This window comes from Vulpes lagopus, chromosome 4 (genome assembly GCF_018345385.1).
Source record: "Vulpes lagopus strain Blue_001 chromosome 4, ASM1834538v1, whole genome shotgun sequence".
Taxonomy (NCBI): Eukaryota; Metazoa; Chordata; class Mammalia; order Carnivora; family Canidae; genus Vulpes; species Vulpes lagopus.
This window is the reverse complement of record NC_054827.1, coordinates 68,425,843-68,540,944: the sequence shown is the minus strand read 5'-3', so window position 1 is coordinate 68,540,944 and position 115,102 is coordinate 68,425,843. Positions and strand designations below refer to the sequence as shown.

At 34.5% G+C, this 115,102-nt stretch overlaps 2 protein-coding genes across 2 annotated transcripts; one reads left to right on the top strand and one right to left on the bottom strand.

Moving 5' to 3' along the window:
• Positions 1–13,872: 13,872 nt before the first annotated feature.
• SLCO6A1 (solute carrier organic anion transporter family member 6A1) lies at positions 13,873–109,663 on the bottom strand. The gene is made up of 13 exons (XM_041751091.1): positions 109,351–109,663; positions 95,895–96,155; positions 93,218–93,400; positions 91,104–91,200; positions 86,801–86,922; positions 85,867–85,976; positions 73,215–73,359; positions 59,375–59,570; positions 44,540–44,693; positions 35,455–35,642; positions 19,149–19,213; positions 16,738–16,875; positions 13,873–14,009 (listed from the first exon to the last, which is right to left on the bottom strand). Exons 1-13 carry the CDS (start codon positions 109,661–109,663, stop codon positions 13,873–13,875), a joined length of 2,109 nt encoding a protein of 702 aa, XP_041607025.1.
• On the top strand, positions 97,623–99,596 carry LOC121489418 (ubiquitin-conjugating enzyme E2 N-like). Its single transcript, XM_041752458.1, has 2 exons — positions 97,623–97,719; positions 98,750–99,596. The coding sequence occupies exons 1-2, from the start codon at positions 97,623–97,625 to the stop codon at positions 99,253–99,255; spliced, it is 603 nt and encodes a 200-aa protein (XP_041608392.1). The 3' UTR covers positions 99,256–99,596.
• Positions 109,664–115,102: the final 5,439 nt, after the last annotated feature.

Below are 115,102 nucleotides of genomic sequence, written 5' to 3'. Positions count from 1 at the left end.
TTCATAGATTTGGACAAATTTCTAATGATATGTATCCACCATTATAATATCATACAGTGTCATTGCCCTAAGAATTATCTATGCTCTGCCTATGCACACTTCCCTCCCCGTTAGCCTCTGGCAACTATTCACACTTATAATATTTCCACAGTTTTACCTTTCCTGGGATTCCATATAGTTGGAACCATATGGTTTATAGACTTTTCACATTGGCTTCTTTCACTTACTAATGTATATTTAAATATACCTATAAATATAAAATATAAAAATATAAATATAAATATATTTAATAGTATATATTTAATTTCCTCCATATATCTTTTCATGGCATGATAGCTCATTTTTTTTTGGCACTGAATGATATTCCGTTGTCTGGATGTACCATTTTATTTATCCATAAGCTTGTTTGCTTCCAAGATTATTAACTCTAGATAATCTGCTGTAAATTTACATGTACAGGTTTTTGTGCAGATATAAATTTTCGACTCCTTTGAGTAAAAACCAATGAGTATGATTGCTGAATCTTATAAGAGTATGATTACTCTTCTAAGAAACTGCCAAACTATCTTCCAACCTGGCTGTGCAATTTGGAATTCCCACCAGTAATTTTTTTTTTAAGACATTATTTATGTATTCATGAGCGACACCGAGAGAGAGGCAGAGACACAGGCAGAGGGAGAAGCAGGCTCCCTGCAGGGAGCTCAATGTGGGACTCATCCAGGGACTCCAGGATCACGGCCCTAGGTTGAAGGCGGTGCTAAACCCCTGAGCCACCGGGGCTGCCCCCACCAGTATTTAATGAGAATTCCTGTTGCTTTCATCCTCTCAGAATTTGGTTTGTCAGTACTACAAATTTTTGACCTTCTAATAGGTATATAGTGGTTTCTCATTTTAATTTGCATTTTCCTGATGACAAATGATGTGGAACATCTTTTCATAGGCTTATTTACCATTGTATATCTTTTTTGGTGAGATATCTGTCAAAGTTTTGTCTCATTAAACCAGGTTGTTTCCTTATTGTTGAGTTTTAAGGGTTCTTTTATATTTTGGATATCAGTACTTTATCAGTCCTTTTGCAAATATCTTCTTCCAGTCTGTGGTTCATCTTTTCATTGTCTTTTACAGAGCAGAAAGTTTTAATTTTAATTAAATCCAGCTTATCAATTATTGCCTTCACAGATTGTGCCTTTGATATTTAATCTAAAAAGTCAACAATATACCCAAGATAATCTAGATATCCTTTATGAGTTTTGTAGGTTTGCATTTTGCATTTAGGTCTGTGATTCATTTAAAGTTATTTTTCATAAAGGTTATTTAGTCTGTGTCTAGATTCATTTCTTTGCATGAGGATGTTCAGTTGTTCTAGCACCATTATTTGAAGAGATTATCTTTGCTCCATTATACTACATTCACTCCTTTGTCAAAAATAAATTTATGTAGCTCTACTTCTGGGCTATTATGTTCCACTAATCTTTCGTCTATTCTTTCACCGATACCACACTACCTTGATTACTTTAGTTTTATATTGTCTTGAAATCAGATAGCATCAGTCCTGCAACTTTGTTCTTCTCCTTCAATAATTCATTGGCAAGTCTGAGTCTTTTTGCTGTCCATGTAAACTTTAGATTCTGTCTGTAAGATCCATAAAATAGTTTGTTGGAATTATATTTAATCTAAGGATTAACTTGGGAGGAACTGCCATATTGATAATGTTGAGTCTCCTTATCCATGTACATGGGATATCTCTCAGTTTGTTCTTTCATCAGAGTTTTGCAGTTTTCCTCATATGGACATTATACATATCTTGTTAGCTTTATACCATAGAGTTTCTTTTCTCTTTCTTGGTAACATACATAGTATTGTGTTTTTAATTTCAAATACCGCTTGTTCATTGTTGGTATATAGAAAACTGATAAACTTTTGCATATTAACTATATTCTGTAACCTTGCTATAATTGCTTATTAGTTCTGAGAGCTTGTCAATTCTTTTGGATTATCTACATAAATGAGTACATCATCTGTGAATAAAGACACCTTTATTTCTTCCTTCCCAATCTGTATACTTTTTACTTCCTTTTCTTGTCTTATTGTATTAGCTAGAACTTGCAGTATAATGTTGAAAAGCAGTGATGAGCCTTTCCACTTTGTAGAAAAAATACATCCCTAATTGGCATTGTTGTTGTTATAGTCACGATTCCCTGACTCTTTCATTTCGTGATCATATACATCCTATGTTCTCTGTAATGAAATTCCACTTATAGAAAATGGGCTCCAGGCTTTACTTCCAGCTAGACCAGATGTTTTCAGTTAGTTCACAGAAGAGCCTATATATAGTAAGTAGTTGCCCTAAATCAGGTTTCTAAATTCACTGTTCCCAAATTCTTGTTTGAGATTGATACTCCCAAGGACATCCATACCCCTTAAGACATTACAAAAGGTTTTAAGAAACCTTAAACTGGTTAAACTGTAGTGCTGTTTCTCTTACCTATTCTTTTCCAGTTCAAACTCTTATCTAACTTTCTTGATTCAAATCCCTAGGATAAAATTAGCCATTAATTGTCTTAAATATAAAACGAGAAACCATAAAACTCCCACAAGAAAACATAGGGAGAAAGCTCTTTGACAGTGATTTTAGCAATGATTTTATGGATATGACACCAAACCCTTAAGTAACAAGAGTGCAACTACATCAAACTAAAAAGCTCTGCACAGTGAAAGTAATCAACAAAATGAAAAGGCCGCCTACAAATGAACAAAAAAATTTGCAATCCATACATCTGATAAGAGATTAATATGCAAGATAGATAAGAAATTCATACAACTTAATAGCAAGAAAAAGCAAATAATCTGATTTTAAAATGAGCAAGATGACCTAAATAGTCATTTTTCCAAAGAGGACATTTAAATGATGAACAGGTACATGAAAAGGTGCTCAACGTTACTAACCATCAGGAAATGCAAATCAAAACCACAATGAGTCATCTCAAACCTGTTAGAATAGTTATTATTGAAGAGACAAGAAATATGAGGATGTGGAGAACCCTTGTGCGTAGTAGATAGGAATGTATGTAAATTGACACAACTACGATGGAAAACAGTATGGAGCTTCCTCAAAAATTTAAAAATAAAACTACTTTATGAAGTAGCAATCCCACTTCTGGGTATATATATATATCCAAAGGAAATGAAACCACTACAGGTCTTCTGCAATTTATGATGAGGTTACCTCCGAATAAACTCATTATAAGTTAGAAATACCCTAAGTCAAAACTCTGTTTATGACACCTAGTTTACATCATAGTTTATCTAGCCTACCTTAAACATGCTTAGAAACCTATATTTGTTACATTAGAACTACATTTGGGCAAAATTCTCTAATGCAAAGCTTATTTTATAATAATGTGCTGAATATCTCATATAATTTATTGAATACTGTACTGAAAGTAAAAAACAATGGTTGTCACTGTATGGGTTGTTCAACTTTGTGATGGCATGGCTTACTGGGAGCTATAGCTCACTGCCACAGCCCAGCAGCATAAGAGAGTGATACTACATATCACTAGCCAGGAAAGATAAAAATTCAAAGTATGGTATTTATTTTATTTTATTTTATTTTTGTAGTTTCAAGTTTTTATTTGAATTCCAGTGAGTGAACATATAGTGTGATATTAGATTTAGGAATGGAATCTAGTGATTCTCCACAGTGAAGGAAACAATCAACACAACTGAAAGCCTTCAGAATGGGAGAAGATATTTGCAAATGAAATATCTGATAAAGGGTTAGTATCTAAAATCTTTGAAGTGTAGTTTTTATTGAATGTATATTTTGCACCATAACAAAGCAGAAAAAGTCACACTATTGCAAGTCAGAGGCTGTATATTCAAAAGATATCTGCATTTCTATTTTTATTGCATCATTACTTACCATAGCCAAGATATGAAAACAACTATTCACCAATGGAAGAAAAAATAAAGAAAATGTGATATATTTGTATTATTATTTTATATATTTATATGCATATATATTAACTCATACATATTTTTATATATAATGGAATTTTAATTTACTCACAAAAATGAAGGAAATTCTGTCAGGGAATATGCTAAGTGACAAAAGTCAAAGACCAACACTGTATGATCTCACTTACATGTGGAATCTAAAATAATACAACTCAGAGATGCAGAGAACAGATTACATTTTTACCTACTTTAAAATGATAAAATATGGGCAGCCCGGGTGGCTCAGTGGTTTAGCACCACCTTCAGTCCAGGGTGTGGTCCTGGAGTCCCGGGATCAGGTCCCACATCGGGCTCCCTGCATGGAGCCTGCTTCTCCCTCTGCCTGTGTCTCTGCCTCTCTCTCTCTCTATCTCTCTCTCTCTCTCTCTCTCTGTCTCTCATGAATAAATAAATAAAATCTTTTTCAAAAAAAAAGCAAAATTACATATTAAAAATAGTATATGACAATAATCACTTTAGATAATTAATCACCATATATTGTAAGATGAATTAACTTGTAATACTTTATAGTAAGTGAAAAACCAGAAACCATATCTCTTGTTGGTCTTTATTATCCTTAATTGCCTTGGTTCGTATCACATGACTAAATTTAACAGTGATTTCATTTGCCAGCTCATGACATAAAAGTTCAATAGTTCAATTTATATTCATTCTTTTGAAACAATTTTGCATAAATTGAAATATACCCATTAAAACCTAGTTAAAAAGTTAGGTGTTTGTTCTAATACAGTCCCAAATGTTTACTACTGAAAAAAGGATTACATTTTTACATATTTTAAATTGATAAAATATCTTTAAAGAAATACTAACGTGCCCTTTTGTTGTCTTTAGGTTCAATAAAAGTAAGACAGATGTACCTTTGTAGTTTGAAAACAAACTCTCATGGAAGGTTTTTTTGGGTTTTTTTGTTTGTTTGTTTGTAAGCTTCCATAGTGAAGTAGTTTGAAGTTCAGAGGTTTCACAGTTTTTTTATCTTATGACTCTAATGAAATCATATAACATGGAGATTACATTGTAAAATTTCTTTGTGAGGTCCATAACTGGTGGCAGATCTTTCCCACCACGTACTTAGTCGTAGTTTCCTGAGTTTTAAACATAGCAATTTAAACAGATTAATGTCATTTAGAATCTTTCTTCCTAGTCAAACAACAATATTGAAATAAAAAAAGAAAGTCATAGAGGAAAATTTTTAAAATTAAAAAAAGCCCAGAGCCTTGGGATTAGTGCATTTTTGTTCTAAAGATAATAAAGTTATTGCAGTGTTGTTGTTTGAACTTTATGTTGTAATAGGAAAGAATATCTCCCTGGATGGATGAGGAGTGAGAAACTTTCATTCAAGAAGTGCAAAGACTTACCTAAGTTGGAAGTTTCATAAGATTCCTGAAATAAATCTAATCAAGAAAAATTATATACATATATATAAGGTATATTAGATTCCTAGGGCTGTCATAACAATGTACCACAAACTGGGTAGCTAGAACAACATAATTTCTCTCACAATTCTAAAGGCTAGAAGTTCAAAATCAAGGTATCAGGAAGCCCATGTCCCTCTGGAGGCGGTAGGGAAGAAGTCTTCCTATCTTTCTCCTACCTACGCTTGGTGTTCCTTGGCTTTTGGATGTATCACTCCAATCTCTCCCTTATTCATAGAGTGTTCTCCCCAGTGTGTTCTGTGCCCAAATCTCCCTTTTCTTAGAAGGATGCCAGTCATTGGATTGGGGCCCACCCTAATCCAGTACAATTTCATTTTAACTTGATTCCATCTTCCAAGACTCTATTTCCCAGTATGCCTGTGGGGCTCATTCAGAAGAACATGTGACTCTTGGGATGCCTGAGTGGCTCTGCATCTGCCTTCGACTCAGGGCGTGGTCCTGGAGTCCACGGATGGAGTCCCACATGGAGCTCCCTGCATGGAATCTGCTTCTCCCTCTGCTTGTGTCTCTGCCCCTCTCTCTGTGTATCTCATGAATAAATAAATAAAATCTTAAAAAAAAAAAAAAGGAAGAGCATGTAACTCTTGATCTCAAGATCATAAGTTAGAGTCCCACATTGGGTGTAGAGATTACTTAAATAAAACAAAAATTTTTTAAAAAGGTCCTCTTTCCCAGGAAGGTCACATTTACAGGTACTAGAGGTTGGTACTCAAATATAGCTTTTGTAGAGTCACAATTCAACCTAAAACTCAATAAACTTTGCTGAAATAGGCTTTTAAATAGAAAGTGAGGGAGACTTGAGCAAGTGGGGAAGTGGCTTCGAAATGAAGTCCTTCAGATCTTAACTGTGAATTCTCAAAGTCCCGCAGATTTTTTTTTTAAGATTTTATTTATTTATTCCTGAGACACACCAAGAGAGGTAGAGACATAGGCAGAAAATAAGCAGGCTCCACACAGGGAGCCCGATGTGGGACTTGATCCCAAAACTCCAGAATCACACCCTGAGCTGAAGGCAGACGCCCAACCTAAGCCACCCAGGTGTCCCACCCACAGAAGACTTTATACTTGTATTCAGCAATCTATCCTTCTGATAATCTCAATAAAAAACAAACACTTTTGTGCCAATGGCATTAGAGATAAAGTCACCAGCCATTTATTCACCCAACTAATATCTTTTGAACATTCATTACATAAAAAAAAAAGTCTGAGAACAGAGCAATGAACGACACAATACTTCCCTTCATAGTCTCCTTATCTAGAAAAGAGCCAGACAGGTAAACAATTACAACTCATTGCATAACATGATCAGACTGACATTTTAAAAAGACTCCTTTCACAACAGGGAAGAGAGTGTGTTGGAAGAAGAAGAAGAAAAAAAAAACAAAAACAAAACAAGAGACTAGTTAGAGAGGTATCATGCTGTTTATGTAACAGAACATAGGTTGCAAAGGTTAGATCATGAGGAAATGATTGTAAGGAGAGGAGACACATTCAGAAGATTGCACGAGCTCAAGTTCCAGCTATCAAATCTACAAAATTACCCACAGTTGCACCGATCCCTTCCTTTGTGCCCTCTGTTGCAAAGGAAGAAGTCCTTTCTCTTTACTAAAGCTAATCCTTTGTCCTGTGCTTTGGAACCCATCCGACGCCCTCCTTAGTGATCTTGCTCTACTAACTGAATTCTTAGACCCCAATCTCTTCCTATCAGCTTTTGAACATGCTCCAGCCATCCGTCACAACACTTATAGCAACAATTACTTCATCGGCCACCCTCCACAAACCTCAGCACTGCAGCCAACTACAGGCTTGTATCTTCTGTTCACAGCTATACTTTTTTTTTTTTCACAGCTAAACTTACAGATCTTGTTTACATTTGATGTGTCCAATTGCTCATCTCCAACACATTTCTTACCCTATTGCCATCTGACTTCTGCTCCAATAATTCTCTGAAATTTCTCTCATTGTACTTTCCAACAAACTCTTTGTTGCTAAATCCAGTAAACATTATCATTACTTCCCTTGAATTCTCAGCGACATGTGGCAATTTTGATGGCTCCCATCATCTTCATATGCCCTCTATCCTTGCCTTTATTGTACTGATTTCAGCTCTGGTTTTCTTCTTGCTTTTCCTTCTTAGTCTCTTCCTCTAGACATTTATTACATGTTATATTCTTCAGAATTCCTCAGTTTGTAGTAGACTGTTTTCTTTTTTTTGAGCAAATTTATCTTTTTTTCCCATGGATCAAATTGTTGTATTGATGATCCCTAAATATAACTCCAATTGAAATCTCTCTCCTTAGCTTTACATCTTTATCTTCAATTGCCAAATGGCACTTGGCTGTCTCATTGGTACCCCAAAATCAGTATGTTCAAAATTGAACTCATCTCCTTTTCTAAATCCTCCATTCTTCCTATGCTTCACATATTAATGTTAACACCCTAAATAAAAGCGTACAAGCTAACTACAAGGGTACCAAGTTTAATCTCCCTCCCTCCCTCTCTCTCTCTCCATCTCCCCATCCACCCCAATTCTTTCTTTCTTCCCCTTCTCTCACTCCCTCACCATTCACCTTGTATCCATAATCCACTACTATAGTCTTGGTCACTGTAACACTTAACTCCTACAGATTTCTTCTTCCTAAAAAAAATTCCACTTTGTTCATGATATATGCCTCTCCCAAATTTCCTGTGGATCTGGGGAAGCTGATTTCACGTTCAATTCCAGGGCTAGGGTGTGATTAAATCATATAATTATAGCAATTATATTCACCTTGGAAAATAATTTAGGAGCTCAAATTTAAGTCAGTCTGGTTATTATTACCTTTGCAACTGTCACTGTTCCAGGTGTGGGCATAGAACTAAAATCTGTCCAACCGGACTAAAGCAAGGCAGTCAGGTTGAGCTTTTTTTTATATTATTTTTCAAATTTGAGGAAAAAGTTTATTTTGCTCCCACTGGATAAGCAATGCAGCATGTTAACTTTGCTGCTAAATCTGATGTTTTATCATTCCTTTAAATTTTTTATAAGTCTATTACAGATGTATATGCCCATAAGTAATATTGAATATTATAAACATACATATGTAGTCTGTAATTTGGCAGTTTTGACAAAATTTTGTAAGGCTTATTCATTTTGATAGCAACACATAAATTTCATTCATTTTCATAGCAGTATGGTTTCTATTACAAAATCATTAAAAAGTTCAAAATAATGGTCATAAAGATGCACACTGAGGTCAGGAGAACCATCCATACAGTATGGTGCTGCTATAAATAAAAACACATAGACTGGGATCCCTGGGTGGCGCAGCGGTTTGGCGCCTGCCTTTGGCTCAGGGCGCGATCCTGGAGACCCGGGATCGAATCCCACATCGGGCTCCCGGCGCATGGAGCCTGCTTCTCCCTCTGCCTGTGTCTCTGCCTCTTTCTCTCTCTCTCTCTCTCTCTCTCTCTCTCTCTCTCTCTCTGTGACTATCATAAATAAATAAAAATTAAAAAAAAACATAGACTAATGGAACATAATCAAGCACCCAGAAATAAACCTATGCATAAATGATCAATTAATATTTGACAAAGAGTTCAAGAATACGCAATGGAGAAATGAGTATTTCTCCTCATTTAATCATTTATTGATGCTGAGAAAATTGGATATTCACATATAAAAAAATGAAACTAGATCCCTACTTAACACCACTTGTAAAAATTAACTTAGAATGGGTTAAAGACTTGAATGTAAATCCAGAAACTATAAAACCCCTAGAAGAAAACATAGGAAAAAAGTTCCTTGAGATAGGTCTTGGCAATGATTTTATTGGATATGTAACCTAGAGCATAAGCAACAAAATTAAAAATTAAAAAGTGGGACTACATCAAATTAGAAACCTTTTGCACAGCAAAAGAAATGATCAACAGAATGAAAAGACAATTTACCATTTGGAAAGATATTTGCAAATTATATAACTAATTGATAAGGGATTAATATTCAAAATATAAAAAGAACGCATCCAACTCAATAACCAAACATTCCAATTTAAAAATGGGCGGAGTATCTGAATAGACATTTTTCCAAAGAAGATGTACGGATAGCAAACAGATACATGAAAACATGTGCAACATCATTAACTATCAGGGAAGTGCAAATTGAAACCACACTGAGGTATCACTTCATGCTTCTTGGAATGGCTATCGTCAAAAGATAAGAGGTAACAAATGCTGATGAGTTTGTGGGGAAAAGAAACCCTTGTTCACATTAGTACAATTATAAATTGGTACACCTACTATGGAAAACAGTATGAAGGTCACTCAAAACTTAAAATAGAACTACCAGATGATCCACAATTCCACTCCTGGAAACATATCCAAAATAAGTAAATACACTCTCAAAGAAGTATCTGCTCTCCTGTGTTCATAGCATTATTATTTCTAACAGTCAAAGCATGGAAACAAATGTCCATCAATGATACAGAGGCTGTGTATGCACAATAGAATATTATTCAGCCACAAAAAAAGATAGCAATTCTTTCATTTGTGATAACATGGGTAGACCTGGAGAGCATTAAGCTAAGTGAAATAAGAACGAGAAAGACAAATTCTTTTTTTTTTAAGATTTAATTAATTTTAGAGAGAGGAGGGGGGGAAGGGAAAGGCAGAAGAGGGAGAGTGAGGGAGAAAGAATCTCAGGCGGACTCCACACTGAGCACAGAGCCTAACGTGGGGCTCAGTCCTACAACCACAAGACCATGACCTGGGCTGAAACCAAGAGTTGGACACTCGACCAGCTGAGCCACTCAGGCGCCTCTGAGAAAAACAAATTCTTTATAATCTCATTTATATGTGAAATATAAAACAAACAACAACAACAAAAGCCACCATCCTGGGCACCGGGATAGTTCAGTTGGTTGAGCCTCAGCCTTAGCCTCAGATGGGATCCTGGGACCCTAGGCTCCCTGCTCCAAGGGGCATCTGCTTCTTCCTCTTCCTCTTCCTCTGCCCAACTCATGTGCGCTCTCTCTCTCTCTTTCTCTCTCTCATAAATAAAATTTTTGAAAAACAAAATAAAACAAAAAAACTCCACAATACTCATAGGAGGAGAGATTAGGTTTGTGCTTACCATAAATGGGGGAGGGGTATGGAAATCTGACAAAAATGGTCAAATATACAAACTTCCAGCTGTAAGATAAGGAAGTACTGGGGAAATAATGTACAACACGATTACTACAGTTAATACTGCTCATAGGATATTTGAAAGTTAGGAGATACTAAGAGTTCTTATTTTGGTAATCATTTCACAGTATATATAAATCCAGTCATGCTGTATACCGTAAACTTATACAATGCTGTATATCAATTATGTCTTAACAGAGCTTGGGGAAAATAAGAGTAAATTCTTGTGCTGAGAAGGGAAATATGCCATTAATAAATCAAAACTTGATACTTTTCTAGGCTACATATGGAAGATTGCTAGATGTTAAAGCAGGAAATCTTCAATATTAATAAGAATTAATTTTTTAAAAGATTGAGGAACTAGGATTTTCATGGTAATTATCCTAAGATTTTGGAGAACATGCAATTTGCAGCTCTCGATTCTAAAAATATTAACATTTCTGCTATGATATCATGTGTATATTCCTTTAAAACATCCCTTTAGGCAAAATCAAACACCATAAATAACTAGTCTTCTGGAGAAAACAATGTAGAGGTAAACCACTACAACTTTCTAATCAGAGTTCTAACAAAAACAACCACAATTTTAATACATTTTAGCACAATTAAATCCACACTAGGTTTTCACTCAGTACTGCGATACCTTTCCTATGTTTAAACACAGAGCTCACCTTCTTCTGTTGAGATATAGCTCTTTGAGGACACGAATTCCCAATACAGGTCAGTCTCATTAAAAAAAAAAAAATCAGAAATATCTTTGCAGCATCTTCACCTGAACTTGCAGCCTCACTGGATATGTTAACATTGTAAAAAGCATAATGATTCTTGATAACATTAAACTATTCAAAACTAATTTCAAAGAAAGTTGCTCCTGTATGATTTTTAGCTGTTTTTTCTTAAGATTTTATTTAATGATAAGATCTTTTAATAGTAAGAAAGAGTCCCCTGATGGTTTCAAAAGCTGCTAACTGGGGATCCCTGGGTGGCTCAGCAGTTTGGCACCTGCCTTCGGCCCAGGGCGTGATCCTGGAGACCTGGGATCGGGTCCCACGTCGGGCTCCCTGCATGGAGTCTGCTTCTCCCTATGCCTGTGTCTCTGCCTCTCTCTCTTTCTGTGTCTCTCATGAATAAATAAATAAAATCTTAAAAAAAAAAAAGCTGCTAACTTGGTGTTAACCAGTGAAACTTCTGGGTTATAACTTGTATCATTTTTCTATTTACCAATCCATTATAAACTAGCTTGTGACAGAAACAAATGTTCTGTAGTATCAAGAAGCTATAATCAAATTTAAAGTCTTAACACTACTCTCCAAATTATTATAATTTTTGTTTTACCTTTGTTTTTTGAAAAAAGACAGATATATAGATAATATATACATACACACACATGTGCAACAAGCACCTGCAAAATGGATCTGAGTATTATTGTTTTACCTTATTTTCCTGGTTGTATAAATTTTCTTTCAGTCAGTATCTTTAGACAAAACAAGTAAAATTTAAAAATTTTAAAAAATCTTTACACAGAGAATATTAAGCTTATGTAACCCAAAATTATTAAACTTTAATTTTCCTAGAAAAAACTGTTATTCACTGATATTTGAAATCCTATACACTTTAAGAACATGAGAAATGCTTCCTAAGAAGGTATTCTGAAAATGCAGATGACCATAGATACATTTCCACTACTTAGGTAAACATCTTGTGTGGGGTTTTTTGTTTGTTTTTTTCTGAACGTAGGGCATAGCAGTAGATCCTTGAGAATCTTTCAAGGAGAAACTCCTGTTTTCACACTCTGATCAACAGATATCCTGCAATCATACTGGTCTCAACAGAGAAGAGTCAAGCAGCCAAGTAGAATTTCACATAAAGACTAGTTTATAGGTTTTCATAAGTGCACGTTGAAGTTAAGAAAGAAATATATATAGTAAAATATGAATACTCACTGCTTCACCTTTTCTCTGACAGCCAATACCATGAATAGGCCCTTTGTAGTGACATGGATGAGGCTTGAAAGTATCATGGTAAGCAAAATAACCTGAAACTAATATTACACTGTATGTTAACTAACTGGAATTTAATTTAAAAATTTGGAGAAATTAAAAAAAAAAAAAAGAATAGAGCAATGTCTATCTACCCTTACATGCAGGGTCAGTGACTAATGTACATAATAAAGGAGAAATTTTGTCAGTTGTTTCTTCTCCCAAGAGAACAACAGAAACAATGTAGATAAGGTTTTGTTTTATAACAATCTGATTTTTATTCCAGTATTTAGAAAATTGCTATATAATTTGGATGGATGTACAATGATGTATGAAATAATTGTAACAAAAACTCTCTAGAGAAACACATTTAAGCTTGAGAAAAATTCCACAAATGGTTGACACAGTTTCTACATTTAAATTTGAGTATCTTTTCACATGAAATAATTATAATTATCATACAATGAAATATAAAAGCACAAAAATGGAACTCAGTTCAGGTATCAGATAGTCTTTATCAATAAAACTCAAGTCAAAGTAAAAATATATGATCATACTGAATCTTGCGTCTGATAAAATTAAAGGAGCATAAAAATATGGATTGCACATTGGCCAGCTGACCAGAGAAAGTTTCCAAAGAAACCTCTCCATGGTGAAATAAAAGATAAAGAAAATGGTAATTTTTAAAAGGTTTAAAGTTGTCTTCTTTTGGAGAAATTATGTCAAATGAAAAGTAGTACGAATAAACTATATGAAACCTAAGTAGTCCTATATAAACAAAGGCTAATAATTAATACATATTTTTGTAGTCAGAATTAACTTATGTGTATTTTCCCACTTTTGCTTCATCTTTTTTTTTCATAGTATTGTCTTTCTATTTAAAGTATTAAATGTGGGGACAACTGGGTGGCTCAGTGGTTGAGCGCCTGCCTTTGGCTCAGGTTGTGATCCCAGTGTCCTGGAATCAAGTCCCACATCATTCTCCCTCTGCCTATGTCTCTGCCTCTTTCTTTCTCTCTGTGTCTTTCATGAATAAATAAAATCTTAAAAAAAAAAGAAAGTATTAAATGTGTATTTTGCAATATCTTTTAAAAATCCAAACACAGAGACCATATTATTATACTTGTACTCAAATTATAATAAAACTTACGGGGTCATATGAATCACATTCATTTATTAAACATGTAACTATATTGTAATTATTTCAAATTTTATTAATATAGCATTCCATTGATGGACTGACAGTGTATAATTCTTCATTTTGATCCAGTTATAAATTAGTTCTTTCCCTTTCTTTTTACTTTTAGATTCTTCACAGGTATATGCAGCGTGTCACTGTTTTCCTCTGATAAACATTTATATAGGCAAAATGCAATAGCAGTGAAGAAGATAGTGATTAATTTGCAAATAGAACCTGTATTTAAAAAAAAAATACAAGCATCAGATGTGTCAATCTATTTAGAGAAAAACTGTTTGTAGAGAGAATGACATTTACCAAAGAAAAGGTAAGTATATTTCCTTGCTATAAAATATCAATTTTCCAATTTAAAATGTAATTAGTGTCATAAATTTATATTACTCAAAGGAGATATTTTTAATGTTTACAAAAACTTTTAGATTTCTTGAAGATATATCCCAAGAAAATGCAAGGTGTGTTATTATTTCATAGAATGAATTAATTCTAAAGCTTAAAAGTATATTTCTGCTTTCAAAACTTAAATATCAATAGGGACTGGAACCTATATAATTCATTTCATGCAGTCTTTTTGAAATATATACCATTTTCCAAATACAAACAAATATGTTAGAAAAAGTAGTTGATTACGTAGGGTTTTTATTCATTTTCAAGTTTCAGAAAATTAATGTATTACAAGCATTATATAAAAGTGCTTGAGCCTAGGATGCAAATAACCCTGAAAATTAAAGTAAAAATTGTTTTAGGGGAACATCAGTTATCTGACAATATCAATTATAATGGTGAAAAAAGATAAAGTAAGAAACATTAATTAGTCTGCCATTTATAAGAACACAATTTTCACACATTTAGAATAGCCCAACACTGAGAATGGATAAATTGTAATATATTCATGAAATGAAGTAGTATTCAGAAATTTTTAAGAGCACAAACTACTGCTATGGAATAATACAGCTGAATCTCCCCAAAGCATAGTAAGCAACACAGAAAAAAAGCAACAACAGTATATACTGCATTCCATTTGCATGAATTGCTAGAACATGCAGAACCAACATAATAGAAATCTGAAAGAGATTTATCTGGAAATTGACTGAAAAGAGACACAGGAAATTTCTGCTTGGACGAGGCACTGATTCCACAGGTGCACTGAATTATGAAAGGCCATCAAACCAAACACTGTATCTATGCTAATTGTATCTTAATTACATCTCAAATTTTTTAAGGATACTGTTTGATAAATTTTTCACCAACTAAACACAGTGTGACCAGCATCTGAATCAAGAACGAAACACTGTCAACACCCAGAAAGCCTTCCTCATGTTTTCTCGGTCACTAACCCAGTTTGCTTTTGAAGTATATTTAAAACAGGTCAAAACTATGTAAGTGGAATCACACGCTGCATAATCATTTGTTTCTGCTTGCTTTCTTTCAACATTATGTTTGTATGATTCGCTCATTATTTATGCAACTGTGTAGCTTTCATTTTCATTGTTGTATACTATTCCATTGCTGATTTTATCACAATTTATCCAAGCCATTGTTTATTGATTGTTCCATTATCCACTTTTGTGAAGAGTTCCTTCAAGTCTTTGGTCTATTTTTCCATTGTCAATCCTTTGCCTATTACTGATTTATGGGAGTTCTTTATATATTTTGAACATTGATTCTTTTTCACATTTTACCTTCTACACTGTGGCTATCTTTCAATTATTTCTTTTGATGATCAGAACTTTAAAATGGACTAGTTTACACTAACTGCCACAAAAGCATATTCCTATTGCAGTTTCATCCACCCTTTCTGACATAATTCCTTATTTTTTTTTTTTTATTATTGCTATCTCCTTTTAGGAGCTCCTTAGCAGGATCCCCAGCAGTTCACCAGCTTTCTCAATTATGTGCTGTGTTTGAAAATAGGTAAGCATGTTACAGTTGTATCTAAAATAAAATTTAAAAGACTTAGCAGTGTCTTAAGAGGACTTCATCATGAACAATGCCTAGTTTTGTTGAACTATCTCTGATAAATTAATTTTGACTACATAAATGTCATCTTTTTACTTTTTTAATAGTTTTTTTTTTAATTTTACTTTACTCAAGTGTCAGTATAGACTAAGCTTGCTGGATAAATGACTTTTGATTTACAAGGCACCACTGTACGATATGTCACAGAGGTGTTTGTTACTATTAAATATTAGCATCTATTATTATGTGTTTCTTTGAATGAACACACTCATTAAAGTCACAAAACATATAAACACTTAAATATTTATCACACCAACATCTATACGATAAAATCATTAAATGTTAGTATTGATTAAAATTTCAGAAATTGTGTAGTCCAACATCCTCACCTTATAGATGAATAAATTGAGATCCAGAAAAATCTAGTGAACTTTCCAAAGTAATACAAGAATATTTAGACTTTCTCAACACTGACCATAACTCATACCACCATAGTATCCTAATTCCCTGTATCTCTTATTTATTCAACAAATAATGAATGCTTGCTATGTAGATTGTTATATCATTAAGCAAAAAAATAAAAAAGTGAAACTTAATGAAAGTAGGGTAAAAATATCTTGATGCTCTTTAGGGGTGTGAAAAAAATATTTTTAATTATCTAATCCTTTACTATGAAATGGAAATGGGCATAAGGTCAAGCAACTTGTTTGTGTTTGTATATGGACAAAATTGATTTCTAAATTGAAACTTTGCTAACTACCACCCTTTATTCAAGACTAACATGAAATAATTGTGTATTTAATGCAGTGACTCAAATACTCAAGTGAATACTATAATACTTACATTTCTAAAATATTTTCTATATAAGGCTCCTTTAATCATCAAGGTATCCATTTGTCCACAATTTATTATTCTTGCACATTACCGTAAACTATACATTTTTAAAACAATTAAACTTTTCTATATTCCTTCAATAGGTGTCACTTACATATTCCTACCATAAGGTAGGCCATTTTTAACTTGTTATAGATCCAACAATTTCCTTTGTTTCCACAGTATTCAGTCACCCGAAAGATACAAGAAGTGTCTCCTACCATTCTAAAAAGTATTGGTCCAGGTATAGTCCCTGTGAAAAATGCATTAATTGTAAATTCTCCATGAAAACACTACAAGTAAGGATAAGAATGCTTTTATTCTAAAATTAAACATAAATTTAGTCATCATCACATTTAAATATATCATTTAAAATTAGCTATGAATTTATTTATAGGATTATTAATAACGAAGCAATTACTGTATTTTTAAAAATCCTTATCTCTGTAGGTATAAAAAATTAGTTACTTTCATATTTTTAGAATGGTGTACATGTTATTTGATATCTCAAAACTTTTGTTAATTTTTCAAATAAAAATTTAGGAGGAAGTATTTAAAACAGATATTAAATATTATTTTTGTGAATTCAGTGTGCCTCCAAAGATTTCAAATTGTGTCATTTTCAATCAATGAATAGTTTTGTATTGCAGTGTACATCTGTTATCAAGATATTGAGAGAAATACCTGAAAATGAAAATGCTTTGGTATGTTTGTAAGCACCCTTAGATTCAGAGGACCTCAAATCCAGAGGAACAGTTGTGCACTGCCTGAGGGAAATCTTTATATACTCCCAGAGACAACATCTACTCAGCAACAATTTCAGCTAAAAGTGAATTACATCTGATTTTTTTTAAAAAAGCCACTCGGATGCCTGGTTGGCTCAGTCATTGGAGCATGTGACTCGATCTTAGGGTTGTGAGTTTGAGCCCCACTTTGGGTATGGGGCTTACTTAGAAATAAAATCTTAGGGAAAAAAAAAATCCCAAAGGCATTAGAAAAGAGGCCCTAGAACTAACATGTCTTAACCACCTTCCTTCTGTCAAAACCCTCATGCTTTATGACTTTTGATTCCTGCCAAAGATCACTATCCATTACTGATTTCCCCAATTTCATTGAGTGCTGGCACTCTGTTTATAACTGCTCAAGGTGACAAATTTATACTTACTATTCATGTTTTTCTGTTTTCCATCATATTTTTCCAATCCATGATAAATCTTTGTGACACTAACTCCAAACATATCTTGGATATGTTGATTTCTCTGTGTCTTTTACAAGTTCCAGAATCCGATTTCATATAATTCCCACTTAGACTTCAGCAGAAGCCTTTTTTCCCTCCCCACATTTATCTTCTATAAGCATTTCTCCCTCAGAAGCAGTTATCTTTTAAATGTAAATCAGATAATCTCTATCTTCTGCTTCAAATTCTCTGTTGGCAAAATCCAGTTGGATATAGACCCAGTCTCTATCTAAAATATCATATTCCACCCTTTTCCATCAAAAATGTATTAGTCTCACTGGCTTCCTTTCTGATGCAGATACTGTTAATAACACTTGCTGTTTCTTATGTTCCTTCTTGCATTATAAATCTGTTCTTGGGGATGCCAGACTGGCTCAGTTAAGCATCTGCCATTCCCTCAGGTCATGATCCCGGGACCCTAGCATCAAACTCCTATGAAGCCCCTCTCAGCAGACAGCCTGCTTCTCAATCTCCCTCTGTCCCTCCCCCGGCTCATGCTCCCTCTCTATCTCAAATAAATAAACAATTTTTTAAAAATCTCTCCTTTCTATTGGGTCATTATTCACATAAAAATATGCTCTAATTTTTCCTTATTAAGAAAGCTAATTTTAACCCACATATTGATCTAGATATAGAATTATTATTTCTCTGATTCCCATCAAAGCCACGCTTAAATTTTTCTACATTCTTGACTCTATCATATGTCTTTCAGTCTCCAATCCAGTTCAATCTAGTTTCTTGCTCCATCAATATTTTAATCAACTTTTGAATCAGGGGTGCTAATATAATGTAGGTTTGAAAGCTAATTTTTGCTACTTTAAGAAAGCCTGAAATACACAGTGCACTATTCTCAGCAAGACCAATTTGTTCTTTGAGTATAAACTCTTAAAAACAGATTTAGAGTCTTTGAAAATGAAAATGTTTAAAAGCACTAGTTTAAGTTAGTGACTTCCCAAATGTGCAAGCAATGCTGTGGTTATGTGTTTTGTTTCAGCTTACGAAGCTAGTTGTGTAAGCTTGATGAATATATCTCTAATCAAATAGATTGTCCCATCTAATCAAATTTAATATTAGTAGATATTTTATATGATAGTTAGGATAGGCTTTGCAATAGGTATTGTCTTTTTGCATAAATATTGTCTCCTAAATTCTGCAAAGTAGCTCCCCCATTTGCTTGTTTTGTGTCAGTTAACCATTATTATTTACCTGAAATTCCAAATATATATGTAGACACACATTACAAAAAATGAACAATTCATTGTAATAAAAGATTGCCAAAAGTTCCATACCAAATATTCTCAAAATCACATAGGTCAGACCCAAGGCCAAAGGACGCTGATTGTCTGGTACAATCCTGCAAGCAAATAGTAATGATATTACCAAAACATAATTATTATTAGCTATAGAGAATTTATGTTAGGTTCAAGGTTATTTTTTCCCTATGCATCAATTAAACTAAGAATCTTTAGCCAGTTGACAAAGTTCAATCTGGGTGAATAAAAGAAGTACAACTCTTTCAATTTCTTCATATCCTGCCCCTTGGCAACTGATCCCAAAGCTTCTAGCTCTTCACAAGGAGGAAGCATTTAGGGACCAAACCCTCTGGCCCAATCTCTTTTTCCTTTGCTGAAAAAGACTTAGCACTAACTCTCACACCTACCTTTTTCCATTTTGATGTGCATACCCACTGTTTTAGATTTTTCCCTTTTGCCCTTGGGAGATCCACTCCCTGCATTTCTCTATATATCTCTGTCATGGGAGCCTAACCTAAATGTAGTACATTAATAGGCTCTCTTGCTTTCTGCCTTCTGGTTAGGGTTTGTGAATTGGGTGCTCCAGAGTTAGGAAGAAAAGTGAAGTCAAGGTGTTCATGCCTAGACTCTCCCTGCAGAGTTATATCAGGTTGCCTGGGCCCCTAGGCAAAGCAGTTCCCTCTACAGGTCTCTATCCTTCCTACCTCTCTTTTCTCTTTCTTTTGGTCAAAAACAGAAGGAGGTACACTACCACATTATTCCTTATACTCCACCCACATTTTAAATAGCCATTTTCTTCAACCTTGCTCAAATTGTCCTAGCTGGGGAGAGGACTTCTCTTTCTTACTGGACCTCTGACTGTTCCTCTCACTATTCAAAACAAAAAAATAAACAAAAAATAACTTTCCCAAATATAAAAAAATGAACCTTTCTGTACTTCCTATTGGTCAAAGCAAGTATTTGTTTAAAAAAATGCATAATGGAGGGTATTATGCTGAGTGAAATAAGTCAATCAGAGAAGGACAAACATTATATGGTCTCATTCATTTGGGGAATATAAAAAATAGTGAAAGGGAATAAAGGGGAAAGGAGAAAAAATAAGTGGGAAATATCAGAAAGATAGACAGAACATGAAAGACTCCTAACTCTGGGAAACAAACTAGGGGTGGTGGAAGGGGAGGTGGGCGGGGGGTGGGGGTGACTGGGTGACGGGCACTGAGGTGGGCACTTGACGGGATGAGCTCTGGGTGTATTCTGTATGTTGGTAAATTGAACACCAATAAAAAATAAATTCATTTAAAAAAAGCATAATGCCACATATTAGTAGTTTGGAAAATAAATTGAAAAATACAATAAAAAAATAATCAAGCTTTGAACATTTTAGAAAGTAAAAAAATAAGAGCTATATTTTATTTTATTTTAAATAAACTCTAGGCTTAGCCTTTGTTTCCTTATTCTAGAATTTGAACAATAAACTAGTGTGACCAATATTTTCATCCAAACTGACTCAATTTACTAAAATGAAGCATATGTACAATATTTTGTGACTATTTTGCAAAAAGTGAGATAATTCTACACATATCAACCTGATAAAAATATATATTCTTTCCTCAAATGTTTACTACTAGGAAAATGAAAACAAATTAACCAATCTTCAAAAGATAATGATGCCTTTAAATAAAAAAACAATTTACACTTCTATAATGAGCAGATTCTTAAGGTAAGAAAAAGGAAGTATCACATCTTAGAACCACACTTTAGCATAGGTCTTGGCATAATGTGGAAATAGTAATGATATACCTAACTATAATTTGAACGTTCTGCTTCATTTAGTACATGTAGTTTTCTTACATGGATTATCATTGCTTTCTGAAGCATAAATAGAGCTGACCATAACTCAAAAGTATAATCCTTAAGATGTATTTATGTATCTTCAGTTTGATTATAACCATCTTTCTGATATACAAAACAAGATGAAAAAAGTAATGATTCCCAGGATTTTCCATAATGTTAAATGAACAGCACAAAATAAAAAAGATATTTATTAAAATATTTAATGAAAAATGAATGTATTTTAACAACAAAGTGAATATTTTTTGTATATTGCCTAATAAGTCTATGATAGGCTGATTTAAGAATTTCATGGAATAAACAAAAAATTTGTTAGTAGTCTTCCAAAATGTAAAAAGACAGCTTCTACTGTCTTATGACTTCTAAATTTATGTTTTTCACTCCATATATTTCTTAAAAGACATCATTTCTACACTTAAGTTCCTGTTTTGCACAAAAGCTGCTCTTTCCCTAGTGTTCCCTGTCACAAGAAGTAGAAATGTCATGCACCATCATGCAATGCTCAGGCCCAAAATGTGAAAAGAGGCATCATTGATACCATCCTATTCCTCTTTGACTGGAATTAATAACCAAGGACTGTGATTTTTTTTTTTAAGTATAGCTTTTTCATATCTCTTTCTCTGTTTTTTTTTTTAAATTGTTTATCTCTAATTCCACTGGCCTATTGCAAGGTTGTGTCTTTCTCCTTAAAAAAATGAAATGACTACATATTTTACCTCCCAAAATCTATCCTTATACTTTCAATCCACTCTCCACAAACCAGCCAAAGTGATTTTTTTTTTACTGTGAAATTATGGTTATTTCACTGTCCCCTTGTTCTTATGATAAAATCTAGAATTGCAGAAAACTTTACAAGGGTCAGCCTGATTGAATCAGTCTCTTTGCACACCATCTCACACCTCATTTTTGCCTTTATCATCCTCCTTGTTCATGACATTCTATAACACAACAATCTTATGATGCTGCTTCCCCTACTCAGAATCTTTGCATATGTTGCTCCCACTGTGTGAAATACTCAGCCCCCAACCTTTAGGACTCAGGTTAAATGTCAGTTCTTCAGGAACGCCCTCTCTGAATCCTTGGACTGAGTTAGATTGTCCTATAATTTTCTCATTGTATTTGCCTGCATTTTCTTTGCACTGTGTTTTAATATTATAATTGAATACTTATTAGTAGAAACACTTTTTTTTTGCTGTTTTTCTTGCCATTCTCCAACACCCACCAGTATAGGAGGAAACTGACACTTTTAGCTTTTATTCCACTAGTGCTCCTCTAACTTCTTGCTTGAATCTATGATGACTATCACAATTGAGAAGACATAAACATTTTTCTAAATGATGGCTGGGAGGAAAGAAACTCAAGAACTAGTCTTTCTTAATGAGCACCTTGATGGAGAGAGAAAGACAAGTCATGATACTTTTTGTTCAGACTTCGGCCCACACAGCATCAAATTTCAACAAATTTCTCCAGAGAAACAATAATTTTGTCATTCTTAGTCCTATGTGATCACCAAAACCTCTGCCAGTTTATTTGCCCTCAGTAGTGATCCTCTACTTTGACCTAATCCAGACTGTCAGCACCTAACCCCATCAAGAATTGGCAAGAATCTCAGGGACACCTTGAGATCTCCATATCACCTCTAAAAACATCTGCTCTCTCTGGAATTTTAATCCCTATAGTCCTCTTGTCATTTTCTGCCTTTAAATACAGGGTTTTTATCATTTAACACAGCTTTTCTAGTTGCCTCTGTGGGACCATTGCCCTGCTACAAACTACTTCATCCCACACCTCTTCCTTGACTTTATCATTTATTTGCCAAAGATTTCACAATTTGTGTCTCTGGCCTTGAGTCTTATCGTAGTTTTTAAATTAAACTTTATTTGTTGAATTTGTAGTATAAAAACATGCTTTGGAAAGCAAAACAAAATAAATTATGAGAATATGCTGGAGAAACTTGCTTGCTTCTACTTCTGCCTTCATCTACCTCTATTTCTACCCCCATTCCTTTAGGCTACCTTTAGATTACCATTTTAATTACTTTCTTGGTTATACCTGGTCTTCCTTTACACAAATACAAGTAACTGTAAATGCATATCTATTACTTTCTTTCTTCATAGGACGTAGTATACTATGTTCACTGTTCTGTATCTGATTTCTTTCTTCATGTAACCATATGCTCTTAAGATCCTTTTGTACATGAATGTAGAGCTCCTCCCTATTCATTTTTTTCAGTTGCATTATATCTCTTTGTGCAGAAATGCAATAATTTATTCAATCAGTCTGTTGCTCCTTCACATTTAGGTTTTTACCAGCGTTTTGTTATAGATAAATAGATATGGAGATGGGTATATATACCCTCATGTTATATTGTATATATATATATAACATATATATATACGATATAGGTAATCATACAGATGTAAATTTATCTGTTTGCAGGATATCTACAATAAGTATTTCAAGAAGTTTAAGTGCTGGCATAAAGGATAAGCACATCTGCAAATTTTTTAAGTTTTAACAATATGTACCTTTCATAGGAGATGTACTATTTTGTGCTCTTTCAAGAAATATTATTAAAGTACTTGTTCCTACACAGCCACATAAGCAGATTCTACAGTTAAAGCTTTATTCCAGTCACCAGATATATGAGAAATATTATCACATTAAAATGTTAATTTCTATGTCCCTTATTATGTATGTGACTGAACACCCTTTCATATTTGTATTTGTGCTTTTTCTTTGATACTTTTCCACTTTTCTGTAGGGCTATTAATGTTAAGAGTTTTACTTATTAGAGGGATTCATCTTTTTATAGGACATGAGTTGCTTATATTTACTGTTGCTTGACTTTTGACTTTGGTTATTATTTCTAACTTTATGAAGTACATTTTATCAGTTTCCCACTTTTAGATTTTTGAGTCATAGTTGGAAATACCTTGCTCTTTTAAAGATCTTAATGAAATTGGTGAATTTGTTTTTCTAGCACTTGTTTAATTTTTTTACATTTATATCTTTGTTCCATCTTAGGTTTTCCTGTCATGTTATGTGGGCTCTGGATATATTTTTCCCCCTGAAGTATATCTCATTATACTCAAACCACTTTCTAAAAGATCTTTGATTCACCTATTTAAGATTTCACCTCCATTTTATATTAAATTCCCACATGAGTTAAAATCTATTTCTAGACTTACTGCTATTCTATTTATAAATCAATACTATATTGTTTTAATAATTGAAACGTATGGTACATTTTAGCTTATAAGGCCAAGGCTCCATTATTGTGTTTCTTTGCTTAAGATTCCCAAACTACTCTTGTTTGTTATTTTTCCCTAAGAACTTTAGAGTCAGATTTTAAATTTCAATAATTGGTATTTTCATCATCACGTTAAAATTATCAATTAACTTAAGGAGAGCTGATATATTGGTGATGTTAGGTCTTCTATCTATAATATGGGATATATCTTTCCCAACTGTTTTTTTTTTTGGAAAGTCAGTCTGCTTTTTTGACATTCATATATGTGTGTTTCATTTTGTTTTTTACTTTTTATTTTGAAATTATTTATTTTTGAAACTCACAGGTGGTTGTAAAACTAGTACGAAATACCATGTGCTCCTTTGCCCAGCATCCTTCAATGACGAAATCTTACATGACTATTACATAATATTAAAACCAGGAATATGACATTGATTTATTTCTATTGACCAGACTACTGAACTTAATCTGGTTTTTATTTTTCAGTCAATTCAGGTTAAAAAAATATTTTTAACTGGATATGTGTGTGTGTGTGTGTGTGTGTGTGTGTCCATGAGTGTGTGTAGCTCTAGGTGTATGTTATTTTTTATATCCTGGAGCTTACTGAATTTTTATCTAAATGTGTTAGCTATTATTTTCCAATACAACATAAAGAGAACTGGTAATATTTTTCTTGGAAGTTATATTTTAACTGAAAGATAAACACTGGAGTTCAAATCTCACCAAGAATGAAGGATCCTATGTTTAACGTACCTTTCTTCCAATCAAGACTCCTTGAAAGACTATGCCCTAGGATAAAGGGCAATTTGGAAACTGATAAGGTCTTTTAGAGGCTTAAACTTATCCTCTAAGTTTCTGTCTGGATTACAGTGAATTGTCTCAATTCTGTACATCTTAATAAAGCTATTGTAAAAATTTTTGAAGTTATTAATGTCTATAGCCTCTATTGTTGGTATACAAAATCTCACATATGATTAAAGATAACTACAGGAATTATAAAAGACAGAAACAAATGAAAAAATACAATATAATAATTCTACAGAATATTCAGATACTAGATACCTGACAGAGATTTTAAATATGGGGAATTAATATATCCAAGAAAGCAAATGATTAAATAGAGAACTTTATCAGAGAACTAGAATCTATTAAAAAGAAATGAAATTCTGTAACTGAAAAAATACTACTTAGAATTAAGAACTCAATAGATAATTTAATAACTAAGTAGACACAGATGAAGAAATGATTAGTAAACTAGAATATAGCTCTAGAAAAGCAGATGGAGATAAAAATACATCAAAAATTGGAAAAGTGAAGAAAACTTTAGTCTAAAGCACAGAGCATAAAAACAAATAGAAATAGAAAGCAAAAGACAGTGATAGATACATGGACACAGCAAAAAGGGTATGATATGTATAATTAATATCCCAAAGATGAGTAAAGAAAGAATAGAGCAGAAGGAATATTTGAAGAAATACTTAAAATTTTTCCTAAATCAATGAAAGGTATTGTGGTAGGTAATCACCCAAATTGGCAAGCATCAATTACGTTTTTTTTTTTCTTTTCTGTGCATGCTAGTTGCTCCTGACATCAAAAAGTAGAACCTAATGACCCTCTTCCTGACACATAATGACTTTTTTAGCAAATAGAATACAGAAAAGTGACATTCTTGGACTTCTAGCCTAGGTCAAATAAAGCCTGGCTGCTTATGCTTCGGTCTCTTGGAACACTAGGACTTGGGACGTCCCCTTTCAGACCTCTTGTACTTTGTTAGCAGAAGTACAAGTCACATAAAGAGGCTACTTATGTTCTATCAGCCTCAACTAGGCTCCCAGCAAAAAGTCAGCCTAAATTGTCAGTGGTCTGGGAAATCCAGCCCAGTCATGCTACCAGAAGACTATGAGTGTCATGTGGCATCTGACCACAAGCTCATGAGAAACCCCAATTAAGAACTATCCTATTGAGCTCAGCCAACTGAGAGCTATGAGAAAGAAAATAAAGTGTGATAAATTTAGGGTTTTTTTTGTTTTTGTTTTTTACTGCTATGGGCTGAATTGTGTCTATGGCAGCCTAGCAAACTAATATACTTACCATCATAAAAGATAACAGGAGAAGACAATAAGCCTATCTTTAAAAGCTACAAGAAAAATTACATCTCCTTGCAACATAAACACAAACAAAATCATATTAAGAAATATCATAGTAAAATTGCTGACAACCAAAGACAAGAAAAATCTTAAAAGCATCTAGAGGGATCCCTGGGTGGCGCAGCGGGTTTGGCGCCTGCCTTTGGCCCAGGGCGCGATCCTGGAGACCCGGGATCGAGTCCCACGTCGGGCTCCCGGTGCATGGAGCCTGCTTCTCCCTCTGCCTGTGTCTCTGCCTCTCTCTCTCTCTCTCTCTCACTGTGTGCCTATCATAAATAAATAAAAATTAAAAAAAAAAAAAAAAGCATCTAGAGAAAAAGGCATATTATTCAAAGGAATAATAAAATGTTCTCAATAGAGGTCAGGAAAACGGTTAAATATTTTTTTGTAAAATACTAAAATTGCCACCAAACTTGAAATTCCATACACAACCAAAGTATAATTTTATTAAAAAAGGTGAATTAAAGATATATTTTTTTAATTTTGTAAAGATATATTTAAACAAACAAAAAGAACAAAATTCATTTCCATTAGACCCACAGTATAACAATTTTTTTTAAATGAATGGTTTTATTTATTTTTTTATTTTTTTATTTATGATAGCCACACAGAGAGAGAGAGGCAGAGACACAGGCAGAGGGAGAAGCAGGCTCCATGCACCGGGAGCCTGAAGTGGGATTCGATCCAGGGTCTCCAGGATCGCGCCCTGGGGCAAAGGCAGGCGCCAAACTGCTGCGCCACCCAGGGATCCCCAACAATTTTTTTTTCCCAACAATTTTTTTTTAAGAGGAAATGATCTCTGAAGAAAGCAAGGAGACAAAAATTCAGGAAGATATAAAGAGAATCTGATGATATGATATTAAATATACATAAAATTACATCACTTAGGTTATAAAATTTGTGTAACATCAAAATCTATGGCAACACTAACAAAAGTATGGGAGAGAGTTAATGGAGTTAAAGTATTCTCAGGCCATTGAAGTGGCAAAAGTGGCAAAAGTACTAATTTAATATGACTCTAGTGAACCATATATTTTCTTATAATGTCTTGACTACTACAAGAAGAAAAAATGACACATAATTAGCAAAATAATAAAAGGAAATTCCAAAACTAAAAATAATCAATGCAGAAGAAGGACTAAAAGAACAGGTAGAAAATATTTTAAAGCAAATACTAAAATGAGACAAAAATCTAAACATAACGACAGTTATTTTTATTTTTTTATTTTTTTTATTGGATTTCAATCTGCCAATATATAGCATAACACCCAGTGCTCATCCTGCCAAGTGCCCCCCTCAGTGCCCATCACCTAGTCACCCCAATCCCCCATCCACCTCCCCTTCCATACCCCTTGTTCATTTCCCAGAGTTAGGAGTCTCTCATGTTTTGTCACCCTCACTGATATTTTCACTCATTTTCCCTCCTTTCCCTTTATTCCCTTTCACTAATTTTTATATTCCCCAATTGAATGAGACCAAATAACTTTTAGTTTATTAGTCTGTACTGTAGTTTAAAAACTGGAGTATATATACTTTAAATATATATAATCAATGAATGATTGAAAGTAATAGAATGGAAAAGTGTATATTATGCTAATAGAAATATAGCTGATAAAAATATTAAAGTGAGAAAAAGTATAAGAAAAGAAGTTACTAAAGATAAAAAAGATTTCAAGGGATAAAGAGTCATAAAGCAACAAATTGTAGCAATTCTAAATTTGTTTTCAACTAATATAGCCCCAAAATATATATAGCAAAAATGACAGAAATAATGGACAAATGCACCATAATAAGGATTTTAAATAATTTGTAAGTCTAAATAATTTTTCAAGGAAAAATAAAAACATGTTCCCTGAATACAGTGGACTCCATCTAAAAATAAGTGGAATATTAATTATGTTTATATTATATATGATATAAAAAAGAAAATTTCCAAATGTTTAGAAATTAAACTATACACCTCTAAATATATGGCTAAAATCTTAAAAAATACATTGAAAGACATATTTGAATTGAAAATGAGAAAAATACATATTAATACTTTTGTATTATAGCTATATACATATTTGGATAGAAAATTAATATATATCAATATACAGAAGATATATGTGAATAAAATAAAAATATAATGACAGAACATGGAAGACTCCTAACTCTGGGAAACGAACTAGGGGTGGTGGAAGGGGACGAGGGCGGGGAGTGGGGGTGACTGGGTGGTGGGCACTGAGGTGGGCACTTGACAGGATGAGCATTGGGTGTTATTCTGTATGTTGGTAAATTGAACACCAATAAAAAATAAATTTATTATTAAAAAATGAACATAAAAGTAAAATAATGGAAATTATAAATTAAAATAAAAAAGATTAGCTTCTTTCTCTTTCTCTCTCTCTCTCAAACACACACACACACACACACACACACACACACACACAGGTATTCCATTTTTAATTTAAAACCTCACAAAGAAATTTCCAAGGCCAGGTGGCATCACAAGTAATTTCTTCCAAAGATTTAATTAAGAAAATATAACCACACCTTCATAAAATAGTCCAGATACAAAGAAGACAGATGTAAAAATACTAAACAAAATATTAGCCTACTGAATCAAGCAACTAACCAAGTCCAATTGATAAAGTATAAATATGATACTGTGATCTCAATATATCTTCAAATGTATTTGATAAATTTCAAAATGTATTCATTAAAAAAGTGAAAGTAAAAGGCTTAGTGAATGAGGAATGAAAGAAAACTGGCTTATTCTGATAGATGGTATCCTTCAGATAACAATTTCATATCTCACAATGAAACGTCAAAAGCCATCATTTTGATGAGCATAAAAAACAAGGAGAGTAACTATCACTACTTCTATTCAGCGTTGTAAAGGAAAACTTAAGCAAGGAAAAAAAGATTAAGGCTTAGAAAAAAATAAAAATCATTTTTTGCAGATCATGATTATGTACATAGAACATCTCAAGTTAAATTACCTACCAACCACTAGTAATTCATCTAAGTATTGTCACAAATACAAACCCAAGGCACAAAAAGAATAAATTTCATTCTTCATACCAGCAAACAGTATATTATACACGTTATACTAAGTATCAAAAATATTAATTACCTAGGAATGAATCTAATGAAGGAGCTATAAAACCTCCATCTTGAAAGTGCAAATTATGAAAAATTATTGAATAAATGAGGATTTAAATAAATGAAGGAATTATATCTCATTGACTGATCAAGAAATTCAGCACAGTAAGTATAGCAATTCTCTCAAATAGATTCAAACATATTCTGATCAAGATCTCAGGACGTTAGGGGTATCTGGGTGGCTCAGTTGGCTAAGCATCCAATTGTTGGTTTGGCTCAGGTCATGATCTCATGGGGTGAGATCCCCCTCAGGTCAGGCTTCCTGCTCAGCGGGGAGTCTGCTTGAGGATTCTCTTCCTCTGCCCCTCCCCCTGCTCGCTCTCTCTTTCTTGCTCTCTCAAATAAATAAATCTTTTTAAAAAAAATCTCATCATGCTACTATGAACATTGATTAGTTTGATTTCAATCACCTCAAAATAGAAGAATGGCCAAAAAAAATCTCGAAGAAGTACTTATGACAAAAGACTGATACAAATATTCACAATAATTATACAGCAATTAAGAGAGAGTAATACTCCTGCAAGGATGCATAAATAAACCAATGGAACAGAACAGAGTACAGAAATAGATCCACTTATATAGTCTATTGTGCACTGCTCTAGAGCAAGTGTAGCCTTTAAGTAAATTGTGGGGAATCTCTTAGTATTCATATAAAAAAAACTGGATCCCTACATTATATCAAAAAAAGCATTTCCAGCTGAATTACTGATTTTATAATTTTATTAAAGTTATGTAGTAAATGTCCTCATGATTCTGCTTTGGGAAATATTTCTTAAATAGTACATTAAAATTAAAATTTTATTTCACTAGAAAGATGACATTATCACAGCTGAAAAAAGCAAGCCACTCAGTTGAAGAAGATATTTGTTATGTATGTGACAAGTGACTCCTGACTTAGGGTATATAAACAAAATAGAAAGAAGTCCTGCTGCAAATCAATAATAAACAGACAATCCAATGCAAAAATAGACATAGGAATCAAACAGATATTTGACAAAATTGCATATTCATATAGCTAATAAGAAAAATATGTCCAATAACATCAGTCCTCTGAGTAAGGAAATTAAAAACATGATGAAATATTAACATGCGCACCCATCAAAATTGCTCAAGTTAAAAAACAATAACAGACTGCTAGAAAGATGAATTTGTGCAAATACTTTCAAAATTAAAAAGCTTAATGTATGTAAATATTATGACCCAGCAATTCTGCTATTTCTTTATCCATGTCTTTCCCAAAAGAGAAAAATGTTCATAGAAACAGCAATTCTAACCTGGAAACATTAACTATAGAAAAAAGGACAAATTTTAGTATTTTCATACAATGGACTACTATACACTATACTATACAATATGGTAGCCATTAACCATATGTGCCTACTTAAATTTAAGTCAATTAAAACTAAATAAAAATTAAAGTTCAGTGCCTCATTCACACTTAACTGCATTTCAAATATCGACATGCACATGTGGCTAGAGACAACCATTTTGGACAGCAAATATATAAAACATTTCATTATTTTAGAAAATATGATTGGACAGCACTGCTACTATAGGGCAATGAAAATGAATTTCTTTTATATGCAACAATAATGACTCCTATGGGCACACTGTTGAGCAACACAACACAGACACAAATGACTACATGCCATAATCTCCTAATACATAAAGTACAAACAGTACAAATTTCCAGAACAAATTACCACTTCTATTCAGCAGAGAAGTCAGGATAGTGGTAGTCTTAAGGGACGAAGGGCTTGGTGACAAGAAAGGAGTTTGTGGAAGGACTTTGGGAATACTTGTAATGACTGATTTTTTTTTTTTTGAACTAGACTGTGGTTATGTTGGTGTCTTCACTTTATAAAAATCCATCATACTGTACACTAGTGAGATGCACACTCTTCTGAATATATATTATACTTCAGTAAATTGTCTAGAAAGATAATTTCCCTGACTCCCCATTTATTATCTATTAGGCATCCAACAAGTTTGTCCTTTTGCTCTGTTGTCTTCTCCCATTTTGGCTAGTTGTGTAATTTCTACTTCATCAAAGCGTATCACATTGCATACTGCTTTGTCACCTTTAGGCTCAGCATATTTGTCTTAGTTCTAGCATAAAATTAATTATATTTAGAAAATATAATAGTTAAATATAAGTAGTTAAATCAGTTTCATTTAGCTTATCCAATGCTCACCAACAGACCTTTTATCAAAATTTTCCCTATCTTATTCTGGCTAGTTACAACCTGTTTTGCTGTCAGTTCTTAAGAAGTATCTCATAACAGCATCTCCTGTGTTCTCTTACATCAAAACTGTTTATAATTGTGGGGCGGTTTGTTGATACAATCATTAGCTCACATTTTCTTCCTCAGAAATCTTTTAAGTGCCTCTCTAGTTTTCCAGAGGAATGTTGCTGTTCAGAAATCTGGTGCCAAGCTTTTGCTTTCCTCTTTCCTTAGATGACAAAAAGACAATTTCTTCACCTTTAAATATAACAATTTGACTATTACATATCTGACTGTTGATTGTTTTGGGTCAATTTCCTTAGATGCTCGATGTGCCATTGCAATATGTAAATACAAATCAATCATACTTCAGTATTTATTCATTATTTATTATTATTGCTTATTATTTCAGTGTTTATTAAATATTATTTCAGTAAAGTTTTACTCAAAATTTAGATATTTGTAGTGGGAATGTTTTGGTTTTGTTCTTTGGGGACTTCAATTATGTTTATGTTGGATCTTCTCACTTATCTTCTTTTTTTGTCCCTTTTCTCTAATACTTTTTTCTCATTTTTATTCTATATTCTCTATTTCTCCATCCCTCTCTGTTTCTCTTACTTTTATGCCCCACACTTGGTTTTTATGTTGTCTTTTCTTCTCTGTTTGCTTTATAATTTAGTTTTCATTTCTGAATTTTTTCCTTTTAATTTTTTTCCTGAGATTTGTTAGTTTACATTCCATGGCCTCTTTCATCTAGCTATTTTTCTCATGTTGTGGCCATAATTATTTAACTTTTTTTAGCTTAAACTTACATATAGCTACATTTGTATTTTTATCTGGTTCATGGTGACAATTTTCTATTGAGTTTTCAATGTGTGTAATAAAGTAATGCTCAAGAACTTTCACTTCTTTTACTATAGTAATTTTGTATGTAGGCATAACCTTTTCCTTTCCCACTTACTCATATTTTAATGACATGAACTTTCTTAAATTAGAGGTAAGTTATGAGAATGGAACATAAGCCAGGATTTCCATGCTTCAAAACTGAAGTTAACTCCTCTGTTGATATAGAGGACGACGTAACTATAATTCCCATGTGTGGTTCTACCTCCTATGCCTCTCCAATTCTGGTGTGCTTTCTTTTTTTCTTTTTTCTTTTTTTTATTTTTCTGGTGTGCTTTAAAAGAAGTTCAGCAAGCTATGGGCTTCTGAGATCTCTTTACATTTCTTGCTTTTCGTGGTTATGTATTCAATTATTAGATGTATATTTTGCTGGCACTTTTTGAGATCTGCCATGTCTTGACCTCCTGGGCATTTTCCAAGTCTTTTCTCTCATTTTTTCTGGAGGGAGTCTACCCTGACTTATCCACCTATGTTTGTTCCCAAAACTTCCATTATAAGGTGGGCCCCCACCTTCTGAGCGGAAATATATGCTGGCAACACAGGAGATCTGCCAATCCTGAAATCCTTTCCATATTTCATGTCAGTCTTTGTAATATTTTTGTGATAGCTAGCTTCCAGTTCTGCTTCAATTTTGGGAACATTTACATGCAATTTCAATTTTGTGATTTTTAAGTCTATTTCATAATTACATGGAAACTATAACATACATGCACACATGCACATGTGTTTTCCTTTTCTTATTTATTTTATTTAATTTTCTATTGTTCTGTATAGTTACTAGAAGTGAGAAAACTCAGAACTAAACTTCTGGAATATTACTATATGTCTCACCTTACTGCTGGAAATATTTGTCTGGGTGTTTTACATGAACTTTACATAAGGCATGTTTAACATTTACTGATTATCTTTGACCTAAGCATTCTCTTCTTGAATTTCTTACCTCAGTTAATGGGCTGTCAGGCATTTAGTTCCCTAGACTGGAAACCTGCACATAATCCTAATTCTTTTTATATTCTGTATGAGGAACATCAAAGTAATAATCTTGCCCTTATATCCAAACTAAATGTTTCTCAAATATATTCTATCACCTCTATCCCTAAATACCACTATTAAGTTCAAAGATGGAATCCTAAATATCTACCTTTTTTCTGGTTTTCCCCCAGCTTCATCTTTTACGGTATCTTCAAAGTACTCTATCTAACATGCATAGCTGGTCACTTTTAATTCTTTTTTTTAAAGATTTTATTTATTCATGAGAGACAGAGACAGACAGACAGAGAGAGAGAGAGAGAGAGAGAGGCAGAGACACAGGCAGAGGGAGAAGCAGGCTCCGTGCAGGGAACCCAACGTGGGATTTGATCCTGGGCCTCCAGGATCACGCCGGGGACCGGAGGCAGGCGCCAAACCGCTGAGCCACCCAGGGATCCCCCCACTTTTAATTCTGAGGTTTATTGTTTTCAACGGCCTCCAGGTGCACACATTATAAAATCATTCAGGTTAATATGGCAAAGACATCTTGCCATGATCAGGCTCTGATGGAATCCAAATCTTCCTGTCCCTTTTACTATCATGCTACTCTGGTCATAACAAACTCCTTGCCAAGGTATTTCACACATTTTGGCCTCTACTTTTACTGCTCAGTTTTCCTGTTAAGAATGTTTCCCTAACCTGCTTGTATTATGACAAATCACTTATCTTCATAACTCAGTTCAAGAACCATGCCTTCTATAAGCATTTCCAAATCATCCTATCTAGATAAAAATTACCATTTCTTCCACCTTTTCCTGGGTCAATGTCCAAGCTTTAACTAAGGCACTTCTAAGTATCCACTCTACTTCTTATGTGTTTTTCTCACCCTTTTATACTCCAAGCAACTTGAAGACAAGATACATATCTTATTGGTCCCTGTAATTTTAGTCCAGACACAGATGAATGAATAAAAAAAGCTGCTTCATTGTAGTGATATGTGCAACTTTTGCTCCCATCTGAATTGCAAATTAATTGAAAGCATAAACTACATGTTCCCAAGTTCTCAGAATTGTTTTTGCATATATATGTATTAATGTTTTCCACTCTGCTTTCCTAGGGGACAACAAATTACTTATCACAACTTAAAGTTTTATGTTAGCCTCCTGAAAAACAATAAAAAATAATAACCAACTATTTTGCTACTACAAAAAAATATTAAATATATTTCACATATTCAGAAAGAACAAATAAATAGCAAATGTAGCCTTAATTTAGAGAAAACTTGTGTACTGATTTTCTAATAGGTTTAAGTTTTCATGTTCCTTCATTAGTGACACATGTTTTTTCATAGTCAAATTGGTTAGTATACAAGCAAATATTCTATAAATATCTGTAACTAATGAATCAACATGATAATCACATTTGTGTTATAATTAAGAATTTTCCTATGTTTATGAATTTTCCAGGTGTATTAAATTAAAAATTTAGTTTTAAACTTAAGCTAAATGTGATATCTATATGTTTTATGTAAATAAATTAAATGAGAGCAAATTAAACATATAGATGAATTTTGACAACGTAACAATTTTCCTGTATATGAAGGTACCATATTGTAAGTTAAATTTAATTAAAACTAAATGTGATAGTTACAAACTTTAAACAAATAAAATTAGTTAAATCATAGAAATAAACAAATATATGAATTTTAACAATACAACAATTTCCCATCTTACAGCTGCTACCTTGAAACAAAAGAGTAAATCATTTATAGCAATATTCTAAAATCTTCCTTAAATTGACTTTCTCATATATTAAATGAACAATGATTTTGAATAATATATACATACCGAAGGATGGTCAGGGTGCTTGGTATCCGAGAAAAAATAGAAAATAAAATCGTAGAGAAGATAAAAGCAACAAACAAAGGTAATTTATAGCACTTTGTATCACATGTCCCAGGTCTAGCATCAATAAAATCACCTTGATCATCTGAGGTTGTTAATCCTTCTTGAATGCAAGAACAATTGTAGTATGCCTATGAAAATGAAGATAAGAAAACAATCTTGTAGAAATATAAAGCAAAAACTCATTATTGTAAAATAAAACAAAATCAACAACTGCAGGGACACTAGCTAGCTTTATTAGTCAATATTCTTACATTAAATCCACCATTCATTATTTAGAAATGAAATATTAATGATAAACCCTAAGTTTTTTATGTAACAAAATATGTTTATGTATAACTAGAGTGACTTAGGATAAATTCTATTAATTAAAAAAATTTCACCAAAAATATTTACATTCAATTGCACAAATAATTGTTAGAGAGTGGAATAAATTGAGGACAATTAAGATAATGAGTAAAGTGGATTTTTATCTGGGATTGGAAAAATGGACAGTTACCCAACTCTAGAAGGTGTTAGAATCATGAGATGATGACAGGGCTGTTATCTATTAGGCAGAGTAGCCACAATGCATAGGGCTCATAATACTTTAAGGGACCCCTAAAATGTTATAGTTTTAGTGTCTTCTAAAATTACAGGAAAAATGAATATGATAATAATTAATCCAGCTGGATCAACTTGTTTTCATAACAAAGAAGTTCTATACTAATTTTTTTTAAGTGAGGAAAAGGGCTTACAACGGCAAATGAATCTAAAGCCAATTATAGTCACAATGTAGCTCCAAATGAAAATTTTGGGTTGTTCTTGTAGGGTTGATAAATCAAAGAAGATGAATAAGTAATATGTTCTAAGAAGAACTAAACAGAGTTTAGAGATATAGAGACCAGTTAGCAACTTATTAATCTACTGAAACTATTCTAACTTAAAAAAAAAATAATAAACTCGACAGAAATATGGTACTAAGTTACTAGTTAAAGGATAAGAAGAAATGGAGATGACTTGAATTTGAATGATTCATAAAATCGTGATCCAAAAATCATGTCTGCTTCTTTGAGGTAGTTGTTATGTGATTACTAGATCTATTAAATAACAAATGGAAATATTCAAATATCCAAATTGCACTTAATTCATTCCACCATAGTCTTTTTAGTATCTATGTGCCAAACACCATTCTAAGTGCTAGGAAAACACAGTAAGCAATACAATAGAAATCCCTGCCATCATGTCGATAACTCAGATGAAACAGGTAATTAAAAAAAAAAACACTTTATAATGAAACACATGGTGACAAATACTTTGGGAAGAAAATTAATGAAAAATAGAGGGATTATAGAAGTAACTTTAGCATGATCTGGGAATGCCTCAGGGATACAGTGATATTTGAGCAGAGATTAGAAGAAGGCAAGGAAGTGAGCCATGTGGTTATCTGAAAGAAGTGTATTCCAGGTAGGAAAAAAAAAAAAAAACACAGAAATTGAAAAGCCATGGGATTAGAGCTTGCTTCATAAGCTGAAAGAAAAGCAAGGAGACAAATGGCTGGAGCCGAGTAAACATGAAAGAAACTAAGAAAAAATAAAATCAGAATAAAAGGGGAAAGGCAAATTATACAGAAACAGGTAAGTAACTGCAAGAAAAATGTAAGAACTTTGGTTTTTATTCTTAATGATGTAAAAACTTTGGAGAGATAAATGTATAAATGATATGTTTTAAAAGATCACTCCAATAGCTATATTGGACTATGAAGGGAAGAGTGAATGCTGAGGAAACAGTTAAAAAGCTACTGAAATAAATTGCAAGACAATGGTGATGGTGGCCACAGTGATAGCAGAAAATGTTACAAAGCTAGTCAGATCCAGCATTTATTTTGAGAGTAAATTTGAAAGGATTTGCTGAATGGTCTTAGGGTAAGAATGGGGACCCAAGGGGACAGTCATATGGAGGAGGGCTCCCTGAGAGGAATTAAGACCTTCAGTTAAGAGATGAAGTCAATCCATGGCTCAGACAGGGAACTAAGAAAATAAGCACAACAACCTCACTTTTCTCCCCATTTTTCTGATTTTCTACTAGGATTTCTTATTATCTTAATCCATCCAGAAGCTAAGGAAGCTCTCATCCCCTCGTTCAGTCTCCTTGAACAATGAGGACTGTAGAGAACAGTGCCAAGTGGACCTGGAGGTCAAACAAAAGATAAATGCACAATAAATGGTTGCAGACAATAGAAACTAGGCTGACCAAGGGGGAAATGAAAATATGAAGAAGGTTTAGTAAGCAAATGGTAGAATTACAAGATAAGGCCCAGGAAGGGTTGAAGGACAGTGGAGTTATACTCCGTAATATAATCAAAATGCCAAAAATTACCTTAATATGAAATAGTAAAAATATATTCAATTCAAATAATAAAAAAGGAAGAAGATAGATCTAACTCCACTATATCAATAAGTACAATAAATTTATATAGCTAAAAACTCCAATTAAAAGAGATTAGCAGATAAAGCACCTAGGTGGCTCAGTTGGTTAAGTGTCCAACTCTTGATTTCACAAGAAATTGAAATTGGTGGCTCAGGTTATGGTCGCAGGGTCATGAGATGGAAAGCCTTGTCAGATCCCTCACTCAGTGGGGAGGCTGCTTGAGATTTTCTCCCCCTCTTCCCATGCCCCTTCCCCCACTTGCACATGCTCTCTTTCACAAGAAATTGAATTGAATTCTTTTCTCTCTCTCAATAAATAAGTACGTCTGTTTAAAAAGAGAGATCGATAGAATTGAAGAAAAAGCAAAACCATATTACATGCTGGCTACAAGAAACACTTCAAATGTTAGTCACTAGTAGTTGGAACATAAAACGATAGAAATAAGATAACATATGGAAATAGTCAGCAAGAGAAAGCTAAAGTGACTATTTAAAATATAGATGTTAAGACAAAACTATTAGCACAGATGGAAAAAGATACTTTATAAAGATAAAAGGAACTCAGCAATAAGATATGACAATTATCAATGTGTATACACATAACGGCCTAAAAATACATGAGGCTGAAATGAAGAGAAATAGACAACTGTAAAATTTTATTGGGAGATAAAATAATTGGCTTATGATTAAGAAAAAACACAAGTAAGACTCCTAGATGATCCACATATTGCACCTAAAAGCAAGAACTTTAAAATAGTGATGATTAATAATTTTGAAGAAATAGAAGGGAAAAGGGACAAAATATTTTAAATGATGTGGAATTTCACCATGGGTTTGAATCCTACAAAAATATAAATGTTAGAACTGAAAAACACGTTGAATAGACAGTGGAAAAGCCTCTTTGTAGTCGTTGTGAGGCAGGAGTCTAAGATGCCACCTAAGATTCCCACTCTCTCTTCCATAAGCCTGCACGATTCTGAGGACTATGAAATGATGAAATTTTCTCCCCTTACTAAATTATGTTATATCCAGGTGACTTTACGAAAGAGAAGCTAAGAGGACACCTGGGTTGCTCAGTGGTTGAGCAATGGCCTTTGGCTCAGGGTGTGATCCTGGAGTCCCAGGATCGAGTCCCACATCTGGCTCCTTGTGGGGAGCCTGCTTCTCTTCCTGCCTATGTCTCTGCCTCTCTGTGTCTCTCATGAATAAATAAAATCTTAAAAAAAGAAAGAAAGAAAGAAAGAAAGAAAGAAAGAAAGAAAGAAAGAAAGAAAGAAAGAAAGAAGAAAGAAAGAAAGAAGAAAGAAAGAAAGAAAGAAAGAAAGAAAGAAAGAAAGAAAGAAAGAAAGAAAGAAAGAGAAGCTAAATGTCACCTAATTAGGTGAGCCTTAAAAGTTATTTCATTTTTTTCTGAAATTAGAGATTCAAAGCATGTGGCCTACTAGTGATTATCTGCTACCAGCCTTGAAGACGGAGGGAGCCCTGCAGTAAAGAATGGGAGTGGCCTTTAAGAGCTAAAATTGGTCCTCGGCTGACAGGTAGGTTCCTTGCTAGGAAACACAGATCTCATTTTTTTACAGCCCAAAGCAACTGAATGGCCAAATAACCCCAATGAACTTGGAAGATTCTTCCCCAGAGCCTCCAGAAAAGAGCACAATTCAGCCAACACCCTGATTTCAGCATGTGACACTCAACAGAGGACCCAGTCATGGTGTCTGGGCTCATGACCTTAGAACTGTGAAATACATAAAATTATTTAAAGACACTAATCTTTAATTTGTTAGGTAGCAATAGTAAACTAATACGTGGTTACCCACCCCCCTTCGAAAAAGAGGAGAGTAAATGAGAAACAACAGCTGAGAATTTTCAAATAGATACACAAAAATCTACAGACTAAAGATGTCCTGTGAAAACCAAGAAAAATAAATGTAATGAAAATCCAATCTAGGCCTATCAAAATAAAACTGCTGAAAACCAAGAACAAAGAGAAAAATCTTAAGAGCCACCAAGCAGTAAGAGATGTAAGACAATCAAATGGCGTCTTTTACATGCCGGGGTGGCAGGGTTGAGGGTGGATAGGTCACTGCCAATATAGAATTCCAGGCCCACTGACATAGTTTTTTTCCAAAAATGAAGGTGAAATATGGTTCTTCAGGAAAAAAGAAAATAATGTCATATGAAAACATAGAAATGCAAGGAAATGAGGAAATCTAAGTGTGTATTGCCTTTAAAAAACAATAATAGTACATGTCATTTAAAATACATGAAGAAATACAATATATGGTAAAAATAACACAAAGGTGAGGAGTACATGAAATTAAAATATTTTAAGGATGTGTCAATGGAAGGAGACCTTGAAACCTGGCTTCTTACAATCCTTAATGTGTTATGTGAGATTAATATCCCCCTCCACAGATAATTAGAGTGAGTCTCCTATTGTAATAGGGCAACCTCTGGAAAAAGCACCATGATCCTATGATTTTATATGAAGTCTCTATCAGCTGGAAAAGGATTAGTCTCAATGACAAAATCACGAAGAAAAGCCCAAGATTTCTTTGTTATCTATATTAAGGAAATTGGAAGATCTCTAGTAGCACAGATAGGAAAAATGCATGTGGGTCTCAATGAGGCAAAACTCCCCAGGAATATTATCAATATGAAGAACAGATAGCAATTTTCAGCTTTTGAAAAGCTCTAATTTTCTATAGAAACTAATTTTTTCTAATTTTCTATAGAAACTAAGAGTAGAGAGTTTCTAAGAGTAGAAACTGAGAAATCTTCAGAGATACGATATTTTCTACCACTCAAACTTTCACATTAAGTGTAATTGAAGAGCATCCAATTCTGATTCCCTTTGACTCTGATGTTTTAAATATAAACATTTAATCAGAATTATTTCAGAGCAAAAAAATCTTTTAACTAGGCTCTACCTTCGGGGTGAAGCTCAACACAGGGCATGAACTCACAATCCTGAGATAGAGACCTGAGCTTGATTAAGAGTGGGACTGTTAACCTACTGAGCCACCCAGCTGCCTCTTAATCAGAATTGTTTCCAAGTTGACATATTTTCATTGAAAAAAATATTTTGGTGCCACTTAAAAGGAAGAAGCTAGGAGTGCTAGGGTGGCTCAGTCGGTTAAGTGTCTGCCTTCAGTTCAGCTCATGATCCCAGGATCCTGGGATGGAACCCAGTGTTGGAGCCCTCTGTCGGATTCACTGCTCAGGAGAGATTCTGCTTCTCCCTCTCCCTCTACTATTCCCTTCTCCCTGCTTGGGCTCTCTGGCTCTCTCTGTCAAATAAATAAAATCCTTAAAATTAAAAAAACAAAAAAAAGGAAGACGCTGAAGTTATAGTGCTTTATTTAGCCAAAAGCAGATTAAGACATAAGAAAATTAACATGAAGTCAAATAAGAGTAGTCAACTGTATATGACAAAATAAGAAAATTTGTCTGGAGGTTGGTAAAAGGGAAATAAAGAATTCTGAAGGTTATGACCAACATATGAGCAAATATGGAAATTTTAAACTGAGTCCTGATAGATACAAACGACAAAAGACAAAGAGGGGTAAGTCATTTGTATTGCTGTTTTCTATGTGTAGTGTCATGTCACCTGCACATTGTGAAAATTTTACTTCCTCCTTACCAATTTGGGTGACTTTTATTTATTTTTCTTGTCTGATTGCTGTGGCTGAAACTTCCAGTACTATGCTGAATACAAGTGGTGGAAGTGGATATCTTTGTCTTGTTCTTGATCTTAGGGGGAAAGCTTTCAGTTTTTCCCCTTTGAATATGATGCTAGCTGTGGGTTTTTCATATATGGCCTTTATTATGTTGAGCTAAGCTCACTTTAAATCTACCTTGTTGAGTTTTTTTTTTTTTTATCATGAATGGACATTGTACTCTGTCAAATGTTTTTCTCCATCTATTGAGATGATCATATGGTTTTTAACCTTTCTCTTATTGATGTGATGTATCACATTGAAGTGTGAATACTGAATCACCTTTACAACCCAGCAATAAATCCCAGTTGATTGTAGTGAATGATTTTTGTAATGTTTGTTGTGTTTGATTTACCAATATTTTGTTCAGGATTTTTGCCTCTGTGTTCATCAGAGATAATAGCCTATTGGACTGACTCACAATCTGTCTTTCTCTTTCTCTCTCTCGGTAGTATTTTTATCTGGTTTTGGTATCAGGGTAATATTGTCCACATAGAACGAATCTGGAAGATTTCCTTCCTCTTGTTTTTCAGAAGTTTGCGAAGAATGGGCATTCACCCTTCTGTAAATTAGTAGAATTCACTGATGGAGTCATCTGGTCCTGGTCTTTTGTTTCTTGGAAGTTTCTTTTTTTTTTTCCTAGTTTTTATTTAAGTTGCAGTTAGGTAACATACAGTGTAATATTTGTTTCAGGTGTAGAATTTAGTGATTCAACACTTACATACAATGCCCAGTGCTGATTACAAGTGCCTTTCTTATCCCCATCACCTACCCAACCCATCCCCCTGCCCACCTCTCCTCTGGTAACCATCAGTTTGTTCTCCATATAATTACTGATTCGATTGTATTACCAGTAATTGGTCTGTTCTAACTTTGTATTTTTTCCTGGCAAGGTTTTGAGAGGTGATATGTTTCTATGAATTTATCCATTTCTTCTAGGTTATCCAATTTGTTGGCCTATAATTTTTATAATATTCTCTTATAACCCTTTGTGGTGTAAAATTTCTTACAATTTCTATGATGTTGTTATTTCTTTTGTTTCATTTCTGATTTTATTTGAGTCTTCTTTTTTTTGATATCTCTGGATAAAGGTTTATCAATTTTCTTGATCTTTTCAAAAAACCAGTTTCATTGATCTGTTCTATGGTTTCTTTAGTCTCTATTTTATTTATTTCTAATCTTTATTATTTCCTTTCTTCTACTCACTTTGGGTTTTATTCTTTTTCTAGCTCCTTTAGGTGTAAGGTTACGTTGTTTACTTGGGATTTTTCTTGCTTCTTGAAGTAGGCCTGTGTTGCTATGATCTTCCCTCTTAAAACAGTTTTTACTGCATACCAAAGATTTTGGAACATTGTGTTTTCATTTTCATTTGCCTCCATGTAATTTTTTATTTCCTCTTTGATTTCTTGGTTGACTCATTCATTGTTCAGTAGCATATTATTTAATCATCATGTATTTGTATTCTTTCAAGATTTTTTCTTGTAATTGATTTCTAGTTTTACGCTGTTGTGATCAGAAAAGATGCATGAAAGATAAAGGTTTCATGCATGGTATGACTTAGGTCTTTTTGAATTTGTCGAGATTGTTTTGTGGCCTAATACATGTTCTATTCTAGAGAATGTTCCAGGATGAAAAGAATGTATATTCTGCTGTTTTATAAAGGAATGTTCTGAATATATCTGTTAGGTCTATCTGTTCCAATGTGTCATTTTAGCCCGTGTCCTTTGTTAATTTTTTGTCAGGTCTATCCACTGATTTAAGTGGATGTTAAAGCCCCCTAATATTATTGTATTACTATTGATTTCTGCTTTTATGTCTGTTAATAGCTGCTTTATGTATTTGGGTTCTCACATGTTGAATGCATAAATATTCACAATTTTTTATGTTCTTGTTGGATTGTTTTATCATTATGTAGTGTCCTTCTTTGTTCCTTGCTATAGTCTTAAAGTATATTTTAAAGTATATTTTTTCTGATATAAAGTCTTCCTACCCTAGCTTTCTTTTTGCTCCATTTGCATGACAAATGTTTTCCTATCTCTTCACTTTCAATCTGCATGTGTCTCTGAGGTGAGTCTCTTGTAGGCTACATATTGATGGGTCTTGCTTTTTTAATTCAGTCACCCTTTGTCTTTCAATTGGCATTTAGTCTTCCTATAGGTAAAGCAATTATTGATAGGTGTGCCTTTTGTTACTTACTGCCATTTTGTTATCTTTTTTTAAATAGTTGTTTTTGCAGTTCTCCATTCCTTTCTTCTCTTGCTCTCTTTCTTCTGTGGTTTTTTGGCTATCTTTAGTGATATCCTTGAATTCCTGTCTCTTTTTTTGCATATCTATTTTAGGTTTTTTATTTGTTTGATTAGGTTCATATATAACATCCTATATATATCTCATCAATATTAAGTTGATGGTTAAGTTTGACCTGTTCTAAAAGCACCACATTTGTTTTTCCCCTCCCCCATTTTATGTATATGATACCATATTTTATACCCTTTTATTTTGTGAATCCCTTGACTGATTGTTATAGCTCTAAGTGGTATTTCACTGCTTTTGTGCTTTAATCTCCATCCTGGTTTTATAAGTAACTAATCTAATACTTTTATTATGTTTTTATTTACCAATGAGTTTTTTCCTTCCATAATTTTCTTACTTATTGAGGCATGTTTTAATGTAGAAGAATTTTTTTCCACTGCCAATTCCCATAAGCCCTTTGTATCATGGCCACATAAAACAAATACTCTTTTCCTGTTCTTTTTTTTTTTTTTTTCTTTTCTTTTTTTTTTTTTTTTTTTTTTACTTTATGAGGAAAAAAGCTTTTATAGAGAGCTAGGAGTAAAATGTAAACACCATCTACAAATTGAACATCTTATTAGAGAGAGAGAATCATAGTGAAATAATAATTACCTTGTGATGATTAAATGTTTTGGATAGTGTACAGCCTGCAAAGCAAGGAGAAAAATATGCAATATTATCTCTTCCACAGACAGCAGAATAAAATGAAGATGAGCATTTACAATGAGAATTGCAAGGAGCTGTCAGGTTTCCCAAGTGTCCTGTTCTGTGAAAAAAAAAAGAATTAATGTAATTATACCACAGTATTATACTTATAATGTATATATCAGGATATCAATGAAATCCATAAAAATATGATTATTGAAATAATTTCTTTTTAACAGGTTTATTAAGGACTAACTCAATATGTACAATGAACATATACAATCTGAAATTTTTTGATATATGTATACACTTGTGAAATCATCACCACCATCACCACAATCATGTTAACGAACGATCATCACCTCCAAAATTTCATTGTGCCCCTTTGTAATACCTCTGCCCCTGCTCCCAGCATCTGCTGGTTTCTGTCATTATTCATTAATATGAATTTTAAAGCATTTTATGAAATGGAATCATACAGTATGTACACTTTCTGTCTGGCTTCTTTCATATAGTTATTCTTTATATGATCTTTGTATGGTGATATGTCTCCGTGTCTCAGTAAATACTAAGGTGGAGGAATCATACAGTAGGTGTTCATATAACTTTTTGAGAAACTGCCACTTTTCCAATTTGGTTGTGTTATTTTATATTTCCACCAGCAGTGTATAAGGGTTTCAGTCACTTTCAACATTCCTCATCAACACTTAGTATAATGAGTCTTTTTAAATTTAGACATTCTTACAAGGATATAGTAGTTCATATTATGGTTTTTAATATTGCCTTCCCTGATGAATAAAGATGTTGGCCATCTTTCCATATGCTTGTTTCTCATCTGTATATATTTGGTTAAATGTCTGTTCAAACCTTTTGCCTGCTCTTATTATTTTCTTTTATTAAGCATTGAAATTTCTTTACATATTCTAGAAGCAAGTCCATCAGATTTATGATTTTCTTTTGTTTTGGATTTATGACTTTCAAATATCTTCTCACAATCTATGGCTTGTTTTTTTCATTCCCTTTAACAGAGACTTTCAAAGAGCAGAAATACTTTACTTTGATGTAGACCAATTTTTTTATTATTATTATTTATTTATGATAGTCACAGAGAGAGAGAGAGAAGTATTTTTTTAATTTTTTTTTTATTATTATTTATTTATGATAGTCACAGAGAGAGAGAGAGATGATGTAGACCAATTAATCAATATATTTCTTTATGGATCATGTATTTGGTACCATATTTAAGAAAACTCAGCTGAACCCAAGTTTACAAAACATTTTCCTATATTCTTGGTATTTTATATTTTATATTCAATCTACAATCCATTTTAACTATTTTATGTGCTACATGATATAGACCAAAGTTCATATGTTAACATATAGATATCTAATTGTTCCATCATAGTTTGTTAAAATGACATATATTCTCTACTAAATTGTATATGCATCCTGTCAAAAATCAATTATCCATTTATATATAGGCCTATTTCTGGACTTTCTATTCTTTACACTAATATATTTGTCTGTATTTACAAAAAAATACTATTTTCCTTATTATATTAGCTAAAACTCTTGAAATCAAATTGTGTTTACCCTCCACTTCTACTCATCAGAATTGTTTTTTTTTTTTTTTCTAGGTCCTTTGTATATCATATGAGTTTAGGTTACTTATATAATATCTAAAAGAGAAAGCCTGTTGGGATTTTTTACTGTGATCACATTGAATACATACATCAATTTGAGGAGGATTAACTTCTTAATATATTGAGTCTTCCAACTCATGAACATGGGATATCTCTCTAAAAATTTAGGCTTTTGGGGATCCCTGGGTGGCGCAGCGGTTTGGCGCCTGCCTTTGGCCCAGGGCGCGATCCTGGAGACCCGGGATCGAATCCCACATCGGGCTCCCGGTGCATGGAGCCTGCTTCTCCCTCCGCCTGTGTCTCTGCCTCTCTCTCTCTCTCTCTCTCTCTCTCTCTGACTATCATAAATAAATAAAAATTTAAAAAATAAAAAAATAAAAAAAAATAAAAATTTAGGCTTTTAACTTAGCTCAGGAATATTTTTTAGTAATGTGAATTGGGCTATCATATCTGATGTTTATCATTAAGTGTTTCTGCTTCTTGATACTACTACTACTAATGGCGTTTTTATGTATTATCAATTTCCAGTTATTGGTAGGTAGTATATAAAAACACCATAAATTCTTGTATAATGATCTTTTCTTCTACAGTATTTCTTTTTTCCTAATACTGTTAGAACTGGGAGTTTTTTTGACACTAATTTCTGCTTATTTCTAGGTTGTCTGTAGAAATACTCTGAATTCTTGCATATCGACCTTGTGTCCTACAAACTTGCTAAGCTCATTTTTTCAGTTATAGTGCGTTTTGGATTTTCCATATAGACAATTGTGTCACCTTCAAATAAACACAATTTTACTTCCAATTTTCTTATTGGGATGACTTTTCTTTCACTTACAGTATTATAACGGTTAGAATATCCACAATAGTGTTAATATAGAAGTGCTGAAAAGTAGATATTCTTATTATACTCCTGGTCATTCAATGTTTCACCATTGTCTTTGCTCAGGCTGCTGTAGCAAAACATCATAGATTGGATTAAACAACAAATGTTTATTTCCCACAGTGTCTGTGTGAGCTCTCTTCCCAGATTGCAGACCATCACCTTCTCAGTGTATCCCCACATGGCAAATTGAGGGAAGTCTTTGGTTTATTCCCCTCTCTTATAAGGACACTAATCTCCATCATTATGGGGAGGTTGGTCTACCTTCATGACCTTATCTACACCTAATGATCTCCTTAATCCTAATCCTACCACAGTGGAGACTAAGACTTCAACATACAATTTTGGTAGGAGGGGAAACATATTCATTCCATAATAATCACTAAGTGTAGTGTTAACTATATTTTTCATAGTTCCCTTCCATTCCTAGTTTCCTACTTTATCAGGAATAGATGTACTTTATCATGTGCCTTTTTGGCATCTATTATGATAATGGGCTTTTTTAGTTTATTAATATGGTGGATTATACCAACTGATTTTCAAATATTAAAGCAGCCTTGCATTCCTTTTCTTTTTATAATTTTATTTATTTGACACAGAGAAAGCGAGAAAGAAAGTACAAACAGGGGACGTGGCAGGCAGAGGGAGAGGGAGGAGCAGGCTCCCGCAGAGCAAGGAGCCCAATGCAGAACTCAATCCCAGGACCCTGGGGTCATGACCTGAGCCAAAGGCAGACACTTAAGTGACTGAGCCACCCAGGCGGCCACCTTGTATTCCTTTCATAAGTATTGCTTGATCATAATTTATTTTAATATGGGGGAGGTTTCAATTTGCCAGAATTTTAAGAGTTCTTGTATTTATGTTCATGAGAGAAATAGGTTTATAGTTCTCTTTTCTTACAATGTCTTTGTCCAGGTTTGATGTAAAGATAATGCCAGTTTCATAGAATAATTTGGAAAGTATGTACTCCCTTTTAATTTTCTAGAAATTGTGCAAAATCAGATATTGTTTAAATATTTGGTTTAGTTCTTCAGGAAAACCATTTGGGCCTGGAACTTTCTTTGTCAGAAACTGTTTAAGTACAAATTTGATTTATTTATTAGAGACATATTATTTTTTTCTTAAATGAGTTTGTGTCTTTTGAGGGATTTCCCTATTTCATGGAAGCTGTCAGATTTATGGGCATAAAATTGTTCATAATATTACCTTACTATCTCTTTAATATTGGTGGAATCTACAAAAATATCACATCAGATCTCTAACTCTTGATATCAGTAGTTTTCTCTCTCTAGAGGTTGAACAATTTTATCAATCTCCTCAAAATTTGACCTGATTATAATTCTTCCATGTTTTTTTCATCTCTATTTCATTAATTTCTATTCTAATTTCTGTTGTTTCCATCCTTTTACTTACTTTGGGATCATTATATTTGATGTTTCTAGTTTTTTAAGGTAGAAGCAAATGTCATTGGATTGATACTTTTTTTCTTTTCTAATATTAGGCAATATACATTTTCCCCTAAGTACTGTCTTAGCAACACTCTATAAGTTACTCTATAAGTTTTGTTACATGTATTTTCATTTTCATTCACTTCAAAATACTCTACAATTTTTCTTTTGAAAAAATTATTTGAACACAAGTTATTTAAAAGTTTGTTATTCAGTTTCCAAATATTTGGGACTTTTCCAGAAATCTTTTTTTATTCATGTAGTTCGAATTTAATTTGATCATGGTCAGAAAATTCCATTATATGATTTAGTCATTTAAATTTATTGATACTTGCTTTACAGAATATGGTTTACTTTGGGTTTCCAGTGCTTTTCAAAAGAAATGTATTCTTCTTTGACAGGTAAAATTTCTACAAATGTCAATCATGTCAAGTTGGCTGTGTTATTCAAATCTTTTGTATGATCACTGACTTTTTTTGGCCTACTTCTATTATTAAGAAAATCAAAATATCTGATCACATTCAGGAATTTCTATATTTCTACTTGCAGCTTTTGCTTCACATACTTTAAAGCTCATTCATGAGGTTCACAAACATTAAGACTTGCTTGAATTCTTAATGAATCGACCATTCTAGCATAACATAATCACCTTTTTTATTCCTAATAGTATTTGCTCTCAAATCTACTTGGTATATCATACTCCAGCTTTCCTTAGATTTCTGTTAATGTCATATATCTTTCCCCATCCTATTACATATAATCTACTTGTGTCTATAGTTGAAGTACATTTCTTTTATACAACATTGATAGTTGGGTCTTGCTTTCTTTAAAAAATCAAATTATACAATCTCTGCCTTTCAATTGAAATATTGCAACATTTACATTTTATGTGATTACTATAATAGGTTTGAATCTATCCTTTCTGTTCTTCTTTTTTTAACTCTTCTTTGTTCTCTTTTTTTGCCTAATTTGAGATTAAACAAATGTTTTTGTAAAATTCTATTTTAATTCATGTGTCAGTTGGGCTTATTAACTGTGACTGTTATTTTAGTGGTGCTTCAAAGTTTATATTATACATATTTAACTTAACACAATCTACCACTGTGTGATATAATGCCTCTTCAAGTAAATCCATATTATATATTTATCTGTTTTAAACAATTATTTTTAAAGGGATTTAAATAAGAAAAAAAATACCTAGATAATTACCATTTCCTTTGGTCTTCTTTGCTTTTTGTAGTTCTTATCTGGTATCATTTTATTTCAGCCAGAAAGACTTTTAGACATTTCATGAGGTGTAAGTCTATTGTTCAAATATTATTTACATTTTTAATGTGTAAAATTATTTCTCCTTTTTTTTATTTCTCCATTTTTTATAGACATTCTGACTTGGTACAAAATGTTGTTAATTTTTTCTTTCAGTACTTCTAAAATATTTTCCTACTGTCTTCTTATCTGCATTGTTTCTGATATAAACTATACTCTTAGTCTTATCTTTGGTCATTTGTATATGAAGTATCACCCCACACACACTACTTTTAAGATTTTTTTCTTTACACTTGAGAGATTTATTATGTAGTATGGTGTAATTTTCTTCATGTTTCTTGTTCTGAGGGTTTGCTAGGTTTCCTAGGTCTGTAGGTTTACAGTTTACATGAAGTTTTTAAAATTTTTACATTTCTTCAAATATTTTTCTTTCTCCAAGGCCCCTCCTCTGGAGATTCCAACTATATATATATATGTATGGTCAGCCACCTGAAGTTGTCCAACTTATTGATGTTTTGCTTTGTTAATTTTCTTGTCTCTGTATTTTCCATTGGATGTTTATTGTTATCAATTTCAAGTTTATTTAATCTTATGCAAATGTCTAATCTGTCATTAATCTCATACGTAGTATTTTTCTCAAACTTCATGGCTTTCATTTCTATATGCTAAATTTGGGGTTTTAAAAATAGCTTTTACTTAACTTTCTGAACATATGGAATAATTATATAATAACTGTTAACTCTGGCAATATTAGCATCTACTTGCAGCTTTTGCTTCACACATTCTAAAGCTCATTCATGAGGTTTACAAACATTAAGACTGATCAATTGATTTAGCTTCTTATTATGAGTTGTATTTTTCTGCTTCTTACAACATTTTACTGGATATTGAACTTTGTAAGTTTCAATCTTGGATGTAGAATATTTTTTTAAAGATTTTTATTTATTTATTCATGAGAAACAGAGAGACAGAGACACAAGCAGAGGAGAAGCAGGTTCCATGCAGGTATCCCAACATGGGACTCGATCCCAGGATCATGCCCTGGGCCAAAGGCGGTGCTAAACCGCTGAGCCACCCAGGCTGCCTGGATGTCGAATATTTTTGTATTTTCATTAGTATTTTTAAGCTTTATTCTGTAATGCAGCTAATTTACTTGGAACACTCTAATCTTTTTTAGTTTGATAGCCATATTTGATAGGAAGGGCCAGAGTTTAGAATTAATCATTAACCACTGTTGAGACAAGATCCCTCTGTATACTTTATGTACTGTGATTTTTGAGGTTTCATAGTTTGACGAGAATGGAAATTATTCCCAATCCTGTGTGAATGGTGTACACTATAATTCTAATTCTCTTGATGGATTTAGACTCAATAACTTTCTTCACACATATCCTAGTTACTACTTTGCTGAATACTTAAGGAGGTCTTCTGTATATTTGTCCTCTAGTACACAATCTTGTGAATTCTAGCTGTATTGGTCTCTCAGAACTCTCAGCTCCATTCCCTCAACTCAGAGAACCAGCCAGAATCTGTTTCATTCCCATTCCCTGTGCTTTGATCTTAAAACTGTGGAAGCAGTAAGCTGGAGGAACTGCAGGCTCACCTTGAATGCTTCTCTCATGTACCACTGCCCTTCACTGACTGATTCCAATGTCTTGAAAGCCACCATTTCTATTTTTGTTGAATTTTTGGTTGTTTTGGTAGGAAAGGAAATCTGTTATTCCATCTTGGCTGGAAGTGAAAGCCCAGAACAATTTCCAAGTATAAATTTAGAATGAAGCCAAAGGGTCTTATTTCATATTACTAATCATTTGGAAAACTGCCTATAGTTCAAAATCATTTTAGATTATTATATTCTGATTTATAAACTATATATTTGAGCAACTTTAGTTTTACAGAATAATTGAGCATAAAGAGAGTTACCATATACCTCTTCTCCCTCTACACACAGTTTCAGCTATTAGTAAATTCCTTAGTGTGATATACTTTTTACGATTGATCTTATCATATCAGTTATTACATCAGTATTCCATATGCTCAAAAGGTTAAGCAGAAGATATTTCTAAAAATTCAAACCAAATTGCCAATAATTTTGCCTTATCCAGAATGTCATATAGATGGAATCATACAATATATAGCCTGCAAAATGGCTTCTTTCGCTTAGCAATATATTCATTTAAGCTTCCTCCACATCTTTTTGTGGCCTGATGGCTGATTTTTTTTATCACTAATAATAGTCTATGTATGGTATACTACAGTTTACCTATACACCTACTGAAGGGTGTGTTGAGTGGTTAAATTTTAGCCATTATGAATGAAGGTGCTGTCAACATTCACTGACAGGTTTTTGTCTGAACATAATTATTCAATTCATTTGATTAAATACCTAAAACCACAATTGCTGAATTGCATGGCAAAACTATGTTTAGCTATATAAGAAACTGCCAAAATGCCCAAGTGACTTACCATTTTATATTACTAATTGCCACAGATGTCTTTGTTATTCCACATACTCACTAGCATTTGGTTTTGTCAGGTTTTTGGATTTCAGACATTTCAATAAACGTTCTGTGGTATCCCATTGTTGTTTTAAGTCTCTGCTCCTTGATGGCCTATAATACTGAACATATTTTCATATGCTTATCAGTATCTAGTATCTGTACAGCTTCCTTAGTGAGGTGTCTGTTTAGACCTTTTGGCCATTTTAATTGGGCTGTTTCTCTGTAAATTGATGACTTTTAAGAGTTCTTTCAATATTTTGGATATATACTGTACCAAATATGTATTTTTCTCATGCTCACTTTGGCAGCATATAAACTAAAATATGTATTTTTCTCCCAATTTGGGCATTGACTTTTAATTCTATTAACAGTGTCTTTCACAGAGAAAGGTTTTAATTTTAATAACATTTAACATGTCATTTTTTTCTTTCATGCTTTTTTTTTTTTTTTTTTTGCACCTGAAATGTCATCACAAAAGCCAAGGTTACCTAGATTTTATCCTATGTTATCTTTCCGAAGTTTTTTAGTTTTGTGTTTTATATTCAAGTCTATATCCATTTTTAGTTCATTTTGATTTAATTTTCATGAAGGCTGAAAGTCTGTTCTGTCTGTAGATTTTTTTTTCTTTTCTTTCTTTTGTTTTGTTTTTTCATGTGCATATTCATTTTTCTAGCACCATTTCTTGAAAAGACTATCTTGGTTGCAGTCCAATATGGTGACATAGGTGCCTCCAGAACTCATCTCCTCCCAAAGACACACCAAATCTACAGCCACACAGAGAAATTCCCTCTGAAAGAAATCTAAAAACTAGCTGAGTAAATCCTACACATTGGGCAAATGAGAAAATACCATCACCCACACTGAAATAGATAGGAAAACCTGAAACACAATTTTACCATAAACCATACCCTAGGCACAGTGCCTAATAATCAGGAAGGACCTCCCAACTAACAACTTCTCCCTAAGGAGTAAAGAGTATGGACACCACATCTAGTGTGCCAACTTTTAAGACTCACACCTGAGTGGTGGGTCCCCAAAAACACTTAGCTCAAAAAACCAACAGGCTTGTATCCAAAAACAGGACTGTAGTAAAGAAGAAACATTTAATGGGCTCTGCAGATTCACCATGGCTATCCTCCCAAGGCTCAACACAGAAAGAGAAGGCAAAACATGTCCATCTGTATCTTTACATGAAAGAGGCTATTTGCATACTTTAAAAATCACTACCTGAGGGTCAGACTTCTAATTTAATACATATCCAGGAACTCATCACAATCCTCCCAGGGAAAGAGCCCCTTGATGGTCTGACTCATAACCAACAGGGCTTGCAGAGTTCCATAGTACTGAAACAAACAAAGAAATGGTTCTAAATCAGCTATTCCCACAGGGTTCGGTGCAGAGGGAGCAGGACCTACCAACATTTACAGAACATTGCATCCATAACAGGAGAATACATATTCTTCTCAAGTACATAGGGAACATTTTCCAGAATAGATCATATAGAAGTCTACGAAATAAGTCTTATTACATGTAAGAAGACTGGAATCATATCAAGCATCTTTTTCAACAATAGTATGGAACTAGAAATCAATGTCAACAAGAAAACTAGAAAATTCACAAATACGTGGAGATTTAAAAACATGCTACTGAACAACCAATAAATCAAAGAAGAAATCATAAAAGAGATTTTAAAAATACTTTGAGATAAATAAGGTGGATATTGAACATACCAAAATCTATGGGATGCAGCAAAGGAAATTCTGAGAGAAGTTCATGGTGATAGATGCCTACATTATGAAAAAGGAAAGATCTCAAATAAATAACCTAACTTTACACTTCAAGGAACTAGGAAAACAACAAACTAAGCCCAAAGTTAATAGAAGGAAGGAAATAACAAAGATCAGAAGAGAAACAAATGAAATAAAGACTAATAAAACAATAGAAAAGATCAATGAAACCAAGAGCTGTTTTTGTTTTGTTCTGTTTTTTTAAGATTTATTAATTCCTGAGAGACAGAGAGACAGACAGAGAGAGAGAGAGAGAGAGAGAGAGAGACATAGGCAGAGGGAGAAGTAGGCTCCTTGCAGAGTCAGATTCAGGACTCGATCCCAGATCCCGGGATCACACCCTGAGCCAAAGGCAGATGCTCAACCACTAAGCCACCCAGGTGTCCCAAGAGCTGGGTTTTTTTTAAAAAAAGATAAATGAAATAGACAAACTTTCAGCTAAACTTGCCAAGAAAAGAAAAAACAAGAGTCAAACAAATGAATTATGAATGGAAGAGGAGACATCACAAATGACACAACACAAATACAAAAGATCATAAAACATGACTATAAACAATTACATGCCAACGAGTTGTTCTTTCTTGCTTTCATCTTTTCCTCTTTTTTTGTTTTTGTTTTTTGTTTTTTGTTTTTTGTTTGCTTCCTCTGGGTTTATTTTATGACATTCCATCTTCTCTCATCTGTTAGCATAGCAATTATACTTTTTATTATTTTTTACAGATTTATTCACTTGAGACAGAGAGGGAGAGAATGTGCATGCACAGGGGAGGGGAGCTGTGCAGAGGAAGAGAGAGAACCTCCAAGCAGACTGTCGGCCAAACACAGAGCCCGACAGGAGGCTCAATCCCAGGACTCCGAGATCATGACCTAAGCCAAAGTCAAGAGTCAGACACTCAGTCGACTGAGCTACGCAGGTGTCACAGCAATTATATTTCTTAAAAATGTTTCAGGAGACACCTGGGTGGCTCAGTGGTTGAGCATCTTCCTTTGGCTCAGGGCATGATCCCAGTTCAAGGATCGAGTCCCACTTCGGGCTCCCTGCATGGAACCTGCTTCTCTCTCTGCCTGTGTCTCTGCTTCTCTCTGTGCCTCTCAGGAATAAATAAATAAAATATACTTTTTTAATGTTTTAAGTTTCCCTAGAATTCCCAGAATACAAGCAGGTTAAGTCTACTTTCAAATAACATTATACCACATCATGGGTAGTGCAGGTACCTCAGAAGAGAGAATTTTCAATTTCTCTCTCATCTTTTATAAGGTTTCTGTTATCCATTTCACTATACAGCAACTATAAACATTTAACATCTTATCACCATTATTATTTTGAACACAAGTTCTCTATTACACCAACTGAAAATAAAAAAATGAAAATTATACCTTCATTTATTCATTCTCTGGTGTTCTTTTTTCTTTATATAACTCAAATTTCTAACTCATGTAATTTTTCTTTTTTCTGAAGAACTTCCTTAAACATTTCTTGCAAAGCAGGTTTACAATCCCCATATATTTTTGTTTATCTAAGAGTATCTTTATTTCTACTTCAGTTTTGAAAGACAGTTTGATTGCATACACCATTCTAGGTTAATGATTTTTTTCAGTCCTTTAAATATTTCATTCCACACTCTTCTTGTTTGTATGGTTTGTAAGATAAGTCTGCAATAAATAATCTTCAATCCTCTACCAGTGAGTTTCTTTCTTCTGGCTTCTTTCAGGATTTTGTCATTATTTTCTGATTCTATAGGTTGAATATGCTATGCCTAGTTGTAATTTTGGGGGTATTTCTCTTTCTTGGTATTCTCGGAGCTTCCTGGATCTGTAGTTTGGTGCTTGCAAATTTTGGAAAATTCTGTCATTATTACTCACTTCTATTCTCTCTTCTTCTACTTCTAGTGTTTATGTCATAAATTTGTTATACCTTTGTAATTACAGCACAGTTCTTGCATATTCTATTCCAGGCAGGGTTTTTTGTTTGTTTGTTTGTTTTTTTGTTTTTTCCATCTTTTTCTCTGTATTTTTCAGTTTGAGAAGTTTCTGCTGATCTATCTTCACAGTCACTGATGCTTTCCTCAGTTCTCTCTAGTCTACTGATGGGCCCATAAAGGGATTCTTCATCTCTCTTAAAGAGTTTTTGCTCCCTTAAACTTACTTTTTTGTTTGTTTGTTTTTTCTTAGAATTTTTTTCTCTTACTTACATTTACCTATTTTTGCTTTCATGTTGTCTACTTTTTTCCATTGGAGCCCTTAGCGTATTAATCATAGCTATTTTTATGTTCCCAGTCTGATCATTCCCAAACATCTGCTATATCTAAGTCTGGTTCTAATGCTTTCTGTGTTTTTCAGTCTGCATATTTTCTTGCCCTTAGAATACCCTGTACTGTGTGGTTGAAAATCAGACAGTATATATCAAGTTTTAAAAAAAGAGGTAAATAGGCTTTTATGTATGAGGTTTTTATGTTTATCTGTCTAGGAGTTAGGCTGTGTTTAAAGTTTGTTGTAGCTATAGGTGACAAAGGCTTCAGTTTCCCATGGTATCCTCATTCCGTCTTCCCAGTTATCTTTGGGTTTCCCTAGAATCTTTTTACTAAATAGAGTGTGCCTTGCAGCTCTCTCAGTTGTGCTTCACTGTTATAAAACTAAATACCTATTGATGTGGTGGTAAAATATTGTTGAGGGAAAGCACTCTAAAATCATATGATTAAATCTTAGATTTTGTGTCTCTTCCACCCCAGTGGGCCTGATCTCTAAGCTGTCAACTTCAGAAGTTTTCTTAGCCTTTTTTCTTCTTCCCTATGAGAGACAGGAAAGTTAGAAAAGAATTGACTTGTCTGATTGTCTTCCTTTTTAAAGTTTGATGGGAAAATTATGGAAAGTAGTTTCCTACAGGATAGGCTTTTGTTACAGACAGCAGACTTCTCTTGGGCATATTTCAAATGGTTATTTTCCCTCTCCTGCCCAAAACACAGGACAATTTTTTTCCCCTGTTTCTACTCTGAAAACCTAGTAGAGCACCTGGATGTAAAAGGCATAAAAGTGTGTGGAGTCCTACAACTGGGTCGCCAGGAGATTTCAACTCTCAAGTTATCCCATGTTCCACCTCCAGTAATTAATCAAGTGCTGTTTAATACTCAGTTCCAATGGCTTCTGCTCCCAGTAAACAATTCTCTCTATTTGCCTATCTCTCCATTTAGGGGGACAGCACTTTGTCCGCTCTACCTCTGCTGTTAATTTTTTGTTGTTGTTCAACTCTTTTCTTATTGTGAGGATAGGAGTGATGACTTACAAGCTCTTAACATATTGGAGTAGAAACTATAAGTCCTACTGTTCTTTATTGTTTTTCACAATACTTAATAATATAAAAACAATCTTAGTATGCAGACCATATAAACAGGAAACATAGATAGATATGTACCTAAACTATATATACATACTTACTTTTCTACTTTGAGCTGATATTTTACCACTCTATTTAAATTGTATAAGTCTTATAAACACAGAGGTCCTGTATATATATATATATATAGATAGATATAGATGGATATAGATATATATCTTTGAAAAACTATACCAATGTTATATTTCTTTGCTTTCAATAGTTACTTATGTTTTAAACTTAAGATGAAAAATTAGTCTACTTACTAGTATATTTATTACTTCTTTTACTCTTCCTCTATCCTTTAAGTTTTCCTCTAGGATTATTTTGCTTCAGACTTAAAAAATACTTAATAATTTCTTTTAGTGCTAATAATAAATTATTAGTTATCCTTCACCTGAGAATATCTTTACTTCATTTTTATTCTTAAAGGATATTTTCACTGGATAATAACTTATGAGTCATCAGTTTGTTTTGTTTCATTTTTGTCTTTCAGAATTGTAAAGATATTGTTTTACTCTCTTCTGAACACATGGTTTCTGAAGAGAAATTCAGTCATTTGTGTTACTGCTCATATCAAAATTGTTTTAACATTCTTATTTGATAATGATGATATCTGGGTCCCCTATGGTCTGTTCTATTATTTGTTTTGTCTCATAATTTTTGGCATTATCTTTTTTTTAGAGTGTTGGGTCTTTCTGCTGCTGGGTAAAGTGCTGGATGACCAAATTCATCTAATTAGTGGCCAAATTAACTCCTGGCTGGGTTACAGTATGCTTGGAATGTCCTCACTCTTACGTCTTAGCCTTAAAGAGATATCAGTTGAGAATACCTAGTGTCCATCATGGTTCCTCTCTTCACTGTATTCTAAACTCACTCTTACCTACAGAGTATCACAATAGTGATAGAATTTTCCTCTACCTTTTTAAAGATTTCTGCTTGATTTCAGCCTCTTACAAACGTATTCAGCTTCAGCAAATGTATTGAGTGAAAACCCAAGAGTGTTGTCTCATTTGTCTCTCTCTCTTCTGATATCCTGCTCGACACTGTTTTCGACTCTAGGTTGACACATCAGTCACTAATGTATGCTGATTTCTTGTCATCTAATAGGTGATTTTTGTCCAGACCTTTGCCCAAATTCTCAGCTTCTTGCTAGTATTGAGAATTAGCAAATATCTTTAAAAGTATCCAACTGCAGAAAGATACTTCTTAAGGGTCTGCCTCATTCCAGAATTTTGGCCTTTGAATTCCTATTTGCCTAAACAATCCTCTGATGCCTTTAGACGGGTCTTTAAACTTGACTCAGTATTTTTATAGTTGATCTCAGTGGGCCTATAGACCTGCCACAAGCTACCTACTCCATTGAAGATAGAACTGAAAATCTTATTCTCCTTACTTATTTTACTTGCTCAGTCCTAAGGTTTTCTATTTGAATTCTGTTCCCCTGTGTTAAATATCAATCTCTGCCAAGTTCTTTGAATTTTTGCATGGTTACCTTAAAGGAGACATTACTATACCATACTTTCAGATGTACTTCATTTCTATTCTTTGATGTCTATAAAAAGGCAGACATACCAATTCAGGAACACAAGGTAAGGCATTGTATAGATAGTATTGTCTCCTAGTTGTTAGCCACTTTAATACAGAATATGATTTCTAGGTTCTGAACCATTTCAGTGCTTTTTTTTATTAGTACTTTATGAATACATAAGCAGCCGTATCACAAGCTACCATCATGATATTTCTGCCATTATTATGAAAGGTGAAAGTATGCTTTATGTTTCTTTTACATGTTGAATAATTCCAAGAATGGTATAAACATATTGGGTTACTAGATAAATAATTATTAACTGAGAAATACATTGTTGGTTTGAATGTAAAAATCAAATATACAAAATAATATTTACCCGTCATAATCTTCATTGATCCCAGCAAATGGTACTGGATCACAGTGTACAAAAATTACAAACCCAAAGAATATAAGTGATATAACAGATGTAACCATTACAAATCTCATAAGGGCTTTACAAGACATGTGTAACATGGAAGCAATGGTACCTCCCAGAAGTTGGCCAAGTGCACCTCCTGGAAATAAAACAAATCCTAAAAGAAAGGAGGAGGAGGAGAAGAAAACAGTTAAAAAAATAGTCAGCTAAAGATAGTACAGAAAATTCATATGTTGATGCAATCCCTCTGCTCCAAACAACACAGATTTAAATAAAAAGACAATGAAAATTTACAGGCATGAAAAATATCTCAATGAACCTGAACCTTAAAAGAAGTACTAATTTGGGAATAGGGTTGAAGCTAGAGGCCTAATGGAATGATGGAGAAATTTTGCTCCTTTGTGGTAATGGCATCTAAGATAAACCCAGAACTTAATCCATGCAAAACAGAAGACAAGAACTGTCTTATTCAGAACTATTATTGGATAGCTGCCTGGATTTATAGTTTATAGCAAGAGACATGCCCATGATAAGAGTTCAGAAACAGATTCATTACAAAAAATTAAACTAAGCCACCCACTGGTTCTGTGAATGGGTGTGCAATATTAGAAATCTCACAACAAAGTGGGATTTCAGAATAGCCATTATGAGAAATAGTTTTCTTTTCAATCAAGCATAAAGGGTTAGAGGCAAGCAGGAGGAGTAAGAGGAGGATGTGGAGGAAGAAGAAATATAATTATTTATAAATATAAGAAATATATAATAATTGGAAAATATTCAATCATATGAAAGTAGCACAGTGAACGCATATATCAATGTAATCTCCTTTGCTCTAAACATAAAGTGGTAGATTTACATAGTAATATAGCAAAAGAAATATAAGGCAAAAAAAAAAAGAGTCCCATTAACAACAGATTAAATTGATATCATTGAGAGTCTGTGGGAGACTTGTAAATACTGATTTTAGGATGCTCAAAAAGATAAATGACAGTATAACTTCCATAAAAATGAAAAATAAATAAAAAGTCAAAGGAATTAAATAAGCTCAGATGAACAAAAAACAGTAAATCTAGACATTTAAAAATATAATTGTTAAAATAAAAATGGAAGTCCCAGACCAGAGACATTTGAAAAGCTTATAAATTGGATAAGAACATCATTATTCATCCCCTGTGTAATAAAAGAGAGAGAGAGAGAGAGAGAGACAAAAGAGAATAACCAAAACAAGTAGTTAAAAGACAATGAATACAGTGGAGAAATATGGTTAACATGACTCAGTTGAACAAGGTCAAATTCCAAAGTAATAAGCCATGGTGATAATATGCACCCTTGAAAAGATTTGTTGAAAATGTCATTTTACTTCTGTGATCTTCCTTCTAAAATCCATAACCAGGGGCAGCTCTGGTGGCTCAGCAGTTTAGCCCTGCCTTCAGCCCAGGGCCTGATCCTGGAGACCCAGGATCCAGTCCCACATCCCTGCAGGGAGCCTGCTTGTCCCTCTGTGTCTCTGCCTCTCTCTCTCTCTCTCTCTCTCTCTGTCTCTCATGAATAAATAAATAAAATCTTTTTTAAAAAATCCATAACCAGGGCGCCTGGAAATTTTAAAAAATAAAACCCATAACCACTGTCTAATCACAGGGGGAAAAAAAATCAGACAATTCCCAAAAAAGGAACATTCTAAAAAATACCTGACTAGCACTCCTCAAACCAGCCAATGTCATAAAAAAACAATGGAAGACTTAGAAGCTGTCAAGCCCAATAGAATTCTATGACATGACAACTAAAGATAATGTATCCTGAGTGAGATCCTGGAATAGAAAAAAGGACATTTTGTAAAAGCTAAGGAGATAAAAATATTGACTTTACTTAGTATTATATTGGTTCATTAATTATAACAAAACTACTATACTAATGTAAGATGTTAATAAGAGGGGAGACCATGACTCAATGGTTGAGCATCTGTCTTTGGCTCAGGGCATGATCCTGGATCATGGGTTGGGAGATCCAGTCCAACACTGGGCTCCCTGCAAGGAGTCTGCTTCTCCCTCTGCCTGTGTCTCTGCATCTCTCATGAATGAATAAATAAAATCTAGAAAGAAGAGAAAGAAAGAAAGAAAGAAAGAAAGAAAGAAAGAAAGAAAGGAAGAAAGAAGAAAGAAAGAAAGAAAGAAAGAAAGAAAGAAAGAAAGAAAGAAAGAAAGAAAGAAAGAAAAAGGAAGGAAAGAAGGAAGGAAGGAAGGAAGGAAGGAAGGAAGGAAGGAAGGAAGGAAGAAAGAAGGAAAGAAAGAAAGAAAGAAAGAAAGAAAGAAAGAAAGAAAGAAAGAAAGAAAGAAAGAAAGAAAAGCAAGCTATGGAAACTAATACTCAATGTGAACAGTTATCTAAAAAGAGAAACAAAACCATATATTTAGAAACTAAAAGCTTTTCTCAATAAATATGGCTTAAATGAAAATATGATACTTATAATTTAAAAATACTTAGAACAGAAAAATAATGAAAATTATACCTAAGTGGATGAGGTGCTACTAAGGAAAATCTGTAAATAATTATACCACCATGATAAGGTTGTTAGAATTAAGTGAGTCAATATTTAAACACTTAGAAAAGTATCTGGCCACAAAGCAAACATATGAGTATTTGATAAAAGGTAGACATTTACAAACAAATTCTTTAGAAAGCAAAAAAGTACAAATAAATAGAGTGGAGGCAGTATTTATCAAGAAAATTGTAGGAATTGGAACTGAGTCAGCAGACTTCAGAGAAGTAAGCCTGTGGGTAGGGAAATCAAGAAGTAAACCATATTTTACCCTAGAGTCTCAGAAATTAAGGGCAATGAGCTACCACTAAAAAGGAGGGGGATAAAGGTAAAAACAAGGGGAATGGATGCCAGTCTATATAAAATGTTAGCTCCAAGTCCTATCTCCATCTCTACTCCATATAACTGACCCAGGAAAAGACCTTTGGTTTATTCAACTTGAACCAAACAACTATTGGATTTGGGGAAACCAAGCACATTTGTGAGCAGAAAACTGAGAACGCAACTCAGCTAAGAAAATATTGGCTGTCAGGCCAATTGCACTGGGCGATAAGAAAATCCTGGATGCAGGGATTTCAAAAACTAAATGGCCAGCTCTTTGAAGCCTCTCCCAAAAGGAAACTAAACAGTTGAAAAATCAACCAATGCACAGAATCTCCAATCAACTTTTTACGTAAAGATTTCACTGGTACATAGAAAAGTACACAAATCACAATTGTACATACTTACGAGTTTTCAAAGTGAATGCTCCTATGAAGCCACAACCCATATAAAAAATCCAACATTGCCAGAAGATTAGAGGTTCTTTCATGCACTTAGAGGATTTTATAAAATATGGATCATAAAGTATAAGTACATTAAGGCTTCTTTTGTTTGGTATGATCTTTGAAAAATTCACCCACGTTTTTATATATGACAATAGATGATACCTTCTCATTGCTAAATAGCATTCTAGAATATATATACACCACAACTTACTCACTGTGATATTGTGAATTGTGATGCAACTTTAAAAATTCATGTACATGTCCTTTTTAAAAAATATGCATTTCTTCTAGGTATGTTCTTAAGAGACAAACTTATGTTTGGTATATAACTAGGAGTGGAGGTCCTGAATGAGGGAATATGTACATGTTCAGATTTTTGTGATATTGCCAAACAGATTTATAAAATGATTAAGCCATTTACACATTTACCAGTAGTGGATAAAATGCCACCACTCCACATCCATACCAACGTGTATTTCTCTTTTTCATTTTAGCCATTGTGGTGAATGAATAATGGTATTGCCTTGTGGTTTTAATATGCGTTTCCTTAAAAACCAATGAAAGTGAACCCACTTTCATATGAATAATGTCCAGTGGATATCATCTTCTATAGAATACTTTTGTCCATCTTTATTGGATTACTTGACTCACTACTGATAGATATTTTTACATATTTTAGACTTAAGTTCTTTGTAGAATATTTCTATTGAAAAGATTGTCTGCTTTCATTTTTACTCCTTATGCTGACATTTGATGAACACAATTCTTAAATTTTAATTTAATACCATTTTTCTCCTTTATGGTTATTATGTGATTTCTGTCCTATATAAAAAAATCTTTGTCTTCTCTAAGGCCATTAAATAATTTCCTATATTTTATTCTAAAAAGCTTTATAGTCTTACCATATACATTTAGATCTACAATACATCTAGAATTGATACTTGTGTTTGTAGTGAGGTAGAGGTCAAGATTTACCTTTTGCATAAGGATACCTAATTGACTCAATGTCATCAAAATCTAAGTGATCTATTTGTTTTATTTATCTTAAATCTACATTGTTGAGGGTATGCCCATGTATAACTGTTTCATCTGCCTCACTGGCTGACTGTCCTGTCATTATAAATGATCTTTTCATAACAAGTAATGCCTCTTGCATTGGAGAATATGTCATTTAAAATTACTATAGTTATACCACCTTTCCTTCTGGTTAGCATTCACATACTAGAACTTTTTCTATCCTGGACTTTCTACCTTTTCATTTCCTCATATTTAAGGAGTATCTCTTGCAGGTAACATACTGAATTGTCAGACTAATCTGAAAATCTTTATTCCTATGTAATATAATTACTATTATATTTATCAGGCAGCAATTCTCCATGTATCTCATGTTTATCTATATCTAGCAAGCAGAATCCCTGATTTATCTTTGTTCTATCTTTTCAGGGATATGGGTATAGTGAAAAAACAGCCTTGGATAATAGAGATAGTGTTCTCCTCAAGAGAAGAAGGCAAGTTTGCTCATAGTTTTGGAAAACAGATTATCGTGTCCCTCCTAGAATTAAGAGAAGATACATTTACTGTCAAGTATAACAAAGATAATGTTTTCTTCTGGATCAAAAGGTGAGCATGATTACTGTCTATCTATTACAAGATTATGTTCCCCCAGAGTTGTACCCACATTCATTACCTAACTTGCTTACACCATGCCCTGAACCCCCAGACTTCAGCAGATCCACCCTTTCCAGTCATATTTACCTCAGTCCCAGGGCTGTAGGTCCCTTTCTCCAGAAGACTGGTACAAATCTTGACAACACCATACCTTCTAACTCATATGTTTTAGGGGCCTCAGCTCCAGCAAGAGGAGTACGCCCTGTGGAAGCTTGAGGTGTACCTAGTTAAAACTGTTCCCCACCTTGACTGGGGACTGCACACTGCACACAACAGACAAAGAGAGCCTCTGAACTTGACTAAACTGAAGGGAAAATTAGCCAGGACACAATAGTTGGGTACATGCAACACACACAGGAAGCATTCCTGAAGTGCCAGGTTCTGGTCAACATAAAAGGACTCTGCACTGCAGAGCACTACAGGACCTCTTCTTCATAAAGCCATTACTTTCAAAACTAGGGGGCAGACATAGAGAAATGGACACAGAGAGTTAGACAAAATGAGGAGACAGAGAAATATGTCCCAAATGAAAGAAGAGGAAAAAACAAAACCACAGCAAGATATCTAAGTGAAACAGATAGAAGTATATGCCTGATAGAGAATTTAAAATAATGATCATGAAGATACTCCCTGGATTTGAATAAACAGTGGAGAATATCAATGACACCCTTCAAAAGTGATAGAAAACACAAAGAAAGAACCAATTAGAGATGAAGAACACAACAAATTAAATTAAAAATACACTAGATGGAATAAATAGCAGGATAGAAGAAGTGGCAGAACAAATTAGAGACTTGAAGAACAGAATAATGGAAAGTAATCAAGCTGAGCAGGTGAGGTAAAAGAAATCATGCAAAACGAGAATAGACTTAGGGTACTCAGTTACTCCAACAGGCATAGTAACATTCACATTATAGTGATTCTAGAAGAATAAAGAATAGTTGAATATTCCCTAATCTGGGAAAGGAGTCAGTTATCCAGATCCAGGAGGCACAGAAATTTCCCAACAAAATCAACTCAAGATGGCCACATCAAGACACACAGTAATTAAAAATGCAAGAAGCAGTGATAAAAAGAGTATTTTAAAAGCAGTAAGTAAGGGCAAGGGGAAGCAGTAGGAGAAAAGAAAACAGTTACACACAAGGAAAGCACCATAAGGCTATCAGCAGATTTTTCAGCATAAACTTTGCAGGCCAGAAGAAAGTGGCATGAAAGGAAAAAATCTACAGTCAAGAATACTCCATCTAGCAAAGCTAACATTCAGAGTAGAAGGAGAGATAAAGGGAATCGCTGGGTGGCTCAGCAGTTAAGCACCTGCCTTCGGCCCAGGGCATGATCCTGGAGTCCTGGGACCAAGTCCCACATCAGGTTCCCTGCATGGAGCCTGCTTTTCCCTCTGCCTGTGTCCCTACCTCTCTCTCTCTCTCTCTCTCTCTATCTCATGAATAAATAAATAAAATCTTTTAAAAAAAAAAAGGAGAGATAGAGTTTCCAGACAAACCAAAGCTAAAAGAATTCTTAACCACTAAGCCAGCCCTACAAGAAATGTAAAGGAGATTTTGTGAGAGAAAAACAAAAACAATAAGAGTAAGAAAAACAGGAAGTGTAAAAAGCAGTGAAAATAAGCATATCTGTAAAAGTCAGTCAAGGAACACACAAAATACAAAGATGTAAATTATGATACCTTACCAAAAACATGGGGGGAGGAGAGGATGAAGAGTAAAGAACAAGCTCAAACATATGTGACCATCAACTTAATATAAACTGCTATATGCAGAAGACGTTATATACAAACCTAATGGTAACCACAATCAAAACCCATTAATATGCAAAAAAATAAAGAGAAAAGAACCCAAGTATGAACTGTGAGAGAAGAGAGCAAAAAAGAGAACTGATCAGATGAGAAATACAAGAAAAACCACAAAACAAGTAATAAAATGGTGATAAATTTATATCTATCAATAATTACTTTAAATGTAAATGGACTAAATGCTCCAATCAAAAGACTCATCTATATTCTGCTTACAAAAGACTCAGGTATCAGATGGGTATCAGATGTAAAGATACTCACAGATTGAATGTGAGGGGATAGAGAAATATTTATCATGCAAATGGGTGTGAAAAGAAAGCTGGGGTAGCAATACTTTTTTTGGACAAAATAGACTTTAACCTGTAACAAGAGACAAAGAAGGACACTCTATAATAATAAAAAGTAAAGTCCAACAAGACCTAACAATTGTAAATATTTATGCATCCCACGTGAAAGCAGCCAAATAAATACCTAAAAGGTTAATAAAAAACATACAGGAAATAAGCAATAGTAATATGGTAATAGTAGGACACTTTAACACCCCACTTACAGCCCTGGACAGATCCTACATACAGAAAACCAACAAGGAAACAATGGCTTTGAATAACCTGCTGGGCCAGGTAGAGTTAACAGATATGTTCAGAATATTCCCTCCTAAAACACCAAATTATAATTTTTTTCAAGTATACATGGAACATTCTCCAAAAGAAATCACATATTAGGCCACGAAACAATCTCAACAAATTCAAAAAGACTTAAGTCATACCATGTATCTTTTCTGACCATAATACTATGAAACTAGAAATCAACTACAAGAAAAAAAATGTGGAAAGACCATAATACACGGAGGCTAAATAACACACTACTCAACAATGAATGGGTCAAGCAAGACATCAAAAAACAAATCAAAAATTACATAGAGAAAAACAAAAATGAAAACACAATAGTCTAAAATCTTTGGGAGGCAGCAAAAGCAAATTTAAGAGAAAAGTTCATAGTAATAAAGGCCTACATCAAGTAGCAAGAAAAATCTCAAATTAACTCCCTAACCTTACACCTAAAGAAGCTAGAAAAGAACAACAAACAAAACCCCAAACCAGCAGAAGGAAGGAAATAATAAAGATAAGAACAGAAATAAATGATACAGAAACTACAAAAAAAAAAAAAAAAAAAAAAACAGATCAATGAAACCAGAAGCTGGTCTTTTGGAAAGATAAACCAAATTGACAAACTTTTAGTCAGATGCAACAACAAAAAAGGACTCAAATAAAATCACAAATAAAAGAGGAAAAATAACAACCAACACCACAGAAATACAAAGGATTGTAAGAGAATCTTATGAAAAATTATATGCCAACAAATCATACAACTTAGACAGGAAGGGCCAATTCCTAGAAACATACTCTAACAAAACTGAAACAAGAAGAAAAAGAAAACTTGAACAGACTGATTACCAGCAATGAATTTGAATCAGTAGCCAAAATACTCCCAAGAAACAAAAGTCCATGGCAGGATGACTTCACAGGTGAATTCTACCCAACATTTAAAGAGTGAATACTTGTTCTCAAAATTTTCCCAAAAAAATAGAAGAGGAAAGAAAACTTCCAAATTAATTCTATGCAGTCAGAATTACCCTGATACTAAAACCAGGTAAAGAACTATGAAAAAAAAGAACAAAAGGCTAACATCCCTGATAATATAGATGCAAAAATACTAAACAAAATATTGGCAAACTGAATTCAACAATAAATTTAAAAATTATCCACCACAATCCAGTGGGATTTACTGCCAGGCTACAAAGATGATTTGATACTCACAATTCAATCAAGGTGGTAATCACATCAATGAGAAAGGATAAAAAACATATGATCAAAAAATAAATTAGAAAACCATATGATCATTTCAATAAATGAAGAAAAAGTATTTGACAAAGTACAACATCCATTCATGATAAAAGCCCTCAACAATGTAGATTTAGAGTGAACATATCTCAACATAATAACAGCCTTAAATGAAAAACTCATGGCTAACATCACCTGCAATGGGGAAAAACTGAGAGCTTTTTCAAGGTCTCAAGGTCAGGAATAAGACATGGATACCCACTTTCACCACTTTTATTCAATATAGTATTGGAAGTCCCAGTCATAGTAATCGGACAACAAAAAGAAATAAAAGGCATCCAAATTGGTGAGGAAGAGGTAAAACTTTTCCTATGTGCAGATGACATGATACTACATATAGAAAACCCTAAAGACTCTACCAAAAAATTATTGGAACTGATAAATTCAGTAGTCGTGATATATAAAACCAATCTACAGAAATCTGTTGCATTTCTTTTTTTTTTTTTTTTTTTTTTTTTAAATCTTTTTTTTTTTTTTTTTTTTTTTTAATTTATTTGTGATAGTCACAGAGAGAGAGAGAGAGAGGCAGAGACACAGGCAGAGGGAGAAGCAGGCTCCATTCACCGGGAGCCCGACGTGGGATTCGATCCCGGGTCTCCAGGATCGCGCCCTGGGCCAAAGGCAGGCGCCAAACCGCTGCGCCACCCAGGGATCCCATCTGTTGCATTTCTATACACAAATAACAAAGCAGCATAAAGAGAAGTTAAGAAAATAACTTAATAAAATAAAATAAAATAAATAAATAAATTGCCATTCCAATTGCACCAAAAATAATAAAATACCTAGGAATAAGTTTAAATAAAGAGGTAAAAGACCTGTAGTCTAAAAACTATAAAACATTGATGAAAGAAATTGAAGATGACACAAAGAAATGGAAAGACATTCCATGATCATGGATTGGAAGAAGAACAAATATGGTCAAAATGTCCATATTACCCAAAGCAAACTACATATCTAAAGCGATCCCTGTCAAAACACCAACAGCATTTTTCACAGAGCTAGAATGAACAATCCTAAAATTTGTATGGAACCATAAAAGATCACAAATAGCCAAAGTTACCCTAAAAAATAAAAGCAATGTTGGAGGTATCACAATTCCAGACTTCAAGTTACATTAGAAAGCTGTAAACAGTATGGCACTGGCACAAAAATATATAGAAAAATATATAGACCAGAAGAGAATAGAAAACCCAGAAATAAACCCAAAACTATTTGGTTAATTAATCTTCAACAAAGTAGCAAAGAATATGCAATGGGAAAAAGATGACAGTCTCTTCAACAAATGGTGTCGGGAAGACTGGACATGGATGTGCAAAAATATGAAATTGGGCCACTCCCTTATACTATACAAAAATAAACTCAAAATGGATTAAGGGCTTAAATATGAGTTCTGAAACCATAAAAATCCCAGGTCTGCCCCATTGTAACAAACCGGTCATAGATGGACTGTCTGTGGGCTCGATTCCTCCTACAGTCTATTATGCCAAACCTGGATCTATTCTAAGACAAAAGTAAAACATCTCAGGGTTGTTTTGCTATAACATTGTCACCCTCTCAGCAAGATACCCTAAGAAAGACATTTTCCTGTGTAAAATCATAGATGAGGCACTACAGACTTTGGATTCTTTAAACTATTTTTTTTTTATTTTAAATTTTTTTCTTTATTTATTATAGGCACACAGTGAGAGAGAGAGAGAGAGGCAGAGACACAGGCAGAGGGAGAAGCAGGCTCCATGCACCAGGAGCCCGACGTGGGATTCGATCCGGGGTCTCCAGGATCGCGCCCTGGGCCAAAGGCAGGCGCCAAACCGCTGCGCCACCCAGGGATCCCCAGACTTTGGATTCTTAAAATGCCTCTGAAAAGGAGGCAAAGTGACCTTGTGTGTGAGGATTTGGACAATTTCAATGTGCTTTTGCTGTTGCTTCAATATACTAATGATGTGGCTTTCAATTGTATGTTCAATTCTAAAAGGTATAATTGGTAATTACACTTAAAACTTGTACTATACATGCTCCTAAACTTCAAAAGTAAAGATGAAATACATAAGTTGAAATACCCAAAACTGTGCCCCTGTCTCTTCTTGCCTAACAGAAGTAACATAGAATCCTAGGATGGGAAAGAAAAATCCCAGGCTTACTTATGGTCTTAAAGGAAGCAGGGCTAGTAAGAGAGTAAGAATTGAGCAAGAACTCAATTCAACAGACATTATGCCCACCGAAAATGGTTATCAGAGAATTGAGATTAACAGATTAACCACCAATTCAATTTAGTTGTTGCTCCTATATCCCTTGAAGTTCCAGATATTCTGAAGTAACTAAATTTATGGCACACATGAATGGCACTTTGAGACGCTGTCTTGGACATTGTCAAAACCTTCTTTTGGATCCCATTAGCAACCAAAGACAAAGACCAATTCTCATTCACGCTATAAGGCCACGAATAATAAATCTGCAGTATTCCCTAAACTCCCCTAACATTTCCTACTACAAAGAGGTAGGTCAGGATTTATTGTGAGTACATTACTCACCAATGCCAAAAGCTTTCAATGATAGATAAATATCTGGTTGGATGGAAGGTCAGAAGTCTCAGCCTCAAAGGCTCCAACTTTGGTGTAACCATATCTTCATCAGCAAAGATGACTGATAAAGCTCAATGAAACCCAGAAGACAGCTCATTAAGTTTTGGGGGAACAATGCAGACAGATTCAAAATGCTCAACCACTCTGGCAATTAGGGACAAATTATTGTCCTTCTTCCCCTCAACCACAAGGTCGCAGGGCATCACTTTGGACTCTTGAGTATTACAGAGAGTAGATGACTCATATGGATACTCTATTTCAGTGGTCTATTCTCTCAGCTAACCTACAATGGGTGTAATCTGGACCTACGTTTAAAGCCAAGCAACAGGCTATGGCACACTTCTTGCTTTGAGGTACACAAACCTAATGACCCATTTGAGCTCCAGGTCTCTATAACTGATGATTTAGTGTACTAGAGCCTCTGTAAGAGGGAGCCAGCCTCCGTTCAGAAGCATTCCCTGGGGTTCACTGACTCCCTAAAACAGCTAAGTTGGAAAAACAACTCTTAGCTTACTACTAGCCTCTTGTCAGAACTGAAGCCCTGATGCAAGCAGGCTTTGTGACTCTGTGGACTGATATTCTCATTTTGAGATACACCAATTCAGATTCACAACTATTTGACCAGTCTTACTTACTCGTCAAGTGAAAATGGTATATTCAGGCCATAGGGATATTCATATTCATAATTCATAAGTGCTTAAAGAAACACCAACCAAATAGTTACATAAAGTAACTAGTTACATAGAAGGGAAACCCTGTAAGGTTATCTCCTGATTTTTCAGTAGAAAAATTACAGGCCCTAAGGGAGTAGCCTAAATATTCAAAGTGCTGAAAGAAGAAAACTACAACCAAGAATACTCTACCCAGAAAGATTATCATTCAGAATTTATGCGAGAAAAAGAATTTCCCATACAGAAGTTAAGAATTCATCACCATTAAACCAGCCTTATAAGAAAGGTTAAAAAGACTTCTTTAAGTGGAAAATAAAAAGCCATAGCTAGAAGAAATTATAAAAGGAAAATTTCCACTGGTAAAAACAAATATATAGTAAAGCTAGTAGATCACTAATAAAGCTTGTATGAAGGTTAAAGGACAAAAGTAGTAAAAACCAACTACATCTAAAAATTAGTTAAGGGTTTCATAAAATTTAAAAATGCAAAAGCACTATATAAAACATGGAGGGTAGAGAATGGAAATAGAAAGCTTTTTAAATGCATTCAAACTAAAGCAATCATCAATCAAATATGGATTGTCACATACTTAGGATCTTATATAAAACTTCATGGTAACCAAAAACCAAAAACCTATAATGACATATAAAAAATAAAGTGAAAGCAATCCAAAGATTAAAAAAAAGTCATTTTTTACACTAAAGAAAGTCATTAATTACAAGAGAAGAAGAAACAGAGAAGAATTACAAAAATAGACAGAGTAAGGCGGACACTTGGATGGTTTATTTGGTTAAGCATCCAACTCTTTATTTGGGCTCAGGTCATGATCTCAGGGTCATGTGATCAAGCCCCATGTCAGTTTTCCACGAAGGGCATGGAGCCTGAAAGATATTCTCTCTCTCTCTCTTTCTCCTTCTCTCTTTCTCTCTCTGCCTTAGTCCCTCTCCCCACCTCTCTCTCTCTCTCAGCCTCAGTCCCTCTCCCCACCTCTCTCTCTCTCTCTCAAATAAATAAATAGCATTTATATGCTGCCTACAAGAAACACATTTTAGACACATGAAAAGATATTCAACATCACTCATTATCAGGGAAATGCAAATCAAAACCACAATCAGGTATCACCACACCTGTCAGAATGGCTAAAATCAAAAACAGAAGAAACAGGGTTGGCAAAGATGTGGAGAGAGAGGAACACTTGTGCACCCATTGGTGGGAATACAAACTGGTACAAACAGTATGGAAAAAATTTTAAAATAAAATTACTTTATGGTCAAGTAATTCCACTACTAGGAATTTATCCAAAGAATACAACAACACTATTTTGGAGGAGAAATATGCTTCCCTACGTTTGTTGCAGCATTATTTACAAAGCCAAATTATAGAAGTAGCTGAAGAGTCCATTGATAGGTGAATGGATAAAGACAATGTGGAATATATAGACAATGTAATATTACTCAACCATAAAAAAGAACTTAATCTTGCCATTCACAACAGCATGGATGGTCTTAGAGAGTACAATGCTGAGTGAAATAAGTCAGAAAAAATAAATACCATATGATTTCACTCATATGTGGAATATGAGAAACAAAACAAAGAAAGAAAAAAGGGACAAATACCCCAACTTTAAATACAAATAATAAGCTGGTGGTTGTCAGAGGGGAGGCAGGTGGGGAAGTCGGTAAAATAAAGGGGATTAAGAGTATATTTTATTGTGATGAGTATTGAGTAATATATGGAATCACTTTAAAATAAAACTTGAGTAAATGCTCTCACTCCTACTTTATGCTTATTTGAAATATTTCATAGATGCATACAAGAAAATTTTACATAAAAACTTCAAAATAAGTACAATGAGCAGAAAAGGTCTACCTGCAATTTTAGTTGCTGTAGAGTGTGTTAATATAAACTGATTTTCTATATATATAGGCAAAAATACAGAAGCTCCAATATAAACTAAAGATTCTGAAGCTTTGGCCAGAGTTAGGCATATAAATAGTGGACTCTTCAACAGAACCTGAAATAGAAATAAGTTATACACAAATTATATTGTTAGGCAAAGAAGAGATTTTTTTTCAATCACATAGTAATGACCAATCAGCCAAACTTTTACCTCTCCCAATCTAAACTGAAAATGCACATATATAGATAGATATAGATATAGATATAGATATATAAATAAAAACCAAAGTTTGCAATTCACCAATATATAAATACTCTTAAAGACATGTATTAGAACCATTTTTAGGGGCAGCCCAGATGGCTCAGCAGTTTAGCACCGCCTTTGGCTCAGGGCGTGATCCTGGAGTCCTGGGATCAAGTCCCAGGTTGGGCTCCCTGCATGGAGCCTGCTTCTCCCTCTGCCTGTGTCTCTGCCTCTCTCTCCCTCTGTGTCTCTCATGAATAAATAAATAAAATCTTTAAAATACAAAACCATTTTTATTTGTAATTTGACCTCCATACCACCTATAATTTTTATTTGTGAGTCTGGCAGTTTTCTGGAAAACTTAAGGAAAAAAAAAAAGATATCATTAACCAGGAGTCTAGAATGTCCTTTTACTTTAATTAATCTATTTTTTTTTCTTAATAAATCTTTTTACCTAAATAAAAAAACAAAGATAAGCAACATTCAAGGAAAATCACTAGTATTACTATTAAGATTCTACAACATTTTACTCCTGGGAATTCCATATAGAGTGAAGTCATTTACATTTTGCATTTTAGTCAATTTTTTTTTAACTAATTCAGAAACCTTAGCAAGGATGTATAGTGATGCTGTACTATTACCTATTATACTATTACACTATACATAGTAATTAACATGACAGTAATTGACATGCAAATATTAACTTTTTAACTGCTTTCTCTATTTCCTATATACCTATATATCTTTGAAAATTTCAGTGGTGCTTTATGTTTGTATATACTGTTAAATTAATTTAATTTTTTTCTAGTCCTAAATACCATTTTGAAAATCTAAACAAATTCTCTATATTGATCTAATTCATCTTCTCAGGGCTGTCTAACTCCCACAGGGTTAAATGCTCAGACTCACTTCAACTCCCATTCTTACAAACAAGGCCGTCTTAAACATCGCTGTACGTGCACCATTACGGACTAGGGTCAACGGTCTTTGGAACTATATATCCATACAAGGATTGCTGGGCCATTAAGATCTACTATATACCTCCTTCCACTATTTCTCTAGATTTTTTTCCCCAAATGTATCAGCTTACAATCAGACCATAACGTAGGAGAGTTACATATTCTTCATGGAGCAACTTATACTTTATAAAGTTCATCACAAGCAGTATTTTCCATTCCACATTCCAAGTCCTTCCAGAACTTTGCCATGCTCCCGTCAGGAGGCATTGACCTTGGAAAGTCCTTTATGACTGTCGCAACAAAGCAAGAGATGCTGCATGACATCTGACGTTGGGTCATAAAGCGACAGTACGACTCCTGCTGTATATTCTCACTCTCTCAGAACTTTGGCTTTGAGAATCTTTCTGCATGTTGTAAGAAAGTCCAGGCCAGATGGAAGTCCAGGCCATGCATGGGTATTCCAGCAAACAGACAGTTTCAAAAGCTAGTATTTGAGTAAACAAGCCTTCAGATTATTTTATTCTCCAGACTTCACTTTAGTTGACAAGTAGAGCTGAGCAGAGTAAGCCCTGACAAAACTGCAGATTAATGAGCAAAATTGTGTTCTTCACAATTTTGTGTTCTTCAAAATAATGTTCAAAATTGTTTGTGTTATTTTAAGCTACTAGGTTTGGGGATGGTTTGTCACGTAGCAATAGATATCTGGTAAACCCCCACATAATCACAAATCCTTGATATTATTAGCTGGCTTTTAAATTTTTGCCATGCTGATGGATGTAAAAATCATACCACACAATGCTTTGCTTGGCACTTTTCTAAATTCAGATCCAACTGAATTTCTTCACATCATTCATAGCTATTTCAGGTCAGTTATTATGTGTGAACTGCTTATCCGCATTTTTATTAGGCTTCCTGAAATTCCTGTAGAGATTTTTCAAGACTTCCTTGTTTATTCTAAATGCTAATCTCTTGTTAGACTAAGAGATTTCTTACTCATCTTTTAACATAGTCTGCAGTTTCCTTCACAGAACAGAAATCTTCATTGTAATCTAGCCCATTAATTTTTACTTCATATTTTACACATTTGCAAACTTGTTTAACCTTTCCTACCTTTATGTCACAAGATATTTCTTTCCTGGTTTAGCATTAACTCTGCTGGCATTTTTCTAATCACATTACATTAACTTAGAAATCACCTTTGTATGAGAGGTCCAACTTCATTTCACCATAGAATCAAATTTGTCCTCACACTTAACTGAGCAGCTATCCTTGCAGAGCCTTCTCTATCATATAGCAAGATTTTACATGCATTAACCTGTTGCTGAGTTCTATAGCTTTTGTCCCATTGGTCTATGCCATGATTTTATATGAAATGGCAGTCTGGGGATCCCTGGGTGGCGCAGTGGTTTAGCGCCTGCCTTTGGCCCAGGGCGCGATCCTGGAGACCCGGGATCGAATCCCACGTCGGGCTCCCGGTGCATGGAGCCTGCTTCTCCCTCTGCCTGTGTCTCTGCCTCTCTCTCTATCTCTCTGTGACTATCATAAATAAATACAAAAAAAAATTAAAAAAAAAAAGAAATGGCAGTCTGTATTAGATACAAAAGGCAGAATGAGGAACAGAAAACCTAGCTTTTCCCTCCTCTCTGCAACTGATTTTTGGAACAACAACTAGTAAATCACATCTCTACATATCCTATTTTTTAGGCAGTATTAATAATAGTAGACAAAGTAATTATGTTAGAGTCAGTCACATGAGATATTTTTATATTCTTAACCTCAATTAAGCCACCTATATGTGTATGTGTGCATGTGCCTGTGTGCACATCCAAAGATACATGTGTCTTTGGAAAAATTACTCATTTTATTTCTTTACTCATCCTCTTTAAATTACTGGTTCATCATCTGTAAGATAGAAATTATAATATCTGTATCTCCAGGTGATCATGAGAATGGAATATATGCAATAATTTGGTTTCTGGCATATAGAAGGTACCTAGGAAAGCATACACATCATTTTCATAATTTATAAAATAAGAGGGTCACGCTAGATTATCAGATTTGTTGTTTGCAAATGTGCTTTGAATCATTTGAAGGGTGTAAAACACAGACTGCATATACATCATTTTCATAATTTATAAAATAAGAGGGTCACGCTAGATTATCAGATCTGTTGTTTGCAAATGTGCTTTGAATCATTTGAAGGGTGTAAAACACAGACTGCCCGGTCTTACTTTCAGAGTTTCTGATTTAGAAGGTCTGGAGTCGGGCCCAAGAATTTGAATTTTTAACAAATTACCAGGTGATGATGATGATGATGATGATGATGATGATGATGATGATGATAATGATGGCCTGGGAGCCACACTGAGAACCACCAGCACTAGATAATTTTTGTGTTTGGACTCTTTAGAATTAAAATGAATAGATTCAAAGGTTAATCCAGTTGATTTTACTCAGTAAAGTAAGAAAGCCAAAAACATTTTCCAAGTAGCTGAATAATTCAGCACTCATAAAGAAACAGAACATGATTCAGAATCAAATGGCAGCTTTGGTGTCTGCTCCCTAGTGAGCATTCCACTGCTTTCTCTTAACTGTTTCAAAGGCCCAGATATTCGGCTTCTTTCTATCAGCTTGTTGTGTCTATATCTACATCTATTACAGCCTCTGACTACATTGTCTCTCCATTTGCTCCTCTTTCTCAACAGCCTTTGCACATTCGTTCCATGTCAGTTTATTAAGGCTGTGTTGTTTGAGTTTCCCAGACTTTCTCCTATTTATACTCTCCCAAGAAAGAGAAATTATCAAGTCAGTTTTTAACAAGTGTCCCTATTGGGTATTTTCTCAAGCTATTTAAGAGGTTTTTGGGAAATCTAGGAGTTACTATCTGGGTTCAAGTGCTGATCCCAGACCTAGTTTTAAGTATGACAGTTGAACTACATCCCATAGAGCATGGCAACTCATGCATAAGGAACCACTTCTGGGCACTTTATTCAGAAAGAAACTGTAGGGACACCTGGGTGGCTCAGTGGTTGAGGCTCAGGGTGTGACCCTGGGGTCCCGGGAATGAGTTCAGCTTTGGGCTCCCCATATGGAGCTTGTTTCTCCCTCTGCCTGTGTCTGCCTCTCTCTGTATGTCTCTCGTGAATAAATAAATATTTTTTAAAAAGAAACTGTAACCATAACACTCAGAATACAACAGACCTTTCCAACAAAATGTCCAGGCTCTCTTCTTTAAAAAAAAATCTATTTTTTTCTTAAGGGATTTCATGTAATAAAATCAGGCTGAATTATGGTAGGTTGAATTATGATAGGTATAAATGTACAACAGGAGAAATCAAATTAGGTCTTCACAGTAGCAGATAAATTTAAGCAACAGCATAGCACTGTGGCTCTCAGCCCTAGTCAATCGCTGGGTTTGTCTAAAACCAAGATTTTTGGACACACCAGAGGAGGCTCGTGGTGGTCTGGGAGGTATGGTTTCAAACCAGACTAGGTACTCCTGCAGGTACTTACTTAGTATGAGTGTGAAATAAGAACAGGATCAGCAAATATCAGCAAAATATAAAGTAAATTATCTAGTGAACACAGACAAGTAGACTAAGATTCAGGACAGGTCTCGAGTAGCAGCAGGAAACAAATGTTAATAAGGGAGCTATTGCATGAACCAAGGTTCATTGAATATGGGATGTGTAGTGTCCCAATTAATTGCAGAACTTTTTCTTTTATGTGGGAGAAGCATCCATCTACTTCCTACTCTAAGCAAGGTAGCATAACAGGAGACAATGACCTTGCCAGTAAAAGGCCTTAGTGTCTATAGACAAATAGGAGGAAAATATAAGTTGAAGAGGAGACCAATAAGCTCCTTTGAATTTCCCAAGTGTTTTACTTGATCATTTAACTTCTCCCTTTCTCTGGTCTTGGTTCCTCATGAAGAACATGTATAATTAGCCACAGAAAATAAGTAATGGTTATCTTCATTAAATCTGTCAAGGAGAATAAAAGACCTCATCGAGAAAATGTTGCTTGTTCAAGCTGAAAAATGTTTCAGCCATCTATCCTGAAACCTCACTTACTCTGCTTCTACAAATACCAATTTATTCCACCAAACCTAGGAGACAATTCAGAGACCAAAACTAGTACACGTCATCCTGATATAAATACAAATGATAAATATATTTTTTAAAGAATCATGTTACTTGTGTCAAATGTACATTGATTGATTCTAGTTTCTATGATAGCAATTTACCTGCTTTCAAAGAACATTCAATATTTTGACCACCCAGAGTGTAATATCTAAATAATGTGTACACTAGCCTTCTTTTATGTACTCTGTCATCCATTTCTAGCCACACAGGCAACAAATAATGCTTTATATTCATTTGGTTCTACAGAACCAAGTTCTGTAGTTCAAAAAGTTCTTTCATATCAAAATAGTCACTGACACTTCTTTGTTCACTGGAATTCTAGTATATAAATGTTTTCCCCACTGATAAGGTATGAGACTTAAGGCAGGAGATGAAGAAAAACAAGGTAAAAGTGTTCATCTCTCTGATCTATACATTTAAAAACAGTTTTCTCTTATAAAATTTTATTCCTTATTTGTTTCTAGCCAGTGCTAATTTCATTGTTTTTTTCTTTTCCCTAATTTATTTCCCTAACTCCCAAGCTTTCTATTTTTACTCTTTTAAAATATACTTCTAATCGATTATATTCTGATAGCTATAGTTATTCATTGTTCTACTTTCTATTCTTAGCTTAAACCCATAGACATTTATAACTTTTTGCCTCATGGATTTTATAACTTATTTTTTACTTGTTTATTTTTTTCTTCAAATTTTTATTTAAAGTCTAGTTAGTTAAAATATAGTGCAATATTGGTTCAGGAATAGAATTTGGTGATTCATCACTTATATACAACACCCAGTGCTCATTGTAACAAGTGCCCTCCTTAACCCCACTCCCCATCTAGCCCATCACCCACCCACCTTCCTTCATCAATCCTGTTCTTATCACTAACAGCCTCTTATGATTTGTTTCCTTGTCTTTTTTCCCCCTCCCCATATGTTCATCTATTTTGTTTCTTAAACTCCACATATGGTTTTTGTCTTTCTCTGACTTATTACACTTAGCATGATATACTGTAGCTCCATCCACATCATTGCAAATGGCAAGACGTTGTTTTTGATGGCTGAGAATATTTCAGTGTGTGTGTGTGTGTATACACATCATCTTCTTTATCCATTCACCAGTAGATGGACATTTGACTTCTTTTCCATATTTTGGCTATTGGTGATTATGCTGCTAAAAACACCGGGGTGCATGCACCACTTTGAATCTATATTTTTGTGTCCCCTTTGGGTAATACCCAAGAGTGCAATTGCTGAATTTTAGTGTAGTTATATTTTTAACTTTTTAAAAAAGATTTATTTACTTATTTATTTGAGAGAGAGAGAGTGTGTGAGCATAGGAAAAGGGAGAGGGAGACAAGCGACTCCCCGCTGAGCAGGGAGACTGAAGAGGGACTTGACTCATGACCTGAGCCAAAATCAAGAGTTGGATGCTTAACCAAATGAGCCACCCAGGTTCCTCTATTTTCAACTTTTTGAGGAGCCTCCATACTGTCTTCCACAGTGGCTGCACTAGTTTGCATTCCCACCAACAGTGCAAGAGGGTTCCTCTTTCTCTGCATCCTCACCAATAACTGGTATTTCTTGTGTTGTTAATTTCAGCCACTCAGACAGGTGTGAGGTGGTATCTCATCATGGTTTTGATTAGTATTTTCCTGATGATGAGAGATGTTGAGCATCTTTTCATGTGTCTGTTAGCCATCTGGATGTCTTCTTTGGGGAAAAAAAATATCTATTCATGTCTTCTGCCCATTTCTTAACTGGATTATTTGAGTTTTGGTTGTTGAGTTTGATACATTCTTTATAAATTTTGGATATTAACCCTTTATTAGATATATCATTTGCAAATATCTTCTCCCATTCTATAGATTGCCTTCTAATTTAGTTTCCTTTGCTGTGCAGAAGCTTTTTATCTTGATGAAGTCCCAATAGTTCATTTCTGCTTTTGTATTCCTTGCCTTTAGTGATATGTCCAGTAAGAAGTCGCTACGGTTAATGCCAAAGAGTTGCTGCCTGTGTCTCCTCTAGGATTTTGACGGTTTCCTGTCTCAGATTTTTAAATCATTCATCCATTTTTAATTTATTTTTGCATATGGTGTAAGAAAGTGGTCCAGTTTCATTCTTCTGCATGCTGCTGTCCAGTTTTCCCAACACCATTTGTTGAAGAGACTGTCTTTTCTCCAGTGGATATTCTTTCCTGCTTTATTGAAGATTAGTTGACCAGATAGTTGTGGGTCCATTTCGGGGTTTTCTGTTCTGTTCCACCAACCTATGTTGTCTGTTTTTGTGCTAGTACCATACTGTCTTGATCACTACAGCTTTGTAATATAGCTTGAAGTCCAAAACTGTGACATCTCTAGCTTTTTCTTTTTCAAGAAAAATACTTGCTTTGGTTATTTGGGGGCTTTTGTTGTTCTGTACATATTTTAGGATATTCTAGTTCTGTTAAAAATGCTGGTATTTTTTTAAATGCTGGCATTTTGATGGGGATTATGTTAAATATGTAGATTGCTTTGGGTAGTATAGACATTTTAGTGTTTTTTCTTCCAATCCATAGGCATAGAATGCTTTTCTACTTATTTGTGGAAATAAATAATTTGATTTCTTACATCAGTGTTTTATAGTTTATAGAGTACAGATTTTTTACCTCTATGGTTAGGTTTATTTCCAGGTAGTTTATGGTTTTTGATGCTATTGTAAATGGGACTGATTCCTTGATTTCTCTTTCTCCTGCTTCATTATTGGTGTATAGAAATGCAGCAGATTTCTGTACACTAATTTTCTATTCCGCAAATTTGCTGAATTCATGTATCAGTTCTAGCAATTTTTTGTGGAGTCTTTTGGGTTTTCTGCATAAAGTATCATATCCTCTACAAATAGTGAAAGTTTACTTCTTCCTTGTTGACTTGGACACCTTTCATTTCTTTTTGTTGTCTGATTGCTGAGGCTAAAACTTGCAGTACTATGTTAAATAGTAAGGGTGAGAATAGACATCCTTGTCTTGTTCCCAACCATGCAGGAAAAGCTCTCAGTTTTTCCCCATTGAAGATGATATTAGTTGTGGATCTTTCATATATGGCCTTTATAATGTTGAGATATGTTTTATCTATACCTACTTTGTTGAGGTTTTTTATCAAGAATAGATGCTATATTTTGTCAAATGCTTTTGCTGCACCTATTGAGAGGATCATAGATTCTTACCATTTTTTTTATTAATGTAGTATATCATGGTGATTGTTTTACAAATACTGAACCACTCTTGCAGCCCCGGAATAAATCCCACTCAATTGCAATGAATAATTCTTTTAATGTACTATTGGATTGGATTTGCTAATATCTTGTTAGAATTTTTGCAAATGAGAGTATAACTTTACAAGTATGTTAAATATTTTGTTTCTGTTCTGGCTTTTTATCTTTTCTTTATTCCCATCTTACCTATTTTAGAATTAAAATTATCTTTACTGACATTTGAGTAAAACTCTTTTCTTTCCTTAATTGATGAATTTCCTAAAATATATAAATAAGGACCAGAAAGAAATATGGTAACAGTAGAGAGAATAACATTCTAAAAACAGCTACTTCTCTGGCTCCTTTTAATAAAAATTGATGACAAGAAGACTCTTTAAAAAAAATCTATGCTTAAAAGATGAGGAGATGTGTTTTTTAACTAGCTATTAGTCAGCAAGTCTTATAATGACGGTGATAATTTTACTGACTGGAATAATTTGCTTGTTGGAATGATTTTATGTCAGCCCTTACATCGGGAGTTTGTGAACTAGACATTGAACCTCAAACAAACAATATCAATTAAGTGTCATGAACCAGGAGGTACTGAACTATAGAGTTAGTAGTATAGGAAGACAATAGATCTTTCTTTATTCAATCAAATTCTTCACACTAGTCTTTTAAATTCATCTTCTAGTTGATAACCCACTCTTCTTATCAAGATAAAAGGAAAATCTTATGAATTTTTCCCCTATTTTTTATATACTTTCCCTCCCTAATCTAAAAGTAGAAATATCTCTCAAGTAGGTATTCATATTAATTATGTATTTATTGAGTTTTTACTATGGGATATGCAGTAATCTATACACCCTACATTCCCATGAGGAAAATACCATTACTGTACCAATTTCTTATTTGAAGAAAGTGAGCTCAGACAGGCTAAAACACCATTATTTCATTTAATATAAAATACAATCAACAGTAAGAAACACCATTATTTTATGTACCACTAAGAAAAAAAACACTGCAACTGATATAATGAGATAATGCTCTAAGGAAAGTCCTATACTATGTAGGTATTAGTCTCCCCAGCTTTTGAAATACATTAGATCTATTAAGAAGGACTTGCCAATTTTTCCTGACTCAGCTGTACACCTTAACATGTGGTAGGTATCTTAAAGCTATCTCTACTTGTGGGACTCCTTTACTTAAGTTTCATAAAATGCCTGGATGTTACTTTACAAGAAAATGTGAACTAGTGGTCATTCCTTCAACATCAAATATTTGCATATATGTATTTATTTATATTATACATATACGTATGTATATGTATAATACATATATAAAAACTTTATAATCCCATGCTTGAATACTGCATTCATCTTTTTTGAAAAATTAACCCAGCAATCTCACTCAATAGGGACAGCACCACTAAAGTATGTAATGTAAAGTAATGATAATATGAACAGCCATGACCAAGTTTACCCATACTCAGGCATTATCTACTATGTCACAATTACATCATCCTTTACAGTTATTTCAAGACTCCATCAAATTAATACCAACCCAAGTTTAAAGATGTTAAAATGTGAAGAAAAAAAGTATGTCTCAGAATCAAAGAAATCTAGAAGTTTGCATAAGGTATCACCTGTAGGGAGGGCTATATAATGTCCCTGGATGGGTAGGCCTACTCACAGTTAGGCCTGCTAACAGATCAGAATCTATGGATAGAGAGAGGGAGCTGATGCATCATTAGCCTTTTACCCCTTGGATAACCACAGAGCACAAAGAGAAGGCTAGAGCTTGCTCTCTTTAAAACTTTTTACCAAAGAAAAAAGGAAGCTACTCTTGGGTGGCCAGTCTCTAGCACATAGTCTCACTTTTGGGCTTGGGCAAAAAGTAACAAACCCTAACAAAGAAAATTTTTCTGCCTGTGAGATCTACCACAGAGAAGCATAAATTTACCCTTAGTTCCACTTTCTACTCATTCCCAGAAAGTCATAGCATCTCTAGCCCTTCCTTGATGAGGGATTATAACCATTACTCACAGCTCAACTCCATTCTACCTTGCATGAATTATTTAATAGCATTGCTAAACTGACTCACAAGTAACCATCAACATAGTAGAAAAGATGAGCTGACTCCCTTATCATCAGAGAAGACATGCTCAACTTAAATTTTGTCAACATTAAAAATAAAATAAAGTAAAATGAAATAATTTCACCAACATGGCTCAGTAGATGTACTTTACTGAGAAATTCAGCTTTGGCAGGTGCTAAGCCATGAAGCAAACAGTGGGAATTTTTCTAATCTAGAAGGTTCCCCAATGTATGGCCCATTATCCCTCTATTTTCTTTCTGAACTCAGCCTGCTAATTGTTAAAGTCAAGAGTGTAGATACATAAGCTTTCTAGTCGTTCTTAATATTATATGTCTATGTATAGACTTTAGAACATTTGCTTCCCCACATCTTAGGTTTTAATTTATTTTCTTTCTTTTTTAAGGCTCTAGAAGCTCAAATAATGTTGCCATGTGAAAGGTTTACTTTTTCCTTCTTGGAAAAATCATTGTCCATAGCCCTGAACTTTATAAATGCCAAGTAATTCTTTAATTGGTTCTTGCAACTTGGTCTCATATACTACAGCTGAATAAAAAAATAACTATTTATAATACCCAGAGAAAACTTCCTGTAACAACACCCAAATCATACTGCCTTTTCAATTCTTACCCTACTCTAATGCATTTTTTACACAAAGTCATGTTTTAAAGTTCTTAAAACATCATTTTATTATTTAGATTGACTTCCTATTGAATTCAAAACAAACTCTAAAGTTCTTACCATGTCCCACAAGGACCTTCATGAGCTAGCCTTCGCTTGTGTTTCCAACCAAGTGTTCCTTCACTCTCCTCTCCAAGCAACTTTGCTCAAAACGCACAAGTCTTCTCTAAACTGAACATACCCAACACTTCACTGCCTCAAGATGTTTCCGCATGTGTCTCTTATGCCCAGAATTTTCTTCATGACCATTCATCAAATGGATAATTCCTTCTTTTGCTTTAGGGTTTTCCATTTAAATGCTCTCTGTTCAGTGATGCTTGCTTTTACCCCATATCTAAACTACATTTTACATGGAATTTTCTCTACACAATTGTTAATCAGTGTTTTTTTTAATCTCTGCACTTTTTAAGACCTGAGATCCACACGAGAACATAGCTCCATAAAGGCACAGGTGTTACTATTATATCTTCAATACAGTTCTGCCCACAATGTACAGGAAAAGAAGAGAAAGCAAATTGAATATAGAATCACTTAGGAGCTGGAGGTTTTTTTAGGGCACCTGGAAGGCTCAGTTGGTTGAGCTTTTGACTCTTGCTTTCAGCTTAGGTCATGATCTTAGGGTCATGGGATTGAACCTCATGTCTAGTTCCATGCTAAGCAAGGAATAGGTTTGAGATTCTTTCCTTCTCCCTTCCTCTTTCTACTTCTCCCCCTCTGCTCCCACCCCACCCCCACTTTCTCTATCTAATAAATAAATACAATCTTTAAAAAAATTTAAATAGCTGAATTTTTTAACCCCACTATGTCTTTATTGTAGGCCATGTTTCTCACTTAGAGGAGCAAAGATATCTTCTCCATTTGATATTGAGAGAGTTTCCATAAAATATGATGTTTGGGAGAATATTTGTTAACTTCTAGAGTTCTCTGCTAAATCATTTAAGCATAATAAAAAGATGTTAACACCTGTAAGCCTTCTCATTAAATGTCTTATTTATTTCTTCAGGGAAAGAACAAACACAAAGTAAAATTAAAAGAAATAGAAGGAAAACACTAGTACCATCCTCTGACATTAACCTGTTTCTGGAAATGCCACTTAGGTAAGGATGGGTCCTATTTCCCATTATATATAAAATGAATAAGTTAATTAAGACTTCAAAAATCCCCCTCAGATTTTTTTTTAATCCCTCTCAGATTTAAGTCGGATACTTTATGGTTATTTTCTTAAATCCATTGTTAGAAAAGTATACAGGTCAACTTATTTGGCTTGTTCATGTAAAATATTACTTTACCCAAATAGTAGAAAATAAATCCTTGAGACTGGTTCCAAATTCCTGATCTTTAATTTTTAATTTGAATGGATTAGGCTGTTTACGCTTCTCAGCTTTTATCTTTGCTGTACCTACATGATAACAAGTAAAAAAATCTTATATGTTTAAATAATTAAAACATATATACAAACATATGCACATATCTTAATAAACCCAATTTTTCTTTAAATGACAAGTGAGCTATTTGTAAACAAACTAAAGCCAGTCTAATTAAGCAAAAAGCACATTCTCCCAAAACAGTGCTGTCAAAAAGAACATTCCATGATAATGAAAATTGTCCATATCTGTACTGTCTCATATTGTAACCATGAGTTATATGTGGCTATTAAATATTAGAAATGTAGCTCTTATGACTGTTTCTAATTTTCATTTAATTTGAAATTGAAATGTCCACATGCTGCAAGTGACTAGTATTTGACAGCAAAGCCCTAAAATGTAAAAGACTAATCTTTGACACTGCTAAAAATATGCTGTGCCAGTAAAATGTACTGACATTAGGAGAGTGTTTGATTTCTCTAATGTTGCATGTTAATTTTTTAGTGTTTCCAAAAGAATTTTAATAGTTATTATTTTATCTTACAATAATTCTTTCAGAAAGTACATGTATTAAATTATGCTAGGTAAATAGATTTAAACATGTTTCATTTTAAAGAAAACTTATGAACTCTAGCACTTAAAAAATGACAAGAAGCAAAGATACATACTAATGAAAGCCTGGCACATAATAAAATATTTGGCCACATGCAGCTTCATTTATTCAAATAACATTAGCATATGTCCCATATCTCCATGACAAAAATAAATGTAGTTCAGCCATATTCTGACAATGGGAGATGGGGGTGAGGACAAGGAATCTACCATCTTTTAATTTAATGAATTATATTTTTATAGTCACCTCGTATACTGTGTGGAAAGCATGATAATGGTATTAATGTAGACCATGCAATAAGTGAGACCAAACCAAAATAAATCCACCATTTCTGCATCCATCTTTGATCACCATCAGTGTCTTCACCACTTTAACAGAGAAAAATTAAAAATTTCAACTTTGTGTATTCCATTACAAATAAAGCCATAATCAGAGAGAGACAGAGAAAAGCATTTTCTGTTAATTTGTCCCTATTGTTTGTTTTGCTGATTGTAAGTCCTCCAATTACGTAGTTTTCTTTTATCCTGCAGGATTCTAAATTTTTCCCTTTTCTTTCTTTTCCCACGTCTACTCAGGTAGCAAAAGTAATCCTTTGTTCTTCTTAATTTTTTTTTTCTCCAGCAGAAGCCATGTATTTGGAAGACTACCTGTTTAAACCTCACCTATTCTTTAAAATCATTTTTGCTCCTTTAAATCATGCACACCTTTTAGGGTGACTCTGGTCCTTTAAGATGCACAACCAACACTTTATCTGGCATCTGACTCTTTAAATCACCTATGTTTGGATATCTCTTTCTTATAGTTCCTTCTCTGGCTCAATTCAGATGGAGTGTTAATAAATTACCCTTCTAGTGACCACCTAATGACCCATAGGACCCTTTGTTAGGCTTTGTCTTCCATCTTCGCTGTAGTTTTCCTTGGTCTGCCTTTGCAGACTTTGCAGTGAATGGGGTGGGATAGGAATGTGAAGGATCCTGTGCTGGATTTGTTGATTTTCTCTTTTTACTCACTGTTCATTTTGCAGTTTCAACATTCTTTGTCTTTAGTCATGTTAAGGCCATTATCTTGGAAAAGTTTCCATAGTTGTGAAGTTACTTTGTATCATTTAGGGAGAAGATTTGAGAGAGTTCATTACCATATAGTTACCACTGTCTTTAGTTCCACAGGCATGTAAGACCTTGTCCAACCACCTGTTGTGGGAAAATATCCACATACTCAAGAACCACAGTTTTGAAGGTACTGGTTTCTCACAGGCAATTCTGTTGTCAACAGAGACCTGATGAGGGGCTTGCATATAGACCTTGCCTTTCATAGAAGGTGGAGAATATTCCCAGTTTTATTCATTTATGAGACAACTCCTCAGCCATTGCTACATTATTCAGGGATACTAGTTCCAACTTGCAATGCTACAAGGTTGCAATCTTGAGTTCCATTATCCAATGGGTATATATATCTGGACACGCTATGAACAAGGAGTTTCAACTCTAGATTGTCATTAGGGTTATGTGTTTCCTCACTGATTATAATATTTAGAAATTTTCTTTTCTCTTTTTGTTTCTGAATCCAGCTAAGTACTATAACCATATGCATTATGCTACATATGATTGTTACATAGGTGTAAATAATTGATAACCAAGAAGAATGAGGAAAATAAACTAAAAGTGTAAGCAAAGAACAAAGAAAAAACAAAGAGCAAGCAAAGAATTTAATAGGGTGCCCTATTACCAATAGATTCTCCTCCTACTAGAAATAATTAGGAAGTTTAATAATATAAAGATTCCATGCACAATAGTAACAAAGAACTTTAAATTACTAGGAATAAGCTTAATGGAATAGTTCCAATAAAGAAAATTATAAAACTTTTTTTGAAGGCATAAAAGAAGAAGAGAGAACACAGAACAACATATACCATATTCTTGCATAGAAAGATGACAATTATTCCCAACTTGATACATTAAATTCAAGTATTTCAAATCAGAATGTTTTAATTATAACCTGAGATTATTATATTTATCTGAAAGAGTAATGTTGCACAAATAACCTCTGCTCTTTGGTAAATCATTTTGAGGAAGGATTTATCCAATAAATGCTACAATCATATGGAAAGGTGTACTTATTAAAAAATTGTAGTATTGGAATGAGAATAGAGAGATAGATCAGACAATAGATTAGAGAGACAAGAGATAAGAAGGAAATCCATGTATATAAGAAATTTATGATATAGATAATGTATAATATCAGTAAAACATAAATTAATTTTAAAAAATGGAATGTTCCATAAGTATCATCAGTACAATGAGATATCCCTTTGAGGGGAAAAACATAAGCTTGATTCATTTGTCATATAAAAAAATAAATGGAAACTGGACATTGCATTTAAGTGAACAACTAAAACCAGACAAGGATATTATAAGAAAATTATAAGCCAATATCCCTGATGAGCAAAAATCCTCAACAAAACACTAGGAAACCAATTTTAACAATACATTAAAAGGATCATAAACCACAATCAAGAGGGATTTATTCCAAGCACACAAGGATGGTTCAATATCTGCATATCAATCAATGTGATACACCACATAAGCACAAAAGATAAAAATCCTTTGATTATGTAGAAATATCATTTGCCAAAAGAATAAAAACTCACAACAAATTAAGTTTATAGGGAATATACATCAACATAATAAAGACCATATATGACAAAGTAAGTTCAGGAGCAAGGCAAAGATACCTACTTTTAGTCGACACAGCACTAGATATACTAGCCTGATCAATTAGGCAAGAAAAAGAATAAAGGCATTCAAATCAGAAAGGAATGAGTAAAATTATCTCTGAAGACGATATGACCCTAAATAAAGAACTGTTGAGGGTACCAAGTCATGACATCATTCTATCAAGTCAGATATTTCTGAATAATAGGGGACAGAGAAATCTATAGTTGTCATACTGTCACTCTTTATTGTCTTATCAGATGCTCCCTAGTCAGAGGCAATACTGTATGAGAAACCACAGGGATGAATATGGCATCTGTGTCTTTGAATGGTGTTGATAGAAGAAGCACTATATGTAGATGTTATAAACTAAATGTTTAGACATTTCCCCAAAGAAGACATACAAATAGGCAAAAGTAAATGAAAAGGTGCTCAACATCACTGATCATCAGTGAAATGAAAATCAAAACCGCAATGAAGCTTTCACTTTATAACTGTCAGGATGCTTATTAAAAAAAAAAAAAAGAAAGAAAGAGAAAGAGAAGAAGAAAGAAGATAGAAGAGGTGGGGAAGAGGAAGAAGAAGAAAGAAAATAACAAGTGTTGGCAAAGATGTTGAGAAATTAGAACCCTTGTGTACTACTGGTAGGAATGTAAACGGTGCAACCATATACGGAAAGTAGCATGGAACTTCCTCAAAAGTATCAAAAATAGATGATTTAACGATCCCACTTCTGGGTATATATATCCAAAAGAAGTGAAAATAGAATTTTTTTAGATTATTTATTTATTGGAAATATTTATTTATTTATTTATTTACATATTTAAAAATATATTATTTCAATATTTGTTTATTTCAATAGATAGATGATAGGTAGATAGATAGATAGATAGATAGATAGATAGATAGATATTTGTTATTTATTTGAAAAGAGAGAGCACAAGCAAGAGGGAGAGGGAGAAGCAGGCTCCACACCAAGCAGGGAGCCCGATGTGCGACTAGATCCCAGGACACAGGGATTATGACCTGAGTCAAAGGCAGACGCTTAACCAACTGAGCGACCCTGGCACCCCTGAAAATAGAATTTCAAAAAAATATTTGCTCACCCATGTTAATTGTGTTATTATTCACACTAGACAAGGGGTGGACATGTTATGTCCAAGGGGTGGACAAAATAAGTTAAATCCACATAGACAGATAAATGAATAAAGAAGTATATACATGCAATGGAATATTATTTAGCCTTAAAAGGGAAGAAAATACTAGCATATGCTACAACATGGATTAACCTTAAGGACATTATGCTAAATGAAATAAGACAGTTATAAAAAGACAAACTGCATGATTCTGCTTATATGAGGTATACAAAATAGAGTCATAGAAAGCAGAATGGTGGCTTTCAGAGGTTGAGGAGAAGCAGATAAATGGAATTTACTGTGTGATGAATATAGAGCTTAGTTTTGCAAGATGAAAAATTTCTAGCGATCTGTTGCACAACAATGTACACATGGTTAACACTCCTGTGCTGTACACTTAAAAGTGACTAAGATGTAAATTTTAAGTCATGTGTTTTCTCCACAATTTTTCAAAAACATATATGCAGAATTACTAATAAGGTTGTCATTATAGTGTTTTTAAAATTATATTTCAAACAGTAAAGATTAAAGTGTACATTCTAGATTTACATGTACACACATGTGCATATCAGTCACATTACATATTTTCCCTATAAATATGGTTATTAAAAATTAAATATATATGTTTATAGGTACAGTATCTATCCAATAAATATTTTATACAATGTGAACAACAACAGATAAGGAAATAAAATGGCTTACCTAAATGCAAAAGTACTGTTCTCAGTGCCCTTAATAAGGAGTGCTACTATCACATAACTCAAAGAATATCCAAGCACTACTGAAGATTCAATTAAGCCTGTAAAATGAATACTGATTATAAAACAACTACATAAGCTAGTTTTGTCACGATAAAAATTATATCACTGAAATAGATTACTTCTGAAAGCCTCATAGCATACTTTATCATATGAGTCAGGGTCCTCCTGAGAAACAGAACCAATAGGATATTGAGAGAGATTGTTAAGGAATTGTCTCATGCAATTTATTGGCAAGTCCAAATTTGTAGGGCAGGCTGGCAGGCTTGAAATCCAGGTAAGAGTTAAAGTTACAATATTGAGTCCATAATGAAGCTTAAAATCCACGAGGTCACCCAGAAGGATGGGAAAACTGAGGCAGAGTTTCTATGTAGCTGTCTGGAGAAAGAATTGCTTCTCTTTTGTGAAACCTCAATTTTTGCTCTGAAAGCCTTCAGCTGTTTAGATAAGGCTCGCTCACATAATGTAATCTGCTTTAAACAAAATCTACTAATTGTGTTACTCAGATCTAAAAAATATAGCAGAAACATCTAAACTGATCTTTGACCAAACAAATCTAAAGAAGTTAACACATAAAATCAACCATCATATGTATCATCCAATGCACATATTAAAGAAACTTAGATAGGGCAACTATACAAATCACTGTATCTCATTTAATCTGTATATTTAATGTAATATAAATATATTTTCATTTAATATAAATATAAATTCAATATACCCAATTTCACTTTAATTTGTGGAAGCTTTGTTTACTTCACCTTAGCTACCATAGTGGCAGGGGGAGGCAATAAAGTAGATTTCTTTTTGCAGTGTGTAGATGTGCATTTTAATTACCATGCAGTAGAACCAAAAGTAAAGCAGATTTGTTGCCACCCTCAGCTAACACTAATAAATCACTACAATTTTTTTCTAAAAGCAGACATAAATATGAATATCATCTATTTTAATTTATTGACATAACTTTCCTTATTTCTGGTGGAAAAAATATTATTTTGGGGCCACATGCTATTTACTCTTGTCATCTTCACAATACTTTAAAAAATTTTAATTATAAAAACATGATAGATAACTCTGTACAGATAAATGATCTACCAAGACCAGGGCTATTGTAACATAAAGAAATACAGATCATTGTGAGATACGCCCCTGGCTAACTTACTGTAGGATATCATGGCATAAAACACTGGAAACAGAGGGTACTACACTGCAGTTAATTAAACAGCCTATCAGTTCTCTACTTGATAGGGTGAACAAGATTATACTTTCATTAACTTCAAAATATCTGAGCTCCTCAAAAAGATGAAGCGAGTTAATGTACATAAAGGGCTTAGTACAAGGATGATGATGATTTCAATACCACACTGAGTCAAGTACTGAGGAGGCATGAAACAATACTTCTATCCCCTTATGAACATGATGGCAGCAACTTCCCAACTATGTTCCCACTTTAAACATATGACTATTCAAGCAATTCAAACAATTTGAGACTTTTTCCTAGAGAAATGAAATGTGGCGTGTACAGTTTGATATGAAAACATATGTATACTAGACACATATTTAGAGAGAGAAAGACTATAGTTTTTATTACTTAAGAAAGTATGTATTTGGGACGCCTAGGTGGCTCAGTGGTTGAGCGCCTGCTTTCCGCCCAGGGCATGATCCTGGAGTCCCGGGATCAAGTCCTGCATTGGTCTCCCTGCCTGGACCCTGCTTCTCTCTCTGCCTATGTCTCTGCTTCTGTGTGTGTGTCTCTCATGAATAAATGAAAAATCTTTAATAAAAAAATATTTATTTTTCCTATTTCCCTTTATCTCTTTAATGACTTTCAGATGACTTGTCTACAATTCCAAAACTTCAAGAAGTTCCTCAGAATTAGGTAGTCCAATGTGATTCTGAAGTCAAACATACCAGTTATCACTTATTATAATGATTATAGGGCCCTTATAGGGCCAGCAATTAGCATTTGCGTATCAGTTTAGATAGGTGCACCAAGGTATAAAAGCTCAATTAAAAATCAAAATAGGCCAATCATATTAGAGAGGAAAATAAACTTACCTATATAAATACCAGCTGAGTGTGTGGCAACACTATTGCCAATAAAGACTACTCCAAGGATATAAAGAGGCATTCCTGCTATTCCCTGCACAGTCTGCCCCAGGATGAAGGAAGCTATATATTTTGTTGAGAATGATGAGGATTTCTTGCAAATCTTGGAAGTCTTCATTTCTTGGCAAATATCTTTTGAAAAGATAATTATTTTTTTTTGTTAAATGAGTCAAAAGTCAGACATACAAGAAATATGCAATATCTCTCATGAAATATTTTACCTTTTACAAAGCTATTTCCACCTTATTTTTTTTAAGTTAACATTTCATTTATACTCAATGTAGCAGTTCTAAAATCAACCATCACATTCTCAGAAAAAAAAGTTATAAAAGGAAATTTGTGGGAATACTGGAAAATATGAACATATTATAAACCAAATATAAGTGTATGCACAATAACATATACACAATGATGTGTGCATACCTATGCATACATATATATACATATATATATATAAACATATATACACATTTCTCTTAAATTTGGCATCTGACACCCCTGAGTTTTGACACCCAGGAAAAAAGTATTTCTAATGTTATATATTATATGTATTATCAGATTATCAAATTCTGCATTATCAGTTTAGTTCTATATCTATTTTTTCAGCCATCTTCACATTAACTTTGTGTCACTCTGTTTAAATAATTTACCTTTTCAGACCCACTAACTTCTTGAACATGGGTTCATAAGGAGAAGGCATTATACAACAAAAATTTATTTCTGTTAGTCATTACATAGTAATTCATGAGATTTTAAATTCGTTTAGGTGGCAGTCTATTTCTTATGCTTTTTCTATTCACATGCTTGTAAAACAGTAGTAAATGGGTGTTTCTTAGAATTGCATTTGTTATTAGATTGGTAGATCCAGGCAATGCTTTTAGATCACTCTGAATGTGTTCATTTTGATTGGAATTTAACAAATGCTCTTAAAATATTTTCATGGAAAACTGGCTAGAATGCACACAGCAAAATAGTACGCTAATGGAAATTTTTGTCCGGTTCAGTATCCATATCGAATGCTAGTTGACGCTATGTCAAGTGGGAGGAGGTTTTAGAATTGTGATTCAAAATACTGAGGATTCAATTTTATACAGATAGATTAAACTTGTGGTGACATCAGTATCAATGTGATATTTTAAATTTCCTGATCTCTTAGTCCCTTCAATTCTTCTCCTCTCAAATATATGTGTTCCACTTAATTCTAAACTTTTCAAAACCAACAACTACAAACCCTTCTTAGTTGCAATTTCAAGCATTCCACACTCAAAACACCCCTATCTTTCTAGCTCACTTCTAGTAACCAATTCCAACAATCCTTAAAATCCACTAGGGTTTTGATCCTGCTCCTTTTCACCATCCCAATGTCCTCTCACGTCCTTAATTTCTCCCATTGACATCTTAGCACTTTTAATCCTTTGCCCTCTTATCATGCAATCCCTTGGTAAAATTGCAACCTTCATCAAATTAAATTCTCCCAGCTTTGCTATTACACTTGTAAAGCTGAATATGGCTGGAGGAAAATAAACAACCACAAAAATCTCACTTTGAATTCATAATTATGAAACTCAAGGGTATCATTCAGCCTCCTGATAATCAAATATGTCGCTAGTGTGCTACTCTTGACTTCTATAAAATTCAATTTGTGTGTTTCCCTTCTCCTAGCGATCAAAGTCCTGAAATCCCCTGCTGTCCAACATCTGAAAACAAATGTTTTCCACCAAGGGAACAAAATATTATAAATGTATGTGAATATAATATAGTTCATATTTTGATGATATATCAACATACTGTTTAATATATGAATTATATAGCACATAAATATATAAATTGCATTTAATGTGAACTATTTACTTATATTGTGAGCAAACATCATAAGCATACTTTTAAATATCATAAGCATGTATGTATACATACATACACACATTGACTTTTTCCACCATGTCTTGCTAAAGTCCAGTTTAAAGTTGCCAAAATGGTTTAAAACATTTTAACATTGTTATGACCTATACATACTAAGAAAGAAGCCAACACAACAGAGCCAGAAATAGTTCTGTGAAACTTCAAAAGAGCCTTTATCTACAAGCAATAGCAAAAAGATTGTGGAATATTTTTTTTTAATGAACAAAGTGAAGAAGCCACTAATATTTTTAAATTCCAAGCCCTATGCCAAAGTGCAGCTCCCATTTTGAAATGGTAGGAGTCTGATCTTTCTTTTTCTGTGTGTTTGTTTACGTATTTGTTTGTGCTTTATGTATGTGTGTTGAGGTCAAAATAAAGGATTAGGGAAAATATACTGTGGGAGATATAAGGAATTACCAAAGTTCTCAAGAGGTTTATAATACATATGAAAACTGACAAAAGAAAAACAATTTTATAAAACAATTATCCCAAAATATTCTTTCTTCTTCCTATGCCTATCTCTTACTTGAAAGTATATACGATCATGAGAAGATGAGAGAATGGCATACATATGTTAGTAGGGAGCTACAATTAATTATCTTAATAAACTTGGTAATATACATAGGTACAGATGGATAGATGTACAGACCAATATTATAAATAACTATTTTAAGTTCCTAAGCCAATGGTTTAAGTGAATAATAAGATGTACCTTCTATAATCTTACCTTCAATGTTTATACTTGATTGATAATTTCCATCACTAAAGTATGGAAAAGCAAATAAAAGTGATCCAAATCCTACCAAAAAGGAGGAAAGCGTAATCCATCTTGGTATGTTTCCTTTTCCTCCATAGTATGATATAAACACTACTATCAGGCAAGATGAAATATCATAAGTCAAAGATAACAATAAATTCTCAACGTTGCTCAGATGATAGGCCTTCTGAAAAGTATCAATGCTTAGATCTATGAGACCAAACACAATACCTAAAATATAAAAAGAAAATAAAAAGAAAGCAATAATATGCATTTTAAGAGACAAAACAGAACACCATGATACTCATTACAAAACAAAACAATTTGCATTGATTTAAGTTTATTTTACAATATTCTGACTGTTTAAGATCTATAAGCACATAATTTGACTTCTAAAATACTAATAGGCCTTAATCAATAATAATATTTGCTAATTGAATTTTTGTACCAGTTTTGTATTTATTTATTGAAAAATGCTGATCTTTTTTAGTCATCTTACTTAGGACTCATCTTTATTTTAATATATTGTATTTCAATTATAAAAAATGAACAAATAGCAATCTAATGAATATTTATCTACAAACCAGAACAGGAAATAAAACATCAAAATATTTGAAGCCTATCATGTGTTCCCTAAACACATTCCCCTCTCTCTCTGTAACCCATATCCTGTATTTAAAGTTTATCATTTCTGACCCTTTTAAATGCTTTCTTTTTTTTTTTTTTTTGGACGATGTGTATATTCTTGAACAATATAGAGAATTTTCATGCTCTAAACATTAAGTAAATGATATCATATACCTGTATTTCTATCCCTCTCTAACCAACTAGGAAAAAAATAATCACAGTAAATATTTGAAACAAAGAATTTAATATAGAGATTGGTTACAAAAGTAGTACGTTTGTTGGAGTGAAAAGGGAAAAGAGTTACTCATCAAAACTTATGCATTTGCAGAGCCAGAGCCATAAGCCTTGGCTGCTGAAGCACCCACTGCTGCTGCTGACGGAGCTGTTACAGTGATGCCTGAGCATAAATCCAGGAGATCTTATTCACCTGCATTGGGCTATTGCCAAAAACATCACCAGAGACAGGAGAAAAACAAAAAAGAGGCTTTCCTTTGCCCTTTTTTCAAATCTACTGCCATAGCCTCTCAATGGCAACGCCTAAGTGGAAGCCAGTGAGAAAGACTGGAAAATGTAGTTCATAGGCCCCTTGGCCCCTTGTAAAGAGGAATAAGTCCAGATCATGAATAATGAAGTTTATGGCCAAAAAACAAGTAAATTACAGAGTTCAGCCTTTAGACTACTCAGGACTCATTTTCACCCTTCTTCCTCTATTTCAACTAGCATACCAAACTAATAGCAACATTGTCATGCTTCTAACATTGCATCATTCTCATTTTTGTAAAAATATTCTTACTCTTTCAAAAAAAAAAAAAAAAAACCAAGGACACAGAGTCCAGTCATCATAACCATCTCAAGGTAATGTTAACCCATCTTCTAGGTTAATCATAAATCTGAATGGATTTTCTTAATATAAAAAGTAAATTGCACAGGTATAAATTGTATAAAAAATATAAAAGGTAAAAACAAATAACTTCTCAAACATATCATAGACCTAACTAAATTGGTAAGGGAATTGTACTGAAAAAGAAACTGTAAGTCAGACTTGGAGCAACAACAGTCTGACAGATCAAGATGAGCAGGAAACAAGATATAAAATCTTTGCTGCATCAAAAAGAAGAATTTTCTTCAACTCTCATTTTAGATGTGGCCAAGAAGAACAATGGCCAAAGCAAGAAACATCCTGTCAGCTAAATTAATATCTTTCAATAGTTACTCTGAATGTGAATGGGCTAAGTGATCCCATCAAAAGACGCAGGATATCGGACTGGATAAAAAAGCAAAAGCCATCTATATGGTGTCTACAAGAGACTCATTTTATACCTAAGAATACCTCCAGCCTGAAAATGAAAGGGTGGAGAACTATTTACCATTCAAATGGTCCTCAAAAGAAAGCTGGGGTAGCAATCCTCAGATCAGATAAATTAGAGTCTACCAAAGACTGTAATAAGAGATGAAGAGGGACTCTATATAATACTTAAAGGGTCTATCTAACAATTATGAATATTTATGCCTCTGACATGAGAGCTGTCAAGTATATCAATCAATTAATAATAGCCAAAGTAAAGACATAGATAGATAATAATACACTAATAGTATAAGACTTCAACACGGCACTCTCAGCAAAAGAATATCTTCTAAACAGAACATCAACAAAGAAGGCCCTTGAATGATATACAACCAAAAATATTTCACAGACATAAACAGAATATTCCATCCTAATGCAACTGAATACATATTCTTCTCAAGTGCACATGGTCTCCAGAAGAGACCACATACTGGGTCACAAATCAGGTCTCAACTGAGACCAAAAGATTGGGATTGTCCTCTGCCTATTTTCACACTACAATTCTTTGAAACTAGAAATCAATCACAAGATGAAATCTGGAAGAAACTCAAGCACATGGAGCTTAAAGAGCATCCTACTAAAAGATGAATGAGTCAACCAGGAAATTAGAAAAGAATTTAAAAGACTTATGGAAACTAATGAAAATGAAAATACAACCATTCAGAATCTTTGGGATACAGCTAAAGCAGTCCTAAGAGGGAAATACATCACAATACAAGCCTCCCTCAAAAATTGGAAAAAATTCAACACAAGCTAACTTTGCATCTAAAGGAACTGGAGAAAGAACAGAAAATAAAACCTAAACCAAGCAGAAGAAGAGAGATAATAGGGACTTCCACTCGTGCGTGAGGAGAGCGGAGCGGGAGTCGAGAGCAGAGGCCGAACTCGGGATCTGACAAGACGGCCGGGCTGCCCCGCAGGATTATCAAGGATACCCAGCATTTGCTGGCAGAACCAGTTCCTGGCATTAAAGCAGAACCAGATGAGAGCAAAGCCCGTTATTTTCATGTGGTCATTGGTGGCCCCCAGGATTCCCCCTTTGAGGGAGGGACTTTTAAACTTGAACTATTCCTTCCAGAAGAATACCTGATGGCAGCCCCTAAAGTACGTTTCATGACCAAAATTTATCATCCTAATGTAGACAAGTTGGGAAGAATATGTTTAGATATTTTGAAAGATAAGTGGTCCCCAGCACTGCAGATCCGCACAGTTCTGCTATCGATCCAGACTTTGTTAAGTGCTCCCAATCCAGATGATCCGTTAGCAAATGATGTAGCGGAGCAGTGGAAGACCAACGAAGCCCAAGCCATAGAAACAGCTAGAGCATGGACTAGGCTATATGCCATGAATAATATTTAAAACCGATCTGATCATCAAGTGTGCATCACTTCTCCTGTTCTGCCAAGACTTCTTCCTTTTTTGTTTGCATTTAATGGACACAGTCTTAGAAACATTACAGAATAAAAGCCCAGACATCTTCAGTCCTTTGGTGATTAAATGCACATTAGCAAATCTATGTCTTGTCCTGATTCACTGTTGTAAAGCATGAGCAGAGGCTAGAAGTACCATCTGGATTGTTGTGAAACGTTTAAAAGCAGTGGCCCCTCTCTGCTTTTATTCATTTCCCCCATCATGGTTTAAGTATAAAGCACTGTGAATGAAGGTAGTTGTCAGGGTTAGCTGCAGGGGTGTGGGTGTTTTGCTTTATTATTATTTTTGAGGGGGAGAGGTAGTTTTATTTTAATTCTGTGGGCTCCTTTCCCCCTTTTTATGGTGATCTAATTGCATCGATTAAAAGCAGCTAACCAGTTCTTTAGAATATGCTCTCTAGCCAAGTCTAACTTTATTTAGACGCTGTAGATGGACAAGCTTGATTGTTTGAACCAAAATGGGAACATTAAACAAACATCACAGCCCTCACTAATAACATTGTGACTTTGCTGTCAAGTGTAGAATCCTTCCTTCAAGAAAAAGCTTGTGACCGTTTTGTATGGCTTGTCTGGAAACTTCTGTAAATCTTATGTTTTAGTAAAATATTTTTTGTTATTCTAAAAAAAAAAGAAGAGAGATAATAAAGATTAGAGCAGAACTCAATGAAATAGAGACCAGAAGAACTGTAGAACAGATCAACAAAACCAGGAGCTGGTTCTGTGAAAGAATTAATAAGATAGATAAGCCATTAGCCAGTCTTATTAAAAAAAAAGACTCAAATTAATAAAATCATGAATGAAAGAGGAGAGATCACAAGAAATACCAAGAAAATTCAAACGATTTTAAAAACATATTATGAGCAACCATATGCCAACAAATTAGGCAATCTAGAAGAAATGGACGCATTTCTGGAAAACCACAAATTACCACAATGGAACAGGAAGAAATAGAAAACCTGAACAGGCCAATAACCAGTGAGAAAATTGAAGCAGTCATCAAAAAACTCCCAAGACACAAAAGTCGATGGCCAGATGGCTTCCCAGGAGAATTCTACCAAATGTTTAATGAAAGAATAATACATATTCTACTAAACCTGTTTCGAAGGATACAAAGGGAGGGAACACTTCCAAACTCCTTTTATGAGGCCAGCATTACCTTGATCCCAAAACCAAAGACTCCACCAAAAAAGGAAAATTACAGACCAATATCCCTGATGAATATGGGTGCAAAAATTCTCACCAAGATACTAGCCAATAGGATCCAACAGTACATTAAGAAAATTATTCACCATGACAAGTGGGATTGATCCCCGGGATGCAAGGTTGGTTCAACAGTCATAAAACAATCAATGTGATAGACCACATCAACAAGAGAAAAAACAAGAACCATGTGATCCTCTCAACAGATGCAGAAAAAGCATTTGACAAAATACAGCATCCATTACTGATCAAAACTCTTCAGAGTGTAGGGATAGAGGGAACATTCCTCAGCATCTTAAAAGCCATCTACAAAAACCCCACAGCAAATATCATTCTCAGTGTGGAAACACTGATCTTTCCCCTAAGATCAGGAACAGGACAGGGATGTCCACTCTCACCACTGCTATTCAACATAGTACTAGAAGTCTTAGCCTCAGCAATCAGGCAACAAAAAGAAATAAAAGACATTCACATTTGCAAAGAAGAAGTCAAACTCTCCCTCTTCACACATGACATGATACTGTACATAGAAAACCCAAAAGACTCCACCCCAAGATTGCTAGAGCTCATACAGCAATGCAGCAGTGTGGCAGGATAATCAATGCCCAGAAATCAGTGGCATTTCTATACACTAACAATGAGACTGAAGAAAGAGAAATTAATGTGTCAATCCCATTTACAATTGCACCAAAAACAAGATACCTAGGAATAAACCTAATCAAAGAGGTAAAGGATCTATACCCTAGAAACTACAGAACACTTCTGAAAGAAATTGAGGAAAACATAAAGAGATGGAAAAACATTGGAAGAATAAATATTGTGAAAATGTCTATGCTACCCAGGGCAATTTACACACTCAATGCAATCCCTATCAAAATACCATGGACTTTCTTCACAGAGTTGGAACAAATCATCTTAAGATTTGCATGAAATCAGAAAAGATCCTGAATAGTCAGGGGAATATTGAAAAAGATAACCAGAACTGGGGGCATCACAATGCTGGATTTCAGGTTGTACTACAAAGCTGTGGTCATCAAGACAGTGTGGTACTGGCACAAAAACAGACACATAGATCCATGGAACAGAATAAAGAACCCAGAAATGGGCCCTCAACTCTATGATCAACTAATATTAGACAAAGTAGGAAAGACTATCCACTGGAAAAAGGACAGTCTCTTCAATAAATGGTGCTGGGAAAATTGGACATCCACATGCAGAAGAATGAAACAAGACCATTCTCTTACACCAGACACAAAGATAAACTCAAAATGGATGAAAGATCTAAATGTGAGACAAGAATCCATCAAAAATCCTAGAGGAGAACACAGGCAACACCCATTTTGAACTTGGGCACAGCAACTTCTAGCAAGACACATCTATGAAGGCAAGGGAAACAAAAGCAAAAATGAACCATTGGGACTTAATCAGGATAAAAAGCTTCTGCACAGCAAGGGAAACAGTCAACAAAACTACAAGACAACCTACAGAATGGGAGAAGATATTTGCAAACGACATATCAGATAAAGGCCTAGTCTCCAAGATCTATAAAGAACTTATTAAACTCAACACCCAAGAAACAAACAATCCAGTCATGAAATGGGCAAAAGATATGAACAGACATTTCACCAAAGAAGACCTACACATGGCCAACAAGCACATGAGAAAATGCTCCGCATCACTTGCCATCAGGGAAATACAAACCAAAACCACAATGAAATACCACCTCACACCAGTGAGAATGGGAAAAATTAGCAAGATGGGAAACAACAAATGTTGGAGAGGATATGGAGAAAGGGGAGCCCTCCTGCACTGTTGGTCCGAATGGGGACTGGTGCAGCCACTCTGGAAAACTGTGTAGAGGTTCCTCAAAGAGTTAAAAATAGAACTGCTCTATGGCCCAGCAATTGCCCTGCTGGGGATTTACCCCAAAGATACAGATGCAGTGAAACGGCAGGTCCCCTGCACCCCAATGTTTATAGCAGCAATGTCCACAATAACCAAACTGTGGAAGGAGCCTCGGTGTCCATCGAGAGATGAATGGATAAAGAAGATGTGGTCTATGTATACAGTGGAATATTCCTCAGCCATCAGAAGAGATGAATACTCACCATTTGCTTTGACATGGATGGAACTGGAGGGTATTATGCTGAGTGAAGTAAGTCAATTGGAGAAGGACAATCATCACATGGTTTCACTCATATGGGGAATATAAGAAACCATGAAAGGGATTATAAGGGAAAGGAGGGAAACTGAGTGGGAAAAATTAAAGAGGGAGACAGACCATGAGAGATTCCTAACTGGGAAACGAACAAAGGGTTGCAGAACAGGAGGTGGATGGGAGGATGGGATAACTGGGTGATGCACACTGAGGAGGGCACTTGAGGGTGTTATGTTATATGTTGGCAAATTGAATTTAAATTTTAAAAAATGTTTAACAAAAAAAATAATAAATGTCCTGTCAGTAACTATGTCTATCTCTGGGGTTGGGATATTAAATTCCTCTTCTCAGGGTTATTTTGTAACCCAGAGGTGGATTTGTAAGAATATATCCCACAATATTCTTTTATCAAACAGTAAGGGAAAAAGAAAAAAATTAAATACACACACACAAACGTGTATATGTGTGTGTGTGTTTACACATGAAACAAATGCTAGAAAAATTCATAGTTGCTGCAGTTTTTATTTCTCTAAATGGTTATGGAAACACAATTGCTATTTACAACCTTCTTTCACTGTTCAACCCCTCTTCTACTTCTTGATCACACATGACATATGCAGGTTTCTATCTCAAAGCATATGCCTCACCTTACAGAACAGCATTCACATTTTTTTTAAATTGTTCTCTCCTAACTGGGTCTTACCTGAGTCTTCAGCAGGACATTATAATTTTCTATAAAGCCAAGAGTTTCTGGTTATTGAGATATGTGGTAAGACCATGATGAATATGAACTTCCGGATGACACTTTTTCTCTAATAAAATGAACTCCTTCATTTAAAGCAATGTGATAACAAATAAGACGACCATGATGGTGTGTGTATAAGGTATTTAATAAGTACAATAGCCACACCAGCAGTGGTAAAGATAAATCCAGGCCTTCAGTTCTTGCCTAACCTCCGTTCCTGATGGGATTGTCACTGTAAATATGAGCTCGCTGAACAAGACATACAATGACTGGGGGAAGATGCTAATTTCACAGGATGACTACTTATCTCATCGAAATCTTCCACTGTGATGTTTTTCTTTTAGTGAATATCCACATAGGATAACTCTGCCTATTGAAAGGAACATGCCACTCACCCAGTTCTCCTAGTCATCAAATGGTCAAACCATTGGGCAGTTGCAACACAGTATTGAGGCAATCTGGACCATCAGACGTATTGTTCAATGGTCTGCCCACTAGGAAGATTTCCTTTACCTCTATTTTTTCAGAGCTGCTCCTCAGTGAAGCTATAGTGCTACCATAACACACTTCTACCTTCAGAAACCCACAACTTCACTGAAGATTATGCTTCTTAACAGTGAGTAAAACAAGAAACTTTTCCTTCATTTTAGAAGAGATAGCCCTCATACTCCAAGCCAATTGTTCCTAGAAATATCACTGAAGTGGCAGGCAAATTTGTGGTGTAGAGTATCTCCCAGGATAGACTTTATGTTAGTCATTCTGGGAAGGCTGGGATCTAATTATAGTTATAAGTCTGGCAGCAATAAGGGTTGGTGGAGTGCATCATAAGGGCAATCAGCACTCCCTTAACTTGGGTGAGGTCAGTCTGGTGTCTTCAAGAAAGGAATTGCTCTTTTTAGACATAGGAGAAATAGTTGCTCCTACTGGGAAAGGAGGTTTGGGATTTGGGGACTTATGGTCCTCAGATTCATTGAATTCCAGCCAAATGCCCTTACCCAATTCTTACAGTTCCACTCTTCTCCAGTCAATATCTCAACTCTAACAAAACTGGTCTGGTGAATCTGTGCATTGAGCTTAGGTCGTAATTCTGGGTGGGAACCGTTCAAGACATGCAGTGTGTGGCTAACAATGATGGGAATCTCATAGAACCATCAGAGAAGCTCATACATTTCCCTGACCATGCCCTAACCTTCTTATTATCTTTCTGTAAACTTCCCAGGGAAGTTGGAAGCAGTCAATCAACCCCAGAACCCTTCCAGTCAAAAGTCCTACCAAAGAAGTCAGTTGAAGAAGCTATTCATCTCCCATAGTATTGCCTTCAATAAGAACTTCATTCTAGGCAACATTTTAAATAACTCTTATTACTACATGACATAAACCTGAAGTATACCATTTTTCACGGGCACAAATACTGCTTTTTTGCATTGCTTTCAAGCCTAATCACACCAGATAACCAACTTTAGATTCTATGTTTGATGGTTTGTTTTTTTTCCTGGTTCAATGCCTGGTATGTAGTAGTATATTTAAAAATCATATAATTTTTGTAATTTATAGGCAAATTAGTTATATTACATTAATGAAGCTAAGTTTATTCAAAAACTTTTCAAACACCTTTATATTATATAACTTTTTAAAAATATGATTCTTGATATGTACTCACATATCTTAATTTCTTAGCCATATTTATCGCTAATAAAATGTTATTCATACTTTTTTCTGAAATATATTCTAAAAGTATACTTTTTTTTAAATTTTTATTTATTTATGATAGTCACAGAGAGAGAGAGAGAGGCAGAGACACAGGCAGAGGGAGAAGCAGGCTCCATGCACCGGGAGCCCGATGTGGGATTCGATCCCGGGTCTCCAGGATCGCGCCCTGGGCCAAAGGCAGGCACTAAACCGCTGCACCACCCAGGGATCCCTAAAAGTATACTTTTAACATGAGCTTTTTTCTAATTGTTCTTATCAAATTAGCTGCAAGTCATCCAAGTGGCTTTGTGTAGTTTTGCAGCAAAGCATTACTTCAGCAGGCCTTGGTTGCTCAAAGAATCCCTATCTTCAAGACTGGCCTTTGGTTGGCTCCTGGAAGATAACTCTGAGCCCTTGGAATATTCTGCTTGAGGCCTTGGACCACACAGAACCCTCTGATCTAACCGTTTATATTAAACAAGTGATTCAAGGTGAACATGTGTTGTTGTATGACTGAGGCCTTGGGCTACATATCAGTGCGATCACATAATTTATGCTAATAATATGATTTCTGGTGAATGTATTCTTTGTTGTGCGTGCAAGAGTGGGGTAATGGTGTCTGAATAGCTAAGGTCAATCACACAGATGCTAAATGCTTACGTGACTGATCCAAAAAAAAAAAAAAACCCTGGACACCAAGACTGACATAATCTTCCTTGTTTGGTAACTGTTTGCATTTGTTAACACACGTTGCTGCTGGAAAAATTAAGCATGTCCATGCAATTCCACTGAGAAAGGATACATGGAAGCGTGTTCCTGTTTTCTTCTGGATTTTGTCCCATGGGCCTTTTCTCTTTACTTATTTTAATCTGTATCCTTTTGTTGTAATAAGTAATAGCCATGAATATAACATCTTTCTGAGTCCCACATCCTTCTAGTTAACCATTCAGCCTGAATGAGGAGGTGGTACGGATCTCCAATTATATAGTTAATAAATGTGAAGCCCCAAATGACTCTTCACTGTAGGTCACATTTTAATTGAGAAATCACTCTCTAGGGGTTTATAAATATCTAGTAAGCTTAGGGAAACACTACTAAATACGTTTTTTTTTTTGTATTGAAATAGTTCTGCCAAAATACTCTCAGAGAATTTTTGAGAAGTACCTTGTTGAAAGACAAAACTCTTCAAATAAGTTGCCTCTGTTTACAATTATTTTGAATATTTCACCAAATTTAAAAGTGCAAAAGCCATGGGGCTTCTTAATTTCATACCAAAATATGAAAAGAAATCAAAGTAATTCATTATATTAATACAATAAAGGACAAAAGCCACATGAATGCCAAAAAAAAAAAAAGCAATTAACAAAACCCAACACATTTTCTTAATAAAAATACTCAGTAGAAATGGAAGGCAACTTCCTCACACTAATAAAACACATATATGAAAAATCTACACACTTAAAAAGTGAATCATAGTCACCATAGGACCCAGCAATTCCACTCCTGGGTATAAAAATCACTTCTCTAAATGAAAATATGTGTCCACACAAACATATACTGTTCCAGTTCTACATGTAAGAGCTCAGAAGTCACCACCCTGTCCTAATACGTAACGAACTTAATGGACTAAAAAAATTAATAACTCTTTTTGGATACATAACAGAAGACAAGATGCAGGACAAACTTGACTAGATTGTGCATTCAACTGCCATTATAACTCATCAACCCATACACTTAAATTTGTGTTTGATTTCCAAAAATATAAGCTCTATGATTAAAACAAATGAGAACTTCTTTTAGGGCTGTGAGGGGGGCTCCAGCATTCTCAGACTTGAGCTGAGAGTTAGCAGAACTGAATTTGTCATTTTCTCCTCATAAGAACATTCAAAAGATTCCATCCATCACCAGCACCTTTACAGTCATTACCACTACCAGAAGGTAAAGGGTAGAGCCAATTGGGCTTCTAAGATACATGTTTCCACCTGTACCTCATCGCAATCAAACACAAGTGGTAGCTTGATTCATTACAATGCTACTACATGCCAAAAATGACTACCCATCTCCCACGGCCCAAACGGCTCAGAACCTCAAGACTAAAGGTATAATAAAACCAATCCTAAAATCCCACCTTTATGGCTATATCTTCTGGCATTATGCCTGACACCAATTTCATTATAGTCTGGATGCAATCAGGCAGGCATGCCCTGAGTCTGGTCATAAGGACACATCAAACTATACCCAGGTTGAAATTCAACATACAGAATGAAAGACCCATATACCTTAAGATTTGCATGGACATAAGAAACAGGGGGGAAAGCGAGGAACTGCTACAGATTAAAGTCTAAAATATTACAGCTAAATCCAATGTGTGTTCCTGGATAGAACTTGGGACCAGAAAGGAAAATGAGATAATAGTGAGGCAGCTGGCAGTATCTGAGTGGGGCCACCAATTCCTAATTTGATGGTAGTGTTGCACTGATATTCCTGACTGAAAAGTGGTGAGAAAAGTGTCCTCACTTTGGGAGAACTCACCCTGGAATCTTTAGCAGTAATGGGCACCATGTCTGAAAAAGTCTGTACGTATTATGGTGAAGGAACAAATGTGGTAAAATGCAAACAACTGGAGGATGTGGGTGAGGGGCCACCTGTATTCTTTGTATCACCTTTGCACCCTTTCTGTATGTTCGAAATTACTTCAAAACTGTTTAAAAAGTAACAACAAATAATAAATAGATCAACGGATAAGTATACAAGAAGAGATATATTGTTTTTATGAATAGAAGGCTCAATGTTATACCCAAACTGAGCTAATGATCTATATGAAGTCAGTAGTGGAGCTAAAAACATTCACTGCAAACCACTTCTTCAAAAACCTTCAATGGCTCCTCATTACCAACCTAGTGAAGGGATTATATTTAGTGAGATAATACCTGTAAAGCACCTTACTCATCACCCCGTACATTAGTGAGGTGAACACCTTTTAGTATCCTCTCAAAATTTTCAGTCTGGTATTTATTTATAGACCTTCATAATGTGCTGAAAACTTGTCTTTTCCTTCTTTTGTATTCACTTATGCATTCAATACATACTTAATTGTCTTAGTCACAGTAATTAGGTCCTGGAGAGACATGATGAACAAAACAGATATAATTACTCTTTTTGGTGCTTAGATGAAACCATCATCCAAGCCAAAGTCATCACTCACCATTCTGAAACAAGGCTTTCCTGTAACTGAGTGGTTTTTTATCCAAACATTCATTCATTCATTCATTCATTCATTTCCTTTTACAGTAAATACTCCTTATCTACATTCCAGCTATTACAATTGTACCCTATTTATTAGGGTATAATTAAGATGCCCCTTCCCCAAGAAAGTTCCTCAATAAAATCAAGATCAACTGATCATTATTTATGCATTCTTCTCATATGGTTCTTATCACATACAGCCTTTTTTTTTTTTTGTACTTATTTAGAAATAACATTTTAGAGCAAAACCAGATCATGCCTGGCAAACTTGAATACCATCAGTGTAAACAGGATAGTAAAGGATCTTACGTGTAATGGGAGTGGTAAGGGCTGTGGCCAAGTAAAGAATGAATACCCTCTCTAAAGGCATTCAAATTCACATCCTTTGTTTAACTGTGTGGACAAGGATAAACACCTTCCAGTTTGCCATCTCTAATATGGGTTGTTTGAGGTTCCACTTCACCTCCTCAACTCATAACACAAGGATACCAAATCCAGGCGGGGAGCAGCTTGGCCAGCATGTCTCCAATTTGTGAGCAGAAGCAGAAACAAATGGGTGGTCACAGACACCATATTCAATTTTATTTTAATCCCCCTGAATAATTTAACCTTGAACTTCCCAGGGTTGGTGACCAAACAATGTTAAATGACTCAACACCACCCTCCGGCTGTTCTCTGGAGGCCAAGCCCATCATATGGCCTCACACTCCCTAGGGTGGACTGGCTCCCTCAGGCACCTGCTGAATTGAAGCAATGACAGGTGCACAAACCGGAGGTAATGGCCCATTTTTAACCTGTTTTGATTCCAGGTAGACCTTGAGAACCTTGAGAACGTGAGAGTACAGCTGCTTCAAGCTGGGGCACCCCAAGGAGTCCTCCACTCAGGCCTCATCCCTATCCTGGCCTCCTCCTCCACCAGGTAGCAACCCCAAGGGTCCCTGGGGGCTGCCCTCACCAGAATGACAGCCACTCCCACTCAGGCTCACCTTGAGAGGTGACCAGGAGGCAGTAGAAAATCATGAAACAATAGATGTTGTTTAAACGCTGGCAGCAGGGAATAACCATGCAACCCAGGCCGCAGCGTCCCTCCAAACCTTCATTCCGTTCTCGAGTCTTCTTCAGATTGGCCTCAGGCTGACCTCTCCCTTTTTGGAAAGCATGGAACTTGAGCAGGCTAGTGGGAACTGTCCTTATACGCCAGACTCGCTTCTTGTCCTTCCTGTCCTCCTTGCCCTGAGCATTCTCAGCAAGCTGGGCCGGCGCCACCTCGGGCTCCATTTCTGCTAGGGCGTCCTGCATGGTGGGGGGCTGGGGTCACACGGGGGCGGCAGCTGAGGGAGGTGGGGCCTGCTGCTCCCAGGGGCCTCCCGCTACCCCTGCTCCACCGAAAAGCCAGCAGGCCCAGACGTCAGCCAACCGGTGGCCACCAGAGACCCCAGCCTCCAGAGGGAGCCTTTCTCCTTGAGCAGAAAGCAAACGTCCCTGCAAGGTTGACAGTTGCCCAAAGAGAACTTCCAAGGCTGTTTCCTTCTCTGCTTCCACGTGGGGAAGAGGAGTGGGGGGTGGGGAGGGAGGGAAGCTAGTACTACTGGATTCTAGCTGGAGTAACCCTAATGGAAGTCAGAAGATGCTAGATTTAACAGTTTTTGCTAGGACGCAACAAAAGACAACCGTGCAGCGAGGGGACAGTGGAACTGTCCCCCAGTTTCCCCACACTTATCTTATCCTAATTTTTTTTTTTGACCTGGATGATCTCACTGTAAACAACCCGAAAATTGCTGAAGGACCAGGGGGAAATCAGAGACATGAAAAGAAGACATTTCTGCCATATTTGGAGAAAAATCAAACAAAAAGATGGTAAAACCAATATCCCAATGAATGCTCTTATGTGAAGTGTTTCCCAAAAAGAAATTATTATCAGAGAAACTATCCTTGACCAAAAATAGAAAGGATTATTCTTTTCCTCTCTAAAGAGGGAGATGGGACCTAGGGTGTGATTTACTTTCTCAGGTACAAAAAAAGTTTACTGAAAATAAAAATTTAAGAGAACAGTAAGAGAACGTGAAATGTGTATATTTTTATGGTAAAAACTTACCTTCCTTTCGGCTTTTTTTCTCAGACAGAAATATAAGTTATTCAGGCCCTATATACAGGCTAGATGTTTTTACAGGAGAAATGAAACTATCTTCCTTCCAGTGGATGAGACATTGTGTTTCTACAAACAATCCAGATCTTCAACAAAATTTTGTGCAGCCAGCAAGTGCTAGGCCTGGTAGACCAGGAGAAAAACCACTGAGAAGAGCTGGGGAGAAGGATATCACAGACTCCACCTTCAACCTGAGCCTTTAACTTGCCTTACTATATGCCCATCAGGGAGTGGAAAAGTCATTTGCCTCTATTAAGAGACCTAGTTTGTCAAATATATGGTCACTACGTAAATAGAAAAAATACCCTAGTTTTTCCGTATTCATCATACTCAACTAGGACACCCATTCACAGGGCTTCATGACATTAATCAGCATAAATGAAACAGGTTGCCTAGGAGGAAGGAAAGTAGAAGGACTCTGATTCTTGTGCCATGGTACCCAACTGGGCACTACATGAGAGCAAAGGGAAAAATATGGGTCTATTCAAAAGAAATTATTCTAAGACTTTTGCTTCTACTCAGAATATAGAAAGCCAAGCAGAGGGATCCCTGGGTGGCGCAGCGGTTTGGCGCCTGCCTTTGGCCCAGGGCGCGATCCTGGAGACCCGGGATCGAATCCCACATCGGGCTCCCGGTGCATGGAGCCTGCTTCTCCCTCTGCCTGTGTCTCTGCCTCTCTCTCTCTCTCTATGTGACTACTATAAATAAATAAAAATTAAAAAAAAAAAAGAAAGAAAGAAAGCCAAGCAGAATGTTACCTGGCTCTAACAACTATAACCAAAAAAAAAAAAAAAAAAACCTGGATAATATAAAAAGTAATCGCTTTTTAAGCCCACTGGAGAGCTACATTTGCAAAGCAGCCAGGTGAATTGCTTCCAAACTCCTAGGAAGAAGGATAGGACACAGACTCTTTCATCTTTTGTTGAACACAGAAGGAAGAGATAGCAACCATAAAATAAGATTAAAAGAAAACATTTGAAATATTAATTCTTAAAGGACAAGTGAGGGCTAGCATAATAGTTTAGAAACCCTAGGAACCTCCGAGACAAGGGGAATCCATACCCACGTATCAGATCTCTGCCATTTGACAGAGCAAGAGAACCCTCCTTAATGAGGAACACATTGGGTGATGATAGACTGATGCTGAGAGAGAAGCAGGGATCCTTGCTTACCTTCCTACTCCAAAGTGTTATATTCCTGGGCCTTTGAACAAGCAATGCCAAAGTAGTTCTTCCCTGGGATTGAGGCAGGAAACTCTCCTGCCCCCTAATCACTGCAAAGCAAGATGAACAGAACAAAAGCCATGTATCATTAAGAGGTGGGAAAACATTCTGTTCTGTGGCCCACCTGAAGGTTGGCTACCACCAGAGGGAAGGGTAGAAATACAAATCATCTGACAAAGCGAGAGGGGCAGGAACAGCATCTTTCCAAGACTTGCCACCAAAACAAGGCAAAGTCCAACCATTGAGGCTTAGATCCTCAGGGCCTAAGTAAGGCTAGAGCTGTCCAGGAGAACCTCTCCTCTGTTTCCATTTTGAGCTTTGCATGAATACAAAGTCAATGGCACCACACCAATATAAGTGGTTCAAGAGAGCAGAGAGAGACCCCCTCTGTAGTTACAGGCATACTATACCTGCTGAAAGCTGAGAGTGGAGTAGTTACACTGACAAAAGACTCTCAAGGTTTCAGACAAAGCATAAGGAAGTTTCAATCCCCTTTAGAAGAATTTTAAGCCTGTGGTGCACTAAAGAGAAATAGAGCAAAAACAATATCCAAATCCATCTCTATTCCTATTGATACTGACACATCTACCCTAACAGAAGAATCATCAATCCCAGGTATAAATACATTGGTCTGAAATATATTTTCATATACAACATCTGAACGTTAGCATTGAGTGGTCTGACACATGTATAACTGAGGTACCGGAGAGAGACAATGAGGTAGAAGAATTATTTGAAGATAGAAGGGTCACAAATTTTACAAAACTAATGAAAAATGTAGAACCACATAAGCAACAATCTCAGAAAATGCCGAGCAAGATAAATACAAAGAAAAACACACTTAAACATATCCCAGTCAAGTTGCTAAAAATCAAGCCCTATTAGAGAAGTTTGAAGGAAATGAGAGAAAAAAGAAATATAATTTATGGAATAACAAATTTTTAAAGTAAATTACACTAAAAATACTTTAAAAAATAAATCAGGGGTGCCTGGATGGCTCAGCGGTTGAGCATCTGCCTTCGGCTTGGGCCATGATCCTGGGGTCCCAGGATCGAGTCCCACATCGGGCTCCCTGCAAGGAGCCTGCTTCTCCCTCTGCCTGTATCTCTGCCTCTCTCTCTGTATTTCTCATGAATAAATAAATAAAATCTATAAATAAATAAATAAATATGAATTATACTATGAGAAACTATGCAGTCCAGAATATAATAAAACTGTATCTTTAAAATATAAAAGTCTCCAACCAAGTACTCTTTGTCCATCAAAATGTCTTTCAAAAAAAAAAAAAAAAAAAAAAAACAAAATGTCTTTCAAAAAGATGTCAGGAATTGTAAAAAAAAAAAAAAAAAAAAAAAACCTCAAAACGTTAGCAAATCAAATCCAACAACATATAAAAAGAAGTATATTCCATGATCAAGTGGAATTTATTCCAGGAATACAAGGTTGGTTTAACATTTGAAGATCATTTAATGCAATTTACCAGATTAACAAAAGGAAAATCGATCTGCTCATTTTAATAGACGCAGAAAAAGCATTTGAAAATACTCATCACCCTTTCACGATACAAATCACAAGAAATTTAGGAAACAAGGGAACCACCCCGAACTGATAAATGGCATCAGACCCATTGACTTTTAACTTGTTGCCAGGATTAGTTGAGGAATCCTCTGTGCAAGAAACAACTGTGTGAATGTGTAGCCATATTTTCAATAGAATTTTAAATACCCATTGAGAAAAATATGATTTGGCCCTTTAAGAAAGTAAGTCTGGAAATCACTACTGGAAGCATCAGATGACAGTCCTAAAAAGATATGTCCTTTTCACTTTAACAGAGAGCATGCGCTGGAAGGTCAGGGCAGCCACACCTGTAGTGATGTTTACTAACATAATTGCATGCTAATAGAAAGACAAGGTTCTAGAAGCAGGTCTGCCCATGGCCATTTGGCTTTTTTATGGTGGTTGTTTTGATCACAAAATTTTTAAAGTCCAAAGGAGTGTGAAAATGAAATACTAAGTGGTGCCTTACTAATTTCTTTTTAGTTTCAGCCAGAAATGAGGCCTTTGAAGTTTTTGAGTCTTTAAGAGACCAAAGCAACAGAGGAGTACTATACAATAGAAATAAAATGTCAGCACATACATAATTTCTAGTCCCGACCACAAAAAAATAAAAAATAAAAAGAGGCAAAATTGAATTGAGTAATATATTTTTAGCCTAATATGTCCTAGATATTAGCATTTCAACATGTAATTAATATTTTTTAAATCATCAATTATTGATGGAATATTTTCTATTCTTTTATTTCCGCTAAATCTTTAGTATTTAGTTTGTATTTCATACTTACAAGACATCTCAGTTTGGACTGGCCACATGGCAAATGCTCAATAGCCATATACAGCCAGGGGCTACCACAATGGAGAATGTGATCATAGAGGCTCCTTTTCAGTTTGTAGAAGTTAAGCTTATAAGTTATGTGGGGGCTAAAATTTGTTTAAATCATAGAATTAATAGCAATTATTTTAAAGCTAGCTAAATGATTTCATTCTGTCTTTTTTTAATAACAGCATTTATTTGAGTGGAGAAATGTCTCATCACAAGGTTTTTATTGTATATAGAGGGCACTGCCATCCAGCTACAAGGATTGTAGCCTAAGTATTTAAGAAGAAATAACAGATCGTTGTTCGCCTTGTACATTTAACCTTAGTAAACATCACACCAAACAATCCATGGTGGCTATATTTATATGATGGTACAATGTTTGCACAGAATCCCATTGTATGGATTTACTACAAGTAAGCCACTCCCATATTGATGGTATGGATTATTTCTAATTTTTGCTTTGACAATACTGAAACGGACATCTTCACATGTAGAGTATTTTTCTGAAAGTCAGATGTAAAACTTTTCATAGAAAATGTAAACAAAGTTATAAGACACATCCCAATTTTGGAAATACCAAGTGTAGGAAAAACTGTCTTTGAATTTGCAAACAAATTTGTAAACAAAAAAATAATTTTGCATGGTTTCTGGAAGTTAACAAGTGACTGTCACATAAAATTTCAATATGGGCAGTGAAATATATCTACCAACTAAAGCAGTCCCTGAGAAATTAACCAATTCAAGGGCTTAAGATATTTCAAGAGATGAGTTTTAATTAAACAATGAATGTTTATGACATACTGTGAAATATCCTCCATATAATATCTATTTCAGCTAAAACCTCTAAACATATATGTAGAGAGAACAAATCACTAAAGTAACCTATTGAGGGTATTTCATTGAACTCTTTTTGGCAAGTGAGTCAATAAAGAAAAAAAAAAAAAACCATGATACCATGATGGTACAAATTACTATAATGTAGTTGAATACAG

Coding starts and splice junctions, on each gene's coding strand:
- LOC121489418 (XM_041752458.1), top strand. CDS start 97,623: ATGAGCAGGAAACAAGATATAAAATCTTTGCTGCATCAAAAAGAAGAA. Junction 97,720..98,749: donor CAAGAAGAACAATGGCCAAA/GCAAGAAACATC, acceptor GTGCGTGAGGAG/AGCGGAGCGGGAGTCGAGAG.
- SLCO6A1 (XM_041751091.1), bottom strand. CDS start 109,663: ATGCAGGACGCCCTAGCAGAAATGGAGCCCGAGGTGGCGCCGGCCCAG. Junction 35,643..44,539: donor AAACATTTAATCATCACAAG/GTAATTATTATT, acceptor TCATTTTCATAG/GCATACTACAATTGTTCTTG. Junction 19,214..35,454: donor AGCACCCTGACCATCCTTCG/GTATGTATATAT, acceptor ATTTGCTTGCAG/GATTGTACCAGACAATCAGC.